Source organism: Lissotriton vulgaris, chromosome 7 (assembly GCF_964263255.1).
Source record: "Lissotriton vulgaris chromosome 7, aLisVul1.2, whole genome shotgun sequence".
Classification (NCBI taxonomy): Eukaryota; Metazoa; Chordata; class Amphibia; order Caudata; family Salamandridae; genus Lissotriton; species Lissotriton vulgaris.
Genome location: NC_141695.1, coordinates 387,456,509 through 387,600,687, shown reverse-complemented (window position 1 = coordinate 387,600,687; position 144,179 = coordinate 387,456,509). Strand labels below are relative to the sequence as shown.

General features: G+C 46.0%; 1 protein-coding gene across 1 annotated transcript; it reads left to right on the top strand.

Moving 5' to 3' along the window:
• Nucleotides 1–83,332: 83,332 nt before the first annotated feature.
• LOC147701711 (E3 SUMO-protein ligase KIAA1586-like) lies at nt 83,333–140,784 on the top strand. The gene is made up of 2 exons (XM_086930337.1): nt 83,333–83,609; nt 137,846–140,784. Exon 2 carries the CDS (start codon nt 137,974–137,976, stop codon nt 140,257–140,259), a length of 2,286 nt encoding a protein of 761 aa, XP_086786463.1. The 5' UTR covers nt 83,333–83,609; nt 137,846–137,973; the 3' UTR covers nt 140,260–140,784.
• Nucleotides 140,785–144,179: the final 3,395 nt, after the last annotated feature.

Here is a 144,179-nt window from a genome sequence, read left to right as displayed (position 1 = left end):
GATATACAGTAATGATAACAAGACAAGCCGTGATGAGCTGCTATATATTTATCCAAGTCCAGCCGGACATGGAATTTATTTTCATAACGATAGTTGAATTGTATAGTGCATGAGAAACATTTAGAGAGCACAATCCTGTGCTTTTACCGCAGGACAGAGAAAGTGAAGAATAAAGAATAGTTGTAAGGAGAAGAAGATATCGCAGGCAAGAGAGAAGTGAGCAAACTGGACACTTTTTGAATCGATGTTTCAAGTGTTTTGCCAGAGTAGTACATACAGAAATTTGATACACATTGGTTTTACTGTATAACTACTATAAAAGGTCGACGTTTCGATCCCGTGCTCAAGGGTACAATGGGATCATCATCAGGACTGTGCAAAATTACTATGCCTGGTGAAAACAATGATGCGCCTCCTTAATGGGGGGCGGCGTGTACAGGAGTAAGCACTAAGTGCTCTTGGTGCGGCCATCTGAGGACATCTCAGGAGTTCAGTCGCTGTATTCTTACATAGAATAGAGTATCCATCCAAAATGGAGGCGGGCAGGGTTATCGCACCTGCCAGCCGTGTATGCGAGGACACTGTTCCTTCACGCCGCGGATTCAAGTATTGTCTAGGACTGCTGGCTCCAACTCATGGGTCGCTTACCTGACAGCTACCGCGTTCGATCTTCTCCCTTCGTGAACGCCGATATAATTAATTGACGAACTGAGCCCCAGGAGTCCCGCCTCCATTTTGGATAAATATATAGCAGCTCATCACGGCTTGTCTTGTTATCATTACTGTATATCTTTGAAATTGCTTTGGACCGTTGTCCTTTTGAAATTGACTCAAACCCTTGGTCAACAGCCAATTATAGGGTCCCCCTTGTTTTCTTTAGAAACTTGATTACATGTGCATCACTGCACACTGGGTCTCTTTTGCAGGGTCTTTTGCAGGGGTTAGAGACAAGTCAAGTGCAGTTGTTGACCTGTACACAGTTTTTCAAGCTACTCGGAAACATGCAACATTAGCCATGTTTGCCATGGAGAAAACTCATACTGCAAAAAAAATTTTGGAGGAGTTTAACAGTAAGGTCTCTGAATAGTTGCAACCAAGAAATCGCATAGTTGGTTATGTTTCCATGGATAATGGCAGTAATATAGTTAAGGACATGCAGGACTGTTAATATTTCAGAGTGCTGTGTTTGGCGCACTGTATAAACCTGGTCGTTCAAGATTTCTTGAAAAATGAAAACCCAGTAAAGAAGTTACTGACCACCTGCCGAAGAATCTACACACATTTTAGCCATTCTTTTAAGACCTGGAAGGAGCTGAGGAGCATTCAACGTGAACGAAAAGTGCCAGTCAAAGGACTCATCCAGGAGGTGGCAACACGTTGGAACTCAACCTTTTACATGGTTGAGCGTCTGTTTGAGCAGTGCATGGTAATCAATGACTATATATTTTTACTAGGTTCTACTATGAAAGACATGAGGCTAGAGTTGGAGGAATGGCAGCTAGTTAAAAGCCTGACAGACATGCTTCGTCCTTTTGAGGTCTTCACGCGTGAAGTCAGCAAAGCTATCCCATTGTTGGTCATGCTAGAGCACCAACTGAAGGCAGTGTCTTCAACGTCAAAGATGATGTTGGAAAGCAAGATGCATATCTGTTGACGGAGAACTTATTAAGCCACCTAGTCGCGAATGAAAGGCTTAAAAACATACATACAGAACAACATTACATTTGTGCCACTATTCTGGATCCACGGTACAAAAAGGCAGTGGCCAGCAAAGCATTAATTCCTTTTGATGAAGCAGATGTGCCAAAGTACAAACATTGGCTAGCTGTGTCAGCCAGTCGGTTCGAAAAAGATCGGCAGAAAATTCAAGGAGCCGTCAGAAGTCCAACTGAATCAGCAGGCCATCCAGCGTCAAGTTCCACTTCTGAATCTGTGGGCAAAGGGAGTCACTTTCCCTCACAGCCGTTAACGACACTAGCAGCAACCGTATCATCATCCTCACCTGCACCAGGCCCAGCCATAATATTGTCGGAAGAGGATTGGCTAACTAGAAAGGGTTTGCTTGTTCAGTGCTGAGAAGGCCACAGATGGTACGCAAAGTGGTTCAACCGTGGAGAACCCTGAGTTGATGGTGCAGGCCTATCTGGATGACCCAACACAGGTCTTTGTTAATACGAACCCATTGCTGTATTGGTACAGGAAAATGGCTCTATAGCCACTGATCACCAACCTGGCTATAAATTATTTGTCTTGCCCACTCGCAAGCGTGTCTTCTGAATGGGTTTTCAGTGCTGCTGTTGCCATTGTAACTTCAAAAAGGACCCGCCTCTTGGCCAAAAATGTGGAGAGGTTAACACTGATCAAGATGAATCAGCACTTGATACCACCAAATTACAAAGTACGTGAATGCACGCAGGAAGAAAAGGACACCGACTTAGGTGACAGAAGTTCTTCTCTGTTACCTGACCTACTCCCGTCTCAATTCATGGAGTTTGAGGATGAGCTCTACTTCCCTGACACCGAGCCCTGAAAATTACTTTCTTTTTTTCGTCCTTATTCACTTTTATTCCTGTGTGTCTTTCTTTGTTTTGCAAATTTTACCACAACAAAACTCTAATCACCTAATCACAACAAGTCCATCAGCAGCACTGTCTTCATCTTATATTCCTTATTGATTTGAATGTGCCGCAGTCTGCATTCCTGAAGGTTCACAAGTTCACAACTCAATCATGCCCCTTTATACTCCTCCTCCAGACTCCCTCTATCCATTTCCCTCAAGGCAGATGGATGGATTACGACGAGTCCCCTCAAGTGGGACTGAAATTACTGACTGACTACATGCTTGCTGATTGCTGACAGAGTTACTTCTGATATTGACAGGAGAGGCTGCCCTGTGGGCCCTCACTTTCCGAAGAAGATGCGGACAAAAAGTAGAACAGGTAATGAATAATTGAGAAGATCGCATGCAGTGGACAGCAATGGCTGTCTGGCTCTGATGAAACCAATTTCTGTGTGGTTTTTGTGCATGAAATGATGATTCATATGTCTTGTCTTAGTTATTATTTAATCGTTCACACAGTAATTGTAACTCATGTCAACAACTCTGTTTTTTTTTTACCTTGTTTAATTAAAATGGTACTTCAAATTCAGGGGCCACTATATTGCATTTCACAAAATATGCAAAATGTCCTTGGAGCGGACTCACTTGCCAATATACCATGATGATTGATTAAATAATATATCTTTTTTCTTTACAGTCACTCACTGGGATGGATTGATCATCAGCGTCGGTTTATGGAAGAACTATGGCCAATTCGTGAGTGGCAAACAGGTAAACCAGTCTACAACAACTACTACAGCAGGACTATATGTCTGTCTATTCGTGGTATGTATTGGTCGAGGGCGATGCAGTGTACTGTTGTTATGTCAGGCAGAGTCCACTCCAGACAGCAGTTCATGTAAAATTGGGGCTATGTGGCTTGCTGCATACAATTAGATATGCTTTGTCTGTCTGACAAAGAGCCTAGGTATGCTACATCAGGTTGCTTCACTCAGTGGTGCCTGCCTTGACCCTCTGCATGGCACTGCCTCAAGCTTGGCCCAAACATCCGTTATGTTTGCAAAATTTGCTGTTTTTCGGTATTTCGCAAATCTCGCGAAAGTACCAAAAAATCGCAAATTCTTGAGCGGAACAGATTTTTGGCCCATGCTTGCGGCAGGGCCATGCAGACGGTCAAGGCAGGCACCACTGAGTGAAGCATCCTCCTGATGTAGCATACCTAAGCTCTTTGACACAGACAGACAAAGCATATCTACGGTTTAGGGTTCAGTGCAATTTACTAGGGTTTTTGGGTTTAAGTTGGTATGGTTCACGCTGATTCTAGGGCTCGGGCCCGATGCAGGCTCGTTCATAATGATGTTGGCAATGTTTTAGGGGGGTTTGGTGTTCTTTGGTCCAGAATTGGCAGAATTTTGGCCTTTTTGGGTGTTTTGTGGGCGCGTGTGTTTGGGTGAAAACTAAGTGAAAACTAGTCGTAGACCTTCTTCTTCTTCTTCTTCTTCTTCTTCAAAGAGCGCAGTGGTTCGATTTTGTTCTGCCTTGCTGAGATTCTTGTGAATCGCTGGAACAAGTGACTGTCCAGGTGAGTTTCAAGAGGATCGAAGTAGTGGAAGTGCTGAAAACAGCAATGTTTTGTGAACAGCGCAATTTGCCATGTTCTGAATATACCAGTATTGCATGTTTTTGGGGGGCTGTTTGGGGTGTTCTAGGTTTTTGTGGGTGGGTTTTTGGGTCTGGGAGCACTGCTGGCACAGTCTAATGTTGATTGCATTTGTTTTTCAGGAAATCCATGATGGAAAAGGGGAGTTAGGGCCTAGCTGCACAACGCATTTGGACTGAATTCCAGGTAGGCCCGAAATTTGCTAAGTCTCACTTTTTGCGGTTTTGCTTTTTGGCTGTTTGGGGGTGTTAAACTTGTTTTCACCTGGGTTGACGGGTTTGGGGGCATTGCTAAAAAGGTCTAATACCGGATAAATGTGTTTTGGAGAAAATCAGAGGTGAAAATGTTTTTAACTTTTCAGAGTTTTTGCTCACTTTTGTGTTTTCGGGGGCCTGCTTGGGGGGGTTCCTGGTGTTTGTGGGGGGGTTTTGGGGATTGGGGGTCTTGGAGCAACGCTGGGTATGGATACTTTTGATTGCAAGAGGTTTGAAGAAAATCCATGGTGGCAAAGGGGAGTTAGGGCCTAGCTGCAGAGTGTGCACGGAGAGATCTGGGAACTATGCAGAAATTTGTCAAAGTCCCCATTTTTCCATTTTTGCTTTTTGCTGTTTGGGGGGGTTAAACTTGTTTTCGCCTGGGTTGACGGGTCTGGGGGCATTGCTAGGAAGGTCTTATACCGGATAAAAGTGTTTTGGAGAAAATCGGAGGTGAAAACGTTTTTAACTTTTCAGAGTTTTCTCTCACTTTCGTGTTTTCGGGGGCCTGCTTGGGGAGGGTTCGTGGTGTTTGTGGGGGGGGTTTTGGGGTCTTGGAGCAACGCTGGGTATGGATACTTTTGATTGCAAGAGGTTTGAAGAAAATCCATGGTGGCAAAGGGGAGTTAGGGCCTAGCTGCAGAGCGCGCACGGAGTTATCTGGGAACTAGGCAGAAATTTGTCAAAGTTCCCATTTTTCCATTTTTGCTTTTTGGCTGTTTGGGGGGTTAAACTTGTTTTCGTCTTGGTTGACGGATCTGGGGGCATTGCTAGGAAGGTCTAATACCGGATAAAAGTGTTTTGGAGAAAATCGGAGTTGAAAAAGTTTTTAACTTTTCTGAGTTTTTGCTCACTTTCGTGTTTACGGGGGCCTGCTTGGGGGGTTCGTGGTGTTTGTGGGGGGGGGGGTGTCTTGGATCAACGCTGGGTATGGATACTTTTGATTGCAAGAGGTTTGAAGAAAATCCATGGTAGCAAAGGGGAGTTAGGGCCTAGCTGCAGAGCGTGCACGGAGTGATCTGGGAACTATGCAGAAATTTGTCAAAGCCCCCATTTTTCCATTTTTGCTTTTTGGCTGTTTGGGGGGTTAAACTTGTTTTCGCCTGGGTTTACGGGTCTGGGGGCATTGCTAGGAAGGTCTAATACCGGATAAAAGTGTTTTGGAGAAAATCGGAGGTGAAAAAGTTTTTAACTTGTCAGAGTTTTCGCTCACTTTCGTGTTTTCAGGGGCCTGCTTGGGGGGTTCCTGGTGTTTGTGGGGGGGGTTTGGGGTCTTGGAGCAACACTGGGTATGGATACTTTTGATTGCAAGTGGTTTGAAGAAAATCCATGGTGCCAAAGGGGAGTTAGGGCCTAGCTGCATAGTGCGCACGGAGTGATCTGGGAACTATGCAGAAATTTGTCAAAGTCCCCATTTTTCCATTTTTGCTTTTTGGCTGTTTGGGGGGGTTAAACTTGTTTTCGCCTGGGTTGACTTGTCTGGGGGCATTGCTAGGAAGGTCTAATAGCGGATAAAAGTGGTTTGGAGAAAATCGGAGGTGAAAAAGTTTTTGCGTTTTTGCTCACTTGCCTGTCTTTAGGGTGCTGTTTGGGGGGCTTCTAGGTTTTTGTGGGTGGGTTTTGGGGTCTGGGAGCACTGCTGGCACAGTCTAATGTTGATTGCATTTGTTTTTCAGGAAATCCATGGTGGAAAAGGGGAGTTAGGGCCTAGCTGCACAGCGCATTTGGACTGAATTCCAGGTAGGTCCGAAATGTGCTGTCTCACTTTTTGCGGTTTTGCTTTTTGGCTGTTTGGGGGTGTTAAACTTGTTTCCGCCTGGGTTGACGGGTCTGGGGGCATTGCTGTGAAGGTCTAATACCGGATAAAAGTGGTTTGGAGAAAATCGGAGGTGAAAAAGTTTTTCCATTTTCAGGCATTTCGCTCACTTTAGCGTTTTTGGGGGCCTGCTTGGGGGGCCTCCTGATGTTTTTTGGGGGGTTTTGGGGCCTTGTAGCAACGCTGGGTATTACCTGCTTATTTCTCTCGCTGCACTGTGTCCGAGTTTGGCGATTTAAAAGCGCATGCAGTTAGTTTTCATATCGTGCTTATCTCTAAGTTGCATTGTGACTAGTTTGCCATATTTAAAGCGTCTGCATTCCGTTTTCATTTCTTGACCATTTTAACCCGACCTGCGCATTGTTTGTAAGAGCCCCCGGCGCCCTGCCCTCCCCTCCATTTTGTGCTTGTTGTTGTTGTGCTCCGTCCCTTGAGCCTGCCACGCCTCCCAGCTGAGCCGCCCTCCCACTAGCATTAAAACGCGTCCTCTGTCCTCACGGCGCTGTGATTCACTCCTCGCTTCTGCCTCGAGTGATCGCTCCCCTGCCTGCGCTCCCTCTGCAAGTGGTATCGTTATTTGTATGCTGCTCTGCCTCTAAGATTTGCGTATTAAGAGCGTGTGAATTCAGTATTTAGTTTTTCATTACCTGCTTATTTCTCTCGCTGCACTGTGTCCGAGTTTGGCGATTTAAAAGCGCATGCAGTTAGTTTTCATATCGTGCTTATCTCTAAGTTGCATTGTGACTAGTTTGCCATATTTAAAGCGTCTGCATTCCGTTTTCATTTCTTGACCATTTTAACCCGACCTGCGCATTGTTTGTAAGAGCCCCCGGCGCCCTGCCCTCCCCTCCATTTTGTGCTTGTTGTTGTTGTGCTCCGTCCCTTGAGCCCGCCACGCCTCCCAGCTGAGCCGCCCTCCCACTAGCATTAAAACGCGTCCTCTGTCCTCACGGCGCTGTGATTCACTCCTCGCTTCTGCCTCGAGTGATCGCTCCCCTGCCTGCGCTCCCTCTGCAAGTGGTATCGTTATTTGTATGCTGCTCTGCCTCTAAGATTTGCGTATTAAGAGCGTGTGAATTCAGTATTTAGTTTTTCATTACCTGCTTATTTCTCTCGCTGCACTGTGTCCGAGTTTGGCGATTTAAAAGCGCATGCAGTTAGTTTTCATATCGTGCTTATCTCTAAGTTGCATTGTGACTAGTTTGCCATATTTAAAGCGTCTGCATTCCGTTTTCATTTCTTGACCATTTTAACCCGACCTGCGCATTGTTTGTAAGAGCCCCCGGCGCCCTGCCCTCCCCTCCATTTTGTGCTTGTTGTTGTTGTGCTCCGTCCCTTGAGCCCGCCACGCCTCCCAGCTGAGCCGCCCTCCCACTAGCATTAAAACGCGTCCTCTGTCCTCACGGCGCTGTGATTCACTCCTCGCTTCTGCCTCGAGTGATCGCTCCCCTGCCTGCGCTCCCTCTGCAAGTGGTATCGTTATTTGTATGCTGCTCTGCCTCTAAGATTTGCGTATTAAGAGCGTGTGAATTCAGTATTTAGTTTTTCATTACCTGCTTATTTCTCTCGCTGCACTGTGTCCGAGTTTGGCGATTTAAAAGCGCATGCAGTTAGTTTTCATATCGTGCTTATCTCTAAGTTGCATTGTGACTAGTTTGCCATATTTAAAGCGTCTGCATTCCGTTTTCATTTCTTGACCATTTTAACCCGACCTGCGCATTGTTTGTAAGAGCCCCCGGCGCCCTGCCCTCCCCTCCATTTTGTGCTTGTTGTTGTTGTGCTCCGTCCCTTGAGCCCGCCACGCCTCCCAGCTGAGCCGCCCTCGCCCCTCCCCCTCCACTATCCATATATGACAGTAGTTCCCGCGCGCAGCGTTCACGCGCAGCGACCGCGCCCAATCCGCGCCGAAGGTGCGCCAAAGGTAAGCCCGTCTACGCCCGTCCGCGCCTGGACCGCGCCCAGCGCCAGACCCCCTGCCCCTCGCGCTGCCCAGCCCCACCGCATTACCTACGATGCCGCCACCCTCCTAGCCCTTAACCCCGGTCGCGCCCCCAACTGCGTCCAAGCCGCTCCTGGACGCACCCATGGACCGTTCTCCTGCATCTCCTGCAAATTCATCGGCACCGACAACATCCCCGCTACGACCACAACACAGACTCCCGACCCCAACCACCTAGAATGCATCCTTCTCAACACCCGCTCGGTCCACAGGCACGCCATTGACCTTTGGAACCTACTAGACACCATCTCTCCTGACGTCGCCTTCCTAACGGAAACATGGATGAACGCTTCCTCCGCCCCTGACATCGCCATTGCCATCCCCGATGACTATAAGATCACACGCAAGGACCGCACCGACCATACAGGAGGAGGAATCGCTATCGTCCATAAGAAATCTATCCGCATCTCAACCAGCTCTGACGCCAACCTCACCAACTCCGAACACCTTCACTTCCAGATCCACATCGACCCCAAGACCACACTCAGAGGCACCCTCCTCTACAGACCACCAGGACCCCGCGCAAAATTCAGTGAAGACATCACGGACTTCATCACCCCACACGCGCTCCCCTCCAAAGACTACATCCTTCTGGGAGACCTCAACTTCCACCTTGAAAAGATCAACGACCGCAACACAGCCACCCTCTTGGACAACCTAGCCAACCTCGGACTTAAACAACTGGTCACTTCCCCCACCCACATCGCAGGTCACACACTCGACCCCATCTTCACCTCCAGCAACCATGTCTCCTTCAGCCACACTACGGATCTTCTCTGGACTGACCACAGCTGCGTTCACTTCACCTACAACAAGCCAAAACCCACCAACCACCTCCAACCAACTCTACAAAGAAACTGGAACAAAATCACCTCGGAGCAGATCTCCACATCGCTCCTTCAAACCTCCCCAGCCCTCTCTTCTAACGCCAACGATGCCGCCTCCAACCTCACCCTTTGGTTATCCAACACCGCCGACACCTTAGCACCACTGAAGAAACGTCAAAGCAAACCTGGCAGCAAAAAGGCCTCATGGTTCAACGATGATCTTAAGAAGTCCAAGAAACTGTGCCGCTCCCTTGAAAAGGCCTGGAAAAAAGACCCATCCACCAGCAACAAAGACGCCTTCAAAAGCGCCATCCGTACTCACCACCAACTGATCCGTAAAGCCAAGAAAACAGCATTCAAGGATCGACTTGACAACAACGCCCACAACAGTAAGGAACTTTTCAACATCGTCAAGGAATTTTCCAACCCCTCGGCCAACTCCAACGACATCACCCCCTCTCAAACCCTCTGCGATTCCCTAGCCTCTTTTTTCCACAACAAGATTGCTGACATCCACAACAGCTTTGACAACCAACCCGGAAGCCAACCCACCCTACCATCAGCTGTCCATCTTCCCCCCATTAACACCCTTAACGCCTGGAACCCTATCTCCACTGAGGACACCATCCGCCTGATGAATTCCATCCACTCTGGATCCCCCACAGACCCTTGCCCTCACCACATCTTCAACAAAGCAGACTCCGTCATAGCTCCGCACCTCCGAGACGTCATCAACTGCTCCTTCAACTCTGCTACCTTCCCAGAACATTGGAAACACGCTGAACTCACCGCCCTTCTGAAAAAACCAACAGCAGACCCCACCGAACTCAAAAACTACCGCCCCATCTCGCTTCTTCCATTCCCGGCCAAAGTCATCGAGAAAGCTGTCAACAACCAGCTCGCCGCCTTCCTCGAAGCCAACAATTCACTCGACCCCTCACAATCTGGCTTCCGAGCCAAACACAGCACTGAGACCGCTCTCATCGCAGCAACAGACGACATTCGAACTCTACTGGACAATGGAGACACAGTCGCCCTCATCCTCCTCGACCTTTCTGCAGCCTTCGACACAGTCTGCCACAGCACCCTTTTACAACGCCTCAGAAACATCGGAATCCAAGGAAAGGCACTGGAATGGATCACCTCGTTCCTCACCGGAAGAACCCAGAGAGTCCGCCTCCCACCATTCAAGTCCAAGGCCTCTGAAATCATCTGCGGCGTACCACAAGGATCCTCACTCAGTCCCACCCTCTTCAACGTATACATGAGCCCCCTCGCGGCCATCGCCCGCCAACACAACCTCAACATCATCTCTTACGCAGATGACACTCAACTGATCCTATCTCTCACCAAGGACCCCAGCACCGCCAAAACTAACCTTCACGAAGGAATGAAAGAAGTCGCCGAATGGATGAAACAAAGCCGACTGAAACTGAACTCAGACAAAACAGAAGTCCTCATCTTAGGTAAATCCCCCTCTGCATGGGACAACTCCTGGTGGCCAGAAGCCCTCGGAAATGCACCCATCCCGACAGACCACGCACGGAACCTTGGCGTCATCCTGGATTCTTCACTCTCAATGAACAGACAAGTCAGCGCCGTATCGTCTTCCTGCTTTAACATTCTTCGCATGCTCAGAAAAACATTTCGTTGGATCCCCACCGAAACAAGGAAAACAGTCACCCATGCTCTGGTCACGAGCCGACTGGACTACGGAAACACCCTCTACGCAGGTACCACCGCTAAACTCCAGAATAAACTACAACGAATCCAAAACGCCTCAGCCAGGCTCATATTAGACATCCCACGCACGAACACATCTCTGGTCACCTTAAAGATCTCCACTGGCTACCCGTCAATAAGAGGATCACTTTCCGACTGCTCACCCACGCACACAAATCACTCTACGACATCGGACCAGACTGCCTCAACTCTCGACTGTCCTTCTACACCCCCTCCCGCCAACTCCGCTCTTCCAGCCAAGCCTTCGCCACTGTACCTCGCATCAACAAGACCACCACTCCCCGCTTACCTTCGCCTCACCCAGAATCACCTAGCGTTCAGAAAGCAGCTTAAAACGTGGATATTTGACAAATAATCATCCCCCCCTTCCTAAGCGCCTTGAAACCCTCTGGGTATGTAGTGCGCTATATAAATTTTATGACTTGACTTGACTTGACTTGTTTGAGAAAATCCATGGTGGCAAAGAGGAGTTAGGGCCTAGTTGAAGAAAGCGTTTGACACTATTTTAAACTTAGGGCTCATTAGGGTTAGCAGTATTGCATGTGTTTGGGAGTGTTGAGATTTTGGCAACTGGGTTCTGGGGTCTACTCTTGGAGCACTTGTCAAGAAATGGCTCATTTTGGTTGCAAGTGGTTTGAAGAAAATCCATGGTGGGAAAGGGGGGATTTTTGGCCCTACTTTACTTTCAAAGTACGTTTTGTCACCATTTTCCACTAGGCCTCAGACAGGTAGCAGTATCGCACGTTTTTTGGGGTCTGATTGTGGGTATTCTACATTTTAGCGTCTGTGTTTAAGGGTCTGGGAGCACTGCTGGGAAGGTCTAATTTTGTTCTAAATTTGTAGTTTACACTACACCTAGCTTTAGGGGAAAGATCCGCAAAATTCGCCCATACTTATTAATCCTTGAAAAGGAGACTCAGAGTACGCCCTTTCGAAACTTTTATACTGTCGATTCTGAAACTGAAAGTGTGATTTTTTGACTACACAGCGTACGTACCTTAAATTTTTTTCTCAGTGGTGTTTTAATATCACTTCCTGTTTTTCCATCAACATTTACAGGGCGGCTTTCACCCTGTGCAATGGAAAAAAGGTTGAAGTCAGGCTTCACATTAGCGACCCGCAATTCCGCATCCCTCAGGCAGGCAGTGGACAGGGTGTCTTCTGGTCACCAACATTGATCGACGGAGCGTCAGATGGAACGGAGGAGTACCGCAAATAAGAAGAATGGCTTGATGCATGCAACTTCCCAAATTCAACAGGACAAGTACAACAACATACAGTAACAGTATCCATTCATTTCTACTTATCTTTTAAGTAATGGTATTGCTGTGAACTTCTATGAGCGTGACTCTGCATTTCTTTGCTCTCTGCTTCTAAATTCATCCCTCCAGCCATTGTATAGTTTTACTTTGCTATTTTTCAAACTAATTTAATGAACAAAGTGTTTCTCTGAGTGCAGAGATAGGCAAGTGAAAACGCATAATTACTGCAACCCTGTACTGTCGCATTCTTTCATTCATTAGAAAGTACTAGTTAGTTTAAGTAACCTAACCATCCATTTAGCAAACAACTTCATGCCTGCAGTAGTGCATGCACTTTCTTTATGTCCCTTAAAATATTTATGGATATCTTCGTATCCAAAGATTTGTTTATCTTCGTTTGTTGTTTGTCCATGCTGTGTTTTTTGTCCTTTCTCAACAAAACTTTCCCAAAAAATCCCATTCCCATCCAATTTCCAAACCCTAACCCTCTTCCCTGGGCTGTGTGGTTTTCATTGATGTGTGAGTAAATGACAGCAATAATTCCACACACTTGCTGGGGAGGATAAGGTCATAGCAACTGAAAATGAATTACATTTCAAGGCTGGTGAAGGAATCTAAGAATATATTCTTACTCAGCTTGACACAGACCAATGACTATTGGCAAATCAAAGCAGATTTTCATGGGCGCCATCAACTGGATTGATCATGAAGAACATCCTCCTCCTAAACGTGGCAAATGATTACGCTGCTGTGCCCTTCACCTTCAGTACCATTTCTTGTAGTAGTAGCCAATGTCAAATTCCACGCAAGTAGTAGTTATACTTTCAATACTTTAGCATTTGTAAGGCTATATTATGGCACTGTTCTAGTGTACTGTCACGTGCTATAGTATCTATCGTACCGTTCTAATGCTCCGCTCAGGCCAATCAAGGTTTCAATTTCTTTTTTTTCATATGTTACAACTGCCACTGTGTACCACCACTAGTACCACCGCAATGATGCCATTTCAACGGCCCAGGATTGCCAACCTTAATCACCATTTGCCATGCAGCCAGCCCTGTGCCTAACCCTATTTTCAAACACGAATTACAGGTAAGATAAGCGTTTGGGGGAGGAAGAATAATGGAGTAGAATGAAAGACGAGAGACTGGCGGTGGTACTAGTAAAGTCCTAGGACAATTGAATTCACTAACTCTGTGAGAGGCACTTACTTTTGTAAACATTTGGGCATTTACTTACACAATTTGAATCAAGAAGCCACTTAAGTTTCAGGAAAACAAACTTACAGTTAAACCCCCCCCCTCCAGCCTCAACTGCAGTAAAAACACGTATTCTATGTTTAAGTTGAAAGTAATAATTATTTATATCCCTAACAAAAATAAACTATCCCGCAAGACCGAGCCACCCCCCCACCTAACCCCAACGAATGTCCGTGAAATAAAAAGTCCCCAAAGTCCAAAAAACCCAACTCCCAATTCCCACCACCCAAATGTCTTTAAAAAAGGGGCAAGGGACAGTCTCTCCTCCTCTAATGCTGCCGGCGGCTTACTTTTTGGACCAAGTGGTCATGCTCCTTGCGGAGGTTCTTGAGCAGGATTCTCATTTTCTTCTGCTCCTGCTCAAGGTAGGACACCCTGAGGGTTAGGCGGTGCACGCGTGCCTTGCACCTGCTGTGGGGGGGCAGCTGATTTTTCGGCTGCTTGGCGGTGGCGGGTGGCTACGGTACCACGGCTCCGTACCGCTGGAGGCCTGCGCTGACTGGCTGACCCAGGGAGCGCGGAGGAGGATGCAGCTGGCGCTGTGGATGTTGTGAAGGTCGACTGCGTGTCCTACTCCTCCTGGGCCACCAGCCGCCGATATTCAGCGACAGTCGCCTCCAGTTTCCGTTGCCGGGCCCGTCTAGCCAGCTCCTTCCGTGACAGCTTGGAAGGAGCATCTATATGAAGAAAGAAAAACATAGTCTGTAACCAATGCTCTTTAAGATTAACACAAAATAATTCAGCAGAAAGTTGTGTCACAGTAGAACTAGCAAATTGCAAGCACAGTACATAACATTTGTGGTCTGTATCTATCTAACCTCCCACTTCTTCAGCCTTGCTCTAACATTAGTGGGAGTTTCAGGAATCAATTCTTTGAGCACTATGGACTCACTACATTAGAGTCGACTATGACAGTACACCAGTCTTATTCTTATTCTTCTCTCTTGCTTAGCGAAATTGGTACGTAAACTTATGGAAGCCATCATAATGCCAGCGCAGTCAACTTGCACCCGAGAAAAACAGACGCGCGCCATGATGACACAGGCTTGCGTTACTGTACCAGTCCAATACATGCAGGTGGTGAAGCTCTTACTTTTCTATTACGGGTGGCACTGAGAATACTCTGTTACAAGGGCTACTGCCTAATTAATTTAACTGTCACCCTACAGTGCCAATGACTACTAGAAAAGGAAAATGAAGAAGATAAATAATTTGATTATCTATCCCTTCACAGGATATGTATTTGATTACCTATGGGATGACTTTAGGTGCTGTGTTTTTTATTGAGTGAACACTGATAGGCCACACATGAATGACAGAGTTGTACTAAAATTATTAACAGAGGTAGTGAGTGGCCCCCGTAATCGCCGGATATATGCTGTGCTTGCAATGCAAACTACTGCTACTATTCATGGTAGTATTCAGAAAAATTACAACTTCTTTTCCTTGCCTTACCTACACTGGAACGGACGTGCGGGTGCGGTGTTACATGCTCTTCAAAGTAACACTTAGTTCATCCAGTGACCGTCTACTCTCTCTACATACACATACAAGGTAGCGTAGCGCTTTGTCATAGGAGCGCCTTGCGTGTTGACCGCTTTTAAACTGTATGTTGTGCATTTTGTGTGCTGAATTTGTGTTGCGCTTAGATAGCTGGGCTTTTTAAAATTCCCTCTTACCCTCACAGTAAATTGTGCCCCCCACCGCCGCTTGGCGGGCTTGGTTCCTCGGGTGGGCGCCATAGTTGAGAGGGGCAGAGCAGCTTCCTTCCTCCAGCGCTTGACTGCGCATGTGTCAGCGAGGGGACGCCTACTAAAGGCGAGTCCCTGGCGTTTTCCAGCAGACAAGGTAGCGTAGCACTTTGTCATAGGAGCGCGTTGCGTGTTGACCGCTTTTAAACTGTATGTTGTGCATTTTGTGTGCTGAATTTGTGTTGCGCTTAGATAGCTGGGCTTTTTAAAATTCCCTCTTACCCTCACAGTAAATTGTGCCCCCCACCGCCGCTTGGCGGGCTTGGTTCCTCGGGTGGGCGCCATAGTTGAGAGGGGCAGAGCAGCTTCCTTCCTCCAGCGCTTGACTGCGCATGTGTCAGCGAGGGGACGCCTACTAAAGGCGAGTCCCTGGCGTTTTCCAGCAGACAAGGTAGCGTAGCGCTTTGTCATAGGAGCGCGTTGCGTGTTGACCGCTTTTAAACTGTATGTTGTGCATTTTGTGTGCTGAATTTGTGTTGCGCTTAGATAGCTGGGCTTTTTAAAATTCCCTCTTACCCTCACAGTAAATTGTGCCCCCCACCGCCGCTTGGCGGGCTTGGTTCCTCGGGTGGGCGCCATAGTTGAGAGGGGCAGAGCGGCTTCCTTCCTCCAGCGCTTGACTGCGCATGTGTCAGCGAGGGGACGCCTACTAAAGGCGAGTCCCTGGCGTTTTCCAGCAGACAAGGTAGCGTAGCGCTTTGTCATAGGAGCGCGTTGCGTGTTGACCGCTTTTAAACTGTATGTTGTGCATTTTGTGTGCTGAATTTGTGTTGCGCTTAGATAGCTGGGCTTTTTAAAATTCCCTCTTACCCTCACAGTAAATTGTGCCCCCCACCGCCGCTTGGCGGGCTTGGTTCCTCGGGTGGGCGCCATAGTTGAGAGGGGCAGAGCAGCTTCCTTCCTCCAGCGCTTGACTGCGCATGTGTCAGCGAGGGGACGCCTACTAAAGGTGAGTCCCTGGCGTTTTCCAGCAGACAAGGTAGCGTAGCGCTTTGTCATAGGAGCGCGTTGCGTGTTGACCGCTTTTAAACTGTATGTTGTGCATTTTGTGTGCTGAATTTGTGTTGCGCTTAGATAGCTGGGCTTTTTAAAATTCCCTCTTACCCTCACAGTAAATTGTGCCCGCCACCGCCGCTTGGCGGGCTTGGTTCCTCGGGTGGGCGCCATAGTTGAGAGGGGCAGAGCAGCTTCCTTCCTCCAGCGCTTGACTGCGCATGTGTCAGCGAGGGGACGCCTACTAAATGCTCCTCCCTTCCGTAGCGGGATCGCGGAGCGGGCGCGTCCTCGCGTGGCCGGAGTCGTGCCAGAGTCCTGCCCGTCTGCGCCCGTCCGCGACAGGACGCGCTGGACGTGGCTGGACTCTGACCCCCCTCCTGGCCGTCCTCCTGTTCATCATGCGGTGCTACACCAGTGATAGTCTGGCTGCCATCAACCGGTCCTGGGCGACCTGCACTGCACCTCGGGTGGACCCCCTATGCGGTCCGTTCTCGTGTGGTTGCGGATGTTTTACCTTGTCTGCCCCCGTAAGTAGGAACTGCAGGGAGACCACCCGTGCGGCCATTAGCCCACAACCGTATATCAGCCTATGGAATCTCAATGCCAGGTCGCTTGTTAGGCATCATCTAGATATTCGCGATCTGCTAGATGAGGAGCTGCCTGACCTATTCTGCGTGATGGAGACCTGGCTGCAGGATGCCGACACGGCCGTTGTTAATCTGGCCTTCCCGCCGGAATACTCGGTATTCACTTTAAACCGAGCTTCTAGAGGCGGAGGAATAGCTCTCGCTGTTAAATCCTGCTATTCTTGTACGTGGCATGGGCAAAAAATCCCGGGGTGCGAAAGTGCAATGTTCAAGGTAGCTATTACACCTAACTTCACCCTGTCGGGGCTATTGATTTATCGGCCACCGGGGAGCGAAGTGGCCTTTAGAGCGGCGCTACCTGACGCCATCAGTGAATTGGCTACGGGGTGCTCCAATTTCTCCATTATTGGAGATTTAAATCTGCACTTTGACAACTCAACCAGTCCCTCGGTGTCCAGTTTTGTGGCAGATCTTGAGGCGCTCCAGCTGATTCAGCTGGTGGCACAGCCCACTCATTCAGGGGGTCACACCCTTGATCCGTTTTTTACTAATCTTACGGAAGCCTGCATTACCAGCTACACACCTCTAGCATGGACTGATCATTATTTGATACAGATCCAGTGCCCTACTCCGGCTATTCAACCCAAGCCAGTGGTGTGTTCGATTCCAAGACGACGCTGGAACAAACTTAAGCTGGATGAGTTTTTCCACCTCCTATCGGCTGACCCATTTGTCATCACGGGGTCGCCTGATCAGGTCTATGACAGGTTTTGTAATTGGGTATCTAGGGCTTTGGACACTCTTATTCCCTTGGTCGGCTGCAAAACTGGGTCCGGTAAAGCCAGCCCCTGGTATGACGACTCACTGCGTGCACTGAAGGTCTCCTGTAGGCGTGCAGAGCGGGCATGGCGTAAAGCCTATAACAGCACGAAGAAAGTTCTTTACCTGGCTACTGTGAAAGTGTATCATCGGGCGGTATGCAGAACCCGTGCCGCATTTTATGCGGCACAATTCAGGACTAGTTCGAACCCATCTAAGGCTATTTTTAAGGTATTGAAAGACCTTACTGCCAAAAAGGTAACAACGACGTACCAGAGCTCTGTCGAGCACTGTGAAAAATTGGCAGAGTTCTTTCTGGAAAAGGTGAATGCCATTTATCGGGCCTTTCCTTTGGCCACTCCCTCGGCTAATCCATCTTTTATGCCGCTACCATCTGAGGGACTGCATTCATTTCCTATTTTAACATCTGATAGCCTAGACACATTGGCCCGTCAAGTGAAGTCTGGGTCCCCAGAGGATCCACTTTGCCCAGACGTGTTCAAAGACCTAGCGGTACATGATATCTCGCCGCTATGCTCTCTGATCAATTCGTCATTAACATCTGGCGATGTTCCACTGAAGTGGAAGCGAGCCATGGTTCGGCCTATCCTTAAGAAACCCAGCCTGGACGGGAGCAAGCCGGAGAGCTATCGGCCGATTTCACTCTTGCCGTGGCCGGCTAAGGTTACGGAGGCGCACGTAAACGCTGTCCTCTCGGAACATCTCCGCCGCGCAGATATCCTCGACGCAACGCAGAATGGGTTTAGGGCTGGTCATAGCACGGAGACGGCTCTGCTTTATATGGTGGATCACCTTCGCTCCGTGCTTGACGCGGGACAAACGGCAGCGCTTGTGCTATTAGATCTGAGCGCTGCCTTTGACACCGTCTCGCACCCGATCCTTCTGCGGCGCCTAGAGGAGGCTGGTGTGACCGGTATCGCTCTCCAGTGGTTCCGGTCGTTTTTAGCCAACCGGGCCTTTAGCGTGACCGTCCCACCTTACCAGCCCAAATTTCATCCGTTGAACCTGGGGGTCCCCCAAGGCTCCTCGCTGAGTCCTACGTTGTTTAATCTGTACGTAAGGCCGCTAGCTGAGGTTGTCAGGCAATGGGGTATGACGATGGTGTCATACGCCGATGACACCCAGCTAGCGGTTACGATCAGCGGGGATGCCGAAGTCGATGCCACCAGGTTTCAACAAGGACTGCGGGCGGTCGCCAGCTGGATGACGTCCAACTGTCTCCAGCTGAACGCTAGTAAGACCGAGGTCATGGTCTTTGGCAGACAGCCGGATCTTTGGGGAGAGAGATGGTGGCCTGGGGATTTGGGTCCTGCTCCCATCCCAGTCGCCGAGCTTAAGAACCTCGGGGTCTGGCTGGACCCTTCCCTTACGTTTGTGTGTCATACCAAACGCACGGCGGCCTGCTGCTTTGGCATCCTGCGCGGGCTCCGTCCAGTGCTTAAGTTCTTCGATGCCCCCACCAGACAACTCATGATCCAAGCCACAGTCATCTCGAGGCTAGATTATGCGAGTTCCTTACTGGTTGGTCTGAATCAGGCGGAGATTGGGCGCTTACAACGGGTTCAGAATGCCGCAGCAAGAGCGGTGGTAGGCCTCCCAAGATTCTGTCCTACCTCCAGTACCCTGCGGTCACTGCATTGGCTCCCGGTGGCCCAGCGGATCCAGTTTAAGGTCCTCTGTGTCGCCTACAAAATCCTGAAGGGGTCCCCAGCAACGATTCTTATGGCCCTCCTCGCCCATTACACCCCAGCGCGACTCTTAAGATCTGTGGACCTAGAACTAGCTGTTGTGCCGCGCTTCAAGCGGAGTAGAGCTGGAGGACGCTCGTTTCGAGTGCGTGCGGCGGTCCTGTGGAACTCCCTGCCCCCGGCGATTCGCGCTATGAGGGATCTGCTTTCCTTTCGCCGTGCGGTGAAAACCTTTTTATTCCCTTAGTTCGTTTACACTGTTTGTCTATTGTTTAGTTGTGTTGTGCAGCTGCCTTGTCGGGCGCCAGGACGCTCCTTAGCTGGAGCATCTGTGCGCCAAATAAAAACGCATAACATAACATAACATAACATAACATAACATAACATAACATATGCTATCTATGAGCCAGATAGTACCATGATCCAGGTATCCATCCATTCAAAGTAAATGTCAATCATTCTTCTTAATGTATCAAGTGGACAAACCTTACTTTTTATCACGGGAAAACAACATTTTCATTTTATTTTGGAAACCGCAAGCCATGCATCCGTGCTTGACTTGCATTTGAATTTCAACCAAAGGATGTATTGCGCACACATACAGTTTCTGTTTCACCCACCCAGGCAGTCCTCTTTCCTTTCTCCTTCCACCCATCCTTGCTTCATCCTTCAACCGGCCATGCATCATATTCCCAGCTAAGCATGGGCGAATTTTGCGAATCTGGTGATCGCGAATTTGCGTATTTGCGAACTCGCAATCCGCAAAATCTGCGAATTCTCGCGAATTTGCGGATTTTTTTTTGTGTTCGCAAGGGTTTCTGCCAGTTCGTGAGGGTTTTGTACCAGTTCACAATTGCGAACTTACTTGTCGGCTCGCAACGGTCGCGACTATGTTGTTTCTACGTCTGGTTCATCATCACAGGTTCACAGCACCCTCTGTTTCACCACTGCCACACTGTTTCACCCATGCCACCCTCTGGTACATCAATGCCACCCTCTGGTTCATCACTGTAGATTATGGGGGGGGGGGAAGCAAGCACACCTGCCCTGCTTCAACTGACATGAATTAATTTGGGGTTGATTTATTAATATGTCACTGTTTTAAAATTCCAGTCTGGCACCTGCTTCCTTATCTGTAATTTGCTTTCTGCTGCAGTGCAATTTTTTTTCCAGGACCTTTGTGGCCTACTTGTAGCTATTCTATGAGCCTGCTGTGAGGGTCAGAGCAGGGTCATAGAATTGTTGCAACTAGCATCCGAACTCTGGAGGGGCCCCAGTCAGGAAGCACTACAGGGAATGGTTACTAATGATGAGTTTGAACTTTTGCACCTGCTGAGTGCTTTCAGTTTTGCAAAACTCGTTTTTCTGCAGAACAGCAACTGTAATGCCCCAAACAAACTTACTTGTGAAAGTTGATTTCTAATCCAAAAGTGATCCAAAGAAAGTCAAAAGGCCTCAAATCCAAAAAAGTGCAGGCAAATGTCAACCTGAGGAGTTATTCTGATAAAAATCATCATTTTCAGAAGGTCTATGCTGCTTGCTAGTGGATTTCTTGTGCAGAATTGCAAATTTTGTAATTTCGCGAGTGCGAGGTTGTTGCTGCCTGCCGCACCTACATGTTTGCAATTGCGAACTCTCGCGATGCGTCGCCAAACTCCCGCGGGATCCCGCAGCAAGATCCAAAATGGCGCAGCACTCGCAAAATATCGAGAAAAACAACTCGGCAAACACTGAATGACGGTAAGTGAACGCCGCACGCCGCAATATTGTATCACCAAGAAAAAAAATCCGCTGAGTGCGAATTTGCGGAATTTCGGTAAATTCGCGAGAGTTCGCGAATTGCGAATTTACCGAAAATCCGCAAAATCCGCGAGCGGAACGGATTTTCCGCCCATGCTTATTCCCAGCCACTTCGGGCAGCATTCAAAAACACGTATCATTCTTTGCCAGTCATCATTACTTTTAACTCGCTCGTCCTTCCACACTTACTTACACCCTTCTTTACTTTTCGTTCATCCCATCCATTAAGTTCAACTCTGATCTAACTTGGATTCTCGAAAAAACGTTCACAGCTGAGTTGAAGTCAATTTAGAGGAGGCTACTACCTGGTTGATAAAAACTTAGTTCTAAATTTGTAAGTCTTCTTAACAGTATAGTATACTTGTACTGTACAACATATACACCCGTGCAGAGAGCACACTCTGCAGTCTGCAATCTCAATAAGTAAGGAATATAATAGCTTACCACTGTCCGCCAATACCCTGGTATCCCCCACAGCAGCTTCCGCTGGCTGTTGCACCGCCTCCACCCCAGGAGTGCCCACCTCCGTGCTGGCCCCGGCACCGGTGGATGGTTGTGCCGATGTTCCGCCTAGAAAATACATTTCAGATTCTTAGATGCCATATACACCACTCCCTAGTATTTTGTCTAGGAATGAAAACATTTCACTACAACTACACAAATAAATGTAATAATTTGTGACTGTCTAGTCAAAACTAAAAATTGCACTTTTTTCAGGGAAGGGTGTTGTCTTGCTACACTTTTTGGCACAACTGATGAATGCTTGCTTTTTAACATGCACCGTTTTTCTCATAACAGACAGAAGCTTCCCTGCTAAGAACAAGAGCAAGATCAGATCATCATCACTAGGACTGAGTCAGCAACGAATCAGCACCACAAAGAAGATTTGAAGTTCCAACCAGGTGAAGGCTCGCCCACAATTAATGTGTGAAATCACTAAGCACTTTTCCATTTTCAATCCCACGTTTATGTTGTATGATGAACTTGATTTTAATAAATGTTTTTACTTTTAATAAAGCTTTAAAACTTACATAGACTCTGGTTTTTAGTCATGAGTGAGTGAGCGAAAGGGTTTGCAAATTGCAAGCATGTGTCCGTGGCTCTGACAGTTCTGGACTCTGACTCCGTAGTCTTATGTCCTGGGTTGGATAATCATCATTGGGGATCTATCATCGATGAATTAGGGAGCTAAATGACTCCGTCACACTAGCTAGTCAGTAAGGAGATTGGGGGTTCAAATTCTGTTATGACTGATGTATGTGGAAAGTTTAACTGCGCCTATTACAATTGATGAACAATGCACTATTTAGTGTCCATAGTTCTGTTTTTGCAGAATTGTACCTGCACAATAGTGGTATGGATTGTCCTCCTATCCAATCAAAAAGTAAACTAGTATCTTATTCTTTCATGGTGGTCATTGACAGTTTATTGTTGGGAATTTTCAAAGCATAAACATTTAGAAGACTTCAAAAGACATTATGGACAACCCAGAGGACTGCACTCAGTGCCTAGAGCTATTGCTGAATAGAATGGGAGTTTCGTTTAACACCTTTTGCCAACTGGGCAAGCTTAGTTAGCTACACAGACAGACTAATAATAATAATCTAGTAGTACCACAGGGAGTCATAGTAGAGGCAGGATAAGAATTAAGAAACAGTCTACAAGAAGATCAAAGACGATGTAGGAAAAATCGAATGAGGAACGTTAGTAAAAAATAGGTACTCTAAAAGATAGGGAAGTATAATTATTAATATTAACATGAAAACTTACTGGGGCCAGCAGAGGAGCCCTCACCAGACCAATCCTGGCCTTCCTGGTCCTCGTCCGCCGGTGCCGCTACCTCCTCCTCTGTCCTCTTGCCCCTGGGGGGAGCTGATGTACAACATGAAAGAAAGACCCAAACATGGATGATAGTTGTCAACCAAATCAAACATTTCAAAAGAACAATAACAAATTATTTCGGGGAAATAGCAAATAGACAACAATTGCACTACATTTATTGACCTATCTCATGTGGTCTACTAGGATATTAGTATTGCTGGATTTGCGGACCGTCGACTTGGAAAGTTATGTAACTCACTAAACCAACTACAAAAAGGTTCGACTAGGACTGGCAGGCAGCACTCCGCAGCACGCGAAGTGACAGACAAAGTCCATTGTGATTGCAGACCAGTGAGAACACTAAAAAGTAAGTTTCCTACAACATAACCAGTCATTAAAATACTCAAACTATCAATCCACCACCACTATCTCTTCTTAGTGGCAGGTGTACAAAGGAAGGACTGGACTTGAGTCTCTAGGGGCAGATTTACAAGTCCCTTGCAGCTCTTTTGCTCCGTCGTTGCGTGACTTTTGTGACGCAAAAAACCCTGCGAACACGCAAAAAAAAACCCAATCCTCTTATTTACACGAATTCGCGGATTGCGACTGCGATTTCGGGCAAATTCGCACCTCGCGAATGTCGCGAAATTGCAGAAAAAATAATTTTGCAAAACTGAAAGCACTTAGCAGGTGCAAAAGTTCGAGCTAATTTGTAAACCTTCCCTGTAGTGCTTCCTGAGGGGCCTCTCCAAGATTCAGTTGCCTACTTGCAACTATTCTCTGACCCTGCTCTGACCCTCAAAGCAGGGTCAGAGAATAGTTACAAGTATGGCACAATGCTCCTGTAAAAAAAATTAAACTGCAACAGGAAGCACTTACAGCTAAGGAAGCAGGTGCCAGACTTGAAGCTCAAATTCAGTGACACATTAACCAGCCCCAAATTAATTCACCTCAGTTGAGGCTGGGCAGGTGTGCTTTCCCCCCATAATCTATAGTGGTGAACCAGAGGGTGCTGTGATGAACCAGAGGGTGGCAGTGCTGAACCAGAGGGTGGCAGTGATGAACCAGAGGGTGGCAGGGATGAACCAGAGGGTGGAAGGGATGAAGCGGAGGGTGACAGTGGTGAACCAGAGGGTGCTGTGATGAACCAGAGGATGGCAGTGATCAACCGGAGGGTGGCAGTCTTGAACCAGAGGGTGGCAGTGATCAACCAGAGGGTGGCAGTGATGAACCAGAGGGTGGCACTGATGAACCAGAGGGTGGCAGTGGCGAACCAGAGGGTGGCAGTGATGATCCAGAGGGTGGCAGTGGTGAACCAGAGGGTGGCAGTAATGAACCAGAGGGTGGCAGTGATGAACCAGAGGGTGGCAGTGGTGAACCAGAGGGTGATGAACCAGAGGATAGCAGTGATGAACCAGAGGGTGGCAGTGATGATCCAGAGGTTGGCAGTGGTGAACCAGAGGGTGACAGTAATGAACCAGAGGGTGGCAGTGGTGAACCAGAGGGTGGCGGTGATGAACCAGAGGGTGGCAGTGGTGAACCAGAGGGTGGCAGTGATGAACCAGAGGGTGGCACTGGTGAACCAGAGGGTGCTGTGATGAACCAGAGGGGGACAGTGGTGAACCAGATGGTGGCAGTGGCAAACCAGAGGGTGGCAGTGATGAAGCAGAGGGTGGCAGTGGTGAACCAGAGGGTGGCATTGATGAACCAGAGGGTGGCAGTGATGAACCAGAGGGTGGCACTGGTGAACCAGAGGGTGCTGTGATGAACCAGAGTGGGACAGTGATGATCAAGAGGGTGGCCGTGGCACACCAGAGAGTGGCAGTGATGAACCAGAGGGTGGCAGTGATGAACCAGAGGGTGGCACTGGTGAACCAGAGGGTGCTGTGATGAACCAGAGGGGGACAATGATTATCCAGAGGGTGGCAGTGGCAAACCAGAGGGTGGCAGTGATGAACCAGGGGTGGCAGTGATGAACCAGAGGGTGGCTGTGTTGAACCATAGGGTGGCAGTGGTGAACCAGAGGGTGTCACTGGTAAACCAGAGGGTGCTGTGATGAACCAGAGGGGGACAGTGGTGTACCAGTGGGTGGCAGTGGCAAGCCAGAGGGTGGCAGTGATGAACCAGAGGGTGGCAGTAATGAACCAGAGAGTGGCAGTGATGAACCAGAGGGTGGCAGTGCTGAACCAGAGGGTGGCACTGGTGAACCAGAGGGTGCTGTGATGAACCAGAGGGGGGCAGTGATGATCCAGAGGGTGGCAGTGGCAAACCAGAGGGTGGCAGTGATGAACCAGATGCTGGCAGTGATGAACCAGAGGGTGGCAGAGATGATCCAGAGGGTGGCAGTGGCGAACCAGAGGGTGGCAGTAATGAACCAGAGGGTGGCAGTGATGAACCAGAGGGTGGCAGTAGTGAACCAGAGGGTGGCAGTGGCGAACCAGAGGGTGGCAGTGATGATCCAGAGGGTGTCAGTGGTGAACCAGAGGGTGGCAGTAATGAACAAGAGGGTGACAGTGGTGGACCAGAGAGTGACAGTGGTGAACCAGAGAGTGGCAGTGGTGAACCAGAGGGTGCTGTGATGAACCAGAGGGTGGCAGTGGTGAACCTGAGGGTGATAGTGATGAACCAGAGGGTGGCAGTGGTGAACCAAAGGGTGGAAGTGATGAACCGGAGGGTGGCTGCGATGAACCACAGGGTCGCAAACAGGCTGGACACTTAAAAACAACATGGTCGCGACCGTTGCGGCCACACAAGTAAGTTCGCGTTCCCAAACTTGTAAAAAACCCTTGCGAACTGGCAAAAACCCTTGCGGACACGCAAAAAAAACAAATTCGCAAATTCACACGAATTCGCGGATTTTGCGAATTGCGAGTTCGCTTTCGCGTGAATTTGCGGAACACAAATTTGCAAATTTCGCCCATACTTAATCAGAAAGCCCATCCCAAAAAAACACACTTCCCAAAAGAATCCAGTGCCATCCATGCCCTAAATGCTGTCTAAATTCAGCAGACCACACACAGAAACACTTGATTAATAAAATAAAGCTCTGGGTACCTGCTCTGAGGCTACTGGATGAAAGCAGGTCTGTTGGCAGACAAGACCAGACAAGCTTGCAGGCCTAGGCTTCAAAATGGCCATCAGCCACATGGCCAGGCCCAACAACGTCAGAAAGCCCACCCCAAAAAAACCTACTTCCCAACTCAATCCAGTGCCATCCATGCCCGAAATACTGTCTACTTTAAATTCAACAGACCACACACAGAAACACTTGATTAATAAAGCTGTGGCTGCCTGCTCTGAGCCTACTGGATGGAAGCAGGCCTGTTGGCAGACAAGGCCAGACAAGCTTGCAGGCCTAGGCTTCAAAATAGCCACCAGCCACATGGCCAGGCCCAACAACATCAGAAAGCCCACCCCAAAAAAACGCACTTCCCAACTCAATCCAGTGCCATCCATGCCCTAAATGCTGTCTACTCTAAATTCAACAGACCACACATAGAAACACTTGATTAATAAAGCTGTGGCTACCTGCTCTGAGCCTACTGGATGGAAGCAGGCCTGTTAGCAGACAAGGCCAGACAAGCTTGCAGGCCTAGGCTTCATAATGGCCACCAGCCAAATGGCCAGGCCCAACAACATCAGAAAACCCACCACCGAAAACACACTTCCCAACTCAATCCAATGCCGTCCATGCCCTAAATGATGTCTAAATTCAACAAACAACACACAGAAACACTTGATTAATAAAGTGGTGGCTACCTGCTCTGAGCCTACTGGATGAAAGCAGGCCTGTTGGCAGACAAGGCCAGACAAGCTTCCTGACCTAGGCTTCAAAATGGCCACCAGCCACATGGCCAGGCCCAACAACATCAGAAAGCCCACCACCAAAAAACACACTTCCCAACTCAATCCAATTCCATCCATGCCCTAAATGATGTCTAAATCCAAAAAACAACACACAGAAACACTTGATTAATAAAGCTGTGGCTACCTGCTCTGAGCCTACTGGATGAAAGCAGGTCTGTTGGCAGACAAGACCAGACAAGCTTGCAGGCCTAGGCTTCAAAATGGCCATCAGCCACAAGGCCAGGCCCAACAACGTCAGAAAGCCCACCCCCAAAAAACCTACTTCCCAACTCAATCCAGTGCCATCCATGCCCGAAATGCTGTCTACTTTAAATTCAACAGACCACACACAGAAACACTTGATTAATAAAGCTGTGGCTGCCTGCTCTGAGCCGACTGGATGGAAGCAGGCCTGTTGGCAGAGAAGGCCAGACAAGCTTGCTGGACTAGGCTACAAAATGACCACCAGCCACATAGCAAGGCCCAACAACAGAAAGTCCACCCAAAAAAAAACATACTTCCCAACTCAATCCAATGCCATCAAGGCCCTAAGTCATGCTTGCAAATGAAATACATTCAAAAACCACCAAAGGAACAGGTGCTTCATCATGCACACACACACCCATGAGGCCATGACTAGCTCTGGCCTACTACTGACTACTACTATCCACAACATTTAAAATAAAAAGGAATGATAGTTACCAAAATTAAATTGTAGTTGCTACAACTGCAATGCCCCCAATCAAACAGACACAACAAACACTTACTTGTAAAATATCCAATTAAAAAATCCTCAAATCCAATTGCAATTATGCAGCAGGCAAAAAGAGTGATCTTTCCGGCTCAAAATCCAAAGGCAGAATGACCAGGAGATGGACAAAGCACTGGGAGGAGCCTGCTGGACAGGAACAGGAAGTTGGTGATTCTGTGGCACTTCCTCCGTCTCCACATCTTTTTAAAAAAGGACTCCTAGCACAAAAAAGGACAGCCAAATGTCAATCTGAGGAGTTTTTTTCATCCAAATCATTTGCAGAAGGTTTCATGCTGCCAGAGCTGATATTCTTCTCCAAATTGAATATTTTACATATTTGAGTTCTTGAGCTTCACATTACTTCCGCCGGCGCGTCCAAAATGACTCGATCGCGTTCTCTTGCTCCATGTCGCGTTTGATATGACGTGTTTGGGTTCTCGCTCCTTGACGCGTTCGATATGACGTGTCCACGTCTTTGCACTCCCACTCGCGGAGGAGAATGATGTGTTCGAGAACTCAATCATCTCATACTCTTGCGGTGCATGATCGCATGAAGAAAGATGTTATCGAGTGACGAATGACGTGATCGCGCGAAGAATGATGTTAATGCGGGCTCAAACTCTCGCGAGATAGCGCAAAATGGCTACCACAAGCCAACATCTCGTGCAGAACGCGACCAGATCGGGAAAACTTGTCAGCGAACGCGGGAATTCAGGTAAGGCGATCGCGCGTGCCCGAGAATGTATTTTTTTACAGCGCGACCAAGACAAAAATTTCCAGTAAGATTCGGATTGCAGAAATGTTGACATTTCGCACTCTCCGCAGAACGCAAAAATGTAAAATTATCGCAATTTCCGCAATCGGAACGGAATTTGATGCCCAGGCCTAATCTGAACACATCAAGGGCCCGATACCAGTTATACCCAACCCTGAAATCCTTAATAGCACAAACAGAAAAGCCACCAGTGATACTCCTCATGACACTAGAATATACCAAGATAAGCAAGATTCCCAAGCTCTTAACCACCACACATAATAAAGAACACTTCCTCCTACATGACGACCACAAACAATGAGAAATGCATTACTATATTTTCTACAGCAGATACCTTATTAAAGCTAAGCCAGTGTCAAACATGGATGATGGACGGAACATTCAAAATGTGCCCAAACCATTCACGCAGATATACACCATACATGGTGAATACAAAACACTACTATACCATTCATATAAGCCCTGCCATCTAATAAACAGAGTAGCACTTACTACAGACCCCTAAACTAAATTAAATTTAGAACAAACAACTACTCCCCACATAAAATAATAATCAACTTTTAACAAGCCAAGATACAAACAATACTTAAACTATACCCACACAGAGCCATAAAAGGCAGTTGCTACAATTTAAGCCAAAGCATTGGGAAAGACACTTCTAAAAATGTGCACTATGTGTAGAATATGCAAAAAAGATCCAACGGGCCTTTAAAATAAAAATAATGATTACACTAGCCTATGTCCCTGTAACAAAGGTACCTAACAACTAGAACTTAGTTATAGAAAGTCATTTCTAACAAAAAAATGAACAGAAATGTAGTTCCCTAATGGACTACTTTAAAGACACTTGGGTTGGCAGACTTCACTGCTCTGGGCACAGACACAACCCCAAATTCTAAATACAATGGTGGAATGTCTAAGACAGAGTCATGGCTCAAGAAGCCAAAACCAACAACACAGTAGATGGATAGCATGATGCCTTCCAATCTACAATGTGGAGACCCCAACTTACGCTATACAAGTTCACTGAAGCCCTGCAAAGAGAACAAAGATAACAACAACTAAGAATGGAGCAAACATTAACTCAAAATAAACCTGAAATTAGCTCAACGATAGAATGTACAACATGCTACAACTTATAGTAAAACTCTTTATTACACTCCATAGAATCAATTGCAAACCCATATCATGAAAGAAACAAACTATCTACACATTAACCAATAAACCTTAACAAAGTTGCACTCCAGCATAACTAAAATGTTTTACCAAAATTTTCAACAGATTATTTTTGTGCATCAGTCAAAACAACAAAGTATAATAGGAAAAAGACTGATGCATAAAATAATATATGTATTAATTAGCTAAAAACAAACAAATCACCAACCACAAAGCTCCAAATTACAAATAAAATCAAAGGGAACCCAGCAAATACAACACCTAAAATATAAATTTAACACATAGCAATGACATTGAATACACATACATAGTAAAATGAGACATTTTCCACCCAAAACTAATTACATAAATAAAACGTACTATTCTGTAGCTGTAGATCTTTGTCCATAAAAATGTTGTTAGAAATGGGTTTTCTGGTTGGCTAGGGTATGCACCTCAGCCAGGCAGAACCAGGGCCAGACTGGCCGTTGCAGGCACCGGGCAATCCCCAGTGCGCCGCAAGGGTGGAGGCCGTTTTTGGGCCCCTGGGGGCCGTTTTTGTTACAGGGCCGTTTATGCAGCATAGCTGCAAAATCGGCCCTGCAACAAAATCAGCCGAAAACCGGCCCCGGCAAAGAGCTCCCTGGGGGGACGGCCGAGCACTTTGCCGGGCCCGGTTTTGGTTCCCAGTCCGGCCCTGGGCAGAACCCACCACTATAGTCAGGGTAAGTGAGTTACACACACAAGATAACCCCTGCTCACCCCCATGGTAGCTGGGAAGAGCAATCAGGTTTATCCCAGCGGCAATGTGTAAGGCGTTTGAGCAACACACACTAGTGACACACTAGGCACACCACAAAAGAGACTCCATACAAGGTTATATATATATCCCCTGTATTATAAATAAAAACGTAGACCATCGTCACATCAATCACTTGGCCAACCAGGTAATTGTCAGGACATCAGATAGATCATAAATCACTTTGCCAATCCAGGTAATTGTCATAACATCACAGTTAGTGCATAAAGTAAATACTTATAGGTTGCACACGTCATAAAAATACCATCACTGTAGATAATATAAAGACCCTGAAATGATACTCGTTATCCTGTCATTACAAGGGCTTAAATGACATAAATCATAAGATCAGAGCATAAAATGCAGGTTAGGTGATTCATCAATCATGGCTGCTGGGCGTACCATGCCAGTCCTGGAAATGTAGGGAAAACAACATACATTACATCAGGGCCTGGATATGAAGCCCGTAATGAATGAAACCCTTTGTCACTAAATGTGGTCAGCACACACATGCATCCTGTGGTCAGTAAAACACACAATCACCACAACACATAGGATGCAGCATACCTGCACTTCTTCTACCGAGACAAGGTAGTTGGGGCTTCAACTGCAGGACTTCATAGCTCCTGTGTGCCTATTACCTGCCCCACGGTAATTGTCACTTTCCTCAACAACGCTACTTCCCCATATGCTGTGGAAGATATGCCGGTCTGGGAGCTACGCAGTGGGTGGCAACGCTAGAAGAGCCCTCGCGCTCCTCTACTGATACTACAGTATTTCCTCCACGAAGCCTGACCCGCATCAACAACCAACGGGGACTGCCCAACAGTTACACACAAGCCCCCGAGTCATGTGACAATCTTGGGGCAGAGGTGGGAAACCAAAAACCTGTTGGTTGCTGGTGCAGGGGGTCCTTTCCGGGACCACTGTGTGGAAAATTGTTACGGTTTGGTGAACATCATCTGCGCCATCTTGCCTTTTTCCGACGCCACACTTTATGTTTACGCCCCCACCATTTTAGCTGTTTTAATCAGAACCACTCTCTGCATGTCCCTGACCCCCAACACGGTTCTTCACCCTCGCCAGCACCCCCATGCACTGTGTAGTAAATGGCTGGAGACCACAGGTGTAGCAATAGAGGTTTATTGCAGGAAAACAGAATGAAGCAACCTCAACACAAGCTGGCCAGGCACCAACTGTCACCAGCTAGAACACTAGAAGGAGACAGAGCCATGTAGGTCACCCCCGCCCTCACACGCCTAGCGCATAAGCGGCAGCCATTTTAAGCACCATGGCCTTTCTGCCCCTCGCTGATAGCCAGCGCGTCTCTCTCTCTCTCTCCTATTCTCGCAGGCATTCCCCCGCAGGCTGACAACCCCCTCCCGCTCTCACATGCCTTGGGTCATAAACCCCTCTTCAGCGTAGCTCCTGCCTCGGAATCCCATCCTGTTCCCAGCGCAACACCTCCCTCCATTCCTTTCATGGTCCCGGGTCCTTTGATACAACCCCCCTTTTCCTGTGTGCCCGTTTGTTTTCCTTGTTCCCAGGCCACCACCTGGCCCCGCGGACACTGTTTATTACCCCCCGTACAGTAGGAAACTTCCCCCTATCAAAAGACCCTCAAACCGATCAAAGCCCCCACCCTACGAGATCCGATCAAACTCCACACATTCCGTGAATCGGCGGAATGTCCAGCTGCGCGATAGCCATCACCTGTTGTTACCGGGGTGGGGACTTCAACTGTAAATGTGTGTGGGAACGGGCCTGAAGGGGAGATTCCGAGGATATCCTTTTATGTTTCAAAGCATTGCAAGAATGTGTTACATGCAATAAAGATCATAAACCCGTGTATAAGAGGCCAGGCCTCGAGAGATGCGGTTAGAGCACCTCGTGACGATACTTGCTGTCCGAATTGATGTGTTCTCCTCCGGAGAGAATAAACCCTCGTTTCCTGCCTTTCAGTCTCCAGCGCCTGCTTCTTCATTGATTAATATTGGTGGGTCATAGAGGCGACACCGCCGGGCAACACAAAAGGGTCTTTGGTTACTGGTTGTCTTTACACCCTTTTACAATTGGCGCCCAAGCGTGGGGCCCATCAGCGACTCGTGGATCCAGTGGGAGAGGTCCTGACGACAGAGTGAACGACTGCAACGATCGGAAGGTACCCTGTCCGATAGACCCTCGTCTGACAGCCGATCATCCGAACTTCACTGGTTCCGAACAGACCTCTCTCGAGTGATCTACGGTCCTGACTGGGAACCATCAGGAGTGCCACGAGGAGTACGAAGAGAAGAGGACGATCGGGCGCTGGATTCGGAAGACAAGAAACTGTCCATACGGTCCGGGTAAGGTCGTGTAAACACGACGAATTGCGAAATGATTGATGATTGATGGAAAATACTAGTATTATTCTTTGTTAATTTATTTGGAGTTTCGCTGTCGGCAAACGGAGAAACAACCGGCTCTCTCTTTGCAAGCAGTGAAGGATAGGTACGCATCCGTCGGACCTATCTTTCTCCCCCACTGAACAATTGCCCCTCCCCATTGATTAACTGTTACGGATTGTTTTCTGGAGACTCTCTGACTGCAAACAGGAAAGAATAGGTCCCCTCTTTGCAGATAGTGAAAGGGTAGGTGACGCAAACCTTTGCGGGCCTACTTATTCTCCCCATTGACCATTTTTTATTTTTTATTTATTGACCAAACACTGATTGCCCGAATATTGGTTCATGAGGTATTCACTGCCTGCAAACAACGTAGAATAGAAATATTCTGTCTAGTCTTTGCACGCAGTGATAAGATAGGTAGTGCTGACTATTATCCCCATTGTGATCCGTCATGCCTGTCTTCTCCCCACTGATGGATAGCTGGTTCAGCCCGGACCGTTTATTAGAGGTGGACCATCTAGCTCCGCTGGAAGGCACCCCTAATAAAGACATGTTCACAAAGTATGGATTAATTACCATAGCCTATAGTAAGCTATGGCACAAGTATACCAAAGCAAACCAAGAGAAACAGTGGCCACTGATAGGATCCTTCGATCTTGACAAAATAGAAACGGTAGAAATAGCCCTTCGTAATAATAAGACAACGCCTATTATGCTCGATAGTCTCGGTATGTGGCGCAAAGAAGCTACGCAACGAAAGGAAAGAGACGAAGTCAGAGTAGGTAAAGAAACGCGACAGGCAACCCTCCAAACGTCTGGTAGGCAAAAGGAAGGGCCAGCGACGACACAGTTCCGAGGATTAGACACAAAAAGAGAACGGTGTAAAGGGATGTGCCGACGGGACAACCCCGAGACACAACGACCCAAAAGTAATCCCCCGACACTATGCACAGGACGAACAGATTTAAGGCAAAACCAATGTGCTTTTTGTAAATGTCTCGGGCACTGGAAAGCCCAATGCCCGACTCTACAGAACATAGGTAAGAGCGGAGGGTCGACAGAAATAACAGGCCGGCAGAAAGGGAAAAGGCGCGAGATAAAAACAAATCAGACTAACACGGACAGGACGGATAGAACCACCACGTTTGATTATGCTCGATGGCACAGATTTCGTCAGACCAATTTTAACGACATGTTAGAGTTCTGGGACTGATTGCCCCCTGTTGCCCCCCCACTCTGAAAAACAAAAGCAATTACAGGCCTGCGTAGACAACCCCCGTTAGAAAAAGGACTCAAGGAAGCCAAGCATCTGTTATATAATTTAGGATTTAATTACAATAAAGATAACACACAACCAACGATAAATAGAAAAACTAGTAAAACATTCTTTAAAGTAAACTGTACTAATAGGAACAATACAAAACATATTACGCTCACTCCGGAAGTTCTCAAAAGGTAACAGGTCAACGGTCCCGCCCATCCGGAAGGTGAAACCCACAGCACGTGTGGGGCGGGGCCTGCCATCAGCCATAGACCAAAAGAAATCGCCGACGAGAAGGTACAGGAGGCTCCATGGGCCGACATGAAATGGTCTTCCCATACTCTCCTTGTGGTAAATATTTGATTTACCGTCCTAATTTCTATGCAGGTAAGTACTTAAACAAAAATAACTCAATCGGAAAGAAAGACGCAGAGTCCGTGGTGTTAGAGTTCTTAGGGGTTTTATTCCTTAAAAAGGAATGGTTCTGGTACCGGATATCGGGTTCCTGACACCACTGGGGTGCAGGAAGGGATAGAGCATACTTTATTGACAAGACATAACTTTTATACTTAAACCATATAATGAATACCAATACAGTGGGCGTAACAGCTGAGAGAAACAAGATAACAACACACACGTGTTAGCAATACGTAATCAAAAAGGCGTGAACTAGGCGTGAACATAGAGGTGTGTGCAAGAAACGTCACATGTAAGTGTCACAAGTAGGTGGGTACATAGCAGAATTTTGCAATGTCAGCAGAAATCTGAGGTCTGGATGCGCGCGCAGCTGCATGACGTGTGATTGACGTGAAGCTGGAGGGTGCAGGGGACTTGACATTTACACTAGCGGATAGAGACAGAAGTCTGGCATGTCAGATCAACTCGTACCTATATCATATCTAATATCTGATGTTTGGGAACCATATTATCTAGAGGGAAAGGTCTCTTGGGCAGAGGCTATTCTATACTGACTGTGAGTGCGTGTATAAGCGTCTACGTGTCTGCATGAGATGCGAGGGGGCATGGGCCTACCATGGTAACAGAAGCCATGAATTACTTGCACGGAGACAGTGAGGCCGGGCCCTTTGCTCTGCAGCTGGAAGGATGTTTACTTGAACTAGTAGGCAGGAATGTATGTTTGAGGAGCGGAGCAGATAATTCCAAGGTTGAATACAGTCTTGGCAGGCAGCAGGCTGAGCTAAGTGCCGTTAGCCACGCAGGGAGTAAGGCAGAGGTCACGGGTACAGAGGCAGCCCAGGCTGAGGCGTTCAGAGTCAGAAGGCAGGAAAAACTCGATGGCAGAATTCAGGGCCTACTTCGCCAGAGCTGAAAAACGTGTAAAGTACACCACAAAAAGACGTTGGCATGGCATACTTAGGAACGGAATATTCAACCCGTTCAGGGTGGATCTGAAAGAGGACATGTTAACGTTGGACGCAAATGTATTTGCGTCTTCATAGCTGGCACAGGAGGGAAGTTACATGTACTTTAAGCTCGTACATGGAGACGGTGGGGTACACGTTAGGGAACATTTCTTGACCATAAAATTTATATTTCCTCATTCCCTCCTTGTTCCCTACGGACCCTTCATGATATATCGATCCTCATGAATCGATCAGTCTGTTCTTGTAACATCAGTTGCTCTTCTTTCTTCTTTTCCCGTTTTGAGTGAAAACGGGAATGTGGAATACATGATGTGGCGCACAGACCACAAATCGCTGGCCCACACTGTAGGCACAGGCAGCAACTGAATACTATGACAAGGGCAATGCCTAGGAAGGATAGGATCTTCCATCCCCAAGCGGTCAACGTTGTCCAGAACCAACCGGACCAAGTCCAGGTGCCTGGATTCTGATGTATCAAACTTGCAATTTTATGAAGACGTGTGATAGCTTTATATACTGTTGGCGCGTTTTCTGGAATGAAAACACAGCAACTTGACCCGATGACCTTACAAGCTCCGCCCCTATCTGCTAGGATGACGTCAATAACAAGACGATTTTGGAGAACAACAACCCGCATGGCAGATTGCTCCTCTGTTAAGTTGCCTAGTGCGGAGGTAGTTTCATTCACTACTGCTTCGAGGGTTCTAGTTAATCTTCGTATCAGTTTACTATTAAAGACGGTACCTAAGTAGGGGGAGAAACCTTTATTGAAGTCTGTGTATTGCTCCCATGCCGTTTCAGTATAGTCGACAATCGGGAGATCTCTTCGGAGTCTATTCTTTACTAGATTTGTATTTCTGTGATAATCAGGAGGGGCTAGAAAAACAGGTGGCAGAAGGAATGCAATGTAACAGGTACCATCCCAATCTGGAGGTAAGCGTATGTATGCGGTATGGCCACAAACAAAGTAGGAATGACGAGTAGCTCTAAAGGAAGACTTGCCTTGATCACTGAATTCAACCACAGTAGTACATTTACTATGACCTAAGTGTACTGAACCCTTCTTTCTGACACATAAGTCACCCGTGACTGGTAATACTGACATAGCAGGGAGAACTGGTGCAGCTTCGGATTCAACAGTAAGAATCATAAGGTTAATTGTATAATTACCTAATCCATATACTTCATTTTCTAGATCAGTTCCTATTCTAGTAGGAAGTCCCTTTTTGTCGGGATAACAGGCGTTAAGCAGAACTAAGTTCAAGTTTCCCCAAACCCAATTTCCTTCGAAAACAGCAATATCAGGATCTAAGGAATTAATTATTCTAAACCATGCTCCACATGAGCCATTGTGAGTGAACGGGTACGGAAAGAGGGGCAGAACTCCCTTGTATTTCTGATAGGGAGGGAGTCGGCCACATATCCAACAGTTTGTAGCATTATTAGTCTGATGGGAGTGATGTAACATACTAATGAATGTGTTGTTGCGCAGCGCAAGTCTGTAAGATAATTCATGAGGGGGTAATTCGCTAAAAGAATGCTCGGCAGTGACATTGTAAGCAGATTGTTCACGCTTGAAGATAGGGTAGTATATAGGCAGCAATATACTGGCAACAATAATCAAAAGACTTAGAAAAAACATAACCAATAATGTCACTATACAGTGACTACGGAGTGATTTACAATATGCACGTTTCTTGAATTTTCTCTCTCTCTCTCTATCTCGGTCTAGGGGATACATGTCAGAAACTAATTTAACCGATTCACCTAGGGGAGGACTTAAACAATTAAACTGTCTGACTTGTTAGACCGTAGTTTCGTTCTATACTCCTCTTGGGGAGTTTTCTCTCTCTTGGGAACTTTAAAGTCACTAGTATCGAGGCAGTCCTTTGAGGGGGTGGAAGAGTCAGTCTCTGGCAACAGTTCATTACATTTTTTAATATGACTCGTGTGGATCCACCCCTTTCGGCCCTCAACTTTAATTGCCGTCCTCGTGGTCAGAAGGACGATCTTCAGCTCCTTCCAGCGGGGCTCCAGCGGGCTTTTTCTGTCGAAGTTGCGAATCAACACAGTGTCGCCTGGACGGACGTCGTGTGGCTTTACATCAGTGTTGTCGGGAAAGGCTGCGGCAACCTATGAACGACATGATTGGAGTGCAGACATCAAGGAGGCAAGGTAATCTGTCAGCATATTACAATCAACATCGGTTATTTTCTTAGGCATGGGCGTCCCCCACATATTTGGTGGTCGGCCAAAGACCACCTCATACGGGGATAGTCCTGATCTCGAATGGGGGACCATTCTCATATAGAACAGTGCAACTGGCAGGGCGACTATCCAGTCGACCCCTTTCTCTTTACATATTTTGGCAAGGCGTGTTTTCAGTGTCTGGTTATGTCTTTCTACAAGGCCAGCTGCCTCGGGATGTCGGACGCAATGGAATTTCCACTGATATCCTAGCAGAAGTGAAACCTGCTTCATGAGCTCGGATGAGAATGGCTGTCCGTTATCTGAGTACACGATACGAGGCAAGCCGTACCGTGGGAAGAATTCTCGAACCAGCTGCCTGGCAGTGGTCGGGGCAGTGTAATCTGGGACTGGATATGCTTCGGTCCAACGGGAAAGTGCACAAACAACTACGAGGACATACTTGAATCCTCGACAACGGTCCATCTGGATATTATCCATCTGGAGGACTTCAAAAGGGTGATCGGGAGGATGAAATCCACCTTGCTCTACGGGGACGCTTTTACCTGGATTGAACTGACAACAGATCATGCAAGTACGCACTTTCTGTTTTGCTGCTGCTCGTAAATGTTTGTTGTACCAGAGATTCTGTAAACTGTCTAACATAGCTTTTTCTCCTAGGTGTGCTGGACTATGTGCTGTATTTATTATGACTTGAACCATAGAGTCGGGGAGAAACCATGTAGATTTTCCCTTCGTCATCCATCCTTGATCTGTCTGAATCCCTCCTAGTTCAGTCCATTTCTTGATTTCATCTGGAGTAGCATGTGTCTGAATATCGATTACATCTAGTGTGGGATCCCTAACTGTCATACAATGTGTCGGCACTATTGTCTTTGTCACATCAGTTGTCTGGGTGTGAGTCAATGCTGTATGTTTTGCTGTTTGGTCTGCCAGGTCGTTACCCTGGGAAATGGAATCTGTAACTTTAGTATGTGCTTTACACTTCATGATGGATATGCCTGAAGGCAGATGTATTGCTTCTAATAGTGCTTGAATGAGGGGACCGTGTTGGATCTTGGCACCGTGAGAGGTCAAGAAACCTCGTTCTTGCCATAACACTCCGAAGTCGTGTACGACTCCGAAAGCATAACGTGAATCTGTGTATATGTTAACATTTCTGTTCTTGGCTAGTATACAGGCTCGGGTCAGAGCGATGAGCTCTGCTGCTTGAGCGGACAGTGTATCAATACGATATGTTTCTTTAACTTCAGTTTCAGTGGTCACTGCATATGCGGCCACTAATTCTCCTGTGTTTGTTCTCATACATGAACCATCCACGTAAAGTGTCAGATCTGGATTTGTCAGTGGAACATCTGTTAAGTCTCGTCGGGGCTTTGTTACTGCATTAATGATCTCTATACAATCATGCGGGGCTGAATTTGTCATAATCAAAGGTAACAATGTTGCAGGATTCAGAATGTTACAGCGTCTGATTTCTATGTGTGGCTGGAATAGCGTCAATTCATAACCTGTCAGTCGTGCTATAGTCAAGTGTTGAGTCTGAGTTCGGTTTAAAAGAACCTCTACAGAATGTGGAACTTGTACTGTTAATGGATGTCCTAATACAATTGAGTCGCTCTGTCTGATTGCTAGGGCTGTCGCTGCAACTGACTTTAAGCACGCAGGGAGCGCCTGGGCTACTGAATCCAATGTACTTGAAAAATAAGCACAAGGCTTATGTGAACCTGCTTGATCTTGAGTGAGGACAGACAACGCTGTACCATCACGTTCTGTAACAAAAAGTGTAAAAGGTTTGCTGTAACATGGTGTCGCTAAAACTGGTGCTTGACATAAAGCTTTCTTTAATTCCTCAAAGGCCTGTGTATGTTCCTGAGTCCAAGGGAGGGCAGTCGAAGTCGCTGCCTCCTGTGTTGTCAACTGAATGAGTGGTTTAGCTAGAAATGCATATTGAGGAATCCATTGTCTGCAGTACGAGGTGAGGCCTATAAAGGCCTGCACTTCCTTTTGTGTCTGGGGTTGTGGCATATTTACAATTAACTGGATGCGGTCAGGTGTGAGCTGTCTCCCTACTTTGGACAGCAAGTGACCCAAGTACACAACTTGCTGAACACAGAATTGTAGCTTCGAAGGAGACACCTTGTGTCCCTTGTCGGCCAGAAAATGTAAAACTGTCAGTGATGCTTGTTCACATTCGGGTTCACTTCGTGCGGTGATCAGCAGATCATCGACGTACTGTAGTAAGGCGGTATTAACTGGCATTTGGATACAATCAAGTTGTCTTTTCAGTGCTTGACTATAGATGCTGGGGCTTTCTGTGAATCCTTGAGGTGCGCGTGAAAATTTGAAACTTCGTCCATTTAAACTGAATCCGAAGAGGTATTGGCTCTCTGGATCAATGGGCACACTGAAGAAGGTGTTCTTGAGGTCAATTACAGTAAAGAACGTTGCTTCTGAATCAATAGCAGTCAATAGGGATGAGATGTCGGGAACCACAGGGTACTGTGGAACAATGCATTTATTCAGTTCTCGTAAATCAATCACCAGCCGATATACTGGCGGTGCATTGGGATCAGTACGTTTAAGAATCGGAATGATAGGGGAATTACAGATATTGGAGTCGGTTTCTACGACCACTCCTTGGGCAATGAGCTCTTCAATGATTTCCAGTAAAGCCACTACAGCATCGGGTGGTAACTTGTATTGTCTGATTCGCGGCAAAGCAACTCCTGGTTTGAGTGTAACACGGTATGGTGTGATGTGCATGCAACCTACATCGGTTGGGCCTTGTGCCCACAGGTGTTTCGGTACATTTTTCAATCTGACATCAAACTCTCGTAATACGTAGTGACCCTTAAAGTCACGCAGGAAAAGTCTAACTCCTTCCGGAGAACAACATATCACAGCTCCTAGAGCCTTCAATGTTTTGATACCTAACAGGTTTTCTGGACATGATTTCGTGAGTAACAAGTCTGTAACGCGTGATAATGGACCCACAGCCAGGGGGACTGGTTTCGATACCTCATTTACAATAGGCTGTCCTGAAAAACCAAGGGAAACATTCTGTGAGCCTGAGAGGGGTGCCCCTGGGACTTCATTATGGCTGATTGTTGTGCGGCTTGCCCCTGTGTCAATTAAAAACTTTCTGTCTTTTCCCAATACTTGACTGTGTACATAAGGACCCTCTTGATCTACAGGAATCTCAATAAGAGGCAAGCCAACCTCCCTCTCTAGGCTGTTTCATGTGTATCGCTGATAATCGGGATAATCAGATTGGGCATACTGGTTCATCTGTCGTGAAACTTGCTGTGTCGCGGCAATGGGCTGTGGCTGTGGCTGTGATGCAGCGGTGGTCTGTGCTGTATGTGGTGAAGCATGCATAGGTTGTGAATTCTGTGAAGTCTGTTGCTGTACCTGATCTTGTCTAGGCGGATGCGGTCTTTCTTTAGTTTTACCTATATTGTGTTTCAGGACTGGACATTAATGTACGTAGTGACCTGGCTGCTTGCAATAGTTGCATGTCCCTGTAACGGGAGCTGCTGCATTACCTGTCTGGGTCGTACCCTTTCTCTGGCCGTTGGCTGGAACCGACTGGGCCACTAACATTTTCATTTTCGTGTCTTTCATACGTCTCTGTTCGTGATCCTGTTCTTCTCTAATTCTGTTCTGGTGGTATTGTAACATTTGTAACATCTGGGATGGCGTATTTGCTTGCCATGTACTTTCAACTTTATATACACGGTTCTTAACTGATGTCAGGGAATTCTCGACTAACTTTGTTACAAAAAGATGCGGGTACGACTCGCTACCTGGTTTTAGGCCACTATTAATAATGAAACATTTCTCGAATCTTGAATAGAAGTCACTGGTATCTTCATCGTGTTTCTGTTTACAGGCTGAGATTGCGTCCCAGTCTTCCTTTTTAGTTGTCAATAATCTTGGCAAGACCTGTACTATTAAACCTGGTAATGCTTTAGCTTTGTCCCCAAGGCCTAGCCCTGGGGTACGACCTTTTTCCTCGTCTTCTATTTCAGTCCATATAATCTTTTTATCTCCCACCTCCCATTCCTTTTCCTTGAGTTTCTCGTAGATGCCGGTGGGTAGCAGTACCTTTAACAATTTCATAATATCCGTATACGTGTAATCTCCCATGAGTAACATGTCTTTAAGTTCTCGGTGAAAACCTGCAGGGTCTTTATCATGACAGGGTACTAGTTTCTTCATTTCTAACAATTCTAACTTTGTTAAAGGTGTGTACACAAACACACGTTCCAAGGTGTTATTAGTACCCATAACTGGGTGTACTTCTCGTAAAGGATTCTGTCTGTCAAAATGCTCAAAGTGACACATTTTTCTTTCTGGTGGCTGAGCTGAAACATATTGTGGGCCTAAGAAAGCGTTATATTTCCGTCGTTGTTCTAGAATTATTTGAATTAATCTGGTACTTAGGCCTCTCCATCTATTCATAAGTAGTGCTTCTAATGTATCCGGTAAGGGACCTGGATCAGAATGTTGTTGTCTGTATAACGTGATGAGATGCTGAATCATGTATACACCAGCTAATTTCTGCTCGTCTGGGGAAAGGTTCAGAAATGTCTGTGCTACTGTATCATCATTATACGTGTTAGAATTGTCAGCCCATAGCACTGCTGACCGGGCTAATTCTTGTTCATCCATAGAATTGAGTACATGGTACCCCATTTGTTCTTGAAGCATTTTATCGGTAACTTGAAACAGATGTTCAGGGGAACTTGGTTTTGATATGCCAGAGAGTAAAACTCTTTTGCTTTCCGGACGAATGCCTTTCCTAAGGTAATTTCCCTTACCTACATACGCTATCATTTCTTTAGTCGTTTCTGGTTCTTCAGGTTCGTCCTCCTCGAAGGAGTTGTCATTTTCTTTTTCTTGTTCTTTTCTGTGTATTTCTATTACTTCCTTTCTGATTTTCTTGTACATGCTTGCTATACAATTCAGTTTATCATGCTTTCCGTCGGCTATATTCTGACCCCACTTGTTTAGTGCTTCCATTTCTTCCTGGTCTACCCCAGGCCTATCTCGGTCTCTTATTAAGCAATTTATGAAAAAACGTAATACATATGCTTGAGTGTCAACTTTCTGGTGTGCCAGAGCCTCCTTAATACTTTCGGGATTTTCCCCAGTCTGGACAAAATGATATATTCTATCTAGGTGATCAGCCATCCCTGGGAATAACACTAGGTAATCTGTAGCTTGTCGCAAGCGTAGTGATGCTATCAACATCCTATCGTCTTTACCGGGTACTGGATCGTATCTGCAAATTGGAAGGGGTTCTTTGAGCATGTCGAGACGGGGTGATTGGGGTGTATGTTGCTTCAGCATGTCCCTTAAGTTGAATCTGTGTGTTGCTGGCGGGGTCTGGAGACCTCCTGTCGCACCTCCTGAGCCAGAGGCTTGAGCATTATTTCTCTGTGGAGTCTGTATGTGTACCTGAACTTGTCTCTTACTGGGATCAGGCGCAATCGGATTCGGTATATTAATCTTAGGTGTGGGAAGTGGGGGAGGTGGAGGAACAAGTGGAGCAGGCTGTCGATCGGGTGAACCTTGTTGCGGCAATGGCGGGATATGGTCTTGAGGCGGGTTGCCACCTCCGTCACCGTCAGTAGGCGGGACGCGGGCACGTGGATTGGTGTAAGCGGGTGCTACATCGTCTAGATAGGAAGCAAGGAATATGTCTTTGGTGGTCCTGTGATTTACTTTAGTCGGAACCAATGGTGGCGGCAGATTTTTCGGTATTTCCGAAGTGGCTTCAGGCAAACCCTCGGCCACTAAGTACATGCCATTTACAAGATTATTTCGCATGCGGTCTACTTGTTCTGCTTTTACTCGGATCCCTTCATTAACTAATTCGTTTTCTCGGACTCTATCCGACTCTTCTCTATGTCTGTCTTCTTTACGGAGTGCTCTTTCAGCACGTTTATGTGATTCTTTACGCCAAAATTCTATGGCGTCTTTCTGAGATTGTCTGGCTTTCTTTTTCCATAACGCTTCTTCTACCTTCATGATGCACTCGGCATCCCATGTTCCTGTAACGGGCCATCTGTGTCTCTCGTCTAGGTGCTTAGTATAATCGGCCCATAAATCTAGATACAATATGGCATCCAAGCCATGTTTATGGTACATAAAATTTCCAGGAGTGTCCCTAGGGGGGATAGGAATTTCTTCCTCTAGCATCCCTTTCCTAGTTCCTATCTGTCTTAGTTTATTGAAAAACGGCATCTTGTTACTTAGTACTGGATACTCGATACTTGTTACTTACTCTGAACACAGCTAGTTACACAAAAACACAGTAATGTACATCAAACAGTCACTCATACCACGACATTAATCACATGAAAACTTTTTGAACATACATCACTACCCTTGATACTAAATGTACTGCTAAACAGTACAGATACACTGTCTAAAACAGTGCAGACCGCGTTTGTGTACCCAAACCCGTCTTTACCGGATACATAATAATGTACCCGTCTAGATACGTCCCAGCAATGGTACTCACCGGGAAGCACGGAACAGAAGGCCTCGGAAAACTCGACTGGACTGGACCGGACTGGACTCGACTCGACTCGACTCGACACGTGGATACTTCGGAAACTGGTGGGCCTCTTGACACCTCGGACCTTGCTTCTTTCGGCTAGGCTCTGGTCGGGATCCTCCGCACTCCTCACCGCCTCGTCTGGGTGCTGATCGCAGTCTCCGTCACCTCCGTGGGCCAGAGGGAGATACAGGAAATCCTGCGGGTACGCGTAATTGTCCGTCTTGACTTATGGCAGGGGGCAAAGGTTGCAACGCACCAACCGGCGCGTAAGGTGGGGGAGGGGTCCCTATTCGGGCGCCAAAATAATGTGGTAAATATTTGATTTACCGTCCTAATTTCTATGCAGGTAAGTACTTAAACAAAAATAACTCAATCGGAAAGAAAGACGCAGAGTCCGTGGTGTTAGAGTTCTTAGGGGTTTTATTCCTTAAAAAGGAATGGTTCTGGTACCGGATATCGGGTTCCTGACACCACTGGGGTGCAGGAAGGGATAGAGCATACTTTATTGACAAGACATAACTTTTATACTTAAACCATATAATGAATACCAATACAGTGGGCGTAACAGCTGAGAGAAACAAGATAACAACACACACGTGTTAGCAATACGTAATCAAAAAGGCGTGAACTAGGCGTGAACATAGAGGTGTGTGCAAGAAACGTCACATGTAAGTGTCACAAGTAGGTGGGTACATAGCAGAATTTTGCAATGTCAGCAGAAATCTGAGGTCTGGAAGCGCGCGCAGCTGCATGACGTGTGATTGACGTGAAGCTGGAGGGTGCAGGGGACTTGACATTTACACTAGCGGATAGAGACAGAAGTCTGGCATGTCAGATCAACTCGTACCTATATCATATCTAATATCTGATGTTTGGGAACCATATTATCTAGAGGGAAAGGTCTCTTGGGCAGAGGCTATTCTATACTGACTGTGAGTGCGTGTATAAGCGTCTACGTGTCTGCATGAGATGCGAGGGGGCATGGGCCTACCATGGTAACAGAAGCCATGAATTACTTGCACGGAGACAGTGAGGCCGGGCCCTTTGCTCTGCAGCTGGAAGGATGTTTACTTGAACTAGTAGGCAGGAATGTATGTTTGAGGAGCGGAGCAGATAATTCCAAGGTTGAATACAGTCTTGGCAGGCAGCAGGCTGAGCTAAGCGCCGTTAGCCGCGCAGGGAGTAAGGCAGAGGTCACGGGTACAGAGGCAGCCCAGGCTGAGGCGTTCAGAGTCAGAAGGCAGGAAAAACTCGATGGCAGAATTCAGGGCCTACTTCGCCAGAGCTGAAAAACGTGTAAAGTACACCACAAAAAGACGTTGGCATGGCATACTTAGGAACGGAATATTCAACCCGTTCAGGGTGGATCTGAAAGAGGACATGTTAACGTTGGACGCAAATGTATTTGCGTCTTCATAGCTGGCACAGGAGGGAAGTTACATGTACTTTAAGCTCGTACATGGAGACGGTGGGGTACACGTTAGGGAACATTTCTTGACCATAACATTTATATTTCCTCATCCTTCCTGGGGTGACGTCCCCCCGGGCCACGAGTAGGGAGGGGGCGGATGCAGGTGACCCCCTCCCTCGTATCTCCTGGTCCGGCCATCACGAATTCCTCCATCGAACTGATGCAGGGTGGGCTGGGAGGGAGAGGCGACGCAGACGAACCTCTCCCACCTCCACAGGTAGGAGGTTTCCCAGCCCCGACCCGGCGCCGATGTCCTCCAGCCGGGCGACGGCCATATACCTGCGCAGCACAGAACTTACAATGTCCGACGCACATATATTTGCGCAACACAGAACGTACAATGTCCGACGGACCTATTTCCGCAGCACAGAACATGCAGTGTCCGACGGGCATATTTGCGCAGCACCGAACATACAATGGTCCCCCAAGAGTCGGAGTCAGGGGTGTAGGGTGGTCATCATGTGCACCCCTGATTCGAAGGGGCGGCGTGGGATGCGCTGGGAGAGGGAGGCGGCGCGAACGAGCCTCCCTCACCTCCCCAGGTGGAGGCTCCACAGCTGCACCCTAGCGCCCCGAACCAAACGTCCTGCTCCAACAGCATGGTGTTCTGTCTTTGTCGCTACAAGAAGTTTCTTCCACTCCTGAAAGACACGACGAAGGGCGGCGGCTGCAGGGTCTCAAAATGGCGTCCGGGCCCTCTGGAAGGCGGGTCTAGGCCGCTGGAGTAACTTTGTCCGAAATTGCAACTCGGGCACTTGCCCACCTGGACACAAGCCCCCACCTTCGACAAACATCCCCTCGACTTTGAAGATTCTACCAAAGTCCCAGGAGCCCTCGGCCCCTTCAGGCTTCCGGTGGGGAACAGCTGCATTGATCACTAATAAAATAACCACGACACAGCCACAAGATGGTGGTGCTCTCGTGTCAGCGCCAGCTTTAGTCTGAACCACCCAGGAACATTGAGGGCTAATGAACTCGAGTAAGTTCCGGCTGAACATCAACGTGACCCGGTAAGAAAGATTCTACTTCCCTCCCCCTTTTGATTGACGGTCCACACCACCAGCCCCTCTGTTAGCACAGGTTTTTGAACTACCGAAAAGGACTCTGGTCCAACCGCCAATCGTCGGAGACATTTTTGCCCCTGATGCTACTCCCGGACTAACCCGGCCTCGCCCAAAATGGCGCCGGTATCAATAGGAACTCACGGACACCTCGTGGTGTTCTTTAGCTAATGAGACTTGATGTACTAAGATATGTATGTGAACCTTTTGTACACTTGACGAAAAAGGGAGGAGGGTTCACTTGACGAACACGTAAAAGTATCCCGATTAAATGTTGATTTCAATGTACGATTTTTAATGACATTTTATTGTGACCGATCCATAACGTCGCTTATGACGCACACCCACGGTAAACATATAGGAAATGTGATTGCAATTAGTCTGACTGTGTTTCCAATTATGAAATAAATGCCTCCTTTTCCCTCAACTATTAATAGACGTTTTTTAGTTTCTTGCAAATAACTAAGTAGACCTTTTTAATGTTTTTTAACGTTGCAAAATAGCCCCCCTACTGTATGTGCTTCAGCCATCGCCATGTCTGACCGAAATACAATTGCGCTCTCATATTTTTCTTACTGAACGATTATGCAAATAAAGGTTTTCCAAAATATGAACAGGTATCGCATACTTTTGAAAAAGTGGGAATTGGTGGGAGGGCTTTTTCTGTGCGCAATCGTTTTGCTCTCTTTTTAAGGTTATTAGAAAATGGTTGGTCGGCCCCGGATGGATGATTGAATCTAAGGTATGATACGCTGCCTCCAAATGTAGAACTAGGCTCAGGAACTAACGCAGGAAGAAGGACCTCGACTTACTGAGAACGGGTAAAGTGAAGCGGTGCGAATGACAGAATGTTATAAAGGTATGATACTCGAAGGTACTAAGGAACAGGGTCGGCCGAAGAACTGATATGCCTTAGAACATCACAGCATTAAGGATGATTTAAGGGTCCCGATAGCTAGATACACCTCCGAAAACCAAATACCTTGCGCTAGGCGCCCCTGGTTTCTTCTTAGCGTTTCCCTACGCACGATCTAAAATACCACGCTTGGACCGTCTCCCCCATGAACAACCTATCGCTCGCCACCCTTACCACACTGCCCACCCCCCTTCGACTTCGGAAACCGAGACCCCAGGGATTATATCCCGAGGGAATAAGACGAGTATGTGGTAAGTAAAGGACTTTCGTGCCCGTACATTTGATATGCTCGAATGTTGTTCCCCCTCCCTTTCCCTCTTTTTCTCCCTCTGCAGGTTACATTGGAATCACGATTAGGGTATAGTAAAAGATCTGGAGCCACGTCACGTCCGATCCATGAAGCGGACTAACGCTGCAAGATGACACCTAACTACACCCAACTCAATGCACGTCCTTTTTGTACCTGACCTAATGCTCTTCCGTCCCAAACTGCATGCTTTCTACATCCTAACACAGACCCGAAACGTCTCGTATTGGGTAATGCACTGAATAGCCTAAATAGTACACAGTCACTCTCCAAGACACATGTGTATCATTTAGCCTATCGTTGCACATCTCTCTCTCCCTCTCTCTCTCTCTCTCTCTCTCTCTCTCTCTCTCTCTCTCTCACACTCTCTCTCTCTCTCTCTCTCTCTCTCTCTCTCTCTCTCTCTCTCTCTCTCTCTCTCTCTCTCTCTCTCCCTAACGACTGGCCCCCAATTGACGAACCTGGTGTACCACCCAATTGGCTCCAAATACCACAAGTATTTGCACAAAATTCGTCTTAAATAAAATTACATCGATGCCATGGTAATACCTCTCCTTTTCTGCTAAATATTGATGAAAACTAGATTGGCCGAAAAGAAAGGGACAGGTAAGACGACTACGGTTCCCTAATCTGACCCGTAATGAGGGACTACTTGTCAGTGGCTTCTATGATAAAATGTCTCTGGTAACGCGCCCTTCCCCGTCCCAAATTGTCTCAATACCCCAATCAGTAAAAGCGATCGAGACATACCCGCCTTCCCAGGACACCATCAGTTTTGTATCAACTGCCCCAGATGAGAATTTGAAAAATGTCCCTTGCCCCAATTCGCTGTGTTCCTAGTTGTTTTCCATAAGACCCCACTCACCCCAAGGATGAGTTTAATGGTTATCACAAGCCCCCCCGAGTTTAATGAAGTAGCCAGGTTGCAAGAAACGATGTAGAAATTAGAATGATGCTTACAAAGTTAAAATTAGATCGAAAGGTGAAAAAGAACTTGTTGCAGTAAACCCCTTTGAAAATAAGATGTTTAGTTAAAAGATAGGATACATTGATGTAATGGAGAATCGTTTAGCCTATGTTCATTCCTCAGAAGGGTACCTATCAGACTATGGTGAATAGCACGTTGCACTTTTTCGTAAAATACACTGAAGACCGGTCTAGCCTTGTAAAACTCATACTAGGGAAATGGGTCTCTGCCAGAAGAACTGACATGACTGTAATAAACGAATGCAATGAATGGGTATCAGACCTCGTACCACGACAAATGAGTGTAATAACCAACAAAACGCCAAAGAAATAGCCACAAAGGAAAATTGTTGGGAATCCAGCAAACCTATCATCAATTATTTATACGTTGGCTGCAAAACCTCAATGTAGCGGATGTTTACCCCAGTTGCTTGGTGTTGGGAGAGAAATAGATTCATGTGATTACCTTCCTCTGCAAATTCTCTAAAGACTGTCTTTTCAAACTCATTTAAGGATACCACTGTCGGAGGAGAAAGAGACCGGATGTGGGAGCACGCGGCCTGACTGCAGATTGTGGAACCTCAGCGACGGAGACCAAGGCGAGACCACAACAGTAAGGAGTCGCAGGACGAGGCACTGTTTCCGACAAAGCTAAAGGAAAGGGCTGACCTGAGGCCCCTGCTCTATGATCGACGTGTGCCGAAAAGTCCCCGCTCTCTGAACCTGGTTATGGACCCGCCTGTCTAAAATCTTCCATCCCCCTGGTCTGTTCCCGACCTGGCCCCGCTCCATCCCCTCCTCCTCCGACCTACCATAAGGACTACTCACACACCCCCCCCTCCTTCCACCTGAACTTTCAAAATCCTCTAAATCCTACTGTGCCGTCCAGAGAAGGGTATTTCCTGCGCCAAAAGGGAAGGAGCTCCGACAAAGTAGACCATTAACTACGTTAAATCTCAGAACGATGACCTAAACACCACCAAGGGTCACCCCAAAGAGAAGCTAAACGAAGTATGTGGTTCTGCCCGCTACCGAGCACCTTGAAGATGATGGAAGCAACAGGAAATACCCACCACAGAGACCCAAGAAACAGACAGACTCCACAACTCAAAGGCAATTGCACTCTTCATCACCGTCCTTTTCTGTCTCCTAATAACTATGCTCTGGGTTACGGAAGAAAATGCACCTGCTCCAAAACCGTAACGCATTTCTCCCATGAGGTCTGGCGAAACAAAACAAAGATGTACTCCCGCACCGCAGACCTCCAACGACTCAATCCACATGAACATTCCTGTTGACAGAACGAATTGTAATACAGGTGCTTAACAGTGCCAACAGAAGACGACAAAGAACGCTGAGAACTCACTAATGCTGGTCCATGACCATAAGACACTGAGAACTCTGATTATTATTTTTATTATATCTCATTTCTCTTCCAACCACCATTGAATTTGACTATGCTCCCACCGAGTACAAAAAGGACTTACTTATATGATAACTTACCAGTTCCTATTCCGAATGACTATAAGCATCTATGATCTGTACCCAACGCTCTCGCTGCATAATTGTAGTCTGATATTGCACTACTATGACTTTCCTGCAACAAGCTTAACGATGAACCCGCCTACTAGATGACAATATTTTCAAATGTGATGTTTATAATGTGATGTTTATGTACAGTTCCTTCGCCTAGGTCTCCACCTCCTTACTTATGACCACCGCAGTAGATATAGTTATGAAATAGGCCAGCAAGATGTCTTGGAAATGTTAAAGGGAGGACTGTGGAAAATTGTTACGGTTTGGTGAACATCATCTGCGCCATCTTGCCTTTTTCCGACGCCAAACTTTATGTTTACGCCCCCACCATTTTAGCTGTTTTAATCAGAACCACTCTCTGCATGTCCCTGACCCCCAACACGGTTCTTCACCCTCGCCAGCACCCCCATGCACTGTGTAGTAAATGGCTGGAGACCACAGGTGTAGCAATAGAGGTTTATTGCAGGAAAACAGAATGAAGCAACCTCAACACAAGCTGGCCAGGCACAAACTGTCACCAGCTAGAACACTAGAAGGAGACAGAGCCATGTAGGTCACCCCCGCCCTCACACGCCTAGCGCATAAGCGGCAGCCATTTTAAGCACCATGGCCTTTCTGCCCCTCGCTGATAGCCAGCGCGTCTCTCTCTCTCTCTCCTATCCTCGCAGGCATTCCCCCGCACGCTGACAACCCCCTCCCGCTCTCACATGCCTTGGGTCATAAACCCCTCTTCAGCGTAGCTCCTGCCTCGGAATCCCATCCTGTTCCCAGCGCGACACCTCCCTCCATTCCTTTCATGGTCCCGGGTCCTTTGATACAACCCCCCTTTTCCTGTGTGCCCGTTTGTTTTCCTTGTTCCCAGGCCACCACCTGGCCCCGCGGACACTGTTTATTACCCCCCGTACAGTAGGAAACTTCCCCCTATCAAAAGACCCTCAAACCGATCAAAGCCCCCACCCTACGAGATCCGATCAAACTCCACACATTCCGTGAATCGGCGGAATGTCCAGCTGCGCGATAGCCATCACCTGTTGTTACCGGGGTGGGGACTTCAACTGTAAATGTGTGTGGGAACGGGCCTGAAGGGGAGATTCCGAGGATATCCTTTTATGTTTCAAAGCATTGCAAGAATGTGTTACATGCAATAAAGATCATAAACCCGTGTATAAGAGGCCAGGCCTCGAGAGATGCGGTTAGAGCACCTCGTGACGATACTTGCTGTCCGAATTGATGTGTTCTCCTCCGGAGAGAATAAACCCTCGTTTCCTGCCTTTCAGTCTCCAGCGCCTGCTTCTTCATTGATTAATATTGGTGGGTCATAGAGGCGACACCGCCGGGCAACACAAAAGGGTCTTTGGTTACTGGTTGTCTTTACACCCTTTTACAACTGTGGTTTGGAGGACGCGCGCACTCAGCGCGTCCTATGTTGTCAGGCCAACAAGGTGGGGCAATGCACTTCGTGGAGAAGTCTGCTCAGGCTGCAGCCAGTGGAATTAACAAAGTAGAGAGGCGTGCCCAGGGACACTCAACACTTGGGCTCCCGTAGAGCGCCCATGCAGTAGACTGTTGCACTTTTCGCTAGCCCCTCCTCACCAGGGGAAATACTGAGCAGCCTATCCATTGCCGATATTTCAGCTACAAGCGCCAAATATGCGCTATGAGGGAAAATGCAGCACTTACCGCATGCTGGTACATGAAAGCCTTAATGCGCTCCCCACACACTAGTTTGGAGCAGAGCACGATGCAAAACGAGAAGGGGGGAATCTTACTGGGTCCACATAGACCCCAAGCTTTCAAACAAACAGGTGTGGGGGCAGCAGGCAACCAGCCCCTGCAGAACACTGAGAAGTACACAGGGGCAGTAGGCAGGCAGGCTAGCACACAGAGTCACTTGGCAGAATAGCAGTCCCTTCAGTAACCTAGCAGGCAGTAGGGTAGTCCAACAGAGCAAGTAGTCCAAAATGGCAGTTCCTTCTGGCAGCATGGCAGTCCTCTGGTGCAGAGTGTAGCGCCAGCAGCGTCTGGTTACAAGTCCCATGCTGTGTCTAAAGTCATGGGATCACAGCCCCTGTACTTATAGTCACAAAGTTATTGTTCTGGTGGTACGTAAAACAAGCTTTAGAAGGGCACAACTCCCCCATTCAATCCCCAACCCTGGCTCTAGACGCACTACAGGGGGGCGAAGACAACATTGTGGAAGGCAGGCACAGCCCTGTTCAGATGCTGGTGGCAACTCCTCCCACCACTCTAAATGCAGACCAGGTTTATTCAGCCTGGCTATGAATCACCCAGGAAAGGCAGGACACACCTCAACCCCCCTCGTGACTGTCTAAAGCGAATACACGAAACAGGCCACTGTCAGTCTAAACCAGATGTTGATTGGAGTCTGGCTGCAAAGCCCAGAGAGTCATAGCACAAAGAAATGCCCACTTCTAAAAGTAGCATTTTTTAAATAACAATAAAAAATCTGAATTCACCTATAAGCAGGATTTATCACTACTATGCAAAACCTACCAAACATAGCCATGCTACACCTTTTATATCAGAAATTACTACTGAAACACATATAAGGGAATTCCCATTGCAAGCGTATGAAAGGAGTAGCCTCACAGCAGTGTGAAACCAAATAGTCTATATGCCATTACAAGGACATGCCATACAACAAAGGCACATGCCCTGCCTTTAACCTGCACAGCACTCTACCCATAGGGGTATCTAGGGCCCACCTTAGGGGTGACCTATAGGTAGTACAAGGGGAGTTGTAGCCCAATCTCACCAAGTTTACAGGCGTGAGCTAATGCACTTTAGCACTGATCAGCAGTGGTAAAGTGCCCAGAGTCACAAAACCAACAAAAACAGGTCAGAAAAATTACAGGCGGAAGGCAAAAAGTTTGGGGATAACTCTGCAAAAAGGGCCATGTCCAACACATGTTGTAAAACTATAATCCATCAAAATGGGAAAAATAAATCCAAAACAGCCCCAAAACAATGCAAACATAAAGCAGGTCAATTTTAAAACCAAGAAAGCAAGGCAATGTCATAAGAAACCATAGAAATAATCTGTAAGCACTGTAACAAAATAAATGCTCCAGAAAATCAAAAGAAATCAAAGGAAATCAAAAATAATGGTTTACTAGAAACGAAAATGTTTTCCTTTGGAAATAAAAACCATATTCCAAATGTCTCTCCCCTCCAACAACCCCCCCCGCCCCCCCACCATCACCACAACGTCCCCTTGTCACTCACCCACTACGCACTACGCAGCAACTCCCTGAGTTGTGGCGGTCCATCGGCTTCCTCTGTTGGCGTCCGCCACTCCTCACTCCAGTCTTCTAAATTGGTGGCGTCCTAGGCAGCTATGTCAATGTTGTGTGGCTCTCTGCTGCGACAGCGATGGCTTCCTGCTTCTTCCGGCTTTTCTTTCTCCTTTGGGATCTCTACTTGCCGTTTAGCAGCATCTTTTACTCCTCCTCCCAGTCCTTCTGATTGGTTCTTGTCGGTTAGAGCCCGCACACCTGTCCAGAAGCATTGGGGTCCATTATTAGTGTCATGGTTAGCGTTTTACATGTATTAATCCGTTCCTGTGATGGCAGCATTCTGAGGGAACCGGAGGACAGATTTCTGGTAAGTAGGGGGCTCGGATTTTTCTTCCTCACAGTGCCCATACAAACGTTGCACATAGTGAATGCTGCATGCTGGCTGTTTGCAGAACCATTATAGAACACAGTTTTGTATGTATGTGTAGTGAAAAAACTTCCCTTGGGTGAGTAACTGTATAGGGATGCCCAAAAGTTTAGTCTTGGACACAAGGCTTCACAAAGCAAAGAATATAAACAATAAAACAATTATATAAAAATATAGAAATTTATTCAAACATATAATAAAAACATGTTAAAAATCATTGTCATTACATAAAAAACGATCCTTTGCATTGAGTAAAAGGAAAAAACAATCAACAATTTCACAATTTATACATATCAATAAAATACCTGTCATGAAAAAGTACAATTAAATCAACTTCCTATGTATCTGAAAAAGGGATTTTTTGGAATAGAGAGAGACATACAGACACTGAGACATAAACAATTTGTCTTTCATCAAATGCACATCATAACCCTCTTTTTTGGACCCGCTCCAAGACTTGGGTTTTTTCTATGTTCTTGGAGTAAGTTGGGAAATTGGATTGTGCTGTACTAGGCGTCGACGCGTTTCGATGGTTTTGTTTATTCATATACCATCTTTATCAAGACTACTGAATATAGTTGTCTCTCCTGTATTGGCACTGGATGGTTGCCTCTACCACCGGATCCTGTGGGTAAATATACTAGGGTCAGTATTCAGCATTGAACCCAGAGTAGAGAATGACATAATTTAATTTTACAAACAGTCCCAAAATTGAGTATCATTATGACTAGTCTTTTGTCATGAGGCTAAATGCATGTATGTATGTGTGTCATGTGTTAACGTAAATGACAAAAGACCTGCTCCGTTTACTTATCGCCATCCTGAATGGTTTTCTGAAAAGTGAATTACTGCTAAAAGAGATCTCATGGAATACTTGCCTTTTGTGTACAATGTTGCGTCAATGCTATAGTTGCCTGACCAGATTCAGAATCTTCCCCTGAGGAAGCTTGTAACAAGGCGAAATACATTGGCTGTGCTTTCTGTATTTGATGAAGATACTGGATAAAGATATACTGAATCAACTGAAAAAAAGAATACTTTTATTTATTTATTTCCCTTTGAAGTGTTCCATACTGACTGTCACACATGTACTCTATTTTGTTGCCTCTCTATAGTGTTGCTATACAGAAGTTCAAAAGGGCTAAAGCCAACCCCTTTGTGTGGTACCTCCCTGTAGGCGAACAGAAGACATAGCAGGAGGATGTCCCACTTACACTTCATGAGTTCGGGTAGACCCATAATCATACCTTTAGGGGACGGTTGAATCTCTCAACCAACCCATTGGTTTGGTGATTTTAAGGAGGGGACAACTTGTAGGTCACCCCACATTCCTTCCAGACGGCCTTCATGTACCCAGACATGAAGTTGGTACCATCGTCAGACACCACCTTCTTGGGGAAACCCGACCGGGTAAAGATCTCCATCAGTGCCCTGGCCATGGTGGGCGCAGTCGCAGTCCACAAAGAGATAGCTTCCGGGTACTGGGTGGCATAGTACACCAAGACCGAAACAAATATTTTGCCCATGGTTGTCTTGGGATCCAGAGGCCTCACAATGTCAATGCCTACCTGCTCAAATGGGGTGCTAATGACAGGGAAAGGTTGCAGGGGCGCTTTGCACTTCGCCTCTGACTTGCCACTTGCCTGGTAGGTAGGAGAGGACCTGCAGAACACAACTGAGGCATTTCTCAGTTGAGGCCAATAAAAGTGGTTGACAAGCCTGTCAAAGTTGTCCTTAATGACCTGCCAGTGGCACATCATGAGCCAGACCCAGTAGGAAGGCCCTCAAACACCGGTGTACCACCAACACACATATTGCACCAGGCTCAGGGGCCTTAGGCTCACTATACTGGGGATCATTCTCCCAGTAGATCAGATGCTTGCAAGAGGAGTCACCAGCTGCCTGGGTCTCAGGCTGCTGCCGATGACCCACAAGAGTAGAGCACTCCATTTGCGCCTTGTAGAAATCTTCCCTGGAGGGGCCTCCTTCCTGCTGCCAGTTGGACAGCTGAGAAAAGTTGCCCAGTTTGGCCACATCCTTTCCTGTAGGCACCGGGACGCCCCCCTGGGTCAGCCTCCTCCCAGGCAGTGGGAGTTTCAAGAGCAATTTTCCCACGCCCCTTGCTCTTTCTGTTTTTGGTAGGTCCCTTTGCCACTCTTTCGGGCTCTGATCACCCTCTAGAGCTGCCATGGACTGTGTGGTCAGGCATACACACTCAGGCATCCCCAACGTCTCCAAGTGTGAGATCCACCTTCTTCCAGGAGGTATGCTCCAGGTCATTACAAAGCAGACAATCTACAGGCATGGATGGAGTAACAGCTACCTTCAAGGAACCTGAGCCCCCCGCCCCATTCAAAGGGAACCAGAGCCACAGGATAGTGGTTCTCATGGTTGTCAGCAGCAACAACTTGGCGGAAAACATTAGGTACTACCTTCTCTGAAGACACCAGATGACACAGAATGGTGGTCATGCCGGCTTCTGTGTCTCTCAGAGCCTCCACCCTCTGATGGAAACCCACTGACTGTACTTCCTATTATTGTCAGGCATGTGGGTTTTCTATACCGTATCTCCATCATCCAGGGACATTAAGGTAACCTCAATTCTGTCCCCACCACTAGCTGGGACAAACTACTTCCCAAGCGGTACACTGGCCAACCCCAGAGACTGCCCACTGGTGGGGGGGCTGTGCCCGCTTGGGACACTTGACCTCCCCTTTGTAGAGCCCTGCTTGCTGACCCTCATAAAACTGATGGGAGCCTTCCCTGCAGACTTAATGTCAAGGAACAACTTCTCTTTATTCTCAGTAGGGGGATGGGAATTCAGGCCCTGGAAACTAGTTTGTGGTCCTTTAGAGAACTCCTTACCTTTGTCCCCCCCCCCCCAATCTTCTTACGTTGAGGTCCCTGCCCATGTTGTTATGATCCTCCCCAGATAACTTCTTGTGGACCCCAGGGCTGGCACAGCAGTACGCCTCAGTAGCAAGCTCCTTGGAGCTTACTGTCAACCAAGTGCTAGTGCAGAGCTGAAAAACAAAGACTCTTGCTCTTGTGCAATCAGACGGTACAGCCCCTGAAAATCTTTAACATCACTGCCCTTCACCCAACCTTCCAGTGCCTTACAGAAAGAATCTATACAATCCACCCAGGTCTGTGGGGATAGTTTCACACTGTGCCAACGCTTCTGCCTGTACTTCTCTGGGGTCAAACCATACTTTTTGATCAGGATTCCTTTATGGGGGGGACACCTCATTCTGTCACTCCCACTTAGGGTCAGTAGGTTGTCTCCCCTAAGTAGGGATATGCTTTCACAGACTATTAAAGCGTTCTGATATCCTTCGGGATCTTGTTCGCACTATATAAAACTTTATAAATAAATCCCTCAATCCCCTTGAGGATCTTGTGCATCTGCAAAGCAATCTCACATGCCTCAAACCATCTATGACATCTCCCAATCCATAGTCAGGAACCATGCCCTTGGGTATGTGCACTATTTTCTAAGAGGACACTGAAGATATGCTGCCACCATTTGTGCTGGACTCAGCCCTCCTGACTTTTAAATCCAGATCCTTCAGGCTCAGCTCCTGATCCAACACTATCTTTCTCTCCTCTATGGCCAGCATTATTCTTCTAAAGATCAAACCTTTTCCAGTGTGAGCTTAGAAAGATCCAATTTAAGCTTCCTTTCTTCTCTCCTGTCCCCCAGCTCCTCTGGAGAAGGCCTTTGGAGGATACACACCTTTCTGCCCTGGGGGCAGCCATCTCTCCATGCAGTCCCACAGGCAGCCCACAGGCATGCCCAGATTCTCCAATAAATCCTGACTGAGCTCCTCATCCTCTTACAAAAGCTCATCATTCTCCTCTGGGGTCACAGCTGCTGCATCCCTAGCTTCTCTCCAGGCCTTCAGTACATTTTCCAGCTCCATCTTGCTAGTGAGGCCTTTAGTAGAAAACTCAAGCTTCTTGCAGAAATCCTTTAGCTTGGCCACTCTGTAAGTCTCCAGCTTGGCCAGCTCAAAATCCATTTTTGAAGGTGGAGATGCTACTTTTCCAGATAGAGACATGATTTTGGAAAAAATTAAAAGTTGACAAATCAGGGGGAATGGTAAAAACTCGAACTGGTCTGAGATATGGATAGCAGTGTATACAAATCACTGTATGCAATGCACAAATACAAGTCCTATCCTCACGGCTGATCACCAATGTTAGAACTAGGGTCTCTAGTTGGCAGAGGTATGCACCCTGTCCAAGTAGGGACCACAATCCTAGTCAGGGTAAGTCAGTAACAAGCTGTGCACAGCTCAAGCTGTGGCTCAGAGCAGTCAAGCTTAACTAAGAGGCAAAGTGTAAAGTATTTGTGCACAACACACACAGTAACACAGTGAAAACCCTATAAAAAGACTCCACACCAGTTTAGGAAAATATATTATTATATTCTGAACACAACAGGACCAAAAATCCAATAAATAGAAGTCGAGATATTAATGTTTAAAGAACATGTGTAAAGATAGAGCTTAGAAGCAAATAGAACTTAAAATGGTCACGCTAGACTGGACAAAATCAAGAGTTCAGGCTACCCACAATGGAACGTTGGCCGGCTACAGGCCCCACGCAGTGCTTGCTGAGCAAAGTACCTTAATCCGTGTCGCAGCACAAAATGCGGGGTACGATGCGTCAATGCTACCCACGCAGTTGAGAGGTTACACCGGATTTCTCCACGCAGTAGTGGCAATGCGTCGGTTCCAGGATTGAAGCGGTGAATCCAGAGTGTAGCAGTTCCGAATGCCATGTGCCGGGTTAATCTGCGCTGGAGGGGCGATGTGTTGATCTTCTCCAACCACTGGCACCAATACGTTGGTTCTGAAGCTTTGATTCTGGAGGCAATGCAGCTGTTCCGAATGTGATGCGCCGGTCCCAGACACCGCAGCTGCTGGGATGCATCAATCCAGATCTTGTAGCAGGCGATGCACCGGCTCCGATCGGCGCAGCGTTGTCAATGCATAGGTCTTGCAGATGCAGCTCTTTAAACTCACTTCCAAGGGCCCTGGACTGGATTGCACCACTTGACGAAGCAAGACTTACAGCAAGTAAAATCCAGATACTGGGTTTAGGATGAAAGTGAAGTTTCAGATATCCTTGAGACTTCAGTAGCGGGAGGCAAGCTAACAAGCCTTTATAGAAACCCATGTTCAAGGATGTAGAGAGCAGGTGCAGTCCTTCTCATTCCCAGGCATGGAATAGCAGGCAAACACAGCAAAGTAGTTCATCAAAGTGGCAGTCCATACTGGCAGCACAGCAGTCCTGCTTCCTGGTAGAATGTCCTTAATTCCAGAAGTGTTCAACGTTCATGGTTTCAGAGGTCCAGTACTCTTACCCAGTTTGGCCTTTAAAGTATGGAGACATCAAAGAGATGCTTTGAAGTTTACAAGACAGTGCCTTTCCTACCCTGGCTCTAGATTCACTACAGGGGGTATAACATCCTTTTTTCGGAACAACATCAATCCCTTTCAGGTGTAAATTGTCAGCTCCTCCCCCATCCTGCTTCAAGATGACCCATCAATATACTGATGGCTACTCAGTCACACCTACCCTTCTTTTGTGTGTGGCTGTCTGCACAGAATGCAGGAAATCAGCTGTCACCTACCCCAGAAGTGTATTCCAGAGACAGGCAGACGGCACCAAATGGTTTAAGTAAGAAAATGCTAACTTTCTAAAAGTGCTGCATCCATCATTTGTTGCCAGAGCATTTTTCATCCAAAGTGGAATAGGTATGCCAAGACGTGGGTCCCTGACTCGCTGTTGATTCAAGCTAGTTTGGCTGATGAGTGGTGATACACCGTAACCAGTCCCAGGATGCTTGTTTCCGGTCCAGGGAGGACCTGGCTTGGCAGTTTGGGCTGAACTGTTCCCATGAGGAGCCGGGTCAAGACTGATTTGCATGTGGCTGGGTCCAAACTGGGGTGGCGTGGTGAGCAAAAGAAAAATGGATTTAACCCAGATCTCTTGACTGGGGATGAATGTTTGATTCACTCAGCATTCTGTCCATCGTTTGCTGATACAGCATTTTTCGCCCTAGGTGAGATGAGTATGCCCAGACATGGGTCCCTTGCTCACTGTGCCACTGGATTCCAGATAGCCTGGTTGATGATGGGTGATACCCTGAAACCGGTCCCAGGATGCTTGTTTCGAGTCCAGGGAGGACACTGCATGGCAGTTGTGGCTGTACTGATCTCATAAGGAGCAATCTTTGTGCCAAAACTATGTATATCTTTCGCACAACCAGTCTGTATTGGTTTCATGGTTCAGAGCCTCACTTGTAATAAGGTAGCACTTGAGAGTGGGCACAGCCTTATCAGTTTAATTTTCTTTCTATTTGGGTTTCACTCAAATCAGGTGCAGTCATGCGGTTTGCACTTGGTTTTGGCACATCCAATTCTGAAGGTCAATCTCACCATACTGTTAGGTTAGTTGTTTATAGCACATCAATTTGTTTATAGCATGGAAGACATGGATGGGCACTTCTCTAAATATGAAAAACATTCCCCTTGTACATCATGTTTTTTACACATTGTCATCTCATTTTATCTTCTCGGACTCCCTATGAACTGTCCTAAATAGACCTTTTTCATTTTCTCATTTCATTTTAAGTTACCCCTGATGAAGGGATATTCTTCCCGAAATTCATTGGGTTTTTAGAACTAATCATGTTTTCAAGAAGAATGCTACTATGATGTATTGTCACTAATAGATTCTACACGTGTGGATCAACATTTGTGCATGAATCAAGAGAGATGAAATTATCAACTTACAATAAAATAATTGAAGCATTGCAAATTATCAGTTTTATTTCTGAAGAAGAGCTTGTGCAGCATCAAAAAACGGGACTAAAGATTGGTTATATTAGACGCCTGCAGTCCATATAGTTGTGTGCGTTGGGTCTGGTCCACCTCTGTGGTCCAGCTACGGATGAAGTAGGTTAACTTGCCAGGTCGAAATGGCAGTTTAAAACTGCAAACACTGGCTCTTCAGTGTCTGTGTGAGATGTTTAAGGTGCTACTTAAGTGGGTGGTGTAATCAGTGCTGCAGGCCCACCAGTAGCATTTGATTTCTAGGCCCTGTGCACATGTAGTGCACTTTACAAGGGATTTATAAGTAAATCAAATTTGCTAATTGTGGGCAAACCAATGTTTGCATGTTTTAGATATAGGGCACATGCACGTTAGCACTGGTTAGCAGTGAAAAAGTGCACAGATTACTACAACCAGCAAAAACAAAGTCAGCAAAAATAGTAAAAACAGAAGGTCAGAAGGTAAAAAGTTAGGGGAAGCCATGCCAAGAATGCCATGTCTAACACCACCCTATCAGGTTAAAGAAAGAATGACGGAGTGTAAAATCATGTGTCAGCACTATCTCATAAATTCATATACTGCAGTTCCCATCCCCGATGCTCCTGTGACACCCCTTAGTTAGTATAAATGCTGTTGCAGTCAAGGTTAAGTTCTCATGAGAATCACATTGGGGTCCCAATCATCCTAAAACTATGCTCTCACACTGCTCGAGACTTACACAGATCAAAGCAACAGCTTTAAGGGAACAGAGCAATGTGGCAGCTACAGGATCAAATGTGGCAGAAAAATAGGCCACTGGCCTGTGAGCATTGTAATGAATTTGGGTAAGCAATAAGAGAGCGCAACCCTCGCTCTCACTGCAAAACAAAGCAAAGCATTTGTCTTATAAGGCATTGTGAGGCCTGGGACATGGCAGAGACATTATCTCAGCTCTGAGAATGCAGCTGTTATCCCATGGTACTGTACCATGGTACCGAATCAAACATGTATTTGTGTGTCAACCTCTGAAGAGGTTTGGCCATCAAGGAAAAGTTAGGAATCCACTATCGACAATAGCCCACCATTTACAAGAACATTTGGACTTCTAAGTAGTTGGCGGATTAATTTTCAAAATAGCCAAGATCCTCTCTTGGGACACCTTTCTTGCTCCTTTCTCAATTTGGTTTCCTAGATATAGTACTTCTTTCTGACAGAACTGTAATTTGGTTGGAGACACTTTATGTCCATTCTCAGCTAAGTGGTTCAGCAAAGCAATAGTGTGATGTTTGCAAGCCTCTTGGGTATTTGGTGACACTGATAGGTACTCAATGTATTGAACTAGGACTAAAGGCTGAAGCATGACTAAAGATTCTAGGTTCTTTTTGAGTATCTGATTGAAGATTGAGGGGCTCTCCATATATCCTTGTGGGGCTCGGCACCATGCCAAGACACGGCTGACAAAATGGAAAGCAAAGAGAAACTGGCTACTCTCATGCAAGTGAATAGAAAAAAGGCTTGACACATATTAATGACAGCGAAAGACTTGGCTTTACATGTAATCTGAAACAATATCAAGGAGTAATTCAGTATCACAGGACAATGAGGAACTACTATTGAATTTACTTTTTGCAGGTCCTGAACAATGCAGTACTTGCTATTGGGTTTCTATAAACCCATGATGTGTGTGTCACATGGACACCCCATTATTTGTTTCAGAATGCCTTGTTCAATAATCGAGCCAATTACAAGAGTAATCCCAGCAATGGTTTCGGGAGGCAAATTGTTTTGTGAGAATCTTGGAAATTTCAGCATTTGGCCTCACAGTACTTTGATAAGTCTGATGCCTTTACTTGAAAAGTCCCAGATTTCAGATAACACTGTGTCTCTCAACTCCAGGGGTGGATCATCTTTAGGTAGTAAAGGGTACATTCCAATGTCTAATTTCTGTGGGACACGTTTGAAGACAATGTCCTCATCATGAGTGTGGAATTCATACCATTTGGGGTGCAATAAATGCAACAATTTAGTTTACATAAAAGGTCTCGTTCAAGTAAATTGACAGGACTTGAATCACACACCACACATCGGTTGATCCTCAAAAGACCCTATTTTGACAGGTACAGCTTCTGAACCTGGGCTAGTCATTTGTTAATTAGCAACTCCAACAACTTGGATTCTTCCTTCTGAGAGGGGTAGGTTCAGACCTCTGCTGTTCTCACAGTAGAGCTGGTAGCATCAGTGTCAGCGGGGTCTCACTATCCACATCGGGACCACTCTGGTTTACCTCTAAGATTGCACCAAGTATGCAATCCTCCTCCCCTCTCAGGCCCTGCCGTTGAAATCATCCACTTGAAGCATAGAATATTGTTGGGGCATGTTCTGATTCACAAAGGGTTTAATCTTTACATTGGGGACTTGATTAATATAGTTTCTCTGAGCATTATTATTATTATTATTATATTTCTTATATAGCGCCAGAATCGACCCCCGAAGGGGTATCTCCGCGCTTGCCTTGGGAACCCGTCCTGGTTTTTCCCTGTGAGATGGCCCCTACAGGGCATCCCCAAGGTGAAAGCCAGGCATCCCGCCGCGGGGGGGCCGTTGTGGAGATTAAGCAAGCTTAATGCCCAGAGTTGCAGAGTGTGAACCCATGATTAGGTCAGGCACCGAAGCGAGAATTATCGAGTCCGTGGACATTTGAGCTCAACACCCTGCCGCGTTGGGAATTGAACCCTGGTCCCGGGTCTGACCTCTGCTTCAGGGTCTGCCTGCTCTAACCAGTGAGCCACACTTCTCCACAACCAGTGAGCCACACTTCTCCACATTCACTTCTTTCTATTGTTGCATTGAGGTTTGTGGAACTTGCATCTCTAGGGCTTCGGGTACATTGAGATTTTGAACTCTTTGTCTCTGTACCTACCGTAGTTGAACCATAATATTTCCTTGAGACTGCACAAACCCAACATTCTGAACCTGTTTTCCATGTACCATGTTTCCAGTGTAAAATCAACATTTGTGCTGCCAATGCCACAACTTGCTGCAGACGTGGCAAGGGTTAGTTTTCTTCAAAGTTGGCACATGAACCCCTGTTCTTGGATCAACTGGCACACCTCTTCCTCCACGCTGCTGCTGAAATGTCCTGCTGTTGAAAACCATCAACACTGTGCATGGTAGGGATTTGTTGATATCCCCCCTGCATAGGGACATCATTATCAATAAACAGCTTACTCTGACCTCTCTGTGCTGCCTTAATTTGTGCCTTTTGATTTCATTTGTATAGTCATCAGCTTCTATTTCAACTTTGTGGGCTTCATTTCCAATTAAGTGCTGCAATATTTTGTATATTGCAGGAGCTCGCCAATGGACTTACTCTGCCAACCAATCAAACGTTGTCAAATCATGTAACTAAGCTCAGGTCTCCACCCATGCACAAATCTGTAAACACAATGTCTCATCTCCTTTGATGAGATATTCTCTGTCCCAGTGAATTGTTTGAATGCCTCCAACAATCTTTCATAGTAAGCATGAATCGACTCTTTAGATTCCTGTGTCATCCTATCTATCTTAACTCAATCGATCTGTTTAGGGCACATTTTCGATTTTAACCTGTCTGTACCATTCCACTGGATTTTCTCTCAATTGCGGGAAGTCATTTGCGAAAGATGCAAGATCATCCCTAATCCACAGCAAGTGTACATACCCTCTGCTAGGCACCTCTCTCATGGGTAGCATGTGCACATTTTCCTCGTCCTCCTCTAGTCCAGATGGAGGCATTTGTTTCCTGACTTTCTTTGTCTCCTTTTTATTTGACCATCTACCTTCAAACTTGTCCAGCGTGCTCTATTTTCATACCTAGGGCATCAACTCTCTAATCAATGGGTGAATGTTCATAATATCTTGGTGGCTAAAGGTCAACCTGTAGCTTCTCTGTAAGACTTTGGATCTTTGATTCCTATGTTTCTACACTAGTTCTGCAAGTCTATCATGAGCCTTTACGGCACATCTGGTAATCTCTTTACACAGGAATAATAATTTGTCATACTGACAAACCTCTAATCAAGTTGGACTGCATTCCAACTATCATTTCTTCCATGTCAATTTTCAGTTTAGCTACATCCATGACCCTTTCTATTTCAGGAGTCTGAGCAGTAGCTCCCACATTTGTTCCAGTATTTCCATTAGTTGTCAGGTATCCAGACCTCAGAGGAAATCATTGAAGCAGAAAGACCTGGTTGTCATGCTGGAGTATTTAGAATTATTATTTCTTCACTGGAGGTATCACTGCTTAAGGACATTTCAGAAGCAGGTGTTCCCGTAGGCACTTCTGCCCTAGCAGGACTGTAGTTCATCACTGGTGGGACACCTGACTAGGGCATGAAAAGGGGTGATGGTCTGGGAAAACCTTTGAGACCAGTCGATCACTGCCTGATTCGAGGTGGAGGTTGCATGGGAAACCCCGAAAGTGCCACCTTGTGTGGGACGTATAGCAATCTGAGGCAAACATCTTGGTACTGAACCTGTTGAATTATCAGATTCAGCCTTTGTCCCAGTAGGAACAACCTAAGGTTGTGTGGTGTTTCTTGCTGCTTCATGACTATACAAAGGAACTACAGGACCTGTAGTGACTGGAACTGTCAAAGCATCTGGAGCATTTAGAGCATGTGATGTGGAAGGTACTGTTGTTTCTGATTTTTCTCCAAATCAATTTGGATGTGCATTGAATGGTGCAGAAGGTACATTCCAGGTTCACCATTAGGCACATTACTTGGCCCAGCAAATGGTATTTCATTATATGGAGGTCGACGATTCAACAAGAATTCGGTCACAAAATCATCTAGCTCACTGTCACTATCTTCAGGATTATTCTCATACCCTACGGTCTCTATATGCTTTTTCTTTTCCTTGCATTTACCCTTCTCTTCTCCCTCAGTAGCCAGTACAGGGTATAATTGGGTTCCCTCAATTATGTCAATTCTCCAGGTTTTCTGTGTGTATTCTACCTAGCATTGGTACAAGTACGTTTGTCTTTCTTGACTCTCCCCTGATATTTCTCTTTCTTTTTAGGATGAGCAGCATGTTCCCAAACATTAAGTGCTTCATATTGGGTAAGTCTAGGAGGCGATATCATTTCATATAATTTCCTCCTCAAAATCTCAATAATTCTCAAATTTAATGTTCCGTTACTGGGAAACTGCAAAGTACCATCTTTCCCTGTGATCTTATGCCATTGTGCGAGCCAAAGACATGTCTGTAAACCTGCATCTGTCACCATAATGCGACCTGGCGTACCTTAAGGTGGTGTTTCTTCTCCCTCTCCAATGGGCACAGTCACATCTCCCCTTCCTGTGTTATATAGCTTTCAAGATTTTCATATTTGTTCAATTTAATACAATATTCACAAATGACTTTCCGTTGTAACTAGAAAATGAGTGTTCAAGGCATATGAGCTGTAGATCACAGGTTTTTCATACTCCTGCCATCTAGTGTTAGGTCAGGATGTTTTCAAGTTGTTTTTGTTCAAAGAAGTCTTTGAAGTCACGAGGTAAGGTGACTCTTCCTTTCGGTGATAGTGCGCATGGGCATCGACTCCATTGTTAGATTGTTATTTTCCGGGATCAGTTTCGGACGTGTATCGCTGCGCTCTGCTTCACAATCGTTCCTCGAGTCCCCTTGGGGCGCAATCCACTCTACCCTCGACTGTATTGTTTTCAAACGTGTTTCCCTTTCTCTGTGGTACGACTCGATCATCAAGAAATCCACATGTCGATCACACGATTTGCAGGCAGACTTCCAGCCTATCCTCGCCGGTCCAACTCATTGTCGATGGAACAGACTCCATTCAAATTCTGCCCCCTGTGCCACGCTAAGTATCCACGTATGGACTTGCATCAGGTGAGAAACTTGTGCTTGTCTCTAGGGCACAAAGAACAAGACTGTGACAACTGAGCCAATCCTTCAGATTGAAGAAAACTCTCAGTGATCGTCGGGCTCGACGGTGAGAGATGCAGTGGCAGCCGTTAGATGACACACTGGATATCTTCGACAAAGACTTCGAGCAAGAGTAGGTCTCTGCAGCCTAAGAAGAACAGGCCTCAGCTGCGTCTGACTCCGAATCAGAGTTGCAGATTGTCCTCTAGGACGACGATGTGCTGCGGGAACAAGGGGAAGTGAGTATAGAAGTCACCTTTCCCCCCCACCCACCGTCCCTAAAAAATCTAAGGCTTCGGCACCACCTCTGCCTCCAGGCCAAGGTCGGCACCGAGAAGAGGTTTCTGAGGCTCCGCCTCGGACCGAGTCGGCCAAAACCCACTTCCGAGCCGAAACCTTTGGGTTCTAAGCACAAAATCGGTTCGGAGCCGATACCGTCAACACTGAAAACGAAGAAAAATTCCTCGGAGCCGAAATCTTCAGTGCCAAAAGGGCATTGCACCTCTGTTCCAAAAGCTATGGTGCCGAAAACTAAAGTTTACAGTTTAACCGAAAACAACGGTTCATATGGACAATCAGTCAAAGATTTTAATACATACTAGCACAATCTCAATAATTGAAGGCAAGGAGATGTCGGAAAGAGAAAAGGCATATAGCACCAATTTGGTATGAATATACATTACTTTATATAATGTAAACACATTATTTTAAATCCAGTGCATGGTGTCCCAAGTGATTGTTAAACCTATATTTCAAGGTTGTGACTCAAAAATGTACAGAAGAGACCATTAGATCAATACTTAATGAGTGCTCACACCCTACTAATACAATAATAGTAGCTGACAAATGGTTCCCTTCACTTAGTCTATGAGGTTTCAACCCACTTGACAATGTGGGGTCTCATCAGGACCTAGCAATGAAGGGTCACCTAAAAAATAATAATGACCGAGGTTTCAGTAGTGAGGTATGGTGGAGAAAACAGAAAACTTGAGTATTGCCTCAAAAAGGTAGATTGTCAATCAGTAATCATACCTGGGGTTGACTGTCAGATAACGTGGTGGGCACCGTGTGGAGGTGAAAATGGAAAGAGGGTACTCACATAGGGCCCTGCTGGGCACGGCGGGGATGAGAAATGAAGAATATTTCAAATAAATGATTAAATCATTGGCGTGCTGCTAATTCCCAAAGCAAGATACGATAGGGCCCACTGGGACAAAATGGAGCAATTACTACAGTTTCTCTCAGATGAGCATAAGGTGTAAGCGCAGGATTTAGTTCAAGAAGGCAAACTAATTTCCAACGCTTCTATTAGATGCGCTGTAGATGCAGCCAACACTGCAGCTAAGGGGGTGAATACTAGCATCCTACTCTGAAGACATGCCTGGTTATGGGTTTCAGGGTGCAACCCTGAAGTACAACAATCCATTCTCAACATACCTTTTGACAAGAAACATCTTTTTGGCCCTGAAGTTGATCAAGCGCTCCAAAAAATGAAAAAAGACCGATGTAGCAAAATCGATGGAGCGCTTCAATCTCCCTCTAATAGAGGTTCCTTTCACTGCTCGTTTTACAGATAAGGGTCCAAGTCCACAGGGACAGACAAAAACACTTCCTCCTATAAGGGGAATTCCCAATCATCTTTTACAAGAGGATTTTTCAGGGGAGGTGATAGGGGAAATTGTCCCAGGGGCAGAGCTAAAAACACCACATCCCGCAATTCCTCTTCCCCAAATAAAACAGTGACTTCCCCACACTTCCCCCGACTATTCCACACCTGTCGGAAGAAGACTTCAAGACTTCCTCCCTATTTGGGAATCGCTAATAACCTACAAGTGGGTGCTTGGAATTATCCAACATGGTTATTTCCTGGAGCTTACCAACAATCCTCCAAACATTCCACCTCATTATCATAAACTGTCACCAGACCACCAGCAGTTACTTTAACAAGAAGTACATTCTCTATTACTCAAAGGGGCTATAGAACCAGTCCCAATGCAGTACCAAGGGTCAGGAGTTTATTCTCTTTACTTTCTAATTCCCAAAAAGCACGGCTCCTTAAGACCTATTCTAGATCTGCATACTGTTAGCGCACTTTCACATGGTGACTCTTCAACAAGTATTTCCCATTTTACAGCAGGGAGATTTTATGTCTACTCTAGATCTAAAATAAAGACTACTTTCACATTCCAATTTATCCGGCTCATCGCGATTACCTCAGATTTGTGATAGCAGGCAAACATTACTAGTTCGAAGTACTTCCATTTGGCGTCACCACGGCCCCCAAAGTGTTCACCAAATGTCTCGCAGTAGTAGCGGCTCATCTCAGAAGACAGTGTATCCATGTCTTCCCTTAGCTAGAAGATTGGCTTATCAAAGCAGGCACTTACCAGAACTGTATAGTACACACTCATGTAACAGTACACCTACTTCATCAGTTGGGTTTCACAATCAATGCTCAAAAATAGTACCTCATGCAAGGCTTCACATGCGTCCTCTGCAAGAATGTCTATCGTGTCAGTGGAATCAGTCACAGTGTCAATTAACCGATCTAGTGTTGGTAGACGGCTGCACCCATCGCTCTCTACAGTGGTGGAACCCTCAAAACTTCTCAAAAGGGCGGCCCTTCATAGACCCCATTCCACAGACTATACTGACAACAGACACATTTTTAACCGGTTGGAGTGCCCATCTTCAACATTACACAGTACAAGGGCTGTGGTCAGACAATCAAAAGTGTCTCCATATCAACTACCTTGAACATCTAGCAGTGTTCCTAGCACTCAAAGCTTTTCACACTCACCTTATAGGGAAAACTGTCCTAGTACGCACAGACAACATGACAGCAATGTACTATCTACAGAAACACAGAGGTACACACTCTCTCCATCTGTCGCGCCTTGCACAAAGCATTTGGAAATGGGCAATTCATGACAAAATGTATCTCATAGCAGAACACCTTTCAGGAGTAGACAATCAAATTGCTGACCTGCTCAGCAGACACAGACAGCAAGTTCACGAGTGGGAACTTCATCCCCAAGTTCTTCTTCCATACTTTCAACAATGGGGATTTCCACAGATAGATTTGCTTGCCACTGCACCCAACGCAAAATGCCCAAACTTTGCATCTAGGTTCCCACACCATCTATCCAATGGCAATGCTCTCCGGATGAATTGGTCAGGGATATTTGCCTACGCTTTTCCGACTTTCTCAATAATTCCACTACTGGTTCGGAAGTTCAGACAAACATCCCTTGCACTGATCTTAGTAGGATTGACATGGGTTTGTCAACCTTGGTACACCACTCTGTTAGAACTGTCGGTGGTTCCACATCAAAAGCTACATCTCAATCAGAGCCATGGAGAAATAGACATCATGATCCCAAAGAGCTCAACCTAGCGATTTGGCTCCTGAAGTCATAGAGTTACAACTCCCCGATCGGCTTGGATGCCGACGCTGTAGTACGGACGGACAGAGCGGTGCTTCTCCTTTTTCCTGAGCCGTGGCCAGGTGGGGTGAGGTCTATACCTCTTACAAAAATGAAATCATGTTAAGAGGGAGCAGAACACCTAGTGACATTAGGTGATCTCTGTATCTTATTTTGATTTTGAGCACTTAGTTATATTCACCATCACTTAGTTTGCAGTAGCTATTAGTTAATATGGTCCTGAAGAAAGCAATGACGAATATGTCTTTAGTTTGCTGAAACATGTCGACCACATAAAACATCTAGACGGTCTGTATATTTTTTGACTGTCACTAACTACTACTTTTTAACATTGGAAGATAGGGTAACACCGGAATAAAGTTATAAGTACCCCCCTATCCTATTTTACATTCACTAGTTTTTTCTTACTTTAACACTTTTTGAGCACTGCAACATCAGTCCCCAAGTTTTGATATTCTCATCCTTAGAACTTGAGAAGCAAGACCTCAGTTAGACCTCACTGATCGGCGGTGGAGCTCCTTCCTACATCAGGACCTCCGACCGTGATAGTTGATCGGCTATCCCAGCAGTGGTCTTGGTGGAATCCCAAATGATGAAGGGCGGTTCCGTGTGGTGACTGATGGGCATCCCTCCTTGATCATCATGGGGATGACTCTCTTGTTTTTGATACACCTGGTTTGAAGTTGTTACAGGGCACCCTGTTAGGATACATTGTGTGTCAGACCCTCCAATATATTTGTTGTAATATGTATGTAGGAACATATTGGAGCATGGTCTTTAAAATTCCCTTTGGTCCCAACTACCTGTTTATTGCTTATTTACAACTACCACCAGACTGTATGAACATTCTCAAAGAGGCTAGAAAGCCTACTACTAGAGCATCTTATGCAACAAAATGGAAATGGTTTGTTATCTATTGTAACAACAACATCAAGCTACTTGATGCTTCTGTACAGAACATAATTTGTTATCTGTTGCATTTAGAGCAATCTGGATTAGCTTACACATCCGTGTGTTTACACTGAGCAGCAGTAGCTGCATACTTGCAAAATAGACAACGCTTATCTCCATTCAGAGTACCAGTGATTAAAGCCTTCATGGAAGGACTAAAAAGAGTGATACCACCAAGGGTTCCCCCTGCACCAGAGTGGAACTTGAACATAGTCCTTACACAGCTAATGGGTCCACCTTTTGAACCAATGCACAGATGTCAATGACAATTCCTCTCGTGGAAGGTTGCTTTCCTCATAGCAATAACCTCACTAAGGAGAGTTAGTGAACTTCAGGCATTAACTATACAAGAGCCTTTCTTTCAACTTCACAAAGATAGAGTGGTTCTTTGAACCAATCCTACATTTCTCCCTAGAGTAGTTTCTGCCTTTCATACCAATCAATCAGTTGAGTTACCTGTGTTCTTTCCTCAACCTGATTCTGTAGCAGAACAAGCTCTACACACACTTGATGTTAGAAGAGCTATACTATATTACGCAGAAAGAACCAAACAATTTCGAGAAAAAAAACAGCTATTTGTTGCTTTTTCTCCACCACACAAAGCCAATCCCATATCAAAGTCAGGTATTGCAAGATGGATTGTAAAATGTATCCAAACATGTTATACCAAAGCAAAAAATACTTTGATAATACTCCCTAGTGCGCATTCCACTCGCAAAATAGGGGCTACTATGGCCTTCTTAGGAAATATTCCCCTAGCCGACATCTGGGAGGCAGCAACATGGTCTACACCTCAAACATTCACCAAACACTATTGCGTAGTTGTGTTAGAGAGACAACAGGCAAATGAAGGCAAGGCAGTACTTAAAACACTGTTTCCATCAACTACAACCACTACAGGTCAGCCACAGCTTTGGGAATATACTGCTATATAGTCTATGCAAAGTATCTGATCTACAGCTCACATGCCTCGAACGGATACTCTTATTTACCCAGTAGGCATCTGTTCTTGGCAAGTAGAGCTGTAGATTCACATGCGCCAACCCGCCTCCCCTGTCTCCTGTAGTTGTTCTATTTCTCAATTTACATTCATATGCATGGACATCTCTATTCTACACTCACTAACTCCATTCTCACCCTCTGTGGGAAAACAATCTAGGAATGGGATTGATGCTCATGCGCACTATCAGCGAAAGGAGGAGTCATCTTACCTCGTGACTACAAAGACTTCTTCAAACAAATACAACTTGCAAACATCGGGATCCAACACTAGATGGCAGGAGCATGCAGAGCTTGTGAATCTACAGCTCTACATGCCAAGAACAAATGCCTACTGGGTGAGTAACATTATCCTTCTCCATCATTTCTCTCGTTCGGCAGTCACAACCAATACGAGTGCATCTCTCTATAACGCATACAACCAATTCCAGGGCAGCTTCACACCAACTGACCTATACCAGCGCAACACACTGTGACGGGAATCTCACTGCAGCTCACCCTCCTTTACAATTTTCTTCTCAAATGCGTTTTCTAAGAAAAATCGCTCAAGCAATGCAAGTAACTTCAACAACTAAGTTCCACTCCACTAATGAAATCAAAGGTTTCCATACACCCAAAGCAATTCAAAATACCTTTTGACCTATTCTAACACTCACTCCAAGTAAAACCTCGACAAGCGGGGTCTCTCTCAACCTGATACCGTTATTCCTTGTGCACTTAGATCAACTGTACCAACCACTTCTCACAACCACGCAAAGATCAAGTCTCTATCTTAGAGATGCTTTTGTCTGCATCTCATGACAAGCACCACAGAACAGCAGACTACACCCAATGTCTTCTACACTGAGTCTCACGACATAGGTGTATATCTATGTATACTGGGATCTCAGGCCTCGATGTACACGATAACCGCTTAAATTTCTCTGCATTAAGCGCCACATTCACACATCAACCTAAATCAACTTTACATGACACCACCAACCATTGCAAAACCTCGCAATCCAAGCATAAGCGATTACACCACACAACCTTATTAATACTCACACTCCTCCACTGCTACAAGTCGTTTCCGCATCAGCGATACTCCATCACTCCTCCAACCGAACCATGGACATTTGGGCTTTGGACTGGGCTTGGGCAATTTCTAGATCGGACACCATAACTCTCTCACATCAGTGAACAGAACCATCCAACATGCTACCAGATTTGATCCAGCGTTTCTGGGCCACAATTGGTTCTGAGTAGATTTATCAACTCTACTGGATCCTTAAACTTTTACTTACTTTCTAACATGGTCCTCCAATGGATCTTTCGTGTTGCACTGAGGTGAAAGAGAGTTACCATTTCATTCGATCAACTACAATGTAATTGACAGTGCCATCAATTTGGCTACACAATGATGACCAGGAATCGGTAGCCAAGTTCAAGGGAGTTTATAACAAATTAGTGATAAGGTTCAAGTAAATCACTCTTAGGACTATACTATATAAGTGTAGATAGCAAAAGGGAGACCAAGCCTCCTAAAAAAATTTAAATTAACGAGACTTAAGCAAAAAAAGCAGTTCTGTTGCCGCAATACAATAGTATCTTTACTCAGTAGTTTGCGGGTGGTGGAGTTTTGTCTGACCTTGGCTTTTAGTTTAGATTTTCTTGAGTCCATAGCTCGACCGGTATTGTTCCTAGTTTCCACCTCATGCTCGCTCTCTTCAGATAGCTCTTCATATTCTTGATTTGAATTTTCTTCTGTTCTTGCGGTTTCATCATTTAACATGTGATCGGTCTTTCTAGGTTGGTTGTCGTCCTCTAAGCTGCTGAGCATAGGTGAGTCAGTCTCCAATACAGACGATAGGTTGCTGGTTAGTCTGTTAATCTCTATCTCTTTATCCATAGTAGCTTCTGGCGCAGTAGGTGTGCATACCAGATTATTGTTAACAGTCTTATCAGTGTTAAAGGGGCCGTTGTTGGTTGCAGCATCAGGGCCGGGAGGGATGGTAGTATTAAGCTCAGGGGCAGCGGCAGCGGCAGTGTCACCGGCAGTTACAAGATTACTAGATTTATTGGTTCAAGCCGTATCTGTACAGTCTGTGGTATTTTTGCTTGTGTCTTTCTCTTTGGCATGCACTAGACTTGTATTTGCATTAGTGTATGAGATAGAGTTAGTGTCTTTCTTAGCCAGGTCAGCTAAAATGGGAAGTTTCTGGGAGCCAGTATCTCCCTCGCAAGAAGTCACTGCCGCGATGTTATGATTAATGCTCCCATCTATTATGGCTACATGGTGTACCTGTTTTTCTCCCCCGGCACCCACTACGCCCTTACCGCCTTTGCCAGTAGCAGCGATTAAATGAGGAGTGCCCGTAAGTCCCGCAGCGGTTTTCATTTTGACAACCGATCCTCCCGTTAATGCTTTGCTCTCGGTGGTAGACATACCTGGCTCGTCCGTTTTCGCCGCCTTCCCAGTTCTGGCAGTTCTGGTGGACCGGGTGGATTGCCGCGTTGTCATCGGCACGAGAGCGGCAAAAGGATTCAGACCCGGTGTTAGGTACGCCGCTTTGTCTTCGTCGGCTTGCTGCAGCTGAGCGAGGTACGTCGCCTGGTCTTCGCTAGCTCCGCAGTCTCCCCGCAGCTGTGCAGTGAATGCAGGGAGTAAACCAGGACCCGCCCAGTACCACTCCCGGCTGAACAGACGAAAGTAGCTGATACTCCAGGCTCTCCAAGTCGGTGGAGCCCCTCCGATCAGTCGGCAGACAAGTCGCAGCATCCAGGTTTGGCTTTAACGTGTATTGTAAAAAAGAAAACGCTTCTACATCAGCGTCTCACACAGACGGTAGGCAGTATTTGGATCACAGTGCTTGAGCAGCGTTTCGCCAGCACTCGTAGTTTCTTTCACTCAAAGTGCGGTGTGGGCTCCATGCAAAACTCCTTCACCGAGCGGCTTCAGCCCGCCATCTTGACTCCGCCCCTGGAATGCCACAGGAGCCCTGTTGCCGCAATACAAAATAGCAACATAAACACCTGGTGTTGAGAAAACAATCTTAATTGGTCCTTTCTATACATTAGCAATCCAAAGGAGCATATGTTCAAGGACGTGGCGGAGTGAGGCGTTAGCCGTCATAGCTTAACGCCTCACTTCGCCACTTCAGAAATGCAAAGCTACAACATATTTACAACGATATGGTGCAGCCTTGTGTTTCCCCTCTGCGCTGACGCTACAATTTTCAGTGTAGCGCCAACGCAGGCACCCTTGCATCACGGTGCAAGCGAAAGATTACTTATGTACAGGAAGCAATGTTGAGTGGCTTAATGCTGCCTTGTAAATAAGGCTAAGCCCCTATTGCCACCACATCGTTAAAAGTAACATTGTGGTGGCGATAGCGGCTTGTACAATGACCCTAAATTTTTACAAGCACAGACAAAGGTACAGGAATGTTCAGAGTTCAGAAATCAAAGAGCCCTATAGAAAACGACAGTGAAAGGGTATAAGAGTATGAATAACACCAGAAGCTCGGCAAGTCTTCAGTAGGTTGGAAATAAGTGCCAGCCTAACCCACACTTAGGAGAAAGCAACGGGACATAGGGGAATGTTTTAAAGAGTCCATTCTAAGCTACTGTTTACATAGCACTGAGGAAAGGGGGTAGGCCTTAAGTTACAGGTCTAGTCTTTCCCTTTTGTTATACCCCTCTTCTCCGCTATTGGCTTAATGTATAACGTGCATTGGAATGTTGACAGTACTATTTATGTGACGTCAGTGAACTGTCAAGATCACTCTCCACACCGCCCTACAGCTGTTCCCTCCTTCCCCTTTGCAAGATTGTTACCTTAGAATAAATACTTAAAGAAACTATAACTAGTGTGGTCATTTGTAAACCCACATCACAACATAATTGGCAACGAGGTCGGGATACGAATTTAAAGGACGGGCTTGCGTAAGGATATTCGTGGAATTGCACATATCTTCAAGGCAAGTGCTTATATTTCGTTGTTTATTAGGTGCTTGGGAAAATTTATAATTCGAGATCCTTCGACTTTTTCATTGAAGTTCATGAAAGTTCTTGAGTGTGAGGCGTCGCATCAAGTTGATCGAGGACGAAGTATACACTCGGATCTGGTGTTCAAATCGTGTCAAGCTTCACGAGAGTAACTGAAAGGCAAGTTACGTATTGCATGATTTTTCGGAGGAAGTGTCATAGTGTAATTGCTGGTTTCCTGTATTTTCGCAGTGAAATCGAGGCCGTGTGAGGAGAGCAACGGCCGTTGACCGTTTATTTCAGTCAAACTGTCATTCTTCGGGATTAACAGCTGAGCGTCAGTTGAACTGTCATCTCAATTACCTCAGCTGAGCTGCAGCCAGCAGATTCTGGCGATTCTGGCGTTCGCGTCATGACGTCATCGACGTAGCCTACGTGACTCCATTTTTAGTCTATTTCCTTCACCGCAACACACATGACTACAAGGTAAAAATAACGCGCATATTTAAAGAAGGTGTAATTTGAAGTGCACAATTCAGATACGATTACAGAGTCGCGTTTTCTAATCGGTTTGTGATTATTAACCTTTCAAAATTGATTTATTTATTAAAAAAGAGACTTCTGAACCAAGTCCAGTGACTCGAATTTTAACGCTTCGGCAAATTTTCTAAATGAACCTGGTTAACCAAGTATGAAGTGGCGAAATTGGTAAAGGGCATTTGAAAATTATTTAATTGCCATAAATGGTAAGAAATTTGATGCAGAAAAGAAAACTGCTATACTAGTGGGACTTTTAGGTGTGGCAGGGCAAGAAATATTCTATAGTTTTCCAGATTATGAACCACCACCTGGCCACTTTATTCCGTTAGACGAATTTCAAGAAGCTGTCAAAAAACTTGAAAAACAATTTGATGAGGAGGAAAATATTATGGTGGGTACACACCGATTTGCGATGAGAAAACAAACTGAAAATGAAAGCGTAGAAGAGTACATAGCAAGTTTAAGAGTTTTGGCAACCAAGTGCGACTATCAAGATAGAGTAGACGAGTACATACGTGACCAGCTGGTCTTCCACTGTTATGAAAGGAAAATTCAAGAGCGACTCTTAGCTTGTAAAAGGCCTACTCTTTCTGAAGCAATTGACATTGCCAAGGGTATTGAAAGATCGTTAGAAGGTTCAAGGGAGTTAGCTGGTACTTAAAAAAATAATTCTAATGTGTATTTCGTGAATGACAAAAAGAAAAAAGATATTGTAGCAAACTACAAGTTCAAAGCTCAGACAAATGTTAATACATCTCAATTTATATGTTTTAGATGTGGTTCTCACAATCACAAAGCTGATTCTTTGAGTTGCCCAGCATTGGGGAAGAGATGCACAAGATGTCAAAAGGTAGGGCATTTTGCGGGGTATGTGGTACTTTTGGCCAAAAGCGATTTACACCTACAAGAGTAAGTTGTGTAGAAGATTTCGATGAGAATATGTGTTCCATTATTGTTCTTACCATTGAAGATGAATACAAAAATATCAAGGGACCATTGGGGGTGGCCACTGTTGGGGAAGTCCAGCTAAACATCATGGCAGACTCCGGGTCACCTATCACTATAGTCTCTGACAAAACATGTCTTCAACATTGGCCACAAGTAGACTTGCTTAAATCTGATGTTAACCCAAAGGCGTTTGGGGAATTTGAGATCAATATCTTTGGGTACTTTGAAGACATTCTAAACATCAAAGGTAGATGTATAAACACTAAAATGTATGTTGCTGAACACGGAAGGGACATTGTGGGATGGAGAGACTTAGCTAAATTAAAGATAATTTTGAAGCCAGGTGCTGAGGACCCCATCGTTCTCGATGAAGGCTTTATTCCAAGCATAAATGTTTCTGTACTTAATTGCAAAAATGATGATATTTCCAACATTCTAAGTAAATATGAAACTCTTTTTGAAGATCGCATCGGATGTGTAAAGGGTTTCGTACATAAGATAGTGCTTAAAAAGGATGCTATACAAGTTAGACATAAAGTTAGATCCCTGCCATTAACAGTTAAAAATGAATTGAGACTAGTGTTAGACAAACTTATCAATGAAGAGGTTATTGAACCAGCAGACTCTGCTGAATGGATTTCGGGCATTGTTTTGATTAAAAAAAAGAGTGGGGATTTTCGTTTGTGTGCTGATCTAAGGTCTCTTAACAAGAACATTTTGGTAGATTGTTTTCCCCTTCCCAGGATTCAAGAGATACTAGCTGCCACTGCAGGTTCGAAGTATTTTTCCCTTATCGATCTCAGATCGGCATACCACCAGGTCAAACTTGATGAGGAATCTAAAGAATTAACCACATTCATCACTCCCCTCGGGGCTTTCAAATATATACGATTACCTTTTGGTTTGGCATCATCGGCAAGCGCCTTCCAAAAGCTAATGGAGAATGTTTGGTCAAATGGTAGGTGTGCAAAAGTTTCAGGATGACATTCTCATCCATGCAGAGTCGGTAAGTGAACATAATGTCATTCTGGAGTCAGTGCTTGGTAAGTTACAGGAAAGTGGTATGACGGTATCCAAGAACAAATGTGAATTCCTAAAAACTGAACTTAATATCTGGGCCATGTGCTTAGCCATGATGGTATTAAGCCTAAAATGAATTTGATCAAAGCTATTGTCGAAGCCCCTAGACCTCAGGATAGGGATTCGTTGAGATCATTTTTAGGACTCAGCGATTACTATTCAAGATTCATAGAAAATTATGCCAATTTAGTTGAACCAATGAGAGCCCTTTTGCTCAAAGGTGAACAATTTAAGTGGGAGATACAACATGATGAGTCATTTTCAGAAATAAAGAAGGCTATTGTAAACGCTCCAACTTTGAAACTGTTTCTTGCCAAGGGAACCAACATAATAACTGTAGATGCCAGTTCAGTAGGCATAGGGGCAGTTTTTACCCAGAAAGTCAATAAGCAAAGTCACTCTGTAGCTTTTATTTCACGTAGATTAACCGAAGCAGAAGAAAACTACAGTACCATCGAGAGGGAGGCCCTTGCATGTGTTTGGGCAGTTGATAAACTTAAAATGTATCTATGGGGGAAACAATTTGAATTGGTAACTGACCACAAGCCTCTTACTTTTATGTTTGACGGTTATGGAAGAGGCAATGGCAAGGCTTCGGCAAGATTGGCGAGATTGCTTGCCAAGCTACAAGAGTACAATTTCACTATTAAACATATTTCAGGTAAGGATAATGTTAGAGCAGACTTTCTTTCAAGGTTTTTTTTCTAATCAGAAAGGGGGGAGGTGGAAAGCTGATCCATCCAGTTTCCTAAGTAAATACGCTAATCAAATAGGGAAGGATCACTAGTCCTGCACAACCTTCGGTATGCAGGAAGTGGGGTGTCCCAATTAAAAGACCCTCATGCACGTGATGGGTGTGGTGGTAACTTAGCGGTATATCTTGATTCTCCGCTATCTAATCATGTGTGTGCATAATCATCAGGTCGATCAGGTTATGCAGCCTCCACCAGGAGGTTCTTACCCAAGGTTGAAACAGTAGAGAGCCAGTGAGGAAGGGGTATTTAAAAAGCCCGGAGAACCAGATAGAGATAATTTGTATTAAGTCTGGGTTCGGGTCTGGTAGACTCTTACATAGGGCATCTCATGAACTTGTTATGAGTAATAGATGCACTCAGAGTATCGAAGTTAGAATTAGTGGTGGGGTTTAAAATTGGTCGACATGTTTCTGCCTCAATTGCCTTGATTTGGACTTACGGGCATTCATCAGGACCGTTAGGTGAATAATGTGAAAAGGGTTATAAAAACTAATGTGCTCTTAAAATAGTGGGTGAGAAATAGGGAAATTGTCAACCTGTTTCTTTTGTTTTGGAGGTCACAGTGTACCTGTGGGAAAATAAACACAATTGCTTGTTCAACATACAAGGGATGGGGTACAGTGGGACACAAACTGAGCAGAAATCTGCTAGACAACGTCTATTCTGTGATAGACTTCATAACTAACAAATGGCAATACTTCATAGACCGGAAGGTACATATGGCAATGTCAACTCTCTCTTCATCTCTCCAAACTCATGCAGAGGGCTATAGCATGCTTAGAGTCGGTGATGCATGCATATGTTGTAAACGTATCTCGAGGTGTAAAGTCGTTTTGTCTCTTTAACAATCGGCGATAGTGCTTTTATCAAATTGTGCTCACTAGCCAACAAAACACATGTCTACCATCACTCGTTCCAACGTAACACTGTCTTTAGACAAATTAGACTCTGGTGGTGTTTTTGTGTCTAATCACGCATGGTATTGGTCGGGTATTGTACTAATAATTTGTGGTCCATTGGTGACAAGGTAGGAAAGTTTTTATTACCTCGCGCGTATAACTAACGCACTTCAGTCGGGTGGCTGAGCTCCAGGCGGACTACAGGGAGAAAGAGTTAGAGTCAAGACAAAGCGCAGCGTGATATTTTTGCAAAAAATGATCCAGCACACAAATCAATATATTGAAAATCTATACAATAGTAGTCACTGGGTTTAAGTCAAAAGATGGAAAATCATTCAGTAGAAGAATCTTTGGATGTTTTTTAGAAGTTCAATCTTTATTTGATTCTTCACACATGTAGCCAACGCGTTTCGTCCTCCACGGACTTCTTCAGGGCTACAAACAATATATATACATATACACACAATTAATATATGTACAACATTTTACAAAAAATTACATTTCAATTAATTACGACATATTAAAAAGAACCACAACACAATTCAAATGATGGTCTCTAGGGACTTGTACAGCGTGATACTTGCGGATTTTGCGTTCTCGCTCTTTCGGTATCGGCACCTACTGCATCCGCTGCTGGCGTCCTCTGTGTACGCGCTGCTTTCGCCGACCCGGAAACAGATGGTTGTGTTTCCGGGTGGTTATTAAGGGAGGCTAGTATTTTTGGAAGTGATTCTATTGGTCCTTCCGTATGTTGCTATAAAAACCAGGGGTGTTTACTATTGATCTTCAGGTGAATTACTTCCCTTAGCATTAGGTGTTTGTGCATTCTGTATACACGGCAAGGTTGATGGAGCCAATGTTCGATAACTAGAGGAACACTCGTTGTGTGAAGTATAGGCTGTGAAGTTTCTAATTATTTATCTAAATGCTGTCTGTTGAAAAAGAGTAGTGTGTTATAGACGGCGTATAGTTGATTGTCAAAGTTGTATTGTAGAACTTGGGGCAACGTGCACATCATCATAAAAATGACAGTTGCCCACTGAAAGTGTAGAGGTTCAGAATGAGGATGACACTGAGTGCGTAGTGTCATCCATATCCAACTTTCAAAAAACAAGTAATGCTATTTTAGAAAATGAATGGTTAGAAGCCATGAAGACTGATAATGTGTTATTGAAAGTTAAAAGTTGTATGTCTCACAAATGGCCCCCTGTTCGCAATTTGTCACCAGAGTTCAAAACTTATTTTCAGGTTTCTGATGACTTAAGTTGTGTTGATGGGTTTCTCATGAGGGGTGTAAATTTGTTTGTTGAAAAATGCAGTGAATGTATTAGATCTGATAAACACTGGAAGCCCAGGGTACAAGAGATGCAGCTGGAAACCATTCCTGATTCTTCATGGTACAAGATAGCTATTGACATGGCTGGACCTTTCCAAATTTTGGAAAGTGATTCCAGATTTCTCATTGTTGTCAGTGACTACTACAGCAAATGGATCTACCATAGATTTGTTCGAACTATTGACTCTGAGTCCGTCATCGACTTCTTGAACAATTGTTTCTCCATTGAAGGAAGCCCTCGCATACTTGTATCGGACAACGGGAAACAACTTACCTCCAGAAAAATGACTGACTTTTTGAGCAGGCATGGCATTCGACAGGAGAAGACCCCGTTATATTCCCCGAAGTCCAATGGGCAAATTGAAAGAGTGAATCATTTCATAAAGGACGGTATACAGTTAGCAGTGGCTTCAAAACTTCCTGTAAAATAATTTTTTCAGGGGAGAGTATTTGCTTACAATTCAACCCCTAATAGTGCGACAGGGTTTTCACCATTTTTCTTAATGAGAGGATACATATTCAGGCGAGGCAGATAGTAGATTACCCGCCCCAAGCGGTCATGCCTGGGGTCAACCAGTTGTTGATAACGAAGATTGTGCACTAAGTTACTCTGACAGAAATGATGTTACTTATGCTGTTGAAAGGTGCGGGGATGATGTAGGAGGGGCAGTGCAAGTTACTAATGATAGTGAAGTTGTGTCTGATCACAGTATTTCAAGTACAGTAAATGAAAACAACGCACTGTGCCATGGAGGCTGGGAGGGAACTGTCACCAGATATGGCAGATTGTCAAAGTTACCTGTTGGCCTCAAAGATTTCGAATTACAATGATATCTCTTTCATTTCTGTTTGTTTTTGGGAAAAAAGGAGATGTTACAGGTCTAGTCTTTCCCTTTTGTTATACCCCTCTTCTCCGCTATTGGCTTAATGTATGACGTGCATTGGAATGTTGACAGTACTATTTATGTGACGTCAGTGAACTGTCAAGATCACTCTCCGCACCGCCCTACAGCTGTTCCCTCCTTCCCCTTTGCAAGCTCGTTAGAATAAATACTTAAAGAAACTATAACTAGTGTGGTCATTTGTCAACCCACATCACAACACCTTACTTTGACTTTTGGCTGTCTCCCTTCTGAAACTGCCTCTCATACAATAGCAGACAATTGGATCAGTACAGTCCCCCGATTTGTTTTTAAATCTCCCACCTTCCTCTTTTAAAACGTTGGCATGCATCTAAAGTCACTTGCTACTTATTTATAATTCGTCCGAAGAGTTAGAAATAGCGTGATAGATATTTATCTAGCAGCAGGCAGAGTAGATGTTTTAAAACACGGCTACAGCGTGTTGTAAACACACTAAACATTAATACAAGAGATTCGTGCACAATAAAGAGAAGCCTGACTCGGCATGCAGCTGGTATGGTCTGTTTCTTCCGAATGAGGCGGGATACGACTTGCGTGAGAGGCAGGGACGGTGACGAGTTCTCCGTGACGAGTCAGGCCTGAAGTGCGCGGAGCCAATAGTGAGAGAAGCGTTTCAAAGAATAATCTAAGGGCAAAGGATACGAGAATTGGATTGGATACTGTGTTGAGCTGCACCATTGAGTTACCAGTCTAGTGATTACTGACACCAGGCTAAGATGGCCGCCGTTAGAAATCCTAGTGCATCCGCATTTATTGTTGTCCATTTTCTGTTTCTATTTTCTTTTAATCTCTGTTGCCTATCAGATTGGAAAGAAAGGCAGCTCGACTACCCTGATGCCGCAGGCAGTGAAAGGAGCCGTCTGTCCCCGCTTGGTGTTCTGGTGTAGTGCTGGCATAGCGGTCGGTAAAAGAGAAAGAGTTGCTCAGCATAGCTGTGTGTTCTATGGCAGAGTCAGCCGTGACGCCCTACCACTCTTCACTACCCCGGTGGATGCAGTCATAGCAGTGATTGTTTTGAGAGGCGGGAAGGGAGTTCGCCTCTCTTGGTGTGCGAGGCGCTTCGAAAGAGGTGGGTGTTTGAACACGCATCTTATCAAGCCTCCGACCCTGGGGGCTGCACGAGGCGCTTTATTTTGGGCTGGTCGTTGTGGTCTTCCCACTCTTCTATTCTCGGGGTGTCGGTATGAAGTGGTCATTTTGTTCTTGAGAGGTGATGGGGTTTCGACTCTTGTCGAAGCAGTGAGTAGTGTTCTGTATTTTATTCTCGATTCCTGTGGGTTGAGCGCAAGTGGGACTGGAGTTTTTCGCCTTTACGTTCTCAGCCTTGGCTGAAGGCTCGGAACGTTCGTTTGAGAGACTGGTGTGAGACCCCACTTTAACTTCAAATATAAATTCCTTAGAAGGTTTGTGTTATTTCCTAAGGACAGTAGGATGTTGAGCTCCTCCTCCTCTTGTTTTCTACCAAAGACAGCACTGCACCAGGAAACCGTCGGTACGCGACAGTTCTTTCTCTCCTTCACGTGAGGATGCAAAAGCATATCACAATATTGGAAAATATGTCTGTTATTACCCTGGTGTACATTACCCAGTTCTAGTTAAGATTCTGGTATATGGTTACACAGGTAATACAATCAAACGACAAACTGCGTTACTGTATAACAGTCAAAGAAGGCCCATAAATAATATTGGTAATTAACGCTGTAGTTTTCCATAGATGCAGCGAAAAACGAGCCAACCAGAGCAATATCTTTTTTTTGTTCTAGGATTTCAGTGTCGAAATGATTTTCAGCTGCTGAAGTCCAGTTTATTCACCTAAACCGAGCCGTGACTCCCAAAATACAGACCTATTTACTGAAAGCCTAAGACGAAAAATGGGGTGCCATAATGATTCTGAATGTTAACTCGAGCCTCATTTTCTGCATTGTTCGTATGTTAGGTTTCTTACCGTGTGCCCCATCGCCGTTGTGTATTCGCAGCTCCTCATTGTATTCTCAAAACCCACCCCATGGTCTTTACAGTGTCATCACAGTGCTGTATGTCCATAATCTTCTTATGATACACTTCTGAACCTCTCGCAACTCTATCAAAACCATCTACTCTCTCCAGAGCTAGTTATGTTGTTCCTTTCATTAGTCATTAAACTCACGAATACCCTTTGCAGTGTTACTTAAAACGGAATTGTGAAATTGAATCCATTTTTGTCGTCTCATTGACGCTCACAACACACCTATGTTTGTCAACCGATGCACAACCACTCATCATGGATTGTGCTTGTGGCCTACTACGTACATCATGTAATGATTGCTGTTTACATCACTGTTTCACACGGCACATCATGTACTAACACCATCCACTGGCTCCCTGTCGAGAAGAGGGTCACTTTCAAACTCCTCACCCACGCCTACAAATCCCTCAACGACATCTGACCCAAACACCTGGCAGAGGTTCCCCACATCCACCGAAGCAGAACATGCGGAAGAGCCTTCTCCTACATCACAGCCAAGACCTGGCACAAGCTCCCTGTTAACATCAGACGCTCTCCAACCCTGCAAACCTTCAGGAAGGACCTAGAGCCCTTTCTCTGTGACTGATCTGGAGCTTTCTCCCCCCTCCCCCCCGCCCTAGCGCTTTGAGACCCTCACGGGTGAGTAGCGCGCTATATAAACCCCTGATTGATCCATCATAATCACTCAAAATATCAATGCATACTCAGCCACCTAGGCCCCTCCTCTCTTCCGCATCCACCAACACTACCTACCAGCACTATTCAAAATGCCCTAGAGCCGCTTGATGGCATTTACTACTTCTAATATCATAGTCCCAGCCACTCTCAACAGTACTTGCTCAAACCACTCGTCTACAACTAGTGAGTGAGGGCCTTTGGCCACAATAGTCAACCACATCACCCTACAGCAATCACCGTAGCCACTTAATCACTTGCTCACAATCATTAAACCACACACCACTATCTCAACATGTTTACTAGCACCACCACAACTTTGTGTCCTACAGATCACCCACCACATACATACCACTTAACACAATTTGCTTAAAATGCCGTCTCTCAGCCACTCACATGAATATTCAATCTGCTACATTCCCTCATTTACATGTCACATTACCTATCCTAATAGGAACATTTGTACTACAACTAAGCCATTCACATTGCTCAGCTACTCGCAACACATTTTAGCAGTGCAATTCTCCCACACCTAAATCAGCATTTACCTATAACAAAACCAAGTCTCCTCAGTGTTTAACACCCCTTAATTGTAGCACCAGTCTTGTACATCATAATTTAACTGGCGTACACAGCCACAGTTCACCCAAAAGCACTCGCTGATGTTCACATTCACTAACATAAACACCCACCCACTGCATCTATTCACTGTCAACACAACACAGAACTATTGGTTTACATGTTTAAATCATCATTACCAGTTTACAATGCCAAGCACACCTACCAGTTACAATATCACTCACCCAGACCATTGCTAGGAGCCAATTAGTATACCAGTCATTCAGCGACATACAACTCCAGTCAGCAACCCTGAACATCACTCCCACTCTCAACACTACTTTCAGCACCAACTGCTCACACTGTTCATTCAGCATGAGCCTGTTACATTTATCGGTTACTCGTAATACTAGGTACTCACAATATTACCCACATACATTTGTTTATAATTATTTGTTTTACCATTTGCTCTTGCTCAGATATCTTACAAAAACACCTGCAGCCATTCACGCTCACTGACCTTTACTCTTTCTCTCTCTACAGCATCTCATAGCACTCACTACATTATCAGTTGCACTGCTCACCCACGGATACTGTGCAGTAAACATGCAAATACCCACCTATTGCACTTGTCACAGTCACTTCAGTCCTTCACTCACCTGGTACTCGTCTGTAGCCATTGACTCAACACCACGTGGTGCCTACTATTCACTCTCCCTAACCCATTTAAACTCTACTCAACAAAATAACCAATTTTGTGTATCAATCTGTCGTGCACTATACTACTTGCCATTTGTCATCATTCACTTCAAGAACAGTCACTTGCAACACTACTTGCCTCAACTGTTTGCACTACTTGTTTGCTGTATCACTTCCAGTAGCAGTCCACACCACTCGACTACTTCACCTAATATATTTCCTTACAACACACCATAAACTACTCCTTGTCAGTAGTACCTATCACTAACCCACAGATACTAGTATGTATTCACTCACATTCCCTCAACTTTTGCAACAGTCATTTGAAGCACCCTACAAAACTCATGGGCAGTATTTCACAGTAAAGTGCTCTACATACTCTAATCTATGTCACTATTTAGTTATATTCTCATCACACACTGCCACTCTGATCACTCACTACTGTATTCCCCCATGCACCTTAGGAGCATGACACACTTATACTGTTGTATTTGTAGTTGCATTTACATAGTACATCATACCCCTGACATTGTGGTGATTCACATCTTGGATTAGCATGCTACTCCAGTGGTTATTGCATTCTTTGTTAATCATGTTAACCAATAGTGTAGGAGGAATGAGTAAGGGACCAGATGCTTAAGCTGGTAGTCATTGCCGTTTGGTTGTCCGGGTGTGATAATGAAGTGTGGCTTATGAAAGGAGATTTGTTATGTTATGCGATTGGAAGAGGCTGCTCATAGTTTGTCACAAACTTGTACCTTTTGTCTATATAGAACGGAGCAAGGAATGGTGATAATTGTGCTTACTTTTGATAGAAATTTTGGTTCAGAACTATTTACACCAATACTGACAACTTGCTTTGTCATCCAGTCACCCACATACTTGTATAACCATACCCCTTACAACTCCATTTACTAATCCCTCAGTTGTGGAAACTAATACTTATACTTACAACATAAGCTTACCAATTTGTCACACTATCTATACACCCAGAGACAGCCACACTTCACTTAGCTACTCCCAATACATTTAAGCAATACCACAAACCCTCACTCACAATCAGCACCTTCCCATAACAAAACCATGTGTCATTGGTCTTTGGCAGCATCCCTAATTAGTAACACATCATATATGTCTCGATATAACAAAACCACTCAAATAATGTGGACCCAAAGCCACTCCGCGCCCAACACTGTCACCCACCTTTCAACTACACATCACTCACTTGACACCACTCATAACCGTAATTGTTTTTACCTGTGCCTGGATCTGTAATTTAATTAAATCCCCTTCCCATATATCATTCGATTTGGAAATGGCAGTGTGATCCCATGTTTTGATTTCGAGGGTTATTTTGCCTGTCTTGAGTCAATCACCCTTCCAGAAGGGGGTTTCCAATATAATACGTTTATACCAGGCAGTTTGTAACAGTGCTTTGGTAGCTTCAGGGTGGTGTTTGGGGATCTTCGGCTAGCACAGGAGTTAAGCTTGGTTAGTGTCTTACAAATATGTAGTTCCAGTCTGAATGCCAGGTCGTCTGTCTCCGAACATTCATTCATTAATAGTTGTAACCCGATTGGTCCAGTAATAGAATTAGGCGCATGCCATACCTAGTCGTCTGTCATATGTGGCTTGTGTACATTTGGCCCATGCTACCCTTTGTTGTTTACCTAACCACAAGTATTTATGTATGGTGGCTTTCAATTTGTTGAAGAGGAGGATTTTGAAAGAGTGGAGGACGTTTTGTAAGATTTATAGGAATTTTGGAAGAGCTATAATTTTGAAGATGCCTATCCTATTTGTTATAGACAGTGAGAGGGTGGCTCCATTTATGGATATTGTGAGTTGAGCTGCAACAGCAATGGGAGCTATGCCTTGTTTTGTGAGAGGACATAGCAACATGGATTCTAAGATATTTAAAACTTTGTGTGTATTTGCAGGTGAGGTTGCCATGGGATCTCGCCCTCTAATTGGCCCAGGGGTACAAACAAAGATTTATTCCAATTATGTGTTTACCCAGCTGCATAACTCTGTCCTAAATTGGATCAGTGTTGGGGCTGCCCTAATGAAGACAGCGATGATGTTACAGTTCATAGATGTAAATGGCCTCTGTTGTTTTTTTCTTTTTTACACTTCTTAGTTTGCAGGTGTCCTGGCTGTGGGTGAGCTTATCTGCAAGATAAGCCTTGTTTTAGCTTTGTTCATTCTTTTCAAACAGGCTACGTTTTACACAATCTGTGGAGCATACGCTCAGCTTGATCATTCAGAAATAAATATCATTCTGAATGGGACTTTCCTGTCAGTCTGTTGTGTAAGGCTGCAGTTAATCTATACCCCACACCAATATCTCCTTTTGAAATTGCAAAACCTCTGCATCGTGCATTATAACTAAAAAGCAGAGGTTGGACCAAATGGCATCCTCTCAAATCTAAACGCGCTCTTTAGTGTAACAAATTATGTCTAGTGTCTAGATTTAGGGTGCATCTTGATCTGGTACTGGGCGTTTGACAGATCTAAACAATTGCACCACCCGTCAGTGACCAACATCTCATTGATATTTGCTAAAGGATGTCTGTCCTCCCAGATACACCTATTTAAATCTCTACAGTTGATGGACATTCAGATTTTGCCATAGGCTTTTGTAGCCAATGCAACATGACTTAAGCATTCAGAATTCTCAATGTCAAAGATGCCACTTTTACACAAATTATTCAGCTCTATTACACAACTCGTTTTGTCGGACTAACTGCACATTCCTCACATTCTGAGCACCTAGTTTAGCACCTTCATGTAAAACTGTGTGGTGCTGGAACACTCTTGTTTGCTGAATACATTGGGAAATTCATGGGTCCACCAGGCCTATCATCAATAATTGTTCTCGATGATTAGGATTTAAAACCCACCCAAATACTTTAGTTCTCTCCAGTCCAAAAACATTTTGCCATTCTTAAAAAACATACATGTCGTTTGAATGGCATCCCTTAAATTGGACATATGTTTTACTCACAAAGATAGCTCCACTCTACAGTAAATGCCCAGGAAAACACCTGCACTGTGTAAACGCACATTAACTATCTTGTTGTTTCTGTACAACTCTGTCTATTATCAACTATGTGGAACATAATTTCTCTTTACTCCTGCCCATCCATCCTAGGAACCCTGTCCTCTGCCCAGTCTACAGACGGCTCCATGTAAGTTTCATATGTAAGTTTCCTTATCTCACATTTCCAATGCAAATTACGATCTAATGTTAATTGTACACATTAAAATGTTCTTCTAGCCCATTCTCTCTTGGGTGGTACAACGTTATATTTGAAATGTCTTGTACCTTGCGTATCCCAAAACACTTTAATGGATTCAGAAACCAACTACGGCCCATTGTAGAGACCACACATTTTCATGAGTCTTCTTCAGATAAAAACGTAATTAATTCTTTAACATCATCTCTAGTAATATGATTAACAAACATCACTTCATGCTATCCTAAAAAATAAATACCATCATCCGTACATCTAATTAATGGTAAGCAAATCTCTTTATTGGAACCATGCATGAACCAAATAGCTCCAATGTCCAGCAACACATGAACTCCTTTCTTGCCTCTTTCAAACAAATTTCTCTGTCACATGTTAATTCTGCATGTCTGGGCACCCTGGATGTAACAGGTATGTCCTTAGTTTCTGTGTGTATTGCAGTTAGAAGAGCATTTGACGTTATGAACTGTGTTCGTTAGCCCAAGACTTTGTGTTTTTGCGTGCACTGGTGTAGGGCCTTCTTACCTGCATGCAGCCCCCTGATTTAATATTGCCTTCTACAGTCCTTTTAAGTAAGCTTAAAAAGGTGAGTGGTGTCTCAAAACACTGAGCGTTCTAAGAAGCATAACTATGAAAGATCTATAAGATATGTGGCCTCTACCTAGAAACGTTTCCTGATGGGTTAGGCATTTTATCTCTTTCTGTCATTGATCTCCTGGTGGCTAGTTCCTCCTGGTTGCCCTAGTCTTGATCCTCTTGGCTCTTCTGGTCTTCATTGTAGTCTTAATTGTACTTGTCACCCTGGTTGCTGTCCCCATCTGGGCCTCCTTGCCATGCTTTGTGTCCTCCTTATGCTTATCCTCCTTATGGTTGTGTTCTGGTCCTCATGGACCTTCTGTTCAGAGGATCCTCTGGGTCCTCCTAGTCATGGTCTGGTGAATGTACCAGATTGTCAAAGTCTCATAATGTTCTTGTTGGTTATCGTACTCCTGTTCCTCCTGGTTTTCATGTTTACCATTCATCTGGACTTGTTCTTTAGTCTGCTGGGCTTGAGCTCCGGTTCTTCCATTCTGGTCATCATGTTGGTCTGAAAGTTCCTTGTCGTTCTGGTGTTCCTAGTCCTCTTGGTGGTTATGGACACCCAGCCACTCCTCCCGGCCTTATTCCTCCTAAACCTAGTCACGGTCCTCCTCATCCTCTGTGGACTTGGTCCTCCCGCTAGCCCTCCAATTCTTATCCTTCCTCCCCCTCGCCTTTGATTGCTTGGCCTTCCTTCTACTGGTTTTTCTTCTGGTGTTCCTTCACTTCCTCCTAGTTCTGGCATGACCTTGAAGCCAGGTCATACTTGGTGGCTTAGCAAGAGTGTCTTGGGCCCTGATGCAAGAAGATTCCTTGGCTCGTTTTTTCCTCGGTTAGTAAACAAAATTCATAGTTGGGGTGCAGTGGGGTCCTTACTGTTGTGGGCCACAGTGATGCTGCACTGACGGATATACATACTGGGACACCTCAGTATCCTGCTTGCATCCATGCACACTGAACTAAAAAGGTGCCTGAGAGTTGCCAGGTCAATTTTTGAGCCTCTCATAAAGACCAGGTTTTTCCTCTGTATATTGATACTTGTACTCCTGATTGTATAAGGCTAATAATCTGATCAAAGCCCAATACAGAAGCTTGGACTGGATTAACTACTTGTTTTTGGCAAACCCGTGGGCTCTATTGTTTAAGGGGTGCCAAAGTAACTGGGAGGCAGGAGCTACAGAACATAAGGTGTGCTGCTAAAAGCAGTTTTAGAGACCTGTTTAGCTTTAGGGTTTCGCCTCTACTGAAGCTGCTCAGAAGACCATGCTGGGTAACCACCCCAAATTAATTTACTGGTCCTATGCCTTGCATTGAAGTCTCCCATCCAGGCTCTATGTTGTAATTTGTACTTAGTTTTTGTTATGATTAGAGACTGTCAAGAGAACATTTAAAGAATGTCTGAGTAACTATTATTCTTTTGAATCAGTGGTCAGATCTGACAGTATCCGTTTCACTTAGTTATGCCCTCCAGAATGCTTCATTACGCAGCCCACGGCATAGTGACATTTTGATGCCAAGTAGTTCACTGACCCTCACCTGCTGATAATCTGCTTTCGCAACTCAAGCCTCAGCAGTTGTCTGCAGGTGATCTTGGAATCAGGCGGCAGCAGCACCTTGATCCTAGCTACAATGTATTACTTAATAGTCAAGTCAATCAGCTTTATTTCGACAATAAAAATATCATAAAAGCATTACATAAAACAGCAATTAAAACCATGTTAGTTAAAATCTAGTTACTAATCAAATAAAAATACTTTCCAATAAATTAAATACATTAAATAAGAAGGTCCGATACATGACCGCAATAAAACAATGAGTTTAAGCCTTTTGCATCTGATTGACCAAGCCCAGCCAAGGTATTTGGCCATACCACAAACATACAGGGGCCTGGCATCATACCTCAAAATTCAAAGGGCGACTGTATGGTGTCTAGTACCCAGCTCCCTGCATAAGGGCTTTAGCCACAAGGACCTTGGAGTTTTATAGGCCGGGCATTCAAATAAAAAATGGGATACAGACTCCATTCTAGAAGTACGAAATATGCAGAATGGAGAAGTTTGGGCTGGAATGTTCCAGCGGGCAGACAGTTCTCTCAGAGGGAGCAAACCTACCCTAAACTTGAAGTACAACGCTCGATCAAAGGATTTAGAGATCAGATCCATATATGGTTCGCAAAGGGGACAATCCTTAATCATAAACTCAGTGGATGTCCTGCTAAGCTTGGAGTTTGAATTTAGTTTGTTAGCTACTCACTACCAATACAAGGTTTTGAGGACGGATTTAGGGGAGCACTCCTAGATGCCCAAGCATCTCCAAGACCCATACTGTCAAACATTGATTTAACTTTTGTAAGCCACCCGATTTTTGACCATCCGTGTATTGACAATATTTCCGATAGCCCCTCCGCATAACTAGCAAGTTCGGGGGTTCTCCATAAACGTGCCCACAGTAAAAGCGGGTGCAGTTGGGTCTGGTCTCTAATCGAGCGGCAACCCATATGCAACAGTAGGGGAAGCGTGGGCATGCTATGGGGAAGTGACATTAGGTCCTTTAGAAATTTGTTTTCGGATTTTAAGAGATGGTCGATAGAACCTAGTCCCCAAAGTTCAGCCCCGTAAAGCGCTGCACTAACTTCCCTAGCTCTATAGTCAGGGCTTTAAGTGGGCCGGGTCTCAAGGGGTCTGAGCACCGGCAGTTTTTTTCAGGGGGCCTCGAAACGGGTCTCTATCGGGCTCTGTTTTGAGCCCTGACACAGGCAGCCCGTTTTTTTTCCCCGGACTGCAAGGACCGCTGTTTGCTGTCACTGCAGTCCGGAAAAAAGTGCCATGGCTCAAAACAAAGCCTGATAGAGACCCGTTTCGAGACAGCACCAGGCACATGGATGTGCGCTGCTCACACTGCTCACTTCTCAGTAGTAGAGAAGTTACAGCATGACGTCATGTCAGGGGAGCGTTGTGGGGGCAGGGAAATCCTTTAAGAGTCATTTTCTTTCTGGATTTCCCTTCTCTTTCTGAGACTCCGGATCAGCAACATTGTGGTAGGGTCACCAAGGATTTAATTGGAAGCTTTGTAAATATTATATACAAGTCATAGTTGCAGCTTATTTATCTTCTGCAAGTAATAACCATTGACAAAGCCAATATTCCTTACTTATTATAGGTATGATGTTACTTGTATCAAATATCTGGATGCAATGACGGAAACAGCAAAATACAAGTCGGGCGGCACAATATGCTAAGCACAGATTTTTAACGTAAGTGATTTAAAGCCACGCCCCTAATTACACTGGCCATGCCCCTTTGGGAGACCCCCCAGTTTTTTCATCCCACTTAAAGCCCTGTCTATAGATATCTAGGACTGGGGGTGTAGGCCTAAATGAGGATGAGCGTGCTCTTTGATCAATGCCCCCACAACCCTTTTGTGACCCAGCAACAATTGCTGGAGATGGGGGCCCCACTGCATAGTCAGATAAACGAATGCCCAAATAGTCAAATTCCCTTAGCCTTTCCAAGGGCACAAGGTTTAAAGAGGGAGAGCGACCAAGCTTCCTGGGGGGATTCAACACTAGATACTTAGTTCTATCGGTATTGATTTTGAGGCCCCTGCTATTACAAAAAAATTGAAATTGTCCAAGAGGCTCTGTAGGCGTATCGGGGACTTTGAGATGAGCAGGGTATCGTCAGCGAAAAGGAGCGTGGGTATTTTCTTTCCCGCCAAGGAGGGGGCGTCAGATGGTTGATTTAAAAGATGCTCCACCACCCCGTTCACATATAAAAAGAACAGGGTGGGGGCAAGGACGCACCCCTGGCGGACGCCCATTTCCACTGGGATTTTGGCTGTCTTCTGGCCCTGAGTGCCCCACCTCACCTGCTCATAGTTCCCATCGTGCAACTTCACCAATAGGGACAAAATGTATGCTGGAATCCCCAAATGGAGTAGTACCCCCCACAAGCGGTCCCGAGGCACCAGGTCAAAGGCAGTCCTTAGATCGATAAACGCGAGATAAAGACTGCCTCTGCCTAGTACTACCACCTTCCAATAGATGAGCATCAGTCTAAAGACCTGCTCGATGGTCCAAGTGCCAGCCCTAAAACCTGCCTGAAATTCTGATAGAAATTTATTCTCGGCCTCCCACGGGAGCAATCTCCCTAGGACAACCTTTCCGCCACCTTCTGTTTGGAATCTATGAGACTGATAGGGCGATAATTCGCGGGGTCGTCCCGACAGCCCTTTTTAAAAATCGGGACGACCTCAGCCCCCTTCCATGAATCTGGAATCTCCACACCATGCATGATGGCATTAAGTAAAGTTGATATAAACTTGCCCCAATCTTGTGAATGCAAACGGAGTAGGTCCCCCGATAGCCTATCAGGGCCTGCTGCTTTGTTTGGCACTAAAGATTTGATCACGTCTTCCTCCTCCTTCGATGTAAAAAGTAACACCTCACTTGCCTCAAAGGGGCCCAAAGCAGGACATGTAGTCGGCCCGACCCCTCGGCGGGGAGGGTGGAATAGAGAAGTGATCAAACCATGCCTGCCCCGTAATATTGCATGTAATAAGGGTACAATTTAGCCTATTCCTGGTTCTTACCAAGTTCCAGAAACCTCCAGCATCCCTCCTTTTGCTGGCAACCTTTAGATCACACCAAAACTGATCATCCCAAGCCCTCCTGGCTTCCCTATTGGTGAGCCTATAGTTTTTCTGGGCGGTCCGAATCAGTGCAGGGTCTTTTAGCTTGACTGCCTTCACTAAGGCTGTCTTTGACGCCCGGCACTTTTTGGAAAACCACCCAGGATTGTATTTCCGTGTTCTTCTTTCTCTCCCGCCCCCTCCCCCCCCCCCCCCCCCCCCCCCCCGCATCCCCCCCCCTCCCTGGTGTGGGAGTCCCTACAAGGTTTTATAAGTAGGCTTCCCAAGGCTTCAATGGTATTTCAAAAGAGGCAGAGAACCTCAGGCGGGGCCAAGATGGAGGTGTCTAGCCTGGATACTGCCCCTTCAATCAAGGCCCTTAAATTTTGCACCAGCCCATCAAGGACAACCGTGCACCATTTGAGGTGCCTTCCCCCATTTGATGGAAGGACATCTGAGGTTATTCTAGGTTGTGGAAGGGGAACTACGGATGGGCATGACCACATAGATTTTAAGCTTAAAGATAGCGGGTTGTGATCGCTATCTGTAGTTGGCAATACCTCCATATCTCTCATATAACTCCAAAGCTTTAAGTCAAGTAAAATGTAGTCTATCCGTGAGGAATGGTCTACCCTGTTAAGTGTGGGCACCTGAAGGGTCTGAGGGTGTTCTACCATTCACAGCTCTCAAGCCAAATTCTAGGGTCAAGATGTTAAGCTGGATGGACCGTTGGCACCATCTCTTAATAGGCAAAATAGTAAGTGCTGGAATGCTCCATCTACTTTCCTCGTCAGTAGTGCCCAAGATGTCTTCGTCCGCCAGGGGTTCAAAAGTACAATTTAAATCCCCTGCGACCAAGACATTTGCGTTTTTACTACACTTGCTGAGCTCTTCTCCAAGGATAGAAATAATAGGGGATTCAGAGCCACCATTAGTGCCTCTGGCGTAGATATTAAATATTAGGATTGTAAGCCCTCTGTGTGGATCCCTCACTGACAGTCTTAGACTATCAGGAGATTTTGAGGCAAGTTGTATAATGTAGCAGCCCAAGGAGATGTTGATCCAAATTAAAAGACCTCCTGAAGGGTGACCTCTATGGGTGTTTGAGGAAATGGCTGGAACAAAAAACGTAGTGTAGCCAACCTTATAACAGGGTTCCACACACCAGGTCTCTTGAAAGATGCAAATCTCATAGGACTCTATCAGTGCATTCCAATCGGGAACATCTAATTTCCTGGAAATGCCAGCTATATTCCAGCTCAAGATCTTTAGATCATTTTTCGTAATTACCACCTCTGAGGGATAGAGTTGAACCGCCAGACTAGGCCCAGCATCAATCTCGGCAGAGATAGTCACCTGCTCCCCCAACCCACTAATATTCTCTCGAGCCAGGGGACCAGAGCAGGATTGGTTAAAAACTCTACCATCAGGGTCCTCAGTTACCCTCCTACACCCAGGCAAATCCTGACCCTTTGATGGATATTCAGCTAGCTTAACAAAGGAAAGGGGATTTTGTCACCAACCATAACCCAACCTATGAGCCGCTCTGCCAATCCGGGGCATGAAACACTGATAGCTAGATGCCAACCCAGTTTATAAACCCTTCCCATACTGGGTTGGTGGGTGTCAGTGATAGCCTCCAGTTGCACTAAGGCACAGAGCTGCACACGGATATTCTTAATTATCGAAATTCTTCTAACCCGGTCATCTTCTTTCCCATTCACATGCATTAAGATCCAATCTTACCCACTCTCCTCTTTAGTCCCTTACGCTCACAATCCTCTCCTTTTTAGGTCTCGGCATCGAGACCTATTGTCATGGAGTTCGCTCTGAAGGGACCTAGAGCTGTGAACGCGCCGACCAGGGTCTGTGAACGCGCTTATGCAGGCCGGCCGAAGGCAGGCACACACACACGCACGCGCAGTCTCTCACACACACACACGCAGACACACCCACACACGTGCAGACACACGCGCGCAGACACACACACACACACACACACACGTGCCAAGCCCCCCAAGCCCCACTTACCGCATCAGCCGCCACTCCTGATTTCTGCTGCCACCAGTCTCTGGGCCATCCACTCCATGGGCGCGGGCTTCTCGCAAAGACGGAAGTCCCGCCCCACGACAGCCGTGAGCTTGCACATCCCGAAACCGGAAGTTCGGGAGTGTGCACGCTTACGGCTTGGTTTTTTTTTTGTGATCGTGTTAGGCATAGCACCATACGTGCAGAGATTCACACCCACGAGAAGCAATTATTTCTGAAAGGAGTCACAAAACGCTGTTTCACTGTGGCTGTTTGTCAGTCCTGCTTGTGTGAGTGAACTTCACATCAAGTGATGCAGATGCTGTCAGCTGGCCGCCGCAAACCAACAGAAGAAGCCTGAGTGAGGACTGAGCAATCGTATTTATTCCTAGACATTTAATACAGTTTTGAACCATATTTCATAGTTTATCTTCTGTGCGGTATAGTCTGCGTGGTTGTCCGGTTGCTTGAGAAAAATATTTCTGGAGTTGCCCAGCGTAGTAGTGAGTGTGCAGGGTAGTGAGTGTGCAGGGTAGTGAGTGTGCAGGGTAGTGAGTGTGCAGGGTAGTGAGTGTGCAGGGTAGTGAGTGTGCAGGGTAGTGAGTGCAGAGTAGTGAGTGCAGAGTAGTGAGTGCAGAGTAGTGAGTGCAGAGTAGTGAGTGCAGAGAGTAGTGAGTGCAGAGAGTAGTGAGTGCAGAGAGTAGTGAGTGCAGAGTAGTGAGTAGTGAGTGCAGAGTAGTGAGTAGTGAGTGCAGAGTAGTGAGTGCAGAGTAGTGAGTGCAGAGTAGTGAGTGCAGAGTAGTGAGTGCAGAGTAGTGAGTGCAGAGTAGTGAGTGCAGAGTAGTGAGTGCAGAGTAGTGAGTAGTGAGTGGTGAGTAGTGAGTGCAGAGTAGTGAGTGCAGAGAGTAGTGAGTGCAGAGAGTAGTGAGTGCAGAGTAGTGAGTAGTGAGTGCAGAGTAGTGAGTAGTGAGTGCAGAGTAGTGAGTGCAGAGTAGTGAGTGCAGAGTAGTGAGTGCAGAGTAGTGAGTGCAGAGTAGTGAGTGCAGAGTAGTGAGTGCAGAGTAGTGAGTAGTGAGTGCAAAGTAGTGAGTGCAGAGTAGTGAGTGCAGAGTAGTGAGTGCAGAGTAGTGAGTGCAGAGTAGTGAGTGCAGAGTAGTGAGTGCAGAGTAGTGAGTGCAGAGTAGTGAGTAGTGAGTGCAAAGTAGTGAGTGCAGAGTAGTGAGTAGTGAGTGCAGAGTAGTGAGTGCAGAGTAGTGAGTAGTGAGTGCAGAGTAGTGAGTGCAGAGTAGTGAGTGCAGAGTAGTGAGTGCAGAGTAGTGAGTGCAGAGTAGTGAGTGCAGAGTAGTGAGTGCAGAGTAGTGAGTGCAGAGTAGTGAGTGCAGAGTAGTGAGTGCAGAGTAGTGAGTGCAGAGTAGTGAGTGCAGAGTAGTGAGTGCAGAGTAGTGAGTGCAGAGTAGTGAGTGCAGAGTAGTGAGTGCAGAGTAGTGAGTGCAGAGTAGTGAGTGCAGAGTAGTGAGTGCAGAGTAGTGAGTGCAGAGTAGTGAGTGCAGAGTAGTGAGTGCAGAGTAGTGAGTGCAGAGTAGTGAGTGCAGAGTAGTGAGTGCAGAGTAGTGAGTGCAGAGTAGTGAGTGCAGAGTAGTGAGTGCAGAGTAGTGAGTGCAGAGTAGTGAGTAGTGAGTGCAAAGTAGTGAGTAGTGAGTGCAAAGTAGTGAGTGCAGAGTAGTGAGTGCAGAGTAGTGAGTGCAGAGTAGTGAGTGCAGAGTAGTGAGTGCAGAGTAGTGAGTGCAGAGTAGTGAGTGCAGAGTAGTGAGTAGTGAGTGCAGAGTAGTGAGTAGTGAGTGCAGAGTAGTGAGTGCAGAGTAGTGAGTGCAGAGTAGTGAGTGCAGAGTAGTGAGTGCAGAGTAGTGAGTGCAGAGTAGTGAGTGCAGAGTAGTGAGTAGTGAGTGCAAAGTAGTGAGTGCAGAGTAGTGAGTGCAGAGTAGTGAGTGCAGAGTAGTGAGTGCAGAGTAGTGAGTGCAGAGTAGTGAGTGCAGAGTAGTGAGTGCAGAGTAGTGAGTGCAGAGTAGTGAGTGCAGAGTAGTGAGTGCAGAGTAGTGAGTGCAGAGTAGTGAGTGCAGAGTAGTGAGTGCAAAGTAGTGAGTGCAGAGTAGTGAGTGCAGAGTAGTGAGTGCAGAGTAGTGAGTGCAGAGTAGTGAGTAGTGAGTGCAGAGTAGTGAGTGCAGAGTAGTGAGTGCAGAGTAGTGAGTGCAGAGTAGTGAGTGCAGAGTAGTGAGTGCAGAGTAGTGAGTAGTGAGTGCAGAGTAGTGAGTGCAGAGTAGTGAGTGCAGAGTAGTGAGTGCAGAGTAGTGAGTGCAGAGTAGTGAGTGCAGAGTAGTGAGTGCAGAGTAGTGAGTGCAGAGTAGTGAGTGCAGAGTAGTGAGTGCAGAGTAGTGAGTGCAGAGTAGTGAGTGCAGAGTAGTGAGTGCAGAGTAGTGAGTGCAGAGTAGTGAGTGCAGAGTAGTGAGTGCAGAGTAGTGAGTGCAGAGTAGTGAGTGGTGAGTAGTGAGTGGTGAGTAGTGAGTGCAGAGTAGTGAGTGCAGAGTAGTGAGTGCAGAGTAGTGAGTGCAGAGTAGTGAGTGCAGAGTAGTGAGTGCAGAGTAGTGAGTGCAGAGTAGTGAGTGCAGAGTAGTGAGTGCAGAGTAGTGAGTGCAGAGTAGTGAGTGCAGAGTAGTGAGTGCAGAGTAGTGAGTGCAGAGTAGTGAGTGCAGAGTAGTGAGTGCAGAGTAGTGAGTGCAGAGTAGTGAGTGCAGAGTAGTGAGTGCAGAGTAGTGAGTGCAGAGTAGTGAGTGCAGAGTAGTGAGTGCAGAGTAGTGAGTGCAGAGTAGTGAGTGCAGAGTAGTGAGTGCAGAGTAGTGAGTGCAGAGTAGTGAGTGCAGAGTAGTGAGTGCAGAGTAGTGAGTGCAGAGTAGTGAGTGCAGAGTAGTGAGTGCAGAGTAGTGAGTGCAGAGTAGTGAGTGCAGAGTAGTGAGTGCAGAGTAGTGAGTGCAGAGTAGTGAGTGCAGAGTAGTGAGTGCAGAGTAGTGAGTGCAGAGTAGTGAGTGCAGAGTTGTGAGTGCAGAATGCAGAGTTGTGAGTGCAGAGTTGTGAGTGCAGAGTAGTGAGTGCAGAATGCAGAGTTGTGAGTGCAGAGTAGTGAGTGCAGGTGCAGAGCAGTAAGTGCAGGTGCAGAGCGGTGTGTGCTGTTGAGTGCAGAGTGCTGTGTGCTGTTGAGTGCAGAGTAGTGTGTGCTGTTGAGTGCAGAGTAGTGTGTGCTGTTGAGTGCAGAGTAGTGTGTGCTGTTGAGTGCAGAGTAGTGTGTGCTGTTGAGTGCAGAGTAGTGTGTGCTGTTGAGTGCAGAGTAGTGTGTGCTGTTGAGTGCAGAGTGCTGTGTATTGGCAATGTAAATGACAATGTCATTTGTTTATGATTTAAAGAAAAAAAAAGAAATGTCATGAGCAATGCCAATAGCTCTTCCTTTAATGATGCAGAGACCATTGCATTGTAAATGCTTGTTCATCCTTTCGATTAAATCGTGACTGACGGGCTAGTTTAAGCTTGCAAAGCCATGGGGCAGCTTGGCAATCCATGTAATGTGTTGCCACTGTCCCTGAAAACGCATCAACTGCAAGTTCACATGAACCGCTTTTATACTCAGATCTGTATTAGATATTTCTCTCTGGGCAGCAGCATTCTATTAGGGGATTTGCTTGAGTGTGCCAAGTATAGGGTGGACCCAATCTCTAATGTCTTTCCCTAACAGCAGCTCAGGCTGACGTCTTTTAGTAGCTCAAATGGGACGTTTGCAGACTCTCTATCAATCTTTAGAGCTACAACTTGAGTATTTTAACAGTTTGGCCGTTTGTTTGTCTTGTCTAGTTTATTTAGCCCTTTGAGGCATCTAGTAATTTACATATACTGAAGATGTTGGCCCCAGAGCTCAGCGGATAATTCTAGGTGTGCTCCCACAGAATTCACTAACTCCAGATTTGAATACAATATGGTAGCTAAGCAAGCAGTTTCAGATGATGTACATACCCAACTGAGGTAGTTGTACCATCCTGCCTGCTGCCGCCGAGATTATTGAACATACCAGAAGCAGAGCTATCCCTCTGAATTGGAGATGGCTAGGTTTTTGTTTCTTTTCAGGTACCTGAATTTACCACTTGGCTTCCCACAATATGGGAGATGATGTTCGCGAGATCTAGGCTCATTCAAATCCAGGATGAGTGGCCACGGGCTAAAGGAAAGTCCATCTCTAATCACTATCTGGGCAGGTCATGCTGACTGCCCCCTCGTTTGTCCTTCATTCCAGTAGAACATTATAAAAATTCTCTTGTGATCACAGATCCCACATAAAAAATAAAAATGCTTCATATAAATATACGGACGTCAGAAAAAGAAATTGCTTTAACGCCAATGTTCCCTTTTTTTTTGTTGTATCTTCCGTGTCTGTCAATAAATAGTCTCTGTGCACTGCAGCCAAAGCTGCGCAGCCCAAAGTCCTGCACCAACTCACTCTGCAAGCAATCGCAGTGCATGAGCTACCAAAGTCAGTAGGTTTTGCCACTTTAGGCTAAAATGTAAAAGGTGCATTTGGACTTCCTCTTAGCTGCATGTAATAATTACTTCTGTCAGACGTTCTAATGTATGTGTATTTAACGCTAAAAATGATTATACCAGCACCTCATGACGTTTACTTCTCTAGCTCCTGCACTAAACGGGTATAGAAATAACAGAACACACGTTCATACCATTTGTTAAATTTACTTTGGATAATGTTGGAGAGCATTCAACAAAGCTCTCGCATCTTCCCATGTCAGGCATGAGTAGTTGATCCAGTCATGTTTTTTTCATTTGTCATTGCATAATTTGTGGTATTTCCGCCACTATATAAAAACAAGACTACCCGTGCTAGAATGCAAAGTGAAAAAAAGGATTGGATACTCAAGCAATGCTTGACGTTGGACAGCAACAGATGATGATCGTGCAGAACACTGGAGAGCAACAGATGATCTAGCCATGCCCGTCATTGAACAGCAACAGTTGGGCTAGCAATGCCTGGCATTTGACAGTAACACATGAGCTAGCCTTGGCTGACATTGGAGAGCACAAGATGAGCTAGCCATCCCTGACTTTGAACTGCAGGAGATGAGCTAGGTTTGCCTCATATGTGACAGCAGGAGATGATCTAGACAGTCTTCACACTAGAGAACAGGAGTTTTATGCACACCACAAAGCTGACTTCAGAAATCACATATTGTTTGCTCTTCCTTCTGCTAGTCTACTTGAATTATATTTTCCATAAGACCCTACTAACATCCTTAAATGACTTTAAACTTGTGAAGTCCTGCTCACGTTAGCCAGTTTCGGTCTTGATTTTCCTTAGTTGTAGACACTGCTTAATAATGAAATCAAATGGTAAAGTGGCAAAAGAGCTGTGGCTACCTCTGGTGAATGTACAGCACAAAAGTTAAGTTAATGCAGCGTGCAGTTCTACCCATACAGACAAAATAAACAGGTACGCATTAGAAAACCTGCTACAGAGGACGTAATTTTTTCACATTAGCAAAAGGCTCAGTGCCGTAGATTGTTGGTTTCTGACTAAGCAAGGTATTGAATAAGAACCAGCATAGTATATCTCGCACTAAAAGCTGGGCTGCACCTATAAGTTAAAAACTATGCTCTCTTTCTGCAATAATGTCAGTTTGAGGCACCATGTAGCCAGCAGACTCTTTCCTAACACTACATTGGTACTCAATAAGGTAGCGAGTCTGCAAATGGCCCAAATAGAAGCAAGGAAAATGGGACTCCCTCCACCGAGTTTTGAAGTTAAACTGCAGTAATTGGGCTGCAGTGTAGTCCATGCACTGGACCTCGGGAGGACAAATGCGTATATTAAACCTTCCAGGAATCAAACCTGTGACCATAGGATCAAACACAGATCCTTGTAGTAGACACCATAGTCCACTAATCTACCATAACCATCAACCAACCTCCGCTCTTGGCCTCTTTTCGTAGCAAAGTAATTTCCGATGTTTTTAAAAAAGTGCTTGCTTTGGGAGCAGCGATTGTGGGGTACAGCTGCCCTCAAATACGAAGCATCTGATGAATGGACAGGGGGGAATTTTTTTTCTCCTGTAGCTTCTCTACTGAAATTTGTTCGCGTTTTTATCTTTAAAAAAACCTTGCTTAGCAATGGCATAGCTCCGACCCGAAATTGTAAATAACAGGTTGACAAGCATTCGTTTTTTCAACTTTGCAGAAGGCATAGTTAGACGGTGCCCTTCGCTGATCAAACATAAGGCACACATTTAGATGATTTCTGGCTGGTACATTAGGTGGGAATTAGCATGTGTCCTATGAGACGAGTGCTGCTAAGAACGGGGCACGTCAGACACAGGAGTTGAATTAATTGAAGCATGAATAAAATACTGCATTTCGCCACTTATAAGTGCTGTCAATATCTGGTGTGTAAGGAATCACTTGCTGAGCTTAACCTCCTTGTCTAAAACAGTCTTTATTACAGAATATTTATGAAGATGCGGCAGAGGCAATTTTAATAATGAACAGATCACCTTTTTAAAATACAGCGCCACTCAATTAATAGAATAAGCACAATCTGATATACAATGCATTTAATTTCCTACCAGCAGTTTGAGAATAAAAATGTACAGTGTCACATGGGTACTCACTAACATTTGCCCAGGGGTCGCATAGTACGGTCTGGTGTGTGACCGAGGGTCGCAATGATGCCAGCAGGGTGGCTGTAGAGGGTCTGGCTGGGTCAGGGATTGTGTAAGGAGGTCTAAAAAAATGTTACATCAACAGGCAGGCATTTATTTGCAGGTTAATAAATGATTACACGTTTATTTAAAAGAAAAACTCTGAATATTAGTGTTCAGCAACTAAACAGCAGCTTGTGCTGCTGTTCACCAGGGGGGCACATGTAAAGGTCCAGAGGGTCAGAAGCGGCCCCTAGCCGTACTTGGAGTATCACAGGTGTATCAAGAAGTCCAAATTAATCAAATGCAGAATCCACCATTGCTGTAATGTGATGTAATAATACAGAAGAAGCATACTGGAATACACATGGCAAGCTCTGAATAATTTTAGTAGAGATAAACTCACAATTGAATCGCCCACGTACTTTTCTATCTTTTAGCAAAGTCTATAAAATGGCATTCTTTGTTTAAACATTAGGAAACGTATATGGAATTTAAGGGCATTGTTTACCCATGGGCCTGGTGCCTCTTCACCTGCTGTACAATCAATAGTTGCGTCATAGTGAAGACTCACACCAGCCACTCCGGGATAACGAGCAAAAGGCCGTTTTCCGAAAAGCCGCCGGTATGCATTTTCATGGTCCCCTCTGCAAAATTCATCAGTGTTGGAATCTTATTTTTTTTTTTTTTTTTTTGACACATACACGTTCTCAAAATTCGGAGGACAAGCCAAAATGGAGAGTTCACGCATAAACCCTAAGTAACAAAAGTATGCGATGGGAGCAAAGTGCTTAATTCAGTACTGGGGATGGTGTATGGATATGCTGCTCTTGTTTGCAGCAGAGTAGCATAAGTGCTGGGCAGTTGGTGCTGGATGCTTATTTATTTCCCTAAAATACCCCAGCAGTACTCCTGTACGATTAATTAGGCGTGGTTCTTGCGATATGGCGGAGGAGTGTTGCCCCTCTGCTCGCAGAGGCGAAAGAAAAATGAAATGATTATCATTTTATTTTTCGTCTGTCTGAGTCTTGTGGGAGGGGCCACAGCACTGCGGATGGGGTAGTGTTGACACTGCTGTGAGTGCGCATGTTGGTTTGGCTGGCCAAACCGCCATGAGCATTGACTTCGTTCCAACCCAGCTGCTTGCTTGGTGAAGAGACCAGCAGGCACAGGCTCCCAGCTCCAAATGGAGCGCAAAACCAGTGCGCTCCGCCCAATCCCGACAATTGTCTCTTGGTAAGAGCAGCATCCGGATTAGCCGCAGGGAAGTCTGGGAGCATGTGCACAGAGGAGCAGTAGAGCGGCAAGGAGAAGGGCACTTAGTATCCGGTAAGTGATTTTTTTTCTTTCTATTTTTGTTTGTTTGTTACTGCCCCCCTCACGCTGCCCACCATTTTGATCAGACAGCAACCGCTACAGGAAATAGGAAGCGGGCAGCGTTAGTAAAGTCCTCCTACTCTGAAATTTCCCCTAGTGCCCCAACACTTCTCCGAGACCTCTCTTATAGGGCGAGTGCCTGCAGGATTCTAGAGAATCTTTCCTGCTGCTCATTTTAAATTAGCCCTCTGCAATTCTCTTTATGCATTTTGAACGTGAGCGCTCCAAAAGAGAATTTGGCCGCTTTTAAAAAGGTGCGCGCACCCTGAAGGGAACATAGTTTATTGCTTACCTCCATCTTCCCTCTCCACTCCAAGATCAAGCCAAAAAAGAAACCACTGTAAACATTGCTGTTTAATCAGACTCTCCAGGATTTAGCGATTTGCATAATAATTGTCAAATTGGCACTTATGTAAAAACACCACACTTTTTACAAAAGTGCCCGTGAAATCTGGGCCCGCCGCGTCCCCATACTGTTTTATAATGCAATTAGACTGCTGCTTGGGACACTGAGCACAGAGTAAACCTGCACCACCTGAGGGTGGCAGGAGGTCATCCGGAAAACACCACCCAGGTAAGATGTTTGATGGGTGCAGGCCCTGTGCAGCCGTGGTGGGTGGCAGGTTGCAGCCTAGGGGCGAGTCCAGTTTGTGGCTGTGATGGGGAGGGGTAGACTTCCGTTGTCAAGGTAGTGGATGTTTGCAGTTTGTGCTGAATAGAGCAGATTCCCCTCTGTCAAGGGTTTGAGGGCTGTGCAGTTTCACTGGACAGTTGACAGCTTTTGGTACTGTTTCCAGCTCTGGGAGTAAGGAGTTTTTACTCCACGTCGGACAAGGTGACTGTTTACACTCTGTTGGAACAGGGGCAGCTTCTTGGCTGGCGGAGGAGGCAGTTTGCTTGCAGAGTGGTTTCAGACTGCTGTGAGGGGGCAGTGCACAGCCTACTTGGGACTTTGTCCATCTCTAGGGGAGAGGCGCTGTGCGGCCGGTGGAGTAGATGTGAGGCTAAGTATTATGTGCAGGTGGATAATCAACACCATGTGTTGGACGGGGTGACAGTTTGCACTGGATAATGGGCAAGGTTCTATCATATATAGGGAGGCAGTCTGGAATCAGAGGACAAGACAAGCTTGCATGCTGTCTGGGAAGTAGTTTATAACCTGTTACTCTAATTTGTGTATGTTATTAAGGGGGTGATTTGCAGCTTTGTTATGCAACACATTTCAGCTTGCCAGAAGAAAGGGGGACTGTTTTTTGGCTAGGATTTGGCACCAGAGGGCAGTCTGTAACCTGTTATAGAGGCTTTGTTTAAAGACAAATGTGGGATGCGGGGATAGTTTTGAAGCCTGGTGTTGGAAGGGAGGCCGGTTACACCTTGGGAGCAATTGGAGCCAGTGTTCCTTTTTCGGTCTCGCACCTGTGACGCAGCGAGACCTATATTCGTCGACTCTGCTTTCAAGGGCTTAAAGGGAGACAGGAGAGGGGCACGCGCACGCTGCAGGCCAGGCTGGGGCACGCGCAGGCTGCAGGCCGGATCGGACTGGATATGTGGACGCGCATGCCGCCTGTCCCCCTCGCAAGCACTTTCGCTTTCCATGCCCAAGACGTGTCAGCTTAATGGCGCGCCCCACTCACCGTGCTGCTGGGCAATGTGACGCCGAAACACACTTCTCTCCCCTTCACCCGGCCCCCTCCTGGAACCCGGGACTTCTCTGGATTTCCACCGCGGGGCTCTCCCTCCCTCATGGGAACCCCGCATCAATGAGCACTTCCGGCAGCGTCACAGGCCCCGCCCATGTCACGGGCAAGGATGCCTGACTTCCTGGTTTCGCCCCCGTCCGCAACAGTGATTTTGTGCTTGTTTTAGCATAGTGTCCGCTATTCATGCTTCTAACTCTGTCTTGTTTAACTATCCTATAAGTTCCTTTCTTTACTGCACATAATGAAAGCATTCTAAAAAGAAGTGACAGGTGTTTGATTTCGTACCGCTATCCCATATTTCCCTCCATCGTCTAGTTGGGGCTAATTTCTAATTCATAGTGTGGGCGGGTAACCCTTTCTCCAAATGGGAGGTATTGGCTGGGGCGTGTGCTTTTTAGGACATGACGCGTGCGTGTCCCTGTGGCCCTGCCCCATCCATCATGGAGGCGCTCGTTTGCGTGAAGTAGGAGGAGCAGTAAAGGAGCATCTCCAAGGTCCGGGTGGCGGGGGGCAACGGGTACTGGCCGCTCTCGCACGTTGCCGGATGGGGGCAGCAGTCACCCCGCCCAAAAGCATAGCAGACCTCCTGATTCAGGGCAAGGGCAGCGACTCTGGGAGTGCTCCTGCTGTGACCTGCAGCTGTCAATGGCATGGGTCGATTACAGTTGCGCAGAGATCACACTGTTTATGGTGCACTTCTTCCTTATTTAAGATTCTGCATTTGCAAACTCTGTTCTCTACTGTATCTAAAGCACGTACTGTTTGTGCTGCCCTTTTCTGTGTCTACTACGTGCGCTGTCCTGTCTCTAATGGAGCGAAGTGGTGCTCTGCTTGTCCTGTCTCTACTACCCCATAGGGGCGCAAGGAGCTGTCTGCGCGCCGATCATACAGCAGTTACCATCTGAAATGGCTTCTGCAATTCAAGCCGCACTGTTTAATCATGCTTGTACAGGCTTCAGACACCTAATTGAAATCCTCTCGCATCCCATCTCCTTAACCCCTCCTTGTCTACAGTTTAGCACTGTCAGGAAGAAGCTTAGTTCAGCGTAATTCACGTGAAAACTGGGGAGGAGTAGCGAAGTTTGTGTCATCAGCCAAGCCCTGCCTCGTTCTTTTGGTGGAGGGGCTCAGCAAATGTAAATGGCATCGAGGGGCTGGGTGGTAGATAGCCTTTGCAGCAGGGAAATGTGTTTTTATGACATTGGTGCAGTTCTAATTTGACAATTGATATTAGGTCACCTTGACGAGTGGATGGATATTGGAATATAATCTTAAACCTGTTTCTCTTAAGGGTTGGGACCTGGCTCTGCTGTACAGGGCCTTACTTTTTTTTACCCTGATATATATAATTGAGTTATTTATATATATATTTGCCAGTGACTTTTTGCACAAATGCAAAAAGAATAATTGAATGACAGAATGCAGAGCAATGTTATACATTCACCCCAGTACACAGATCTGGGCCTAAATCCATTGTTTTTTTGCTCACCATGCCATTCCAGTTTGGACCCAGTTGTATGCGAATCAGTCTTGACCCTGCGCCCAATGGTAACCGTCCAGCCCGAACTGCCAGGCCAGGTCCCTGTATGCATAGCATGAGATTGTGAGGGATAGGTAATATATGCTGCTTTATACGAAGGGCCTTGCATTGATCTATCACTACAAGCAGCGCTTTAAGTGGGATGAAAACAGGGGGGGGGGTGGCGTAAAACACGAGCTAAAATAACGAGCATTTACAATGCAATAGGTCTCGCATTATTAAAGTGTGAGCTATTGGCATTGTAAATGACAATGCCTTTTATTGATTTGCATCAGTGCGTAAACAAGCACTTTGTACTTATAGTTCATGCTTATGAGAAGCAAGGCTGGCAGTCTCTTTTACTGCCAGCCTTACTCATCTTGAGCAAGGACTATGCGTGCCAGCCTTACTCATCTTGAGCAAGGACTATGCGTTCAAAGGGCGTGTTTATGCACCGATTGCAGGTTTTAAAAACAAATGAATTAAAGGCATTGTCATTTACGCCAATAGCTCAAACTTTAATAATGCGAGACCTATTGCATTGTAAATGCTTGTTTTGATCTGTCCAGTGGTCTTCTTCACGTTGAGAAGTGTGGCTCACTGGTTAGGGCGGCTGACTCTGAAGCAGAGATCAGGCCCGGGACCAGGGTTCAAGTCCCGGCGCGGCAGGGTCTTGGGTTCAATGTCTGCGTGCTCGATAATTCTCGCCTCAGCGCCTACTCTAATCATGGGTCCCACTCTGCAACTCTGGGCAATAGCTTGCTTAATCTCCACAACTTCCCCAACAATACTGGGATGCCTGGCTTCACCTTGGGGGTGCCCAGGAGGGGCATCTCACAGGGAGAGCCAGGAAGGGTTACACAGCGTTATATAGGGCCGGGACGCCCCGTTGCTGGGGCAGCTGTGCGCTTTACAAGTATACTACATTAACACACTTTGGAAGGGGAAACATGTTTAAAAAAGAACATTTTATAAGCATTATGATTTCCTTTATCTTTTTTGGATCCATTACACAGGGGAACGAATGAAGGATAAGAGAGGGTACGAGTCATTTTTTGAAGTCTGTTTGTCAGCAGGTGAGCAGGAGTGAGATAGAGATAGAATGAGGGGAATATAGATATATAGATATATAGATATATAGATATATAGATATATAGATATATAGATATAGATAGATAGATAGATAGATAGATAGATAGATAGATAAAGCAGCCCAGTGGTCTCTGGCCAAAAGCAAAACCTGAATAAAATAACTTGTCGCAAAAAGTTGTGTCTGCAATCTTTAAAACTAAATTTGGAGGGGGTAGGTGGGTGGGGGTTGTTCGCAGGTTGTACATGGAATCCTAGCTACAGCATCAACCAGTCATATTTACATGCAAGGAAGAGGCTGCCAAAGATACGATTCGTTAACTGTCATCGAAAGAAGAGCTGGCTTCTTCCTTTGCTTTCATCAGGAAGTAGGTGTTTAAAAATTATAAAAACATAAAATACACGAAAACAATTTCCATTGATTTTAGGCCGAAAAGGAATGATACAAGTACAACAAAGTGCTGCAATAATACCGCAAAATTTCCACTTTTGTGTAGCAAAATTAAAAATTTTGTGCTGCAAAATTAGCAAATCTATGACTCAGTATCCTGGGGAATCTGCTTTAATTCCTGCACTGCGGTAAAATATCACATTGTAATTCAAGAGTATGTTGAAGCACTTTAAAAAAAAAAAATCAGTTTATCGAGGAGCAATGTAAAATGTACCTGGGACTTAATCAGTTGGTCTCTCTGAATCTGCTCCCACCTGCACACCGCTATGCTTTAACTGAAATTGATGCCAATTTACTAAGACAAACTCCAGAATTCTACACAACAGCAAAGTAATATAGGATATTGTCCTTCTTGAAAAGAGATTCGTTCAAAGTTGTTACTTCAAGTAACTCCTCTTATGTTGAGAAAATGTGATCAATTATATCATAGACTGTAACCATACATGTTTGTTGAAAACATAAATATCAAATATAGAATATTAATATATTTATTAATCTTCTATATTTGATTTCAACAAACTTGTATTGATATATATATATACTAGCTTACCCGTCGCGCGTTGCTGCGATCTCAGAAGAGAGGGAATTTAAGGAAACTTGTTATGATAACGTTCAATATACATTGTGTCATTTTTATTGAAACTTAATTTTAATATTGAAAACATTTTAAAGTGTTTTAATTCTGTTTATTTATTTGAGTGCTTGTGGATACACCGTATTTTTTGTTTTTCCGTCTGGTGCGTACACGAATAAATCGAAAGGTTTTCCGACACGTGAGCTGGCCACATACAGTTGTCATGTGAGAAGCACGGATTCTCCAAATCTAGTCCACACACTTGCAGCAATTGTCCTTATGCTTTGTTGATGGTCATTGCAAAAGCGAGTCGCACCGGAAACTGTAAACGTTCAGTATTGGAAAGATTATGAGGGCCCTGGCGAGCCGGGGGGCTGATATTTAACAAATGTTTCTTTTTTTTATTTTGTGTTCAAATTGTTTTTATTAGACAATAATGAAGAAAGGAAAAGAAAGCAAGAATGGATCAATAATACATACAATCATGTCATTACATTGCTGAGGTCAAAGAATAAGAAGTAAGAAATGACAAATAAGAAACAAGAAATAATCAAAGTAAAGTAACACATTGTTTGATCCAGAACCACACCTTCATAACGGATATACGGCCAAGTGTAAGGATGACATCGCAACACGAGAAGACATTATATTTACAGTAGATGCGTTCTAATTGGTTATGACCGATTACAGTTCCGCAATACGATGTGAGGATACAGCATCATAATACTGTCAGTGTGGGTTTGATTAACAGTGAGTTTTTCCAAGATATACAGTGTGCAAGCAACCGTCTTGTTCATGCACATTATGTCATGGATATAGCCTGTGAAACCACAGTGCAGCTCAGCAACCAAATGCAAGATCTTACTGATAGAATATGGTAGTGTGTTGGACAACTATAGAGTAGTAGTATGCTAATTGTGGCCTATCCCCGGGTGGCTACTCGCCGGCATTCTCGGGTGTCTAGTGATTATATAGGCATTCTACGGCGGGTCAAAGGAGAAGGAGGCTGCATCCAAAGAGAACCAGAGTTTCTTATTGGTAACTTGCCAAGGAGAAGAGTGTAAAGCGGGATTGTCTACTCCTCTTATACAAGATAGCCACTCCTTCCAAGCAATGAAAGAGACATCTGAAGCTGTCTTCCAGTGACAGAGGACCACTTTACACGCCAGGGTGAGTAGTAGGTCAAGGAGTTGGCGATCATGGTCTCTTATTAACATCGGGTCAATGGCCCCCAGAATAATTTAGATGAATTCCCTCCTCGGTTTGATGCCGAATATGTGCTCAATGTAGTCAAAAACATTGGACCAATATTTGTGTAGCATAGGACAATTGAATAGCATGTGCGGCAGATCACCGTCAGCTAGGGAGCAGTTCCAACACGTGGGGTATCTCTTAGATTAAGTTTAAATAATTTTTGTGGGGTCCAAAACACCCTATTGAGTATCATGTATTTGGTTTGCGAGAGGATTGGTGAAACTTTGTGTGGAAGTGCCGAAGCGTGGATCCTGTCCCAGTTAACAACTATCCTGGTATTGTTAGGTTCCGCTTCCCATTTAAGCTCGTTTCGTCTCAGTGATTTGCTTGGCGTCGGCGCGAGCAATTTGTAGACTTTTGAGACAGTGTCCTGATGATTGTAGGTGAGGGAGCGTCGACTTTAAGCAAGGGGTTGACACTGTGAACGAATGTGTGGACAAAGCTGACTTTAGTTTTAGGAATGAGTAGAAGTCAATTGGGTGAAGGGAATGTTTAGATTGGATCGTTGCGAAAGGCAGTGGCATGTGCCCATCGTAAAGATCCGAAACCGCCTTGATTCCTTTGTCTGACCAATGTTCCCAGGAAAGGGGTGAGCCATTGATTTTAATATGTGGGTTACGCCATGGGGATGAGTAAGCCGACTTCTTTATCTGCAGGCCAGATTTATGTGTATGATTCAGTCTTAGAAGAGCTCTTTTGGTGTTAAGCATGATATACTTAGAGTGTGTGAGGTGTGATAGATCCATGGTGAGTATCGCAGCGAGTGGGGCTTTGCCTATAATAGACTTTTCTATATTGATCCACAACGGCGTGTAGCCAGGAACTTCGGCGAACCAGGAAGTCCCTTGTTTACACAAGAAAGCGGTTTGATAGTTTCTGAAGTTGGGTAAGCCTAGACCACCTTTAAGTTTTGGAAGTTGTAGTTTTTTCATAGAGATTTTGGGTTTCTTCCCCTTCCATAGGAAGTTACTAAATAATTTGTCTATTTTTTGTAGGAAGTCCTCTGAAGGTCATAGGGAGCATGCTTGCCATATAATTAATTAAGAGGGTGACCATCTTTAATGTCTCCGCTCTACCCCCACCATGACAAGAATTCCGGGGACCACCCTTCCAGGTGTTTTTGTACTTTCTTGAAGAGTATATCTTCGTTAATTTTTAGTGTCGTAATTAGGTCTCTCTCAAACTCCAGGCCCAGGTATTTAAAGCTCTTTGGTTGCCAGGTAAGCCCAGAATCGCCTAGAATATTTTTATCACTCCTATTGTTTAGCATTTTCACCTCGGTTTTGTCATTGTTCAGGGAGTATCCGGACACACGAGAACTCCTCGAATGTGGAGAGCAAGGCAGGTATAGCTCTATCCGCCTGTTCACTCTGGACTAAAACATCATCAGCATAGGCCGTGAGCTTGATAGTACATTCCTTAAACTGAATCCCTGAGATGTCCATATTCTCCTGTATTTGGTATAAAAAGGGTTCAATTGCCAGGAGGGATGGGGACAAGGGGCTTCCCTGTCTAGTCCCTTGTTCTAGTTTGAAAGGGGAGGAAAAAGCTCCACCAGCTCTCTCTAGCAGTGGGACAGGCATATAGCGACATTACCATTTTAGTAAATAGAGGACCCAACTCGAATTTATGTAGGACTGCTTCCAGGTATGTCCAATCCACTTTGTCAAACGCTTTTTCTGCGTCGAGTGTAATCGCTGTAGTGGGCGTGGAGAGGAGCTTAGCTTTTTCGATTACATGAGCTAGGACTCTGGTATTGTCACTTGACAATCTATTTTTCAAAAAGCCGGCTTGTGAGGGGTGGATTAGAGACGGCAGCACCTTCTGGATGCGTCTTGCTAGGATTGAGGCCAAAAGCTTACAATCCAAGTTTATTAACGAAATGGGCCTGTAATTTTTAGGGAGTTTAGAGTCCTTCCCTTCCTTGGGTATCACGGCAATCACTGCCTCAGCCATCGTTCCCTTTACCTCTCCCGTAAGACTAATCTCTTGGAACACGTTCAGAATTGGTGTTGTAAGGGTTTGAGCAAAGCATTTTATAAAATTGTGCCGTAAACCTGTCTGGTCCGGGGGCCTTCCCACTCTTAAGAGACTTGACTTCTGCCTCAGATATTGGTTCGTTTAAGGATTCTTGTTCTGAGGGCGTAAGTGTTGGTAGTGCGCATTTGGAGAGGTATTCTTCCACTTTCTCTTTCCCCACATTCACGTCCCTAGCGTATAACTTCTCATAGAAGTCTTTGAATAAGTTGGCAATTTTTATTGGGGTCCGAATTGGGGGTGCCTTTATCATCCAATAGGGAAGTGATCGTGTTTTTTTAAAAATTTTAAATTTAAGGTAGGCTGCTAATCCTTTCCCCGCTTTATTAGATTCACAGACTTTAAAACGCTTCCTTCTATCTAACCAGACTCCTGCTTTTTCACTTACTAGTTTATTATAGATATATTTTTGGTTGGACAAGTCAGTCAGTAACTTGGCACTTCTACTGTTTAGATATTCGTGTTGGAGTTTTGAGATGTCTTCTTCTAGTTTTAAATGGGCAGCATTACGGTTTTTGTTTATTGCGGATGATATTTTTATGATGAGCCCCCTTACGGTGGTCTTTAGTGCTTCCCAACGGATTAAGTCCGAAGTGTCCCCCTTTTTAGGTCGAAGGCCTAAAAGGCTGCGCTTGCGCAGTCTTAGGCCGGAGATTTAATGAGTATGAGTAGCGCCGAAGGTCCCGCCTCCGTGCCCCATCTCTCCTTCATTGGCTGGCTTCCTAAACGGAGGCCAGCCATTGGAGGAGAGATGCGTCACTCCAAACAAGCCCCGTCCTTTTCGTATTTGGGGGCGTACTTTTTGATGTTCTTTAGACAGTGACGTTGCCTGTCACTCAGAACATCAAAACCACGCCCCCAAATCCGAAAAAAATTTCGGAGTTGCTGGCGCCATTTTGGTTCACCGGTTGAGGAGTCCGCATCTCTGCTTTCCTTCCCTCCCCGGTCAATCCGGTGTAGTTCGGGGTCATATTTCCATGCCCCTGGCTCACTTCGGTTCCCTGCGATCCCCCTTCCAAGTTCCCTTCTGCCCAACCCGAGAGCATGCCCCTGGCTCACTTCGGTTCCCTGCGATCCCCCTTCCAAGTTCCCTTCTGCCCAACCCGAGAGCATGCACGGCGAGAAGCACAAGTACTGCAGCGCCGCCATTTCAGCGAGGGTGAGGAACAATTACAAGGTGAGTTCTTGTCATGGTTGGCTCTGCTGTTTCAGTAGGAATCTCGGGGGCTGCTGAGGATGAATGAACAGCGCTGCTGCACGCACTTTGCTATCCGTGTATTTCCGAAGACACACGTGTGTTAGGAACGCGGCCCCCACTCCTGACTGGCCGATGTTAAGGAGACTATGGGGCGAGCAGCCAATGGAGAAAAGTGCAGCTGCATGCACCTCGGGTGCCCCTGGGCGTACAATCACCTCGTGGTTAGTGAAACTGTGCATAGTGTATGCTCAACAATTTCCATGAGCACTGAGTGTGTCGGGAATGTAGTGACTGGGGTCGTGAAGTGGGTGGGGGGAGGCCGCATACCGTGTGAGAGATCGCAGTGGGATTCGGCAGTGGCAGAAGGCAATGAGTACATCCATGCCCCTGGCTCACGTCGGTTCCCTGCGATCCCCCTTCCAAGTTCCCTTCTACCCTTACCGCTGCGGCTCGAGTGTGCCCTCCCTCCCGAGAGCATGCACGGCGAGAAGCACTAGCACTGCAGCGCCGCCATTTCAGCGAGGGTGAGGAACAATTATAAGGTGAGTACTGTGTGTCGGGAATGTAGTGACTGGGGTCGTGAAGTGGGTGGGGGGAGGCCGCATACCGTGTGAGATCGCAGTGGGATTCGGCAGTGGCAGAAGGCAATGAGTACAACGGCACCACTGTGCTCTGAGGCGCGGAGATACCACTGTCTTCCTGTGTCCTACTCCATACACGAGCAGGTCTCAGTGGCAGCGGTGTCGGCAGCAGCCATTTTGGTGCAGAATCCCTGTTAATGATAGCAACTCACTGAAGGCTCAAAGTACTTCTATCAATCAGTGCACCTGCCCTGCTCACGGACACTTATTTTATCAACCGCAGAGAATGAGAGGCTGAGCGGGAACCTGTCATCAGCAGGACCACAACCCGCTATGCCTCCGTACCCTATATCGTATGATGTGATAGATATGGGATGAAACACTGGCGCTATATAAAAATGCAAATGAAAATAGAACTTCTGAAGGTAAAAACAATGTCACTTGTAGTAGAGCTTCAAACACCATTCAGTGCTAGAGCAGTGTGCTGTTACTGGCACTCAATTTGTCATTCTGAAACCAAAAACGATCACACTGCTGTAGTTGAATTGTTGTGATAGTTTTTCAGTGTGGCATCGGAAGGCATCATTCGAGGGTGTGAAAAGCAGCTATTTCTATAAAGGAGTAATTTGCAGTCTGTCTTCCGTTTTTTGTGCCTCTGTGTTCCACTGTCTGTGCTCCGGTTTGTGTGCCTCTGTGCTCCCCTGTCTGTGTTACGGTTTTTGTGCCTCTGTGCTCCCCTGTCCGTGATCCTGTTTTTGTGTTGCTCTCCTGACCCCCCCCCCCCCCCTCACCGCTGCAACTGGGCCTGGATGCCTGCCTCAACAGCCCGGAGCCCTCACATGGAGCACAGCGGGGTTCTGGGGTTTAATTAAAAAAAAAACAACGGGGGTCTCGAGCACACCACCACAAATGGGTCCGGAGCCCCCACCAGCAAAAACCCTCACAGAACCACCAGAGCTCCGCATGGAGCACAGGGGCACCTGTGGGGATTCAATTATTTTTTTTAAACCAGCGACGCTCGGGCTTTGTATTTTTTCTTTGTCCCTCTGAGACCCCAGTATTGCGGAGGTCTTTCTGTCCCTCCCACCCCCACCCCCCCCCCCCCCCCCCCCCTCCCGCTGCCATGAAGATGTCCGCTATGGAGGCTCGTGACCCAGGGACCGAAGCCACTTCATCTTTCGCCATTATGGAATCTTTACCCGACTGGCCAGGCTCACCACATTTTGGCAGCAGCAGCTTTCAAACTCCGGCGCTGCCACCCATTCCTTCCGCTTTTGAGTGAGGAAATCCAGATCCTCATGCAGCCACTGATCTCCCAGGTCGCTCCCGCAGCCATTGATTCTCCCCGGGCCCTGCCTTTTCCTATAACACTTTAGTCCACCCCTGTGTCTTTGTTCACCTGCTCGTTACACCCCTAGTGTGTGCCAGCTGCATGTAAACGCTGCTTCAATGCCCTCTGCACAGTTATCTGCTAAAACAATTGTTGCAACCCATGTCCATGCTCTTTAGGGGCCCCTTGCCGCAACTTTCACATTCTGTGAGCACCTTTACTTTGTGCCCCAGTGTGTATGTTTTCCCTACATCCGTCTGTGGTCTCCCCGTCTATACCAGCAGCTCCAATTTTTGCGCCAAATCCCCTGTCCTCCCTCGCTTGCTGACAGGACTCTGAAGCACTACAAGGCTCAGTCACTGAATAAATAGTCGGTGACTGCAGTTGAGCTTGCTCTACGTTATCCAGCCACCTTCATGCTCGTGGTTGTTCAGAGTTTGTGTTTGCAGTTCATACTTGATGTGGTTGCACCCCCTCACAGTTTTAACATTGCTCCAGCTGCAATAACCAGTACCGGACTTTTTTTTTCTTTTGCCTTTCACGCGGACTGTTACATTTTCACATGTGACTGCAATTATTTAATACACTGGTACTTGTTACTTGCAGGGAGATAACTCTCGAGGGTGGGCAGGGACGAAAAGGATTTGTTTTGAAACTATTAGCGTTCTGCCCCTGAGGAATCCGTGGGTGCATTGTTGTGTCTCTGTGTGTGTGGGGGGGGGGGGCTTTGTGTGTGTGGGTAGGGCTCTGTGTGTGTGGGTAGGGCTCTGTGTGTGTGGGTAGGGCTCTGTGTGTGTGGGTAGGGCTCTGTGTGTGTGGGTAGTGCTCTGTGTGTGGGTAGGGCTCTGTGTGTGTTTGGGTGGCTCTGTGTGTGTGTGTGTGTGTGGGTGACTCTGTGTGTGTGGCTTTTTGTGTGTGTGGCTCTGTGCCCGCGAATAATCTCTAGTACTCTCTAATGCTCACCCATTGCCATTGTAAATGACAATACCATTTATTTATGTTTTTAAAAAAAATGTCATGAGCAATGCCAATAGCTCTACCTTTAATAATGCCGAGACCATTGCATTGTAAATGCTTGTTATTAATTGTTAAGAATTCTTTGAGGGCGCTTCCTATAGTTTCTGTTTCTCATCATTCAGAATGGTATCATTGAGGCGCCACATCGACTGGCGGATTGTCGGTTTGATATTTGATAAAGTGAGTGATATACAAGAGTGGTCAGAGACAAGTCTTGGTGAAATGTCTATCCTCTATTCTGGCTACAGCGTTCCTAGTTATGAATATGTAGTCAATTCTTGAAAACGAGTCGTGAGGTGGGGAGTAGAAAGAGTAGTCTCTACCGTCAGGGTTTTGTATACGCCATGTGTCTACCATGTGAAATCTGTTACATAGCTTAGTGAATTCCTTATGGGCTTTGCCTGGACGGAAGGTGCACTTAGAGTCCCTATCCAGGGCAGGGTCAAACGGAAGGTTGAAATCCCCTGCTAGTATATGAACTGCCGATTCCGGGATGGTGTCGATCTGTTTCGCTAGTTCTAGCCAGAAGGAAGGGTCATGTGTGTTGGGGGTGTATACCGTTGTAATGTAGAATTCAGTGTCATCTTAAATTAATTTCACCGAGATCCATCTACCCTTTGTGTCCATGGAGGAGGAAACTACTTCCACATTCCCCTTCCTAGCAAATAGCATCACTACCCCATTTTTTAGGTCTCGCCTGTCGATGCGCATGCGCATCGAGCAAGGCGAGAGTATTGGGACTTATCCACTCTTTATCCACACTGCCAGGAATCGTGGCGATTCCTTGCAGTGCCCGTGACTTTTAAGCTCAATGCGCATGCGCATTGAGCCTAAAAGCGCGTGCACGTCCGTCTTTGTTTACCCGCTCCGCCCCCTCCCCTTCCCGCCGTGTCGCATTTCTCCTCCCCCCCTCCCCTCTCTTCCCTCCGTCTTGTTTATTTTACCCGCTCCGCCCCCTCCCCTTCCCGCCGTGTCGCATTTCTCCTCCCCCCTCCCCTCTCTTCCCTCCGTCTTGTTGCCTATGGGCGGCTGTGCTGGCAAGCAGCGCTGCTTCCTCTCCTCTTTCTGTTGAAACAAACAGCAGGGAGGGGAGGCGTTTCCAGGGCCAGCTCACTCTCGCTCTCTTCGTCTTGTTAGGGTTTTCACCACCAGAATCAAGGAGTGACAAACCAGCCAGTATGTACATTTTCAATTCAGAACGCCACCTTTTTTATGCACACTGATTTACACAATATTTCTGCGCAGTGCCCCGTTATTATTTCAAGGCGCTACATTTGCTCGTGACAAACATCTCGCAAACCATTTCAGCGAGCAAAGACGCGCCTCGCGCTGCCTGCGTCTATGTGACAGCGCGAGACGCTTCTTAAAATAGAGCAGCGGTCGCTGAGCTCCGGTTCAAGCCCTCGTAAACTTTATTTTTTCAATGCAATACGTCTGTTCCAAAACAAGCAGGCCCTCGGCCCGCCGCTGCACACAGGCTCCGTTGTGCCGCCGCGGTGAATCACTCCTCCTGCAGGCGGCTGATCTCCTGGGGCTGGCGGGAGGCCAGGGCGGCTGCAGCTGGGCCTTGCTGTCTGTTCTCCAGGCCTGGGGGGCAGGAAGGCTTGGCGCTCGCCAGCGCGCCCTGTTATGAATGCTGCCTGTACCCAATGTGCCCTCGTTCCTCGCCTGTGCCCGGACCCCGTCTTTTGCCTCTGGCTGTGGAGCGCTTCTCTCTGTTTCCACCTCGTCTCGGGGGCCGCACCTGGTACCCCCTCCAGCCTCACACCCTTTACGCTTCCTGTCTAATGAACTGTGTTTCCATCACTGCTCTCTCTCCCTGCCAATGTCGCCTTTCTCTCCCATTGCCCTCTGTCTATGACCCTTCACCAGTCGCTGTCTCTTCTTCTCTGCCCGTCACCTCTGCAAGGGGGTCTCCTTTCTTCATGCCCTCCCGTCCTTTGTTGACATTGTCACTCTCAGCTCTCCTCACGCGCCCTCTCTCCTGAAGTGTCAGTAATCGCGGCCGCCGTTTCTCCCTCCCCTCACCTCTCTCCCTTCTTCCCTCGATCTGTCTGTAACAGAGTCACTGCTCCTCCCACTCTCTCTCTCTCTCTGTCTGCCTGACGCCCTCTCGCCTATCCTCCTATCCTGCCATCTCTCTCACATCCTGACATCTCTCTCACATCCTGACATTTCTCTCACACTCTCTCCCATCCGGCCATCTCTCTCTCCCATCCTGCCATCTCTCTCCCTTCCTGACATCTCTCTCTCCCATCCTGCCATCTCTCTCTCATCCTGCCATTTCTCTCACACTCTCTCCCATCCTGGCTGCTCTCTCCCATCGGGCCCTCACCCTCACTCACCCTCACTCACTCACCCTCAGCTCTCCTCACGCGCCCTCTCTCCTGAAGTGTCAGTAATCGCGGCCGCCGTTTCTCCCTCCCCTCACCTCTCTCCCTTCTTCCCTCGATCTGTCTGTAACAGAGTCACTGCTCCTCCCACTCTCTCTCTCTGTCTGCCTGACGCCCTCTCGCCTATCCTCCTATCCTGCCATCTCTCTCACATCCTGACATCTCTCTCACATCCTGACATTTCTCTCACACTCTCTCCCATCCGGCCATCTCTCTCTCCCTTCCTGACATCTCTCTCTCCCTTCCTGACATCTCTCTCTCCCATCCTGCCATCTCTCTCTCATCCTGCCATTTCTCTCACACTCTCTTCCATCCTGGCTGCTCTCTCCCATCGGGCCCTCACCCTCACTCACCCTCACTCACTCACCCTCAACCCCTCACCCTCACCCCCTCACCCCCTCACCCTCACTCGCCCTCACCCCCTCACCCCCTCACCCCCTCACCCTCACCCCCTCACCCCCTCACCCTCACCCCCTCACCCTCACCCCCTCACCCTCACCCCCTCACCCTCACCCCCTCACCCTCACCCCCTCACCCTCAACCCCTCACCCTCACCCCCTCACCCTCAACCCCTCACCCTCAACCCCTCACCCTCAACCCCTCACCCCCTCACCCTCAACCCCTCACCCTCAACCCCTCACCCTCAACCCCTCACCCTCAACCCCTCACCCTCAACCCCTCACCCTCAACCCCTCACCCTCAACCCCTCACCCTCAACCCCTCACCCTCAACCCCTCACCCTCAACCCTCACCCTCAACCCCTCACCCTCAACCCCTCACCCTCAACCCCTCAACCCCTCACCCTCAACCCCTCACCCTCAACCTCAACCCCTCACCCTCAACCCCTCACCCTCAACCCCTCACCCTCAACCCCTCACCCTCAACCCCTCACCCTCAACCCCTCACCCTCAACCCCTCACCCTCACCCCTCACCCTCAACCCCTCACCCTCATCCCCTCACGCTCAACCCCTCACGCTCAACCCCTCACGCTCAACCCCTCACGCTCAACCCCTCACGCTCAACCCCTCACGCTCAACCCCTCACGCTCAACCCCTCACGCTCAACCCCTCACGCTCAACCCCTCACGCTCAACCCCTCACGCTCAACCCCTCACGCTCAACCCCTCACGCTCAACCCCTCACGCTCAACCCCTCACGCTCAACCCTCACGCTCAACCCCTCACGCTCAACCCCTCACGCTCAACCCCTCACGCTCAACCCCTCACGCTCAACCCCTCACGCTCAACCCCTCACGCTCAACCCCTCACGCTCAACCCCTCACGCTCAACCCCTCACGCTCAACCCCTCACGCTCAACCCTCACGCTCAACCCCTCACGCTCAACCCCTCACGCTCAACCCCTCACGCTCAACCCCTCACGCTCAACCCCTCACGCTCAACCCCTCACGCTCAACCCTTCACGCTCAACCCTCACGCTCAACCCTCACGCTCACCCCTCACGCTCAACCCCTCACGCTCAACCCCTCACGCTCAACCCCTCACGCTCAACCCCTCACCCACCCCTCACGCTCAACCCTCACGCTCAACCCTCACCTCAACCCTCACGCTCACCCCTCACGCTCAACCCCTCACGCTCAACCCCTCACGCTCAACCCTCACGCTCAACCCTCACGCTCAACCCCTCACGCTCAACCCCTCACGCTCAACCCCTCACGCTCAACCCCTCACGCTCAACCCCTCACGCTCAACCCCTCACAGCTCAAACTATCACGCTCAACCCCTCACCCCCTCACCCTCACCCCCTCACCCTCACCCTCACCCCCTCACCCCCCTCACCCTCACCCCCTCACCCTCACCCCCTCACCCCCTCGCCCCCTCACCCTCCTCCTCCCTCACCCCTCCCTCCCCTCCTCACCCTCACTCACTCTCTCACTCCCCTCACTCACTCACCCTCACTCACCCTCACTCTCTCACCCTCACTCACTCACCCTCACCCCCTCACCCTCACCCTCACCCCCTCACCCTCACCCTCACCTCACACTCACCCTCACCCCCTCACCCTCACCCTCACCCCCTCACCCTCACCCTCACCTCACCCCCTCACCCCCTCACCCCCTCACCCTCACCCCCTCACCCTCACCCCCTCACCCCCTCACCCCCTCACCCCCCCTCACCCCCACTCACCCTCTCTCACTCCCCCTCACTCCCCCTCACTCCCCCTCCCCCTCACTCCCCCTCACTCCCCCTCACTCCCCTCACTCCCCTCCCCCCTCACTCCCCCTCACCTCCCCTCACTCACCCTCACCCTCACCCACCCTCAACCCCTCACCCTAGACTCACACTCACCTCACTCACCTCACTCACACTCACCCTCACTCACCCACCAACCCCTCACCCTAACTCACACTCACCCCCTCACTCACCATAAAACCCTCACCCCTCACTCACCCTCAACCCCTCACTCACCCTCAACCCCTCACTCACCCTCAACCCTCACTCACCTCACCCTCACTCACCCTCAACCCCTCACTCACCCTCAACCCCCTCACTCACCCTCACCCACCCTCACCCACCCTCACCCACCCTCACCCACCCTCACCCACCCTCACCCACCTCACCCACCCTCACCCACCCTCACCCACCCTCACCCACCCTCACCCACCCTCACCCACCCTCACTCACCCTCACTCACCCTCACTCACCCTCACTCACCCTCACTCACCCTCCCTCAACCCCTCACTCACCCACCCTCAACCCTCCCTCACCCTCAACCCCTCACTCACCCTCAACCCTCACTCACCCTCACCCACCCTCACCCACCCTCACCCACCCTCACCCACCCTCACCCACCCTCACCCACCCTCACCCACCCTCACCCACCTCACCCACCCTCACCCACCCTCACCCACCCTCACTCACCCTCACTCACCCTCACTCACCCTCACTCACCCTCACTCACCCTCCCTCAACCCCTCACTCACCCACCCTCAACCCCTCCCTCACCCTCAACCCCTCACTCACCCTCAACCCCTCACTCACCCTCACTCACCCTCACTCACCCTCACTCACCCTCACTCACCCTCACTCACCCTCACTCACCCTCAACCCCTCACTCACCCTCAACCCCTCACTCACCCTCAACCCCTCACTCACCCCACCCCTCACTCACCCTCACCCACCCTCACCCACCCTCACCCACCCTCACCCACCCTCACCCACCCTCACCCACCCTCACCCACCTCACCCACCCTCACCCACCCTCACTCACCCTCACTCACCCTCACTCACCCTCACTCACCCTCACTCACCCACCCTCACCCTCACTCACCCTCACTCACCCTCACTCACCCTCACTCACCCTCACTCACCCTCACTCACCCTCACTCACCCTCACTCACCCACCCTCAACCCCTCACTCACCCTCAACCCTCACTCACCCTCACTCACCCTCAACCCCTCACTCACCCTCACTCACCCTCAACCCCTCACTCACCCTCACTCACCCTCACTCACCCTCACTCACCCTCACTCACCCTCAACCCCTCACTCACCCTCACTCACCCTCAACCCCTCACTCACCCTCACTCACCCTCACTCACCCTCAACCCCTCACTCACCCTCACTCACCCTCACTCACCCTCAACCCCTCACTCACCCTCACTCACCCTCACTCACCCTCACTCACCCTCACTCACCCTCACTCACCCTCACTCACCCTCACTCACCCTCACTCACCCTCACTCACCCTCACTCACCCTCACTCACCCTCACTCACCCTCACTCACCCTCACTCACCCTCACTCACCCTCACTCACCCTCACTCACCCTCACTCACCCTCACTCACCCTCACTCACCCTCACTCACCCTCACTCACCCTCACTCACCCTCACTCACCCCTCACTCACCCTCACTCACCCTCACTCACCCTCACTCACCCTCACTCACTCACCCTCACTCACTCACCCTCACTCACTCACCCTCACTCACTCACCCTCACTCACTCACCCTCACTCACTCACCCTCACTCACTCACCCTCACTCACTCACCCTCACTCACTCACCCTCACTCACTCACCCTCACTCACTCACCCTCACTCACTCACCCTCACTCACTCACCCTCACTCACTCACCCTCACTCACTCACCCTCACTCACTCACCCTCACTCACTCACCCTCACTCACTCACCCTCACTCACTCACCCTCACTCACTCACCCTCACTCACTCACCCTCACTCACTCACCCTCACTCACTCACCCTCAACCCCCTCACCCTCACACAGTGCAATAGGTCTCGGAGCATTTGAGTTAGAGCTTTTAGAATTGTTTATGGCTTTTTTTATTTGTAATTATTTAGCATTGGCTACAGGAAACAAAAATGCTAAAGATTTACAAAAAAACCCATAAACAATTCTAAAAGCACTAACTCTAATGCTGCGAGACCTATTGCATTTCCAATGCTTGTCTTAGACACGGCTCCGGAACCTACCACTTCAATAAAGAACTTGTTACGTAGGGTGTGAAAGTGTTTCGCCTCCAGCTTCGTTTCTTGTAATAGGGCTATGTCTCCGTGTTGTCTACGGAGATAATCGAGCACTTTTTGTCGTTTAATCGGTTGGGTCAAACCCTTCACATTCAGTGAGAGTAATTTAAGGTTAGCTATGGTTGTCGTCCCTATCGGGGTGTCTATAGTAGGAGCCATTAACTATCTTGCGTGAAACATTCTAACTTACTACATTGAGTTGTATTAGTATTAAAAGACGCGTTTTGGACTGGGCCCCGGTGGAGCAGCACTACGCAGGAGACAATGTTGGCAAGAGCAAGAGACACACTGGTTCCAAGAAGCACATTAGGTTGCAAATTCGGAAAAACAAGGCACAACAGTACACAAAATGCAGGAAATGTAAAAACAATCCCCCCCCCCCCTCACCCCTACAAACCCCCCTCCCACCCCAATAATAGAAAAGGAACATGGCGACTCGGGAACGACCGCGAGGCCGCCTCCAAGCAGCTCACTCAAGACTATTAATCGCAGGAGCTGCAAAACACATTTTAGATCAAAAGTGAAACAATTATGCAGACAACGAGATATAACATTAACGCTGTGTCAGTGAACTCAGCAAAGGCCACTATAGTGATTGTAGCAGCGGGAACAAGGTACATCAGTAATAGCGGATGGAGTGTCATGAATGTACGTAAAACCTAGGAGGTGTACTACATAATAAAGCTACAACATATTATGTTACTGTTGAAACACAAGACCACTAGCATAGCAATCTAAAAAATAACTTGTGTAACAGGTTCCAGAGAGATTATACTAAATGCACAAGCATAGCTGTGGCGACCTACCAGGCGCCATTTCCGGTCAATGTAGCTAACAGGTTGAGGGTACAGCATGGATCATACCCATTAAGTAGTGACGAAAACCAAGGACCTTAAGCAAACGGAACATACTGAACATAGTGCAGAGCGAAGTCACCCAAGCTCAGATTAGTCAAGGTGGACTATGCGGAGCCAGGGAACATGGGTCTACTAGTACCGGATACTCAAAAGCTCATCCAAGGCCGGATGCAGAAGCGCTCAGTTGGGCCGAAGGGGAGACTTCCATATTGCCGTCCCCTTGGGTGAACAGCTGGTGTCGTAATTTTGTGGTTCAGAGAACAAATGAGTTACACCCTGTATTGTTACTTTGAACTTTGTCTGGCCAATAAAGCCATACATGTAACCAAGTGACTTCAGTTGTGGTCTCACTGCAAGGAAGGCTTTCCTGATTTTCATAGTCTCTTCACTGAAGTCCTGTGAAATGAAGATTTTGTGGCCTTTCCATAGTACATGGTTATGTTTACGAACGAAGGTAAGTATCTGCTCCGTGTGTTGATATCTTAGCGGCTTGCACACTATTGCTCTCTGGCCTTTCTGATCCTTAGTAATTCGCCCCGCACTCTATGTGCCCTATCGAACTCCAGTGGCTGGGTGAAGGTTAGATTTGTGGCCTGTGTAAACCACTGCTCAAGGAAGGGTATGCATGATCCATGGGGTTCCTCCGATTTTTCTGGCATTCCAAAGATTCTCAGGTTCCCCCTCCTATTTCTGTCCTCCAATTCTGCAACTTTCCTCACAAGATGATCCGAGCACAGGGTGAGATTCTTGATGGCTCCACAGGTTCTATTTTCAGAGTCTTCCAGTTTACTTATTTTGCTCTCAGACTCCGTCAGCCCTCGAGTTGATGTCCCTTTATATCCTGTCGAACCGCAACAACCTCCTCTTTGGTGGACTTGGCTAAATCCTTAACTTCTTCCAGTCTGCTTAGGATAGTCTCCATTGCTTCTGCTATTTCTTTTTTCCCTTTGACTGGCGTCGGTGGATCAGATTTCAGACGCTTAGAAGTTTTACCATTATCTTTGTCCCCCCATTCTTAACTTATTTGCTGGGGTATTGCCAATGCCTTTGTATCCTAATGAATGGACTGATCCGGGATCACTGTTGTAGCACCTTCCATCAGCGTGCGCCACAGAGCAGAGTTTATAGACAACAGCTTTCACCTTGGGGTCCACAAACATCACTGCGCTGATTTTGGGTCGTGTTGTGTCAATGTATGGCAGCGCATAGTTAATTAGCCTTACCTTATGTAGGTAATCGTGAGTAGTGAATAGCGTTTTACTGACGGGAAGGATATGTTTGCATTACAGGTACACTGGATGCAGAGCCCCACATGAACACACATCGGTAGGAGCCGCCATTTTGCACAGCGCGTGGGGTGTCTCTCTGTTAATGGCTACACAACCAACATAACCAGCGCGTACACGAGGCGAAGTTTACAGATCATGTCCACATATATTGGTCTCGGGTCACCGGTGTCTTTATAAGCAATCAGGCTTCTGCATTGAAATTGAGTCATTAGTGGGGCACTGGCAGACGCGTGTATCGGCTCGGCAGACACTCAAACTTGTCAGAGTATTGATTGCAGCATTACATTTAGCCAGTGCACACGAGCGGGAGCGTTAATTGTTTGCAGGAAGTCCTTCAAGCGTGGACCTTCATATCAGCCAAGCAGTGACCACAGCAGCGAGCGCAGGGTGACTCGAGCGCGACATTAATTGCGCCGGCAAACCGCCATTTTAAACGGTTGATTCCCGCTCTGCTTTCCTTCACATTTGCACATTTGCCAACAAACTGACTGCAAGCACCATTTACTCACGACTTAGCTGCTGTAGTACGGTAACTTGGAGCCGTGTATCGCGTTGAGCGAGCATTCCCTCGCACTGTGAAGAGACGGGTCCGGTGCTTCGGGAGGCCTCGTGGATGTAGCCGGGTTCAGGCTCCGTCACGGTCTGCGGTCCGGGCAGAAGGTCGATTTTCTCCGTTTCCCTCGTACGGATTCGGCTCAAATTCACTGCATCGCCAGGTCTGATGTTCTGACAGCTAAATGCCTGCTTTGGTCCGGAATGGAGTCAGTTTGCAGCTCTTTGTTGGCCAAAAATCGCAGCTGCCTGGAGGAGGACAGAATTACGCCGCCATTTCTCCGGCGTCCAAGCCACGCCCCCTCTTTTTTTTTGGCCAGAAACCTTCGCGGGAGTGTACTCAACAACTTCCCAAAGTTTCATGCCGATCGGATGAATGGTGTAGTAATGCATAAAGGACAAACAGACAGACATACATACTTTCGTTTTTATAGATACATACATACATATGTATGTGTATGTATATGTGTGTGTATATATATATATGTATATATATATGTATATGTATGTGTGTGTATATATGTATATAGACATGCGACTGCACATCTGGACACCATTCTCCCTGCCTCCAAACGATACGTCAGTGTCACTGCTATGAGTAATGAAAAGGGAAGGCCACACTAAGCCATAAAGAAAGGGTACTTTTTTTTACCAGATCAAGCAATATAAATATGAGGAGGTTCCCTACATAGCCAAATACTAGATCATTCGCCCTTGCGAGCTGCGTTCTAGAGATGACTGCCTACGTTCATTGCTCCCTGCTGCCAGAAGTACCACTAGGCAATACCCTTTTCAGAGAAATTGTAGATCAATACATCTTAACTAGCCTAGGGTCATGATTTTACCAAGGCAACTGAATAGGAAGCATTAAGACAATAGTATGAGAGGACTGTAGATCAACTGCATCAAGCATCAAAAGACTATCGCCACGCATGGACAAAGCCTCACATGTCTGGACTGTGATGCGAGGACAGACACTTTAAATTAAAAGTGCGCTAGGAAAGCAGATGTGCTTGGCAAATGTATGTACATGCAGTATTGCCATGGGGAGAGAAGAGTCTACTTCTTGTACTCCATAACAGACAGTACCTACACTATGATGCAAAGAGGAATTAACAGGTCTCACAACTTAATTGCCAGGTTGGTACTTGCGCAGCCATCTTAGCCCAGTACAGAGCTGCTAGTGTTTTGTGAACTTCCCTGGCATGGTCGACCAGTGTGAAGTCCTGGAAACACCCCTAAGGAGAAATTGTTCTGTGCTGTAGAAAACCCGAAGAGGCAAAGCCCCAGGTAGTGACTGGCTACCCATGGAAATCTATCAATTTCTTACATGTATTCTGCTTGGTGGGTTGCTGGAGGTTTAGCTCAGTCCAGGGTCCGTGAGTGGAAGTAGTGCTCCAAAGATCACCCAATATACCTCTAGTTGTTACAAATACAGACACTTAAATATGAAGTAAGACAGTCTCCACCCAAGTCGTTAAGGTAATATAAGACCTAATTCACTCTGATCATTGGAGCTTTGTACCACTATGCAAAACTGAGGACATCTGACATATCCTGCCCCAAGTAGAAAAGACTGGCATCAACTTTGCTTCAGGTGTAATTATTATTATGTTTCTTATATAGCGCCAGAATCGACCCCCGAGGGGTATCTCCGCGCTTGCCCTGGGAACCCGTCCTGGCTTTTCCCTGTGAGATAGCCCCTACAGGGCATCCCCAAGGTGAAAGCCAGGCATCCCGCCGCGGGGGGGGGGGGCCGTTGTGGAGATTAAGCAAGCTTAATGCCCAGAGTTGCAGAGTGTGAACCCATTATTAGGTCAGGCACCGAAGCGAGAATTATGGAGTCCATGGACATTTGAGCTCAAGACCCTGCCGCGTCGGGAATTGAACCTTGGTCCCGGGTCTGACCTCTGCTTCAGGGTCTGCCTGCTCTAACCAGTGAGCCACAATTCTCCACTAATTGATGTAGAGAAAGCATTCAGTAACAGAGCGTATTTTTTTTTTTTAATTTTATTTTTTTTACACATTAGTCATGAAGAAAATGAGATCTGGATAGACTAATTGCCCATGTAGCTGTCCGGAGTGTAGGCCAAAGGTCGAGACCAGATGTCCCCTCCTCCGCCTACTATTATTCCCTGTGATAGATCCCCTATCATGCCTTCTCCGATGTGTGTTGGCCAATTGCGATAGGTGCTCTGATGCTCATAGTATCGAAGTATGCTGATAATACCCTAGTTTTTTTCTAACGAGAACCCATCAAACCCATACCACTTCCCCCTATAAGAGCTTGAAATGTTTGATGCATCTTTAGGTGTGTACATTGAGACATGCAACATATGGGTAGTTTACTACATCATGATAGTCACTTTTACCTTGATCTACGAATGCAATGAGAAACGGACTGCTTCCGTTTTCTGAGGATTTAAGTAGTGCATGATACTGAATAGCAGATTCCTTGTAATGAGAAAAGGACCTTGGGGGTTGAAAAAGTAATTTAATTCTGGAACACAAAATATCCCTCTCTGCTGTAGGGAGGGTTGCAATGGCAACAAGCCTTGACAAAGGCAATAGATCTTGCCTTTCCGGACCTATTGGCTTGGCCAGTGATTTTAGCCATAGGCACAGCATCACTATGCATTTTCTATGGCTTATAGTGCCCCTCCCCCTTTTTAGTTACTAATAAAGTTGAATTGGTAACAAAAAGGAGGGGGAAATTGCAATTATGCATTTTTTGAAAAAAGCGGGTGGAGGGTGAAATCAACAATTTAGGCGGAAGCAATGTGGGTGCGGGAAGAATCATGGGTGCACAGGTGGGGTTATTACATGAAAGACAACAATGTTGAACTGATTGGGAGGTGCACTTGGCAAAAATGTATGTACTCTCAGTACACAGTGGGGAACACGGGCAACATGGCGAGTAGAAGATAAGTGCATGGACGACAGGTGAGAGAAGCACACGAGGGAAACAGTTTGAAACACATGCGTAAGTACGTGAATGAAGAGGAAAAAGTAACACCTCACTCGAAGAGGAAGTACACAGTAATGCGTCCATGCTACGGGGAGGGGTAAACCCAAAAAGAGGAATGATAGCCCACGCACACAGGCCAATAACAATCATGCAAATGAGTGACAACAAACAGCCAATGATGAGTAATGAGAAGACTGTAAACCCACTGTCTACTAAGACTGACTGTCTTAGGTGACACCTAACAGTGGAACTGCTGCACTTATGAATATACATCATGCAGGGACTGGTGCGCCCCATCCTGAAATAAGTATTCAAAGAAGCAGATGAGTTACTGACATTATTCTGGGCAGGAGAGAGCAGTGGAGTTAAACTGGAAACCTTTAAGTGAACTGGATGGGCTGAGCTACAGATGTATTTCATTATGGTGCATAATATTTAACAGCGTCTAAAACACTTGCACTGTTATTTTAATGTCTGAATGTACTATGGGGAAATCATCATCATCATCTTGAGATCTTCAAAGCAGTATGTACTCTTCTTTCTTGTAGGATTGCATTTCTGTTACAGAAATTGAACATGTGTGATGACACTCGGGGTGTACCTGGTTTGAGAGGAGGAACCAGTCTTCCGTGCACTTTCAATAGAGAAAAAAGCTGATATGCCTGTTTGTTTCCTGGCTGTTAATATTTCAGAGAGATCTAGCTAGAGCCCCTTTGCTTTCTCTAGGCACTGTAGGAAGTGCATTTTGTTGTTCTGCTCCTATTTCAGTCGTTTCACGAGCTCTCACAGCGATGTTCTCTAGTTTGTACCACTTGGATTGTCTGAAAGTTACAAATCTGCATTTCTGTTTTGTGGGCTCTTTCTAAGACTTTCCCCAAGTTCAGTTCTGAATAGATTTACTTCAGTGGCAATAGTATCTATTTTTGCTTCTAATGCCAGTCTTAATCTGTGGATCATTTGCAAGATTTCTGCTTGGGATGGTTCAGCTGACTTGCGCTAGGCCCTGTACTGTTGTTAAATGGCATACTGCCTTCTCCAAGCTACTAATCATTCATTGCAAGAAAAATATTCCCTACGGGACCAGGATTACAATGGCACCCACACATTAGAGCCACCCTTAATATAACTTCCTACAAAAATGGTATTGTTCTTATTCAAGTTGCCAACATGGGTCTAGAATTATTCGACACATGCTTTCATACACTAAAATCGTTCACCAACAGTCCTCCTAATGGCCCTCAGGACCTAACCATTCCTTTTTTCCCCACTTCTCCTGAACCTCATCGACCTTCACCCCCCCTACTCTTTCCCCCCCCCCCCCCCCCCCCACCCAGAACCTTTGAAAGAAACGAGAACAACTCGCCCCTTTAGAACCCATTTCACGGACACCCTTCCAGAGAACCCTCACCAGAAGCATCAACACTGTTTCATCCCTAATACCCTATCACCGTCCCTCCTCATATACACATTCCAACACTACCCCATGCGCCATAACCCTCTCCCCCTCCACAACCCTTCCCCCACCACTTGAGAAACTCCCCATGACCAGCCTATTTTTGCAAATCGTAAAAAAGCCCCGAACTTGCACACTCCCCAATCATCTTCGACTACCTTTCTCTCATCCACTCCTACCTACCACACCACCGCCATAGTCTTCGAACCATCCAGCAATACTACCCCCAGCCCTCTCTTAGCAACAATCCTGCCTCCCCCTCTTACCAATCTGAACTAGACGCACTCAAAACCCTCACAAACCTTTATTTCTTTATTTTGCAGTTTTATATACCGCAAACTTGACCCGAATCGGGGAGATTAAGTTATTTGCCCAGAATCACAGGATGTTCAGCGTCCATGCCGAGACGCGACCCCACTTCCCCAGATTCGAAGTCGACTGCCCTAGCCGTTCGAAATCAAAAGCATCTTACAACTCGCAGAAAACTGCCTCCCTAAATTCCATCATCTGCAAAAATCTCTAGTTACAGCCAACATTGTTATAGACACTATCCCACTGCATCTGAAGAAACAACTTTTTACGTACACACAAACATCTCAACTACTCAACCTCATGGGCGCTATTGTAATTACGGCCGTATGCTGAGATTTTTAAAAACCCATGTTACATGACGAGCTTGGCTCGTCATCGGCGTGCGAGGAGGCTACACCATGACGAGCCCAGCTAGTCATGAGCGTGGAAGGGGTTAAAGGAATTGGAAATCAAACATTACTTTGTCTCTACGAAAATGCTACTCCTTACTTCTTGCCCCATCACATTTAAGGAGGAATTCTCTATTCTCCCAGTCCCCATCAACCCTAACAGAACATCTCATCCGAATCATAGAACGATAAATTCGAATAATCTTCAAACAATAACCCCTACTTCAGATATTCACGAACCTGCATTAAAGAATGCCTCAAACCAGATCTCCGGCCTCCTATTAAATTGCCGCTCAGCCCAAAAACACACCTCTGACATCGCCGTCCTCATTCTGAACTGAAAATGGATGTAATCATCCTCACGGAAACTTGGCTCACAGATTCTTCCTCCCCATGCCTAGACCGTCTAGTCCCTCCAAACTAGAACATCATAAGACTAGACATGCATCATAAAGAAGGCGGAGGCATTGCCTGCATACATTGATCACTATCTCAAACTTTCACTCTGAACCCCCTGGAGTCCTTTGAATACCTCAGAATTCACTTAAAATCCTCAGATAACTTTCCACATAATACATATACTCTAACACACCCCAGGTAAGAACGCTCTATTCACAGACCAACTTATGGAAATCATTATAACACACTCGACCCCCTCGTTCCAATGACAGATTCCTTGGCAACTTCAAACTCCATTGGGGAGACCCCCTAGACAAGCAGGTCAACGCTATCAAAATCTTCCTAACGGACCATTTCTTGATCCAATCCATCGAAAGCCCACTCACTCCAAAGGTGCTACACATGATTAAATAATTAGAAAAAACAATTGATTCCATCTCGATTGCTCCTTGTTATTGGCCAGACCATCCATTATTACTTTCCAAATTCCCTCCGCTAGACAGAAATCTCACCCGCAGATAGTCAAGCCTAAACACTGGATAAGAGACATGAAAACCTCAACTGAAACAACCTAGCTTCTCACTGTGAGAAAGCTCTCACTCCTCCCAATAACATGTCAGACAACAATGACCTCAAGGCTCACTACAACTCCACGATGAACAAAGTCTTTAACCTTGAAGCGCCCCGAAAACTCAAAAGAATACTGGACAAAGACAAAAACCGATGGTTCAACTAACCCTAAACGAAGAGAGGCGTAAACAAAGATTAACTGAATGTAAATGGAGACAACACCCCCCAACTCAAAGTACTCGGGAAATCTAGAAACTCCTTCAACAAGAATATCCTACAATCAAAAAAAGACTTCTTCTGATCAGAACAAGACACTGCCAAAAATTGACTGAAAAAACTCTTCAAAATGCTTAAACAACAATCTAACAAATTGTCAAAAACCATGCTCCTGACATCGAACTCTCAGCGTAGCAGTGAAGAATTTTCTTTATTTTTCACAACAAAAACCAACTCCCTCCAACTCGAGCTAAGAGCTGCAGCAATTAACTCAACTACCCTGAAGAACTCTCAAGTTTAAAGTCCTAATCAACTTGATCTGTCTTTGCCCAAAAATAGCTCTCACTGGTCTACCTTCAAACTTTACGATACCAGAGACCTCACGAAAACCTTAGCTACCATCAAACCTAATAACCACTTCAACAACCCATACCTTCTAGCTGCCTACCCCACATCCAATATATCATCTCCATCTCTGGACCAAAATCATCAATGTCTCACTAGCTCAAGGCCACATCCCAAATTGGTGAAGTCACCCCTATCCTAAACAAGCATTGGCATAGCCAATAGGTCTAGCTTTTGGGACCCTATAAGTATTTAGTTATGCAGCATAATATCCTTGGTGTAACAACATTAACTGTTGCATGGTTAAACACTTATAAGGTCCCAAAGACGAGACCTATTGGCTATGCCAATGCTTGTACATAAAAAAATTGTGCTAGGTGAGTGTGTGTAAGAAAGAGCAAAAGGGCTTCAACTTAAAGAATGCATCCATCCTCTGTGCAGCATGCTGGTACCAGTGCGTTTCACACCACTAAAGGTAGGCAAGTCAAAAGGCATTAAAAAGGAAACCCGCAGCCAATATTCCCTACATCCTTTATGCACTGCCGTATCTCTACAGATCAGTATAATTCTGAAGTTGTTCGAACGTTGCATTATTGAAGGGTCAATGTGCAAAACCTAGATTGTTACCTCCGGGTACTTCTTTCAAAACCAGAAGGAGCGCTAGGGGCTCCATTCAAGCCTACGCACTCTGAAGGCAGTCTGGGAAATGTTACTGTTTCACAAGCGAAGTTTGATTTGCAGGGTTCTGTTACACTGGCCTTAATCATACCTTCACCTCTGTGACTTATTTGTATTCTAACTGGTGTCCCACTACTCCAAACAAATCATCGCTAGTACCATCTCTATTACATGCCGAAATTTGTTAAAAATGCTTTTTGCTACTATCTCTGCTTTGCAAATGTTTTACACATAGACTTTTTTTTTTTTGGTAAAGCGCTCTGATACCCTAATCTCGGTCTTGTTGCGCTATAAAAAAACTCAAAATAATATAAAATAAACCTGCTTTCCATGTCTCTGTACCTCAGGCTCATTATTGTTAACTTATTGCATTGTCCAGCTTCTTCAGTCAGCCGTTAACTAAAAAGTTTCAGTATGTAGAGAAATGCAATAGTTTACCGTTCCATATTATATTTGTACACCAGATCAATACTTCACCGTATGGTCAAGCCTGCTAGTGTTTGATCATCCTGTATGTTGGCGAGTGACTTAAATCATTGCTGTGAATTCTGATTGAGTCTACTTCACATTGGTTCAAATCCTGAAAGTTGGCAATCTCAAACCATCATCTTTTTAAAGTTGATAAAATGACTGTAATTACATGTTCACATACACTGCATTTGATAAATATTTTGTTGTGTGTGAAATATTCTGAATAGGGTTTTTATGATCTTATTGTGTCCCTCTCTTTGTTCAACAGTTAGTCATTATAAACTTCGTATAACAATACATCACTAGATTTAATAAGAGTTTCAGTTAACTGTCAATTGCATCCATATGACAGTCTTCTGTTTTCAAATAAGGGGCAGGTTGCTGCTTTGCAGGCGCATTAACTGTTCAGTGTATCCCATTTGCATGAGAGGTTAATGTATTTATGCGCTATATGACTATTCTTTTGTAGTGATAAGTACTGTGCATTTCCCTGTACAATGGTATGAGCTCCTGCTCCAGTCTATCTTTGTTCTGCCTTGACCGCATTAGGTCCTAATGAACAGTAATGCTGTATGCAGGGTGCGAGTCCTTTTGTGGTGCTAATGTAGCTCCCAGTGGGTCGTGCTGCAGGGATCTGCAGGTTTAGCCCTCCAAGTAGTGAAATAGCAGCTATATTGATAGTTTGTTAGGACATGTTCTAGAATACCTTGGGATTCAATACCTGGAAATGTTATTCCGGGGACTAGCCAACTCCTCTACCAAACCTCCTTTATGTTTGCTGCAAGGGCAAGTGTTGCGAAGCAGTTGTGAGTACTTTGCTTCATATCTTTCCTTTTTGCAGTGTGGTAAATTTTGACATGCCAATGGACTACCTCCGGATGCAAGCTTTGTTGCATGTGCCTCTTGCTGACTCCTCTCCTACTGGTGTAATTTGTGGAGGTCTTGCAAGCCATACTACATGGAATGAACACCATTTCTACATTACACTACTGCTGAACGTGGTTCTAGGTAGACATTGGAGCATTAGGAAGGCATTTCACTGGGAGACTGAATGCTGGATCTATTCAACACGGGCAGGAACGGGTACTTGTGTCTGTTTTGCAAAGATGCTGTTTAAAGTACCTTGCTACTCTTGACATGTAATGTAATGATGTCTTTTAAAGCGCCTGAATCACCCCACATGGGGTATCTCCGCGCTGGAGACCACTGGGGAACCCGTCCTGGCTTTCCCTGTGAGATGGTCCCTACTGGGTATCTGCAAGGTGAATCTCCAGCATATGTGGGGGGCCGTTGTGGAGATGAGGCAAGCTAATGCCCAGAGTTGCCGAGTGTGATCCTTGGTTAGAGTAGGCACCGAGGCGAGAATTATCGAGTCTGCTGACCCTGGTCCACGACCCTGCCGCGTTGGGAATTGAACCCTGCTCCCAGGCTGTCCTCTGCTTCCGGGTCTGTCGCCTCTAACCAGTGAGCCACACCACTCCTCATCTGCCACCATAGGGCATGTGTAATATAAACGTACTGCCAAATCCAAAGAAAGTAGATTTGCCAACCTGTACTGTAAAAATGCTGCCCGAATACCCATCTTCTTATTGCATATTTTCCGAATTTAGGCTGCATGTTTCCTACAATTGCCATATGCTGCGATATGTTTGTAAAGTCTAAATAGCAGGAAAAAGTTTGAACATCTTCGTGCTTTTTCCTCCTATAGTGGTTTACGTTACCACATTTCCAAAGGGTTCTTAATAAGGTTGCTTGTGCCAGATGTGTATTAACCAATTTTCAGGCTAATCAGGGAGGTCTGTCTTTCCTCAGAAGGGAAGAGGGGAATAATGAAATATTTAGTGGTGGGCGTAGTTCGCGAAGTAGCGCTAAGCACAGTGCACTTCGCGAACTGCGTAGTAGCATGTTCACACTGTGCAAGATGTCGTTTTCAATGATTGCACAGCACGGACAACCATCCGGCACTGTGCAATAATTGAAAACAACATCTTGCACAGTGCTAGCTGTACTTTTCTGCTGCTCGAGTAGATTTTTACTTGAGCTGCAGCTTTCTCAACGTGGACTGGTAGTTTCTCATCGCGGTCGTGAGCTTGCGCCACCACTCGTAATGAGAAACCTGACCTCCCCGCGTTGAGAATCTCGCCGGGAGGTTTATTTTCCATGCACGCGATCTGCAACTTGATGTTGCTGATCGCGAACAAGGAAGAAGTCTCACGAGGATGTAACTTGACATTGAGGACCGCGGGCAAGCAAAAAATGACCGCTGCACTAAGCTACGCTACGCAATTTTGCACTATGCTTCGTGCAGTTCGCGTAGTGCGAAGTTGTGCAAACTTCGCGAGCCTAGCATAGTGCTTTGCCCAGGGTTAGAAATATTATTCTTGTTGAAAGCATTCTTATTTTTACTTCTGAGATTTTACATGCAGACTTTATACTTTAAATTTTTTACGTTATTTTTTTGTAAAGCTCTATTTATTGGATTGTTTTTAACTGGGCTAATTGAATGTATGCTCGATGTTGATGTATTGTACTTTATGCCCTTTTGGCAGAAATAAAGTAATATGAATGGGTTCTCATTATGTCCTTTTTTTTTTTTTTCGCTTTTCACTTCCCTAGAAGATCCCAAGGTATTCAGAATACAACATGGTCATATCTTTCAGAATCTGGGGACAGCTAAGCTGATTGTTGCAGCACGGATAATGAGCCTGCTAGTGCAACGTATTTAAAAAACAGTCTTACTAAAAATGAATGATACAAACTGCCCAGGTGGGACAAGTGCAGAAAAAAAACTCGATGAGACTGCCAGTAGTAGTGTCAGCATGCCTACTGAAGAAATGGCACAGAGTAGTCCACCAGAAGATGGGTTGGTCCAAGTGAAGATCGAGATTGACAGTGATTCAGAAATGAAGATCATTGGCGAAGAATCAGATGACCAACATACAGCCCTTTCTCAGAAATGCAAGCTTCCTAATGGGTGGAATCCTGAACAATACAATTATTATACATGGAAGTATCCATGGTTAATTGTTAATGGTGCAACCCTTGGGTGTGCTATTTGTCATAAAGTCAGTCGTTGCAATGGTGCAGAGAAATTCCATGGAATAAAGTTGTCTAGAGAATGGAGTGAGTCAACTATATGTTCATATGGTGCTAATAAAGAAAAGCAACAAAAGTCTTTACGGAAAAAGATGACTGAACATTCACTGACTAAAGCACATAACACAGCTGCAAAGATTTTAGAGGAAGCAAAGGGCAACTCGTTATTGCATGTAACCGCAAAAGCCCAGTCCGTTCAGCTATCAAGAACATCTAGAGTATTCCGTACAGCTTATCAAGATGCGAAACAGAACAGGCCAGCCTTTGGATTTGAGGCAGAGATTGAGTGCCAGCAATTGAATGGGTTGGATATGGGGCGCATTTTGCACTCAAATGTGGCATGCTCGAATATACAGCAACACATATCATCAGAAATGAAAAAAAAGATGTTTGCCAAAATAACTTCTCTAGCTCCTAAAGTGGGTCTTTTACTGGATGAGACCACTGCATTCAACAAAAAACATTTTTTAATTGTGTACCTGAGAATGCAGCTAGCTGAAATGAAGTCTCCAGCTAATGTTTTTGTTGACCTCATTGACCTGAGTGATTTGTCTGCTGAAGGCGTAGTGAACAGCTTGTTGTCCGCACTCAAAAAGCACCCAGTTGACATAAGCAAAGACTTTCTAAGAAAATGCCTAGTGTCAGTCACTTGTGATGGCGCGTCAGTTATTTGTGGTCGCAAAAGTGGTGTTGTGAAGCTTTTACAGGAAACAGTTGCTCCAAATATTGTAGTCTGGTACTGCTCAGCACATCGCCTTGAACTTATTGTCAATGAGGTAATGAAAGACATTAGAGCTACAAATAGTTTCAAAAACTTTATAGACAGGCTATATTTTCTTTTTAACACATCATTAAAAAATAGTTGGCATTTACAAGAATGTGCAGAAGCTCTTCATATCCAACTTAGTAAAATAGGTAAAGTGATAGATACTCATTGGGTTTCTTCAAGCTGCAGAACTGTTGAAGCTGTATGGAACGCCTATCCTTCTCTTTACAAGCACTTTATTGCCGCTGCTGGTGATGCTTCCCGTGACAGTACAACATGTAATATGTACACTGCCTTAAGTAGAGAGTTGTCATCGGTACAGTTCATTGCAAATCTTGGTATCATATATGATGCACTACAAGCATTATCAGAGTTATCGCTTGAACTTCAAAAACATGACATCACAATAATTGATGCAGATCGCGCCCTCTGTCAACAGATAGCAGTGTTTGAGGCAATGGTAGAGCAGCGAGGGATTCATTCTTCAGAATGTGAGCAGGCAATAAAAGAAAACATGTTTCAGGGTGTAACTTTACACGCAGGAAAAACAACGAACAAAAAAGTTGAGCATGAGAAATTTTTTTGTTGTCTTGCAGATAATTTAAGAAAGCGTTTATCTACGGGTGGTGGTGGTGGTGGTGAGGGTGTTGATGACAATGCTCAGTTTGACACCCTAATCAGTGAAGTTACAGTTCTGTATAAACAATTCTGGCCCCATGAATTACCTACTCTTTATGGAGAAAGTGAGATTGCATCCCTCTGTGAAAGATTTGACATCGCAAAGCATAAAACTATTGAAGCCTATAGAGAGTATAAAGATTCAGGAGGGAAGGAAGTGAAAGAACCTTACGAAGAGCTTTTGACAACTGTGAATGCAACTGTGAATACAATTTCTATCTCAACTGTGGAGTGTCAACAGGGAATTTCTCAACTGAATCTCATATGCACGTCTGGGCGAGCATCACTGCATACAGAAACTATATCTTCCTTGTTGTTCCTAAATCTTGTTGGCCCACCATTGACTACATTCAACCCGGACCCATATGTACAGGCATGGATTGATAAAGGACGAAGAGCTGCTGATGATGTCAGAAGTAAGGAAAGGAAACAGACAGACCCAGACAGCACATCTGCTTTAGATGCTGTATGGGCTTTGATGGATAAATAAAGGACACACTGACATGTTCAAGGGAAAAAGTACTGTCCATCTGCCTGTTTAAAAATATTTGAATCTCCAGAACAGGAATTTATGTTGTTAACACATTGCAGTTTCTGAAAGTTTTGATTTCTTGCTTGTTTTTTTAAGCCTCAGCAGCTTCCAAAAATGGTTCTCTTAAACACTACAACCGTAGGTGGGATGTCAGAAGCTCAATTTTGAAATGTTTTAATCATCATCCATTAGCCACATCACAAAATGCATCTTGAACAATTTACTTTCGTTCAGTCTTGTACATTGCCGTTTAGAAAGTTTTTGATTTCTTGCTGGTCTGTTAAGCCTCGGCAGCTTCCAAAAATCGTTCTCTTAAACACTACAATAGTAGGTGGGATGTCAGAGGTTCCATTTTGAAATGTTTTAATCCTCATCCACTAGCCACATCATAAGATGCATCTGAAACAATGTACTTTTGTTCAGTCTTGTACCGACAGCATAGCATATTTTAAAATAACTAACCTAAATTTGATTAGCTACTGATATGACTTGTGTTTCATTTTATACAATGAGATAATTGGAATATAAAATGACGGTTTACATAATTTTTCAAATCATGTATTCAATGGAACCATTGATTTTAAAAAGCCATTTAAGGACATCATTTATTTGACTTACCCCTGATTTTGTTATGGAATGAACCATAGCCAAGTCTCTAAATTGCACCATCCTAAAGTAATATATATATTATAAGCCTTCCTATCTAATCATCTCACCTCTTCTTATTTTTTTTTATTCCCTTTTCTGTGACACCTATTTCCCCTTGCTTGACCTGCTTCGCACTGGAAGATTTGTATTTCTCTATTCTGTTTTTTTTATAGGGCGTCCCCAATATCAAATGTGAAATTGCATGTTCTTTACAGCATTAATGTTGGATGCTAATTTTAGGTGTGTGAAGCTACAATGTCTTTCTTTCAAGAACTCCAGAAACCAGAATGTGAAGTTTAAAAAATATGGAAAACCCCCTTAAATGTAGGCTTTGTTTATAGAAATCTCACTTGTCCAGAAAAAAGTTTTTGGAGGATAATTTTTTGGAAAACCATTTTTGAAAGAATTTGCACCTGCAGTTGAAGTTCACAAAATGTTACCACTTTTAAAAGTTTCCAAATGACTCCAAACTTTGTAGGAAACATTTACATTTCACATTTTTCATATAGTGAGTCCTGCAAAGGTTAGCTGATAGTTTTGCTTGCTTGGCTTTTTAGGCAGCTTTTGCGGTTCATTGATTCTTCAGTTGACTGAACACGGCTGGCATTATGGGGACCATAGAAGGAGACAGCTGTACCTTTTGAGGATGATGTGGAATTGTATTCTTTGAGAAAGAGAGAAAATATTTTTGGAGGTAAAGTATCTCTTTAAGGACACCCTGAGACTGAAGGATGTTCCCCTAGTCTCTACTGTAGATGCTGTTATCCAACTGGTAAATAATGCTTTCAGTATGGGCAACCTGATATTTGTTCTAGGTCTCCTTTTCTTGCTCTACATTTGTTCTGTGATTCTTAAGAGTGTGCCGAACCCCAGACACGTGTTGTTCCTAGAGTCTGGCAAACGTTGAATCTGCTCCCCTCACCTCTTCTCGGTTTTGTGGATTATTTCTGGTATTGTTAGAAATTATTGTTGTGCCCACCCTAGCAGGATGATGTTGGTGCTACAGTGTCAGAACCTCTTCATTAAAAAAAAAAAGATTGAATCATCTTTAAAAATAATTCTGCCTTCTGTAGTGTTTTCTCTGAGAGCTTGTACTTATGCTGTTAATTCTGCTCGTTTTCAGCTTTGACTTTCAAGCCCTATGTGGCTACGGAAGAGAGGAAGGACTGTTGCCCATTTTAGGAACTGATGAAAAAGTACTACAGCAGTTCTGACAGTAGTACCAGCTGTACAGGCCATGGACAATACTGAATGCGAACATGGAAAATGTTTTGCCTCGCAAATTATTTGCGGGGGTGAGGGGAGTTCGGTTTGTAAGCTGTTCGGACAAGAATTGTGGCAGCTGATGAAGTAGACTGCAAATTATGTCATATTGACTGATACTCATTCAAAGCCCACAGCAGGACTCTGGAGTTGTACTTCTAAGAACCAGTATGCAAAGGATCCTAAATGAGTAGGTTTTCTTCAGATTTCAGAGGTTGCTTTAGGAGCGCCTTTAATTTTGCCCAGGAGTTGCTACTTAGGCACTCATAAACAAAAGTCAGCAGAGTCTTACTTAAGTTTTCCATGAGTGTGTGTGGGGTGAGGGAGGGGGGGAATGGGGGCATCTTTCCAGCACTGAGCCAGGTTTAGGAGGAGGTTGTTTGAGACTCTTAGTGTTGGATGTGATCTGTGAAGGCTCCTCCCCTGACATTGTGCCAGTGCCTGAGGATTTAGAGAGAAGGGTATAATTCTGTCCTGTTGACGTTTGGGGAAGTATGCGTGATTTAAAGCACACTCCTTTACATCACTAAGAAGGAATAGGTGCTAGGGCAGAGGTCGTCGCAGGTTTTTTGCTCTGAGCACCCCGTGACGTACGATTCATATTTTCTCAGTATAATTTTGTTTCCTCCTCGACTTAGTCACTCATTACTACTGCCGCCAGACACATCATAATCTGGTGAACTATTGTGACTTCTTCTGTGCTGTCCAGCACGGCCAGAACCCACTCTCCTTTCTAAAGCTGTGTCCTCAGTATCTGTGACATGTTTGCCTTTAATCCCTGCCACTTTCTTCTTTAGGTCTCGGTCTAGCGTACACTGCGCAGTAGTAATATAGAGTATTGGGGGCTTAAACCTGCCCCTCTTCTCCATTGGCTGGCCTCGTAAATGCTGGCCTGCCATTGGAGGAGAGGGGCGTCACTCCATTTAAGCCCCGTCTTCTTGGGATGGAGTGTGTTTTTGCTCTTCTTTCTCTCCCTAACGTCATTGGGATAGAGCACGCCCCTCATCAGGCTGCCTGCACGCTCAAGTCAGCTCTCTGATTGGTGTTCCTTATTAACCAATCAGAGGGCCGACTGGCGCGTGCAGGCAGCGTGAGCAGACTCTGCCTCGCTTTTCTTGTTCATTCCGTTCAAATTGTGCCTAAAATTAAGAGAACCGTGTGCATTTTTAGGCAACATTTCTCCTCTTAAATTAACAAGATTATTGCTTTTTGGAGACACTGATCAGGAACTGCAGGCACAGTTTTAAGTAGAAAGCGGTAGTATGCGAATAAACACGGGGAGTGCATTTTGATGCCTTGCTTCAGTCGGACTGGCGTGCCTCTGAGGGTGAAGGTAAACCTGTACCGTGTGCTGTGGACGTGCAGGGAGGCCTCCAGGAGGCATGCCTTGCCTCTCGTCATTAGCTGACATTCCAGCGAGCACAAAGGTCGTGGGCGTGGCGGGCCGTGCTTTAGTTGCAGGTGCTTTGGTTAGTCATCGAAAGGTGTCGCTTTCTGTGGAGTTGTGCATCGTTATTATACAACCCAAAGCGCGCGCAGTTTTGAGAGCCTGGTTGCATGGGTGTTTGATGTGCTCAGGAGCAGCCCAGAACTCATCGCCCCGGGAAAGGTAGTGTCTCCGTCCGACGGGACTCCTACAGACTCAGATTTTTGGGGGTCATTTCTCCTTCAGGAAATTTGCTGCATTTTTCGTCCAGGGTCCCTGTGTTAAATGTGCCTCTGCCGGCTTCTCATTACCAAAAACCACAGTTGATGGACAGAATGCAGAACAATGTCATACATTCACCCCAGTACAGAGATCTGGGCCTAAATCCATCGTTTTTTGCACTCCACAACACCCCAGTTCAGACTTGACGTCTGTGAAGTGGTGTACAGTTCCATCATATAGGCCCCGATCTCTGTACTGGGGTGAATGTATGACATTGTTCTGCATTCTGTCCATCAACTGTGGTTTTTGCATTTGTCAC

What these genes read in the sequence shown, in the direction of transcription:
- LOC147701711 (XM_086930337.1), top strand. Translation starts at nt 137,974, where the DNA reads ATGAATGATACAAACTGCCCAGGTGGGACAAGTGCAGAAAAAAAACTC.